The following is a 144,179-nucleotide window of genomic DNA, read 5'->3' as shown; positions in this document are numbered from 1 at the left end:
ATACACAGAATGTGTTCTTCATTGGTGGTAATTTAAGACTTGAGGAAGTGAAAACTCAGAAAGTTTTTCTCCCTGTGTGTACACAGTCCATAAATCCACAGCATAACCTCTCTTCTCCCAGCAGACACAGACTCTCCACCGGTCTTAATTAACCGAAATAAGCTTCTTTCAACTTACCCTAGAACGTCTTCCCATGGGTTTAACCTCAATGTGGGTCTTATCTGTGTCGGGTGCAGCCTGGAGCTGCCCTGGAAAAAAAACACCCTTCCAAACACACGCCACAAACCTACCAACCACTGACTCAGCACTCATGTAAGAGATGGAAAATAAAAGCCACTTAAGAGCATGTAAAAAAAACATGAATGTAACATTAGATAAGATTTAGTACAATATTTTAAAAAGCAATGCAGACCTTGTATCTAATCAGGAAATGAGGTTCACACTATATAGCAAGAACATTTTAGAGACTGTTCAGAGAAGTCTTGTTGAAAGTGTTTGAACTCTTGATAAAAGTTCAAAAATAGGCTATCTAGAATTCCAAACCTTTTAATTAATTCATCACCTACGATAGAGCTGCTACACAACCCAAGAATATTAACAAAAGATGACATTTTCATTTTCACCTGCTGTTATTGTGGAATTACATTTTCATTCTTATAATATAGTCACCTATAGGCTTCCATACTTTAATCTGTCTGATGATTCCCTGTCACACCGTTCTAGCTCTATAGGTTTGTGGTGAAGTTTCCAAAAGATACCAAAACTGTCAGGCAGAAATTTGAACAATGCACCAAACATTAGATGAAATATTCAAACCCAAGACACGTTTTGTATGGCTGCACCAGCCATACAAAACGTGTCTTGGGTTTGAATATTTCATTTAAAAAAATAGCCTGAAAACAGCCTTTCAAGAGTCTACATTTCTATCCATGTTTTGTTTTGCATTTGATAATAATTTATGGATTCATTTGTGAATTGTATGTGTTTCCATTGTTGCATTCAGTTTCAAAGTGAAGCTGTCAAACATGAGAAGTTGAGCAGCTATTGATAGAAACCTTGTCTTTCCTCTCCTGTTATGTCTCTGTGATTAATTGTGGGCTGTTTGACTTCAGGCAAACAGGAAATAGCTGCTGCCTCTCCATGCTGTTATTTCTTGTGCTCTCTGTGTAATTAAAGTTAAAAGTAAGAGTAAAAAAGGAAGTATTAGGAAAGCTTGCTTTAATGCTAAGGCCATGTACACGCAGGATACTGTGTAAATGAACAGCACTGCAACTCACCAGTGGTATGGTGGGTTGGAAGTGCCAAAACCAAATGTATACATAAATTACTGTGTAGGTAAATGCTTAAATAGATGAATAATACATCATTTATAATTAAATGTTGAAATAAGCAAGTAAATAAATAATAATAATACATAGAACATGTAATGCTTCATAAATATATTATTATACCATAAAATGTTAGAATATTGATTTATTAGTCATTATTTCATTCTTTTACATATTTATTTATTTACCTATTCATACATGTATTTGTCTATTTATAATTGTATTTATTTATATATTCCTTCCATATAGCAAAATAAATACATGTGTGAACTTGATGAATCAAAAGTCAGGTGCAGGTTAAAGCTGGTGATTGAACAGTGTTACAGACCCAGAACCAAACAGCTTTGCTAGATAATGGACATAATATTCTATGGAGGGTTTTATGTTCAGTTGTTTCATCCAGTAAATTAAAGCAAGGCTGGCCAAGTCCAACAGCCCTCCATCATATCACCTATCATATCTGTGTGGAGCATGAAGGAGCATGAATATAGCTTCATTCAGTTCTGTCAGTAAGGGCAGATATCATTCCAATTGATTGAACAAAGCACAGTCTGATTTATAAAGCCTAGGAATTAGCATTAGCCTCTCTCTTTAGCTATAGTCAACATACAGATGGGAGACAAAAGGAAAAACCTCAATAAATGAGTGGAGAAACATAGCAGCTGCAGATGCTTCCACACCAGTGCACTGCATGGTACACTTAAGGAATGAACATCCAGTCATGCTGTGTGACAGGTCCAGTTGGTTCTGGCAAGAGGAAAAGATCTAAGTGACTTTGAAAGAGGGTTGATTTTTGGGGCAGGAGCTCCAGTCACTGCTCAGATCTGTGATAATGCATTTACGCAGGTCCATGGGAAAGACTTTAGGAAATAGGGTCGTAAATTCAAACAACACACTTTTGAGAGGAGCGACTAGTTTCAGCCCTAAAACCTCTGTAAGTATGTTCCTATTTAATGACTGGAGTGAATCATTATGCAGCAGGACTGTGTGTGGCCTTCACTTTGTGTATTACTCAACTACTGCAGAGTCCTGTTCAAAGACAAATATTCATCCCACATGTCACATATCAGTTCAACCAGTGATGAATCAATATGCCATCCCATCTACCCAACTCTTTACTATTTAAAGGGCTCTTGCAGTATTTTAATCGTTATTTCTAGCATTTCTTTCTTTCTTATGAAGTTGCATCTAATACAGTGTAAAAGTTGTCATGCAAGCTGAAGACACATTTCATACAAAGATGGATGATAAAGTTGTTTTGATTGACTCTCTTTGTACCTGGTTCAGTATTAAAGTGAGTTGAATTATTTGGTGTAGTAGTTAGTTTATGGTTCATAGAGAGTCTGTGAACTCTTTGAATGTGTCTCAGCTATTTGGTCCATGTTCACACATCGTGATGGAATCAGCTGATTAAACTGTGTAGTTGTTACTGACTATTATGCTGTGAAGACATTTAGCTTTAATCTGATCTACTTTAATTTGATCTTATTTGTATAATAATAACATATATATATGATAAGTGTGATTTGCTCATAGTGGTGAACCTCAGAGAACTTTTACCACCTCTGCACTTCCTTTGATTTCTTTTAGCCTCTTTCAGCTCATTGTTTTGGTTGTACTGCACTCACTGTATTGTTTTATAGCAGCTTTCATCACCCTGCTTTCTCTGATAAAGCCACTGTACACTACCTGCTCACACTTACAAACTACTTTCAGATGAAACATGGTGAAGCAGCATTTAGCTGTTATGCTGCACACAACATGACAAACTACTAACACAACTGAAATCAGCTCCAAATGGGAATATTTTTAAATCCAGGTTAAAAACACTTTCATTCTCTTTTCATGTGCTTATGATTGAGCTCTTTTAATATTTAATATTTAATTTTTATGTAAAGCACATTGAGTTGGCCCTGTGTATGAAATGCAGACGATAAAAAGAGAGTTGAATGATGGACTTAAATTCATCAGATGTGCTCATGTTGCTCTGTAACCACTGGATGTAGAAACAGGCAACTGATCAGTAACACCATATCTACTTTAGCTAATATTATGTCAGCTTGTTGTGTTTACAGCTTGTTGTTTCTGATCACGCCAAACAAACTTTCAACCAGAGAGAACAGTGAAACATCAGCATGATTTTCAGTTTGTTGAATCAATTGTCATTAAAGAGTCTTATAATGATTGAGTATTGAACTTTCATTAGGTTGGATGACTCAAAAGATTGATTAAAAAAAAAGAAGAATGGTCACAAGCAGCAGATGCCAACTTTTAGTCTCTAGTATTGTTGCGCTTCCTATACTTCTATAATGCAGCTGAGTAGCACCTTTTTCTGAAACTCTCCCAGTCTTAAAACACACTTTGGTATGATGATATATTAATGGGGGGGGGGGGGGGGGGGTTTCTGAGATTTTCTGAGTTTAAAGTCGCAAATTTACATGAAAAAAAAATGGAAGAGAGAGAGACTTGGCTTGCCGTGCATTTTGCCTGCCGTGGAAGAACTGATCAAACTGTACTTTTCAGTTGGGTTTATGGTGAATCACCACATCATCCTAAGCATCCACACTTTGAAAAGACATTGCAAGAAACTGAGCCTGTTTCAGAGAAAAACACACTTACAAATCTAGATGAGGTGGTTGGTTTCGTTCACCAGGAGCTGCAGCGGACCGGGCAGATGCAAGGCTATCACTGACTACATAGGCAGTTCACATGGGTTTTGTGGTCCAGAAAGACACCATACACTAAATGATCAAATGAATGCCTCCTCAAGGTGTAGACCTTCAGAGAGCGTCTTAGGCAGTACTAGTACAGCACCAAAGGGCCTCATGCTCTTTGGCATATGGACTGGTATGATAAACTGTAGCCATACAGCAGAGGGATTAACGGCTGTATTGATCCATTATATGTTTTGTCTTATGGATTTTGTTTCTAGCAGATTTGTGACTTTATCATGTCAGAGAATATCTGAGATTTGTCCTTGTAATAACAAAAACACTTGATTTATACTGTAGCTCCTCACTTTGATGTGTTTGAACTTTCTATTACAGGCCATAAATAATAACGTTGTACAGCTGGGAAACTATTTCATGTGCAGCATTGTCGTGTGCAGTCATGTGCAGTATTACTGTAGGCAAAAAAAAAAAAGTTATGTTCAATACTGATTAGCAGTCCTTACTTCTGTGTTAATGAGCCAGTTATAAATTATAATAACACAAATTCACTAATTTCCTCACATAAAAACGATGTTACATTATATAGAGTGAAGGTCAGGACATAGAATCCAGTGATATAACATTGTTTGTTTAGATTATCACTGATTTGTGATGAATTATTTAGTGTGTTTCATGTATTAATATATTTATTCACATCAGAGCTTTTTATTTCACCCTTTCTGTTATTTCCCTGCAGTTTAAACCTGTGGCCTTTAGGGAGCAGTGTAACAGTAAGGCTTCTCCCCTAATCACAATCAGTGAGACACAAGTGAGTCACTTTGTGAGACAGTGTGGGTTTGATGAGGGACTGATGGATGCAACCAAAGGAAGATTGAACATTTTTAACTTAATGTACATTTCTGTCAAATTCAAAAGTGAAATTTTCCACTATTTCCCACTTGCAGCAGATTTTTTATTTATTTATTTATTTAGTATGTACCTGCTGATGCATGCCTGTGAAGGGAGGAAAGGGTCTTTTTTGAATCCCTCTTTTTATGTTCATTACCTCCATGATTACACATACAAACAACAGCTAATATCATGTAAATAGTTGAAAATGCTAGCTGCTTATTAACACAGTGATAGCTAACGAGAGGCTTTTTCTTATTGAGTCACACACAGCAGAGAGTGAGACGTAGCAGAGGTGATGTAACACCATTTGTTCACTTCAAGTGAGTCTCCACACCAGCGTTAAACTCTGACACATTATTATCACATTAGAAAAGTGTTATATATTAAATATGTTAATGACACAGAGCAGCATTATCATTCATTTGGATTCATGTTTCTATCTGCCTGATGATTGGAAGTCACTACACTCTCCTTTTAGCTCTGGAAGGTTTAGGGTTAGGGTTAGGTTTGGTTTCCACCAGCAGCTCTTTAACTTTTTTATTGACAAAAGTCAGCTGAGTTCATGGGCCTTACAACCCAAACAACTGTTTTGTTGGTTTATTTGCACATTTGTGAAATAACAGTCAGAGAAAAATAGTACATTAAAAATAAAACACATGTGCAGGTGAGGTAGAAACCCACTCTGGGTTTATTTTAAGAGATAATACACACAACAATCCAAAGTAGAATGTCAAAAATAAACATAAATATCATTACTCTAAATAATATTACGTACAAACATTGTGAAATATAATAAAGCAAAACAGCAAATATTATAAATTAGATACAAAACAAAACAAAAGAAAGACATTCACAAAACGTTACAAAATGATGTACTAGAATTGTCATCAGAACATTTTTGAGTTTTATTTTGTAAAGCAGAGGAAAATAGTTCATAGTTAATTACACCGTGGATTAATTGTTATCTAAGCATATTTTTAGCACTTGTACTTGTAGTTTTAAAATTAAATATAGAAATAACTGAGCTTTGAAAACTTGTAATTTCCCCATGTGTGCTTGTCAGGAGGATCAGCTGTTTAATTAAATGACATTAAATTAGCAGGTAATTAAGAAAGTGCAGTTCAGTTATGACAAGCTTCTATAGGTCAGCAAGTTTAATGAACATCCACACTGTACGACATCAGTGTTAAATGTCATCATGTCTCTCATTAACCCTTACATACTAGTTTTAATAAGACTGATGGCTCTAATGGTTATACAATAAACCCCACACTTCCATAAAGCTCTCCTCATTTTAATTTTACATTAAATACATTTCCATCATTATTACTATGTTATATTTTCATGCCTTAGGTCAAATAGGACATGATATTGTGTGATAGTAGATGTTTAAAAGCTAAAAACTACACTCTCTCTGCTCTCTGAAACATGAATCAAAGTTTAATCACATTTATTGATCAGTCAGATTGATTATTGATGCTTTCTAAACACATCTGTGTTTCAATATTTGGTATAAACACTTTTTATGAGGAGATTCTTAGACAAAATGTGTAGAATAAGAACAGCATAAGAAAACAGAGAGAAAAGAAGTGAAATCAAATCCTAACCAGAATATCAAATCAGTCTGTGGATAGATGTGTTGCTCAGTTGTACCTCCAGCTGCATTATTATTCCATTTAAGAGATTGGTCCCTTGATTGATTCATATTCTTCTGTGCAGTGACTCTGTAGGTAGAACACACCATTATTTACAATGCACTTCATTTGCAAATATGACAGTTACTGCTTCACAGCCATCACTCAACACACTGCAGAACGTTAAGACCTGTACGAAATGTTTTGTCAGTTGAGTTTGACAGACACTGCAGTGCTGCTGTGACGGGTGTGACAGACAGCACAGTGTGATGGGGGCAGACTCTAACTCTTAATTTGTATGGAACACCATTTCCAAATGCAGATCAAACAGGCGACTCAGCAGATACAGAGATGCTCCGGGTCACATTGTGTCACATCTCCTGTTCCCCTGCAGCATATAGCATCCTATAGCATGACACATGATATCACATTATAGTCATCATCACTTAGTCCAGTAGGTAAGACACACAAGATAAGATCAATTAAAATAAGAGAAGTTAAAATAAGATAAGGTAAGATAAGTTAAGTTAAAATAAGATAAGATAAGATAAGTTCAGTTAAAATAAGATAAGTTAAGTTAGAATAAGATAAGATAAGTTCAGTTAAAATAAGATAAGATAAGTTCAGTTAAGATTAGTCCCATGATGGGTTCATATTATTACAGCAGCAAAGTGGACAGTAAAAATAGAAGAGCATCAATAAAACAATAATAAAGAAACAATAAATAAATTCAAAAGCAATACAAAAATATAATTTTAAAAACGTGATATTATGTACCCCCCAACTAATAGTACTAAAAATATAAAAAATAAAAACAAAATAGGAAGAATAGAGCATTAAATATAAGTTAATATAAGTTGTAGCATAAAATAATGATTTGATTTGCTTTAAATACATTAAAAGGACATATATATTGCACACCCAATACTGGGTTTGCATCTTCCAAACTCTTCACACAGTCCAATTTACCAACACACTGCAGGACACAGCAGCTTATTTTACACACAAAAGCAAAATCCTTCCAGCAGACATGAACACAGCATGTGTCAATCACACACACTGAGATAAAAGCATTAGATGTGTAGCTGTAGGTAGAAAGCACCACAGAGTATTCTACAGGAAAGAGTCAAACGCAAAGCTTTACATCTGACACCGCGTCTTGTTTGTTGATTGAATATAGATGGATTTCAGTCAAGTTATGATTTGGCAGATCATTGTCTGTGTGAATACATGTTCACAATTTTATATATAATAAGTGAGGATGTAAATGTGGAAGATGTGCTGCAGATCTACAGTTTAGTTGCTTGTTTTAATTATTAAGACTGTTGTTCAGTGAGAAGTATCCTGGACATTCAAAGGCTGAAATAATTTTTCTTTGCTTTTTTTCAACTATGCGTGAAAACGAATTGGAAAACTGTAATAAATTCATGTAAATATTGTTTTTTTTATTAAAGACTGTGTAAAGTGAGTTCAGACATTTTCTTCTAAACACATTAAATAGGTCATAAATGTATTTCTAAAAAAGATGTAAAAAGCATTTCAACCATTTAGATTTGAATTGTGGAGCTAGGCTTCACAAACTGTGTTTCAACATTTCTGTGTTCAGGATTTAGTGGGCAGGTCTGATTAGCATAAACCCACCCCTGCTGCTGTAGAGGTATAAATACATTCAGCGCACACTACTACTACTACGGTCTACAGTTAGCCAGTTAGCTGAGTTTGCCACCGAGTTAGCAGCAGAAAGCTCTCAGACGTAGGGTCCATGTCTCTGGTAGAGGTGGTGACTTTGATTGACAGGTGACACTTGGTAGGGGGCGGGGTTTCAGCGGGCACTCCCACAGTGTTTTGGAGCAGAGAAAGAGGCTGAGTTTTACACAACCTTGAAGCCTAATTTCATATATTTGGGTTAGGATTTTTTTAATTATTCAAATTTGGCAGGGTGGTTAACAACACACTTTTCTGTGGTATGTCAAACTCAGAACACATATTTATTCGTACACAGATTTTAAAGATTATTTATTAGGCAGTACATGGCATAGAGGCTGACAGGAAACAGGGGGAGAGAGAGGGGGGGGGGGGGGGAATGACCTGCAGCAAAGGTTTCTTGCCAGAATGGAAACCCAGATGCTGCCTTTATGTGGCGTGTGTGGTAACTGTGAGTAGATAGACACAGTGATGAGACCACACAAGCAGAAAAGAGCAAAGAAGCCCTTGTGAGGAACAGTGAAGGCAGACAGCAGAGGGGATAAAGATAAAGATGAAGATAAAGAAGGTAGAGCACAGCTGACAGTTCATGGTCATGTATGAACAAAGGTTAAAGGTCGACACTGCATAGTTTTAAGGGATCACGAGCCAGAAAGGTTGTTAAGCACCCGGGGTCATCCTATAGGTCCAGTCTGTAAGAACGTCACAAGAAAGGAAATCATGATCAGTAGTAGGAAGGCTTGTGTTGCTTTTTTAAGCCCCGTGACTAATTTGTGTAGCACTGTGCAATATGGAATTGCTCTCTTTCCCTCCTTTCTTTCTCTCTCTCTCTTCTCTTTCTGCCTGTCACAACACATAGCATCAGCCTCAGCATCGGCCCGTCATTTTTGGCACAGGAAAGATTCCTTTGCCCTTAGTGTGACATTTCTACAAGACTGCTGCAGGGAGGGAAGACTTGTGAAAACAAACATCTCGACACTTCAGTTTTAAGACACATTGGCTGTGTGTGTGTGTGTGTGTGTGTGTGTGTGTGTGTGTGTGTGTGCGTGTGCGTGTGCGTGTGTGCGTGTGTGAGTAAGACTGCTGGCTATTTATCAGTAACACAAATTATTTGAAGCACCTATTAAGCATTTGTAAGCAGTTAATACATGGTATACTATAATGTTTTTTCATGTACAGCATTTGTCAACAGTTATACATTTTACTTTGAAGATATGTTATATTATTACTATGATAACTGGGTTGTACTAGTGCTTGCTCTCTGCAAAGTTCTCCACATTCGGGCCTAAATTCGGCGGTTCACTCAGTACACAATGCTTTAACTTCAGCAATCAGCAATCATAACAGTGACAGGAAGTAATACTAGACAGACAGGAAATGGACTCGACTTATATAGCACTTTCTAGTGTTTTTGATCGCTGTTACACTACATGTCACATTCACACACATTCATACACTGTTGCACAGCCATCAGAAGCAATTTTGGGTTAAGTATTTTGCCTAAGGACACATTGACATGGAAGAGCCGGGAATCGAACCCCCGATCTATTTATTGGACGGCCGCTGTACCTCCTGAGCCACAGCTAGTAGAAACCTTGCTGTAGGTTGACAATGATACAGAACAAATGTGGATTCACTGTATACTGTATACAACCATTGTTCTGCTGAGGTGTGATAACACAAACCTGAATTATCATTCAGTAGTGTTAACTGACTTTACTGCATTGTTGTACATTTTTTTTAAAGTTTCACAAGCTCCTGGGAGGGTCACAGCTGCACCCCCTGAAGCTCTGCCAGTGATCTGCACACCACTGTGTGAGAGGAGGGAATATGTGTTGATAGGCTGCAAAAAGAAAGTATGAGTGTAAATGAACAAAAGATTAACATGGAAATGATTACATAGGGGGAAACAAACAAATAGGGAAAATAGAAAAAAATAAAATTTAAAAAAAGAAGTTACTAAAACTAATAGTAATACCTTCAACAAGATATTTAGTCCTGAGAGAGACAGCCAGAACATGAATCTTGAAATCAGTAACAATAGTGTGAGTAGTAGAATAGTTAATGATACTATTTTTTCCAGTCTTAAGCACACAAAAAAAGTGTTGAGATCAAAATGTATAATACTCGTGGGCGATCGGGTGTTCAGGGTAAATATATTTAATGTCTCTTTCAATAGGAGGATGTTGTCTCCATTGTGAGGCGTAGAGTACTGGTGTAGATGGATTATCTGTCAACAAATTAAAATGCACAGCAACAGGATTCTTGTCAGCGTTGGTATGTTGTTTTTAATTAACAATATTTGTATCCTATCCAATATCCATTAACTCTGCTTTCTCTCATCCTGTGTTTGTTTCCTTCAGTGGCCTCTAGATGTCACTGTGTCTCTTTAACTGGCAGTGATGCTGGAATGTGACTGGTGGCTCTCTCAGCTGCTGGGACTGTGTTTAAATGAGGAGAACACACACACACACACACACACACACACACACACACACACACACACACGCACACAGTTGCAGGCAGGGGCTGAATCACAGCTCATGCTTGATGAGTTTGCTATGAAATTCAGCCTAGAGATTGAAGGTCAGTAGATAATGGATGTGCTGACAGAGTGAGTAATTTGCCACATAGAATGAATCTAGTGGTGGAACTAAACACAGTGTAATTGAACATGAACGGTCACTTGTTTTACATCAGTCAATACATTATATTTGTCCACTTTACTAACAAAAGCTTTGAGACGTTCTGAAAGGAATGAGGAATTATGTAGCAAAGGCCACGCAATTGAAATGTTTATCACAGTGATTTTTTGTATTCCTGTAAGAATGAAACAATGAAACTAAAGCTTCTAAAGCTAAACTAAAGCTAGGCTAACGTTAAATACTGTTGTAAAATTAATTGGTCGAAATAAGTCGTTACCCTGTATGATTCACCACTTGACATGACGCTGGCTAATCGACTGACGCACTCGGCACCGGACCTGGCAACCCGACTGCTGGAATTACTTTTTGGTTGTTGCGACTACGATCTCGAGACATTAGATGGCGGTGTTCTGCTCATTCTACATATTCTACCTTTAATAAAAAGCAAAAACTGTGAAAATGTTTTTTAAAGAGATAGATAGATACTATTCATCCCAAAGGAAATAAAGACATCCAGTAGCTCATATGACACACACATACACACAATGGTAGGACAGAATGTGTACCATGGTGGTATTGTAATTACTGCATCTGATACAGAATACATATACACAATATAACAATACAACAATGCAGCAACACAAAAATACTAAATCCTCAATACCTTTTAAACCAATAACTACAAAGGATTTTTTTTTCATAATTTCTCAATACTTGTGAAGAAGTATGTGAAGAAAAGACTGGAAAGTTTTTCCAATTGAGGCAAAAAAGGACTGAAACTGAACTATGATTCAAAGGATGTATGAAGAGAATGAGTCAGTCCATGTGGTTTATTGTTAACAAAGAAAGAACAGCCACTATCATAATGACAACAATAAGTGTGCAGAGAGGAAAGTCATGCAGCCAACTGTTACTTTGACTGTCTACCCATAGAACATACAGTTAAATAATAATAATGATAATAACAATAATAATAATAATATATAGATATATAAAATAACGTAACTTTTTTTAATATAGTTAAGTCAGTTGGATAATGCTGTGTGTCTGACTGATTTAATGAGACACCAATAAGACAAAGTGCTAATAAACAGGATATTACTACAACCTTCACACTGTTGATGTACGGGGCAGCCTGTCTGACTTTCTGAGTCTGAGATGAGACTTCAGGCGTTGCTCCAGTAGACATTTCCAACTGGGAGCTTGGAAATTCCAACTTCCAAGTACAACTGGAACGCACCATTACATCATAGCTTCCGCTGTAGCCTACTATTGTGGCTATAAAGCAGTAGATACATAGTTTTCAGTGTCACACAAACTACACAAAATCACTTGTTTCACTATCAGAATTTGATCTATTCAATCCAGTAGCTTTTGGAAAAGTTACACGATAAAATGATTTTATCCCCATTCAAGTTAGCAGACAGCTAACCAATAGTTAGCCAGAGGATAACTGAAAGCATTTATACAGCCAGAGTGGGAATATCCTGCCTGTTCATTTGTTATTTTTTCTTTTCTTTTTTGTTTGTTTGTGTTACTTTTCTTTTTATTTATTACTCTTTCTTTCTCTCTATCCTGACCTATCAAGGTACAACAGATGAAAACTAGCTATCTTAGCTAATTCCGGTGCATACATTTACATTTTAATTTGAAATGTTCATGAATGTACACTGTCCTTTTTTAAATAAATAAATAAACTGAAAAACTCTGTATAGTGTGAAATACAGAGATTGATCTGGGGGTTATTCCAGAAAGCGGGTTATATGGAAAACTCAGAGTATGTTAATGGAAGTAATGGAAACTCTGTGTTATCTGTTCCAGAAAGAGAGGTAACTGAAACTCTGAGTCAGTCACCATGGTAACTGACTCTGTGAACATAACCTGCTTGCTGGCAGGTTTTCTTTAAGAAACTCTGAGTTTCTGCCTGCCTCCTCTTACCTGAAGCAAGCTACCAGACATGGATGCTCCGTTTCTTCGCAATCTGATAGATATCGAGGCAGAATTAATTCTCAATGCCTTATGTCTGGAGATGCAGTATCACTGTTCATTACACTCAATCATTTCTTAACATTCTTCAGCCATATCTGCCTTCTTGTTGATCTTATTTTTAGGAAGTATTATATTGTACACATCGTCACATTTTAGTCAATTTTTCAAATTAATGACTCCAATATGTATAATAAGTAAAATAGTGTAAAATTAAAAATAATCTACTAAGCAGGATATTAGATGAGAGGACATATGTGTTATACAGCTTTCTGTTGGAGGTTTAAATTACTACATGTTGAAATAGCCACTGAATGAATATTTACTTTGTTTAATAGCCTATGTCAACTATGAATAAAATCAAAGTGAGGTACAATCATGGCCCAGCAAAATGTGCCTTACTTTTCTGAATTATGTTTTTTTATTTCATTTTCACCAGCTTCCAAATACGTTACACCACTTTTTCACCTGTATATATGTTCATATTCACCACAGGCCTGCAGGGGGAGCTCCAGTTACAGTGAAGTGACGTAACTCGCTTGTTTTATGGTTTTCTCAGTAGTTGCTATGGTGAATCAAGGTAATGGGGCTCCATTGATGATGGCTTTTTATAGTGGTCGCGCACGCGCCAAACTCAAGGTGAACATACTCAGAGTTGATTGAACTAATTCAGATCAGCTGTTCTGGAACCGGATACTCAGAGTTTCCCATCTCAGAGTAAGTCAACTCAGAGTTCAGGGTTAGATTGAGTCTGTTTGCGTCTAAATGGATGATGCAAACGATGGTTAATGTCTCCGTTTTTAAAAATAACCGGGTACGTATAAACGGGGCCTCAGAGTTTGTTGAACCTCCTACCTGAGGGGTATTGCATGAAACCAGGATAAGGGATTAAGCCGGGATATGTTAGTTATCCTGGCTGAATTTAGCCTCAAGTCGGTTGCATGAAAGCAGGTTAAATTTAGCCCGGCCCAGTTACTATGGTGATTTATTCTCTGCAGCTAGCCTGCTCCAGACCAGGCTAACAACCAGGCTAAGATTATTCTCAGGGATTTATCTGGCAGTTCTGTCAATCGTGTGACAAATGAATGGGTTTTATAGCATTTCCATGGTCTTTCTAAATATGTTGATATAATAGACTATATTGTCGTTTCATTAAAGTCTGTTGACTGTTTAATTGCAACAGTCATTTTATAGTCATTCATGTGGTATCATTATTGTGTATAATGTACAGTAGATTTACTTTGTACTATTTACTAGCCGATACTCACAATGTTACTTGGCTACTTCTGAGGCTGAGCATCATCTGGGTCCTGTTACACATGTTATTTTCTATTAGCACCAAATCACTGACTTCATATCCATTATGGGCTAAATGAGCAAGACATTTCCACAAGATTGACATGATACCTCAAGCCTGGAGTTCAGCAACACTGTCTCCTCATCTGTGTATCCTGCAGCTGCAGATGTGCCTTCCCCCTGCCGTATACATACAAGAACTTTTATTAGGATTTTTGACAGGATATGCGAGGCCTGTGATTTCAATAAAATGAACTAACCGGATCGTCTTCTGGTGGCTCCAATAGAGTGACTGTGTTCCCAGACACAAGAACATCCAAAGTAATATGTAAGTAAGTAATATATTGTTTGGATTGTTTTCATGTGCAGTAGTGCTGCATTATATACCTTGTATGAAGCAGTCAGTGTCCATTGCTGGGACACAGTCTGTGACAGTCCCTCCCGGGATCCCCTCCATCACTGGCCTCCCTTTGTTAAGGTGGAGTGCCAGCTCCTCTGCTGGGGTCATATCCTGGCTTGGTGGGCCGCCCCCGTGCCAGTTGTATGGGCTTTTTTTTTACTGCTACAAATCATACATTCAATATGTCAGACACCTAATCTATTCACCTCATTTGTTCACTGTAATCTAAACTGAAGTCACTTACCAGCTTGCAAAATGTTCTTATATTTAATTTTGACTTGCTGCCAGGACCTCTTCTGGCCAGACAAGTTTGTTATTTATGAAGGATAGATCAATGAAATAGACAAAACACATAACATAGGAAAAACAGATTAAATAGACATTGACACACACTGTGGATAATTGTTTATTATTGGATAATTATATTTCCTGAGTAGCATGCACTTTTACTTGCCACATTTAAATCAAAGTGTACAACTGTTGATTAGTGGGCTTGGACAGTAACTTCTTTAGCCCTTTAATTGTAATTATGACAGTTTTAGTGGAGCACTGTGTATTAATTGTACATTTTTGCACTACTTAATGTACGCATTGAGCCGGTCCGCGATTGTCTGCCAGGCTTTCTCCTTTGCCTTAATTACAGAGCTTGTGTTGCCTTTTTTCTTATAATTTCTTTAACCTCATCATGAAATTCCATCAGGAGCTGTTGTTCAGCGGCCGTGAAGAATGACACGCAACACTTTTCCATTTTCCAATCTGTGATTCTGTGATCGATGCCGTGGGTCTACTTGAGAATGCCGTGACCATGCACTTATCCCAACTATCTACACCTGGCTTGACATAGCCGCGCCTTTTCATCCTGGCTCAGCAAACGTGCAACCGATTAAGCCAAGATGCGCCGGTCAGACTAGATCAAACTGCGCTTGCTCAGTTATCCTGGATTTCTTTATTCTACTTTTGTGCAATACCCCTCTGGAATACCCCCCTGGTGGTCTAGGCTTAATCAGCATTGTGTGAACTAGTTTGGCGAGAGCTCAAATGTACAGATATTCATTTGTATGTTAAATCTCTGCACGGCAGGTTTAATAAAACTGCTCTCCTTTACACACACAACTATCACTGAGTGTAGCTCTAGTATTATTTGGAATGGGATCAGAACCACACGTTGTGCTATTATCCAGCTGTAATGGAAGGAAGGCAACATCAGATGATGGATACAACTGAAATTTTCATACCTCAGACGTCAGTAGAATCCCAGTATTTATCTCTTTGTTGACCATGCTCACTTCCTTGCTCCAGCTGGGAGTTGTGTTAGGATGTGTTTGACTTCCAGTGTTATTGGGCCTGTCTAGGTCTGAAAGCTCTATCACTCAAATGTATGAATCATCATGGTTTATATGGTTTCTGACAGGCTACTATGTCATCAGTTTTTTTATCTTGCAATTTTTGCATGAAATAGCTTCCCAGGTGTGGTATATGATCCCTCCACATCCTCACTAAAACTCCTAGGTGCTATTAGTAAATGGACTGTACTTATATAGCGCCTTTCTAGTCTTTGCGACCACTCAAAGCGCTTTACATTACAATCATTCACCCTTTCACACACATTCATACACTGATGGCAGGAGCTACCACGCAGGGTGCCAACCTGCTCATCAGGAGGGAATCTAATCATTCATTCACATTCATACACCGTTGGCACAGCAACGGGAGCAATTTTGGGGTTAAGTGTCTTGCCCAAGGACACATCGACATGTTGACTGGAGGAGCCGGGAATCGAACCACCAATCTTCCAATTGGAGGACGACTGCTCTACCTCCTGAGCCACAGCCGCCCCTATTAGATACTTGTACCAGAGAATGAAGACCTTTCCTGTACACTGAGCTTTGCCCTTGACCAACAAGGTCCCTTAAGTATAAATCATATTGATTGTTGTAACCTCTTGACATTTCCGGAAGTGCAGCCTCTAGGTTTTTAGACAGTTCTTCATGTTTACACTGTGCTGTAGATTGAACGTCCTTTGCTCTAATGAATCTCAGCTTCCAAAACGATCTTTCTCTTTGCTGTAGTATCTACTTTCTTTTCCTGTAAAAAAGTGGTAGCTTTAAAGACTAGATTCATATTGCCTCCTATGGAAAGGGCACAGGACCATGTGTTGTTGTCTGGTAAAAATATTGAGACAACAATTTGAGAACATAGTTGCTTATTTATTCTTAAACATACAACATAAATATTGTCCAAATAATTTAATGACACTAAATGCATGCACACGATTTGACAGAAAAAAGTGTCCAGGGATTTAAATTTTACCCCAACATGGAGCAAAAAGATGAAAAATAAAGGATATGACAAATGACAGTGTTCATTTATTTACTGCTGGGGCTATATGCTTATCTCCCAATTTGATAATATTGTGATACTTTGGTGTTGATTTGATTCAGAATACATTTTTAATCCAAAACAGATTTTTGATTGAATGAATAGAGGGAGGGTCTCTTGCTTCAGTACACTGTGTACCAAACAATTCACCGTGACTTTAGTCCAATAAAATACAATATAAAACATAACTAGCAGATAAGATAGATGGTCCACAGCCTTTTTATTTGATTCATTCATTTTAATACATCTTACAGTCTCTTGTCTGTATGTGAATAGCAAAATGAGGTGGAGCGCTCCTCTGTGTTATCGTGTCAGCAGCAGTGTAGAGCAGCCTCTCTGACCCTGTTTATCTGGTATTAACATGCCTCTTGGCTGATTCGATCATAAATGGACAGCTGAGACACATTGCTATCTGTATTATGCGTCTCAAGCTGACCACTTGTGTCCAGATTTCATTGCTGCCCACATCACTTCTAAGAGGAGATCAAACGTTGGTCAGAGAAGCACAAGATTAGTTTTTAGTGCGGGCTAAAGAGCTAAGAGCTAATAAAAATGTTTCAAAAACTAATATACATGTAGGCTTTTCCATCTGTTCAGATTACTCCAACCACATACATCTGGGCTCATCTCCATTCTTTCAACCGTCTACTAAAACAAGTTCCACCGCCTGCATTGATGACATATGTTACGTCCATCAACACTTTAAAAGATATGTGGTCAAATGTGTCGGATCACAATGCGTCTTTGAGGTTGTTTACAAATATGTTTAGTGCTGTTCAGTTGTGATTGGATCACACGAGACACATGTTAATACCAGGTGTAAACAGGGCCTCTGTTGCACTGTTAACACACTGAGTGAGCGCTGGGTTTTTGAGGGGAGACAGACTGAGCACTGAGTTACTCTTGACCTGAGAGTTGGTTTAAGCTGTTTGGTTTACCTTATTTTCAGTCATATACATAATGTTACCATATTGGATGTTCATATTTAACATGGAAAAAGTTTCAAATAATAATTAGAAGATGTGCTTTTAAGCAAAAAGCTTGGTTTTTGGAAATGCTTGTTTTCCAACTGTTTTTCCTACTTTGAGCCCAAGCTGACGTCGGCTCATGAAATGAATCCATTGCACAGCAGGGCAAAGTAGAATAAGTTGTTTATTTTTGTTTATAATGATTGTAACCAATCAAATTTGAATCTCGTCTGCTGTTTTTAAATGTTCTCTATCAATAAATAGACTTGTATCCTGTTGGAAGTGTGCTGGTCTGCAGCTTTTCATCAAACATCATCATCACTGTGCCTGTTTCTGCTTGTACTGATCTGCTCAACAAAGAGCTCCAAATAGCTCCATGTCTTGTTATTTTGACTGTTTTTAGCAACACTAACAAAGCTCTGCTAATTCAGTGAGGAATATGTTTAATTTCCTGTAAATTCTTCACAATAAAAGCATCCCTTTTTATTTATTCATATACAAACTTTTAATTTGAAGCAGTAAACCAGGAAGTGTTGGGTTTGCATTGCTGGCAACTTAACATGACTTTGATACAGCTGCTGCTTGGCAGGCTTCCAGAAAGCTGACCAGTTAAAATAGAGTGGGCTCACAGGGAGGAGGCCTTAAAGAGACACAAGATAGGACACAGAGGGGCTGCATAAAGGACCAGTGTAAGAAAAATAATAAGTTTTTCAATCTGTGAATCATGCAAAGATACTGGAGTGGTGTTTCACAATAAAAATATAGAGCTGGAGATGAGCATAATAAGTTCCCTATAATGGAAAAGATTTCTCACCAGTTTTGACAAAATGATTAACAGATGTCCCATTTGCACCTCCTTGACCTGTCATGTCATTGATACAAGAGGTTTATACCCCAACCGGTTGAGGCAGATGTTCTCCCACTTTGAGTCTGGTTCTGCCTGAGGTTTCTTCCTGTTAAAAGGGAGTTTTTTCTTGCCACTGTCACTAAGTGCTTGCTCATGTGGGAATGTTGGGTCTCTTTAAAGTTAAAACCTGAAGAGTTTGGTTTAGAACCTGCTCTATGTGTAAAGTGCCTTGAGATGGCACTATACAAATAAAGATTGATTGATTGATTGATTGAGGTGCAAAGCATATCAATCTTCTACCTTTTCACACATCTCCAACAAAAAATGTTTCATGTTGCAGGACAGCATCAATGATCCATCTACTTGGGCTGCCCTAGTAAACAGAGCTTTGAATGAGGTCAAGGAGACTCATACCCCTGGTCAAGTGTTTTTGAGTCACTTGAATTTTATCACAACATTGGACTTCACTTATGGATACTGACAGGTAGCAGATGTAAAGGAGCCTTCATATCACACTGTGATCTGTTTCAGGTCCCTGTAGTCCCCTCTGGACAATATGTGGACATCATTGTTGTTGCCTCCCACACCTTTAAGAAAAACCTGACCTGGAGAAAGTACTCAAGAGACTCAAGGCTGCATATCGGTCTCTGAAGCTCAATAAATGTCAGTTCTGTGTGAGTGAGCTTCCCCTCCTCAGCTGCTGCATCATACCTTCAAGCTTAAAATCTGATCCAAACCAGATCAATGCTGTGATGGAGCTCAAAACCCAATCCACCATGAAACAAAAGTCAGACAATTCCTTGGCCTGACTGGATATTATTGCTGTTTCCTTCAGGACAATGTACTTCTCCACCCCCTCACCAGGAAGGATGCCAATTTTGACAAGGATGACAAATGTCTAACCGTTGCAGACCTTCTGAAAAAGTGTCACATCAACACCTGTCTTGAGGATTCCTGATCACACCCACCTTTTTTCATTCATGCTGATGCCTGTGACTTTGGCCTGGGAGCTGCCTTGATGCAGAAAGATGAGGAGGATTGAGAAGTTGTGGCATATGAAATAAGGTCCCTGAACAAAACTAAAAAAAAGAAGCCATACTCAACCCTGGGGAAGAAGTGTTCATCACTTATTTGGGCTTTTGAACACTTGAGACCTTGTATCGTGGTCCTTGGCAGACCACCACAGAGGGCTTGGCCTCAACTTTAGCCACAACGTCATCTGGCAAGGCCCTGTGTTGACCAATCAGGGCACATTCCTGATGGAATACTTTGTTTGGTGAACGCTGTATTTGACAGTTTGCCTTGCGATCACTACAACAAAATATAAAATCAGTTGTTTAACACAGAGCTGATTTCTATCTGAATTCAGCCTAAAGTGGAAGATCTTGACTTTACCATAGAACCCAAACATGGCACGCACAACAAGATGGCAGTGGACATTGGGTAATATGTCACATTGTGTTAAGTCTCTCAGCTCACCAGGCCATGGATGTATCATGCCACAGAAACCCTGGCAGTGCACAGGAGTGGATTGTGTTGGCCCCCTGCCCTGCACTTTGTCTGCAATCTCAAACAAACAAGTCTGGGAGTTCAAACAACTCAGCCTTTGTGAGAATCAGGCAGTAGGTGGACAAACTCTTCTCACCATACAGACAGACTAAACCTGAAACAGGCATTTACAGGGATCTCTATACAGTCCTATTGGAGAATAAGATTCACATATTTTGTGGTTATATTGTGTATCCTGCCAAAATGGTTCTGTTTTCAACTGTGTTTATGTTAATTCCAGGGTTTGGTTGAGAAAATCTACATCTCTTTTCATTTGGAAGACAGTAGTTTAGATTTGTATAAAATATATAAAAAGAGGGATGTTTTACACTCTACTTTTCCACCTAGTATGCTAGATAAGAGGTTTGTTTTGATTATTTCTTATAAAGTCTATTGATCTTTCATGAATATCCCTGTGTGAATCAACAAGGGTTCCCCTCAACATCAAACCTCAGAATGCAGATAATTCAATTTTAACATGACATTAAGAAAATATAACAAACAGAATAAAGATACAGTGTCATCAGCATTGTCTCTTTCTAACCATAACCCTAACCCTTATCAACAGAACTGAATGTGACAAGCCCAGTTTAGGCTCCACCTCTCACATGATGTCTGCCAATATGTTAGTCTACTAACTGTGACATTTGGTCTAAAAGCAATCTAACTAATATCAATGACCTACCTAGTTTGTTAACAGTGGATAGTTTTATCCAATCTCATCAGTTTGGTGAATTAAAGTGGCTTGTACTGTTGGATTTGGATTTATCTGATGACAAAAGAAAGAGGGATGAAGTCCTATCCTGCTAATTCAAACTCTGCTATACCGCTGAACTGAAAATAATACTACCCAAAGTAGATAAAATGGAGGAAGATTTCATCACATCTGCACAGAAGTTATTTTATAATGATATACTCCTACAGCATGAACATTTCAAAAGCTTTTCTCAAATGCCCAATAAAAGGCTGGATTATGTTCTGAAGGAAGTATGTAAACATGTCTACAGTACATGTGGGGAGGAGGATGACTTAAAACTGCACTGTTAGACTGTATTAAGAGAATCTTGTTAAAAAAAAATCTTGATGGAATTCCCTTATCTGGCCAAGAGAAATTGTTTAGCTCTGGGGAAAAAATCTGAAAAATCTACTCAAGAAAAAGTTGAAACTTGAGCAGCAACAGATAGATAGAGTGAGCCCACCAGTGAAGAAATGCCATTGTGTTGAGCCAAAACTGGAATGTCCATATTAAAAGCAAAACAAGGTACTTTACAACAAACCAAATTATTACCACCACTGTCATATCATTCACAGACATCATTTATTTAGTATGTAAGGTTTTAGTGGATTTGTGTCTTCTATTTAAGATTCTGCATGGACCAGCACTTCATCCTTTAAGCCACTTTGTTAAACTAATGGACAGAAGGAACTATATTTATAGTCCCATATAGAGACAACAAATTTGGACAATCAGCTTGTAATGGAATATTTAAATGATCAGTGTAAAGGAGCTATTTAAAGATGACCTAATACTTATATTTCCCTTCATTTGCCCTGTCTATAACCCCTTGGCCTTTCAAGAACACTGTCCAGATGGTAGGCTTCCTGTTTCAACCTGATGACCCAACTTTCTATCTGCAAGTTTGGCCAAAACCAACCTTGTTCCATTTTTTAATGTAGGAACCTAAATGATGGAATGATGTATCCTGTGCTATAAAAGAAAATCTGTTTCTTCTTTTTCTTTGTGTTGCCCCCTGCAGACTGTATGCCACTTTGTATGACTGTTTGACCTCTTTGTACAAAGACAATAAAGACTTATAAAGACATCTAAACTTTATTTGAATTTATTTCAGATTCTCATCAAGTAGGGTTTCCTTTTTTCCACGACAAGCTTTTTCTCTGATGATGCTGTTCTGTGACACTTCTATCCACCAACACAGCCATCCTTTGATTTATAAAATGTAAAATTTGTCCCATGGGTGGATGAAATTTCCAAAATAGAAAGGGGTCATCATGTGGTCAGTATGTATGCGCTCTGTGAAAGGAATGGAAATCCTACAATTCAATTTTGACGTTCTTTGTGTTCAGCTTGAAATTTTGGATTGAGATTGCTCCTCTGGCGATTGTTAACATCCATTATAAATTTAATAGTGATGCAGATGTTAGTTTTTATTTTTCACATGATCATTTTATTACAAATCAAAGCGTTGTTCATGGGCAAATTTTAGCCCGAGGTGGCACGATACAAAAGGTCAGGTGGTCACCAAAATGATCAGGAGCAAAGGCTGAATATCCACAGACATTCAGTAGTGAGCAGCTTTAGAGTGTTGAACAGAGAGAGAGAGAGAGAGAGAGAGAGAGAGAGAGAGAGAGAGAGAGAGAGAGAGAGAGAGAGAGAGACCATCTGTTGGACTGCTGTGCTGCACAGGACTGGATCACGTTAACATGTGCTTCCAACAACATGTTAGCATATTAAAGCAATGCACAACCATAAGGTATGAGTTATGGAACACAGTCTCCAGTAATCTTTTATATTACATATGGCTATGGCCTAACAAGTAGTAATGGGGTCTTTAGCATACTGTAAAACATATGCTACCACTATGATGATTTGTTTCACAGGGTAAAGCTGATGTGCTTGACGTAGATAATGAATAACTGGCGAGAGATTGAATATAAAACAAGTTATAGGTTACATGTTTCTAATACAGTGGGCTGCTAAATTCCACATGTCTTCAAGGTAACGCTTTTGCAGGTCTGTCTGGCAGATATATAGCCTAATTAATCAAATTGAAACAACGCCATGTGCAGAAGTGTTATTCAAGGTGTTTACAGAAATATAATATAAAAATAACATACTGTGTGCTGTGCAGTTCTTAACATGTTGCAAAAAACTCTTAAACAGGTTCACAATTTTTAAACTGTCTTAAAACAATGAAACATGTTTTTCTTGCTTCATACTGACCATCAGAAGATCCCTTCATAATACACTTACAATGGAAGTGATGGAGGACTAAATCCACAGTCCTCCTTCTGTGTAAACATGGATTTAAAAGTTGATCTGAAGCTTCGCTATGTTTCAACGTTACAATGTTTTTAGTAGCAAAGTCTTTTTGTTACTATACTTCCACCACAGCTCAACAGGAAACACTAAGAGGGAATTTGATGGTAAAAAGACAGTAAATGTGTCAGATATCACTTGATATGACTAACTCACACTGCTGAAGCTCAATAGAAGTTGATCATCTACTTTTAAATGACTGTGTGGACACACTGTGGATTTAGTCCCATTCCTGGAACTCCTCTTTACTGTTCATATGGACATCTGACTTCTGCTTTAAGACAGATTTGAAGAATTGTGAACATTTCCTTTTAGTGACATCTTTCACTAACATGAAGTTAAACCAGTGAAGCTCAGACTGCTGAAGCCTCATATTAGCTGATCATCTAGCCTACTTTTAAATGAGGAGTGATGACAGAGAGGAAAACCTCTTTCAGTGTTCATACAGTATGAACACCTGACTGCTGGTTGAAGACACACTTGAAAAAACTGAATCTGTCCTTTAAAGTGTTTTATTGTCTTACTGTTTTATTTGACATGCATTGATGAAAAAACATTTAGCCTAATGATATGTTAATAGACACAAAAAACTGAAGAAAATAAAGCACTCATCAATACGCTACTACAGAAATGCTAAATCTGTGTTTCATCAAAATGCGATTCAATAAGAAGCAGTGCAGCGCCAAATATTTCATGTCGGGAAATTTACCAAGCGAGACATTCATTGTTTGGAATCTTTTATTTGGAGCACATTAATAATATGCCATCCGTCTGCTGCTGTAACATCAGTTTAGTCCTGATATTCCACAGCTGGACACACCGCGGCGGTCCTCACCACATTTCCCAAACATTACACTCTATAAATGTTATCACTTTTTAACAAATACAAAACAATGATCCCAAGTTAGGGAAACAGGAAATGTGAGTTTCCATGATTGCTCTATGCTGTCGTAGCAGCAGTGGTGGTAGTTGACAGTTGTTACCTCCCTCTTTCTGCCTGCTGGCTCCAGTAGGCTGTCTGTCTGTCTGTCTGTCTGTGTGTGTGTGTCCGCCTGGAGAAACACAAGCCTGGCAGCGACGAGGGCGGAGCTGTCCTGGCTGTCACGAAGATATGTTTCATTTGAAAAACTAGCCACCACGCTAACAACTGTGTCAGTCCACATACACACACGGCTCTGGGTTTTAACCGCGAAGACGAAGCGCCTGTTACCCCCGACCCGAGGAGAAGCAGGATGCCGGTGAAAGGCGGAGGAAGACTGCATTCTTACCCGAGTAGGAGCGAAAATGTCGGAGTAAGTGGCACTATTTGACATGTGTGACGTTACGCTGGAGAACGTTCACTAGCACAACTTCGCCCGTAACGTGAACGCACTTCGCCAGAATTGTGTGAGTGTCGAGGTTACGAGCGGAATGTGTGTGTGTGTGTGTGTGTGTGTCAGTTCAGATGTGCCTGAAGTGACAGTGAAGCGTTGTTCAGGCTGTGAGGTGCAGGTTGACCAGCCAATAGTTAGCTTTGGCAGTACACCTGTTGTGTTACAGGGGAGCCAATAGAAGAGCCGGTCACATAGAGCAACTGCGACTCTGCAGGTGTTTCCAGTTGCTTATCATTCTACAAACTCTGTACAAGTGGTCAAACTTCAGCCTCAAAGTAGACAGAATCCCGCGCTGACAGTTATCTGACACCCTGCAGTGATTGTAATCCTGTCCAGATTGTCATCTTGATTTGATCGAGATTACAGCAGCTGGGTTGTGGCTAGAAGGTCACTGGATGTAATCAGTACACCAGTAGGAAATGTGTGTGTGTGTGTGTGTGTGTGTGTGTGTGTGTGTGTGTGTGTGTGTGTGTGTGTGTGTGAGGAGAGTGATTCAGGATTGCTACAGTATGCTGTAATACTGCTTTAGATTAAAGGAGCCCTGCCTGTTTGTGATCACCTGTACAACTTTACAGTTAATGTGTAGAATAATTTTAAAAGACAACTGTCTGTCTTAACTCTATAGATGACTTGCAAACAGTAAGTGTTGTCCTGTTACACTTGCTTGTACAAGAGCATACACCTATTCATGAACAGTAGCCTTACAACAATATTTATCATGAAAATTGATTTGTTGTTTTTTTTAGTACACGGCCCTTTAATACACATACACATGTTAGAGGGATCACGTTGGGAAGGGGTTGATTAGACAATACAACTCACTGGTAGGTCAAGGTTGACTCTTCCCGTGTGTGTGTGTGTGTGTGTGCGCGCGCACCGCCCCCTTAAAGGCTTCTTCTGGTCTGGCTGGTTGGATCCAGTAGGAGGCTAAGACTTAGTTTAGATTAATGGTGATCCTTAATGGGAAAAACCTGAGGGCTGTGTGTGTGTCTGTCTGTGTGTGTGTGTGTGTGTGTGTGTGTGTGTGTGTGTGTGTGTGTGTGTGTGTGTGTGTGTGAGAGAGATTCTGTAGTCTCCTGGTGATCACACTAATGACTCTATGACAGCCTTCTCTTCTTCAGTCCTCTAAATCATGGTAGTCTGTCTTCTTGTGTTGAATTCAGCTCGCTACTTACAATGGGGGAAATAAGTATTGAATGGGTCAACATTTTTTTCAGTAAATGTATTGTTTTGGTTTTAACTCAAGTAATCCACACATATAAATGAATCAAAACATGAATAATGAACATTATGTTTAGTGTGTAATGATGTGATGTGCAGTGCCATTTCTCTTCCAAACATGTGTGTAGTATGACAGCCAAAAAGTTCAATTTTGTTCTTGTCTAACCAGACTACATTCTCCCAGTATATCATAGGCTTGTCCAAATGTTGCTTTAAAAGAGCTTCAACAAGCCTTTCCCTCAGTAATGGAGTAAGCACACATAGAGGCCATGGTGATGGAGTGCATTGCTTCTTGTCTTCTCTGCTCAGTTGTACCTGCTGCCTCCAACTTTTTCTCAACTCTGGATGCTCCTTGGCTCTTGAGCTCCTCTTCTGACTTACCTTCTGATTGCCTGATCAGAAATGTTGTAAGGAGCTCCTGTGTGTGTGTGTGTGTGTGTGTGTGTGTGTGTGTGTGTGGCTGGTTGAGGGTTGAGTGATGTTCCTCCCACTTCCAGATAATGGACTCAACAGTCCTTACTGGAAGATTCAGCAATGTAAATACATCTGTAACCAGGTTCATTGATACGTTTCTCATCAATCAGGTTGAGAAGGTTTTGGGAACGCTCTTTGCTTTTACCAATCATGACATGTCTCTTTATAGCTCATCAATATACTGTAGTAACCCAGCTGATATGACTAACATGACTTTCTAACTACTCATGGATTTCAGTTGGTTCCTTGTCTTTCCTGTTTCATTCCTTTTAATGTTTTGATTTCTTAATATACATTTTTTACATACATACATAGATACATACATACAATGTATGTCTCAGGTGTAACTTGATTTACTATCATTTTACAAGAAACACTTTCTGAAGAAAATCTTAATACTTATTCTTGCCTGTGCCCAAAATGTATGATGTGAACAGTACGAAATATGTCTTAAACTGTTCATCATTTTGTAGTGAAATGTGGGAAGTTTACAGTTGAAGGTGAAGCGCTTAAGCAGTTGAAGTGTCAGTTTCAGGTGATGCACAGCTGTAGTTAAAGGACTAAAAGGATTTGAAGTGAGTTATCATGCACTGAAAGCTGATGAATGATATATTGAAGTGTAAGCCTAATAGATAGTTGAAGCGTGTTCACTTTAAGCAGTGAAGTGTCAGTTGCTTTGTAAGGACTCAAGTGAGGTTTCATGTAACAGGTGAAAGTAGTTGAGGTGTTGATGAAAGTGTGATGATGAAGCAGCTCAAAATATAGCTGTGCTGTCACATTAAGTGTAAGAGATGAAAGCAGTTGATGTTTGAGTTGAAATACAGAGTCAACATCAGTGTCGTAGATCAGCTTCTACAAAACTGACATCTATACAGATTTTCCACACTGCTGTTCTTAGCAAGTAAGGAGGAAGTGTTTTCTTTTTTTATTTAATGAACGGATGGTAAGTGAGTTCCTGTTTGGATCAATAAGGTGCTTCACATGCAGTTTAAAAAAGCAACTCAACAGCAGAGCAGACTGAACTGTACTGAGCACAAATCCACTGTTCTTCTTAATAAGCTGGATCCATTCTCATTCCTGAGCCATGTCTAATCTAGTCACTGCTTATTGTTCATTCACACAGACAACTGAATGTGGCACAGCACCTTGATGTATTATGGAGTGTGAAGTTAGGTTCCAGCTGAGACCTCTCCTTTGTAACAGTGAGAACGTGGACTAGTTATAAGAAGGCATGGTCACAGTGAAGTAACCAAAGCGTCACTGTGCTTTTATCAATTCAGCCATGATTCAGAGTGGTCTGTTCATCAGCTCCATTCTGTTTTCTTACAATAGCAGAGAGACCAGTTGAGGCTGTGTGACGTATTCACACCAACACAGCTGCTGACAGTACACAGGGAAAGTATTCACACACTGGCACATATCAAATATAAACAGCTGATGTATTATATCCATGGAAACAAGAGTAGCTGTGTAAGGCTGCTTCTAAACATGATTGTCTATAAGTCTTGATATTTTTTCCATTACAGTATCAGTTTATGTCATGGTCAACCTGTGGAAACAGTTCTATGGTGTCTTCTGGGGCCATGGAGGAACCCTAACAAGAAAACATCTTATATAAAATACAATAATACTGACTTTAAAATCAGTGGTGCTGAATAGTTTGGTCCTGGTTCAGTTCCTGCTGCTGACCTTTGTTGTATGTCATCGCTATCTGTCTCTCCCCTTGTTTCCTGTCCTCTTCACTCCCCACTATCCAAGGATACAAAAAAAGAAGTTTAATGCAGGAAGCTATTGCATTGCATTGTGGGAAATGTAGGATCAGGTGTTTTTGGTACAGTAGCAGTCAAACATTTGGACAAACCATCACATTCACTTCAATGAGAGAGTGTGTCCAAACTTTTGCTGGAGTTCCTATTTAATAAATGACTTCATGTCAGCAAATAATGAAATGCTCAACACAACAAAGGCAACATGTTCAAACAGCTTGTTCTGTTTGTCCAGCAGTCCACAGCCCACAAAACAGTAGTGTCATATTTGAGGTAAATGATTTAACCAATAATCAATAATCACATTTGTTGTTGCCTAACTTTCCATCAGTATATCATTTGATTTCCTGCCCGGCCCACCATGTTCTGTACAGTAATTGTATAAATATAGTCGACACGTCATCACTTCCTGCTGGTAAGCAAAAATGAAAACAAAAAGTCTTGAAGCTTTTACTTTTTTTAATTTGGCTGATGTCCCTTCCAATGACATGGATGGGCGGGGCTTTTGACCTATACTGCAGCCAGCCACCAGGGGGCGATTGCGATGTATTGGCTTCACTCATTCATTTGGGTGGGTTTGATTAACACACCTAGACTGCCTGACGGCGGGACAGAGCAGGGAAAATTGTAATTGTTTCCATTGTGATGTAGTCTTTAACATCCTGGTCAGCTGTTTTGTTTGACGAGTAAAGATTGATGTAATACTCCGTGATCAGTGGGAAAAACACATTCGTCATTAACAGTTTGCTAATTTCAGCCTGCAGGTCGAACAGAATAGTTGTATGCTGATTGAAGTCAGTGATGTTTGGCTTCCAGCAGTCTTCATCTGTCTCCTGAGCCGGTGTTGTTCTCTGATTACATTGTGTCAGTATAGTCAGCTCTCTTTGTTTCACAGTTGTTTATATCCCTAGCCCAGCCTCTGCTCTCTTCCCTCACTTCATATAGAAGCAGGAGGCTCAGCCCTGCCCTACATCATGCACCCACGCCAAGCACTATCAACATGGCCCAGACGATAAACTTTGCCAACCAAATGATTGGACCTGATTTAGAACATGCTCCGTAAAACTGCAAGTTATTCCATAAATTCCCTGACCAATGGTAACCCAGCCACATGAGCCGGGGCAGCTGCTGGGAGTGGCTGACTGATAAAATTCCTGCCTGTGTCTGTCTATCTCCCTCCTCAAGTGTCTGTGTTTAGTGTTTACTGGCACTGCCCTCTGGCTGGGGAATAGGTTCAGAGGCCAAGGGCGTGGTGCTTTGCTAAAACCCAAGCTAACATCAGGGAAGACCACATTTGGTATCGTGCTGGTCTCTAACTGGTCTGTGCAGGACTGAAAGTAAATAAAGAGTTAGTAAGTGAGTACACTGTACAAACATGAAGTCAGACAAGTACATCAAAGATTGAACATGGACAATAAACTGACTTGTTTTAGTTTATCAAGACAGCTTTAAAGTTGTTTTAGATGGAGCTAGGCTAACTGTGTGTGTGTGTGTGTGTGTGTGTGTGTGTGTGTGTGTGTGTGTGTGTGTGTGTGTGTGTGTGTGTGTGTGTGTGTGTGTGTGTGTGTGTGTTAATTTAACCTGAACTCCTCTAGTTCCATGCAACATTACAAACAGTAGACCTGTTACAATAACTATGTTATCAGCTTATCAGAGTTATTTACCTTTAATTCTTCTGCAGAATTAAAGCAGTCTATATATATATATATGTGTGTGTATATATATATATATATATATATATATATATATATATATATATATATATATATATATATATATACATTAACCATAATGACAGTACCTCCCACTCCCCCTTACATTATTATGATATTATATTATCTATCAGTGGTATAAAATGATCTTTTAAATGACAATAATACTGTTTATCACGATGATTTCTGAGACAATATTTCGTCCAACTAAAGCAGTTCTAGTGACAGGTCATCTTTGACCCTTTTATAGCCTCATTCCTGTCAAGTCCTCCAGGTACTTTGGACCATAGACTGTTAAAACATATGGATGTGACTGTGACATCACAGATGGTTGTGGGCTGCTCTTTTAAAGCCTCCAGTTTAGTGATTTGATCGTTGTCATCTTTGATTTTTGAAGCCAGATGTAGAGAGAGTGGAGCTGACCCTAGTGCTAGCTGCTAACTAGCATGGTGCAGTTATAGCTTATAGTCAATAGTTAACTGTGCTAATGCTAATACTAATGCTAAAAACAGTCTTAAAAACCCTTAAAATTTACGTAGTAGAAAAAACTGAACTCTCCTCCTTAGACGTTGTAGGTGACCAAAATGTTACAATTAACTTTCATAAACTGAAAACACACTGATGCAGCTACGCCTGTGCTCTGTGAATCTGGGTTACACCATGGTTATGTTACATAATCAACGTTGTCGCCATGGTAGCGACTTGTCAGTCACAGAGTATCCTTCAGACATTGTTTTGGTAGCCAAAGCATATCCTTCATGTCTATTTTACTCTAAAAGGGACCATAATTTACAAAATTAACATTACAACTAGCGATTAAGACCATAAACGCATGAGGAAAGTGTTTATGAGGTAATAAATCAAGTGAGAATTATAGTAATTTTCTCATAGACTATTATACAGTTGGTCGTTTTTACAACCGGTGCAGAATGCAGTTTTAATTCACTTCTGCATTGGCATCACTTTTTAGACCTGGAACTACACTTGATTTGGACCCAGAGGAACTAATCTTATGGTTTGTGTTTCCACCTTATGAGGAACCAGGTAGATCAATGAGGAATTTAAAAATGATGGCAGCAATATTAACACACAAGGAAAGAACACACAGTTCTTTGTATTTACTGCGGTATGAGTTGGATGTAATGACTGAATGAAAAGGAGGAAGAGAGCATCTGTCTCCACAGTAAATCATCTGTTGAGTGTTTGATGCTTATTTATTTGTGCTTTAGGACATAACCGCCATGAAAGAATCAGAAAATAACATTTTATGTCTCTCATTCACTGCTCGCTCTCCTCACTCCATCACTTTTAATGTTAACAAATGAGAAATGTCCTAAAGTGATATGAGAGTACTTCTCTGTTTAGTCCTCCTGGTCATCACATCAAACACAGAAGAGTATGTTACATAACGTTAGCTAACAGGCTCCAGGGTACTATGACAGTTTAGTTGTCTGTTACTATCCTCAATCACATATGCATAAGAAGCTCCAGTCTGTCTACCTTTTAAAAAAACCCACAAGTTCAATAATAACACAGTTAAATAGCATGACTCCATCACTCAGACTGATAACTGCTCTGTCTGTTCACTACAATAACTGCTGAGAGCTTTCAAGTGCAGCACCAAGTAAGTTCACATGCTACACAGTAATATCATCACCTTTGTTCTATTGTGATTTTATTGATTCCATATTCAAATTGTGACTCATAATGAGTCTCTACACTAATTCACATTCATAAATTCCCCATCAGTCATTAATAAACGTTTGATGAATCCTACTGTGAAAAAAGACATTCACAATCACTGTTTTATGGTCCAGAAGACATTTAATAGAATATGAAGAATGCAACATGTTTGAATGCTAATTTTTTAATTTTGAACAAAGTCTGTATACAGACTGACAGCAGCCTCACGGTTTGGTTACTTAACTGTTAAGCATTTCATTTGATTGTTACTGTAGACTCGGCTTGTCGTGTGTGTGTGTGTGTGTGTGTGTGTGTGTGTGTGTGTGTGTGTGTGTGTGTGTGTGCGCGCAAAGCCACCAACATAACTGACTAACAACATAATGTAGTTTTGGACCCAGGTCTGAAGTCCTGTGATTCTTCATATGAATGTAGTTAAGTGGAGAATGCTCAGACTTTGACTACAGTCGTCCTCTCTACTTTACGTGAGTAAAGAGTAATTACAAAACATTAATACAAATAATTTAACAAATATTACAATTGAATAAAGAGATCCTCAAGTTTATATAAGCAGTGAGTGGTTAGTCATTAATAGTGCTGGGTGATGGTCAGAATCAAATATTACAATGTTTACAACCAAATACCTCAATATCAATATTTTGACAATGTAGTAGGATGGCTATCTGTGCTTTCACAAAATATTTACACAATACGATTTTTGAATAATAATAATCAGTAATGTGAATATAATAACTAAGTGGATAAAGCTGACTCGGCCGGCACTCCCACAGTGTTTGGTAGCAGAGAAAAAGATGAAGTTTGACACAACTTTGAAGCCTAATTTCATATATTTGGTGACTTTTTTAATAATTCACATTTAGCAGGGTGGTTAACAACACACTTTTCTGTGGTATGTCAAACTCAGAACACATATTTATTCTCACTTTACACAGACTTTAAATTCGTACTAGATTTCTTTTGATTTCATTCAACCTCTTCCATAGCTGTGATTGTAACAATGCTGTGGATTGAAATGAGTGTTGACAGTAACACACAGCTCATATGTGAGCGCTGCAGCTGGTTTGGTGAGTCTTTGTGGGACGATGTTGGCATGCTTCTCCTCAGCTGATGAGCAGGCAACTTAACCACATGCCACTTAGCAGAGCCTACCTCAGCTCTTTTACCTCACTGCCAGTCACGAATACCAAAACACCCCCCCCCCCCCGACACACACACACACACACACACCCACATGTCTCCTAGTGTGTTAGAGGGTGAAGTGTTAGATTTACATTCCTGTGCTGGCAGCTTGGCTCTGACCCATTATTGCTGCGGATAACAACAACGCTTCCTTTCTTTAGCATTCCAACCCCCCCCCCACCCCCACCCCCCACCCTGACTCACTTCAAATCAGTCCACATACTTAAAATATTCCTCTGTGAGGCTACTCATACTGTGGAAGAAGCCCCACACACACACACACACACACACACACACACACACACACACACACACACACACCCCAGCCTACCCCCTGACTCAGGATTGTCTCTGTACTGGTTTATATCAGCATCATATGACAGGAAGAATCTGTAAATATAGTTAATATAGTATCAGTATACATTATCAGTATAGCTATGCTAGCTGTTGAAGGCACTTTGTTGCACAGAGGATAGTTTCAGTGAACAATGGCATTCATGTTACTGAAAGGAAAGACACATGAGGAAGTACAGCCTAAGCTATGATCAATTCCTATATTGCATAGACACAAACTTTTATAATGTGTGATATTAGTAGTGTAGATAGACACCAATTCACATTCTTTAATACTCAAACAGTCATTAATAAATGTTTGATTACTGATGCATTTGACACAGGTCAAAATTGTACATTTGCAAGTATAAAATGTGTATCAGCTGCACAAAAATAAAAAAAAGCTAGTTATTTACATGTTTTACTATGGGTCCCAGCTGTGGCCCTGTTGAGTGGGTGTGACAAGGCTTCAGCTGCTTGTACACAATAGAACAGTAAGCAGTGGTGATGATGCTAAATGTTCCTGCAGACAGTCAGTGATTGTGCACTCAGCCTCAAGTCTTTCCTTAACACTATAGAAGAAGAAGCTCCGATCTACCACTTATCAACAAGACAACATACATGGTTGTTGTTGTCTTAGTCCAGGCCAGACCTCCAGTTAGCTGCTAGCTGCATTTGACTTCACTCATCTAAATCCCAGCATGTAAAGTGCTAGGGGTGGTTAAAAATATCGATTCATCAATGCATTGCAATATATTTTTTCCCAATTCAATATCGATTCATTAAATCCTCTGAATCGATTCAAGCCCCCTGGCCAGTGGGGGCGCGGTGAGCAACACATTTGTGTGATTTGCGTTGTACGGACGGACGGACGCCACACTTGACCAAACAACAACAACAACATGGCAACCGAAGCAGGTAGCAGCAGTGTAAAACCAGAGCCTTCAACTTTAAAAGCAGACGTTTGAAGTCTGCTTTTAAAATCATCAATTATTTGTGTATTTCTACTTATTACTCAATCGATATCGAAGCATTTAAATCAATATCGAATCAAAACGATATTGAATCGAATTGTGACTAGAGATGCACCGTTTGCAAAATTCTTGGCCCATACCGATTTTCGGTTTTTAAGGAGTCTGACCTGCCAAAAACGTTTTTTCCGATACCGATTTTCTATCTAAGGAATAATTATAATCATATAATAGACACTATATTTGTTTGGCTTGAGTAACCTTCTCCCACACTACATTTTGCTTATATAACTGCAATGAAAACCACAACTAGTGGTAGGCTATATGCTATCATAACCCCCCTTTTCAAGAATAAAACATCACAAATAAGAAATAGAGTGAGAGTTTCAACAGTGCCTCCTGAGCAGATTTATTTTCAACACTGACCATAACATTCAGTCCAGTTTACAAGTCAATAACTAACTTACATTCAAAAACATCCCGTACCCCGTTGTGAAACAGACCGGGGATTCTGGTCGTCCTGGCACAAAGTGAAATAAGTCCAAATCAGCGACATGTTGTCTTGCTAGTGTTTAGCTGTTTTGCTCTGGGCGCGTTGAGCTGCTACGCACCGCGCATGGGGGTCAGTTTGATTGGCCGAAAACCGGAAATTACGACAGTGACCGGCCGGTCACCGATTGGGGCCGATTGGATATAAAACCGGCTTTTTTAATCGGCGGCCGATTGATCGGTGCATCTCAAATTGTGACCTAAAGAATCGAAATCTAATCGTATCGTGAGGTTCTTAACAATACCCAGCCCTACAAAGCGCACTTGGCTACAGGAGCCGTTGAGCTCAAACTTGTAGCTCAAGATTTTGAGAATTTGTTTGTGACCACTACACTTCCTGTAAACTAGGACCGGTCCCAAACTAGTCAAACCAGCTGAAGGAAAATAGCTCAGGTAGCTGATAGTTTCAGTTTACTGATGTGTAGACTAACATAAAGCTCCACTGTTTTCACTTTATCAGACTGACAGACTCTTCACACTGAATGCGGAAACCAGCTGGAGCCAGTCGTGCCCATTTTGGTCCATGTGGAAACAGAAGCACAGCAGAATTAGTCACTTCTCTGCTCTACTTTTCAAATAACTTTTTTTCCTTTTTTTTAAAGGTTGGTTTCCAGGTTTTTAACTCGTTACCATGACAGTGTTGGTCATTAGTACGGTAGCTACGTTAGTCAGAGCAGAGAATGTAGAGTAGTTCATATTAATGACTGACTGCTTTGTATCAGCATGTGTAAACACACTGTTAGCACCGGGGGTAGCCTTGGGCCTTATTTATCAAACGTGTTTATAATATTTAATATGATCTTTGTCCAACAGTTTATTGTCATGGAGCTATCATCAGCCCTCCATACTCAAAGTATAGAACAGGCTTTTCTTCTCAGGTAGTAATATTCACTTCATGTCTCTATAGATACCACTGTTGTTTAATTCTCCACTCTGGTCCACAGTGAAATATCTCAACTCAACTATTGTATGGATTTCCAGTTATGATAATGTTGGTGATACTCTGATGTCATCAGGTCACTGTTTTGATTCGTCCAGTACTTTAGATCAGGTTTAGACTCACTAGAACTACTTTAGTTGGATGATATATTGTCTCAGAAATCATCACGATAAACAATATTATTGTCATTTGAAGATCATTTAATACCATTGATATAAAGATAATATAATAGTGTAATAATGTAAGGGGGATTGGAGAGTGGGTGCTACACTTCTGTTAAAACACAGACGGACATTATGTTTGAGGACAGAGTTATTTACCTTTAAATCTATATAAGTGACACTACTCTTGAATAGCCTCTTAGCTGCTAATATGAAGTGTGGCAATATTGAGGTAAAATGCCCATGTATCACACAAGAAGTCCATATATAGACATGATGATGTTAATTACACAATTGTAGGATAAGCTGATAACATAATTATCAGGTCAGGCCTACTTTGGTTGAAATATCTGAAAAGATACTTACATTCCCTTTGTGTTTAATTCACTTTATATTTTATTAATAGCAAACGTTAGAATATTAACATATCAGACTATACTGGTGATCATAAGAATAACCTTGTTGTACATGTGAGAGCACAGCCTCACAGTACTGTCAGACAGCTGCACACTCTTCATCTTACTATATTTATACTTCAATTATGTTGTTAACTGAAGACTGACTCAAGCAGAAGAGATATGAGATACAGTCATGTTCCCTGGAGAACCTGGAAGTTCTTACACTGTACGTCACATCACTATTAATAAAACACTTAAGAGTTTTCAGAAGCACCATCAGTAAATGCTTGTTGAGTTCAGTCCTGTCATACAGTGTGTGTATGGATGTATTGTACTGGTTATTTATATGTTGTTGCGTTTGCTCATGTGTCTGAGAGTATAGGTCAGTGTGGGTGTGTGTGTGTGTGTGTGTGTCTGTGTGTGTGTGTGTGTGTGTCTGTGTGTGTGTGTGTGTGTGTGTTCCTCAGATGGCTACTTCCTGTAAGCGTACATGATGTTATCTGTGGAATGACAGGAAGAGGGAGTGATGGTTTACAGACTGCTTCCTGCAGCAGAAGCCTCTTTTCTCTCTCTGTGTTTCTACCTCACCACACCCAACTCAAGACCAGACCACAACCTCTGTTTGTACCAAAACAAGCTTATCTCACTGCGTTAGCCACTGGTGCAGCCTCCGGCCCCTCGTTTGTCACACTTGTTTAATATCAGACTCATCATCATTAGCAACAGTGGAATTCAGACACAGATAACTGAACTTTGACTCAAAATCCTGCACTTCCTGTAAACCTTTTGTAATTATAGATTACTGTCATCATGCTCTGTGAAAGGGGAATTATTTTTCCTGGCCATGCACATTCATGAATATATATAGATAGATAGACTTTATTTTAATTAGATTCCAGGTCTATAGTATTCAGAGTTGGGAAGGTTACTTTGGAAGTGTAATAGATTACAGATTACTAGTTACTCTGTTTAAAATGTAATAAGTAATGTAACTATTTCAACAACTTCATCAAAGTAATGTAACTAATTACATTTGATGACTTTTCTAATGTTCTAACCAATGTCTTCAGCTGTTAGGGTAAATGTTCCCATTAAACACCAAAATCTAAGTCCAGCTGTTTTTCATGGATACTGACATGATTTATAAGAGAGATCATTTCTTATAAAGAACATTTATCTCTCATTTAAAATGTATTCATTAGTTCATGTACATTTTGGAATATAAAATAAAGATATTTGATGAAAAAAGTCAAAAGTCTGACATGAGTTTAATTGGTCATCATGATGGAATATAAAACATATAAAAAGTATTGATTTCAAAGAATTAAAAACAGCAATATATGTATGTTTATTAGCATAAACCCGTCCCTGCTGCTGTAGAGGTATAAATACATTCAGCACACACTACTACTACTACAGTCTACAGTTAGCTAGTTAGCTGAGTTAGCCACAGAGCTAGCAGCTGAGTTAGCAGCAGAAAGCTCTCAGAGCTAGTGTCCATGTTTCTGGTAGAGGTGGTGACTTTGATTGACAGGTGACACTTGGTAGGGGGCGGGGCTTCAGTGAACTCGACGGGCACTCCCACAGTGTTTGTTACACAACTTTGAAGCCTAATTTCATATATTTGGCGATTTTTTTAATCATTCAAATTTGGCAGGGTGGTTAACAACACACTTTTCTGTGGTATGTCAAACTCAGAACACATATTTATTCTTACTTTACACAGACTTTAAATGTTAAATATAAAAAAATTAGGAAAAAACACTCCTGAGTAAAATCTTAACGGTGTGACTTCAGATGTAACCTCCTTTGTAATCATCAACATTTTCATCAGTTACTGTAACAGATTACACTTACATTTATTTGGTAATTGCATTGTGTAACATCATTACATGCAACTAGTTACTCCCCAACACTGCTAGTATAGTATGAATAACCCTTTAAGTGTCAAAGGACTATTTCAGATAGACCTGTCCTTCATCCTGTAGACACAGCAGATGTGTTGCTGTAATATGAGTCACCTGCATACATTAGCACATGCTTGCCATATGTAAATAAGGGATAGTGAGTCATCGTGTTCCCACAGCTCCTCCACGTTAGTCATCTGCAGTCAAATCACCACAGACATACCTGCTGATCATCATTACTGTCACTGTCACACACACAGCTGTGCACTTTCTACCTCATATCTACACACAGCCTTTCAGCCATGTTTTCACTCATTTGTACATGTTTATTTCAGTGGTTTGACATCTAATAATGTGTAATATTAGCAGTTGTTTTCAGCTGTTATGGAATGTGATGATCAGAGGAGGAATTGTGCAGTGTGTTCATTGACTGTGAGTCTGTGACTGTACTAACACATACTGACATACGAGTCATGAATATATTTACCACCGTGTCAGAACATGTTAGCAAACACACAAATATAACTCCCACCTCAAATTCAAACATCAGATAGGTGTGTGTGTGTGTGTGTGGGGGGGGGGGGGGGTTAAACTCTCATCTCAGTAACAGCAGGTGTAGAAGGAGTTCACTCACAGAAATACATTGTAGGGTGGAGAGCTGAGAATGTTTTATATAGAGTTTGACCGATATATTAGTCAATATCAGCCTATCACAGATATATCTGTATTGGTGATATATTTTAATTTTATGTTCTGTGTGATCCTTTAATATGTACATTTATATAAGTTAATATATACATACAGATGTTTTTTGGTTGTTTTTTATTTATAATTATTCAATTCCCAGTACAGTTTACTATTTCAGTGTGCTGATGTCATTTTTTACAGTAAAGTTCACTGTTAAACAGTAGATTACCCTGGCCTCTATTATATGTCTGAAAATATAAAACTGTGTGCTTATGTAGGATTATGTATGTTGGAGCGGCTGTGGGTCAGGAGGTAGAGCAGTCGTCCACCAAATGGGAAGATTGGCGGTTTGATTCCCGGCTCCTCCAGTCCACATGTCCATGTGTCCTTGGGCAAGATACTGAACCCCAAATTGCTCCCATTGCTATGCCAACGGTGTTAGTTTCTCCTGATGAGCAGGTTGGCAGCCTGCGTGTGGGTGAATGTTACATGTAGTGTAAAAGAGCTTTGAGTGGTCATAACAACTAGAAAAGCACTATATAAGTACATTCCATTTACCATGTACATATTCTGTATATGAGATCAGAATATCAGCCAATATATCAATATTGGGATTTTTTTACTCTCTAATATCTGTATCGGCATCAGCTCCAAAAATCTAGTATCGTAGTAGTCGGGCCCTAGTTTTACAAGATCTTCATTTATTATATCAGAGTTCTATTTAATCACTGTTGGTAGAACTGTTAAAATAACTACTTTTATTGGACAATATATTGTCTCAGAAATAATCGCAATAAACAATATTATTGTCATTTGAAGATCATTTTATACCACTGATATAAAGATAATATGATAGTATAATAATGTAAGGGGTGTGGGAGGTACTTATGTATAAACCCAGACTGTCATTATGGTTGGGGAGTTAATTCTTCACCTTTAATTCTTCCTACAGTCTCCACTCAGGACGTACACAGTGAGGAATGGAGGACACTACTTGTTTAGCCAATGTGACATGAATAGCCTCTTAGCTGCTAATGTGAAAGGAGGTCAAAAATTGATGAATGTCATGTCCATGTATCATATGCTAAGTCCATATATAGACATGATGATGTTGATAATTATGTTACTGTATAATAGTTTACCACAGCAGACTGATTATTCCACCAGCAGCCAGAACATCATAATCATAATAGAGCACATATTACTTTAATGTACATATGAAGGTGTTTCTTAATCCAATGGTTTCTCTGACTAAAAGTATTGTTGATATCAGCTGAAGAACAGTGAAGTCATGTTTATGTAAATGCGTTAGCATGTCTTCTGCTGGAGGTCAGATGTAGCTGATGAATGTTGGTGTAGTCTCATTAAGGAGAGTCATGTCTGTAGCAGTTCCTCTCACAGCAGATACTAATACTGCCATCTTTCAAACATCTTCACTTCACACAGTTTACAGTGACCCAGAAATCAAAGTACGGTCCTGTCCTGACTGGAATGTTAATCTGAGAAATGAAACTCAGTAATTACTAGGAAATAACAGGAAGAGCGCTTTGGAAAGCTTTGAATACACTGTGTGTGTGTGTGTGTGTGTGTGTGTGTGTGTGTGTGTGTGTGTGTGTGTGTGTGTGTGTGTGTGTGTGTGTGTGTGTGTGTGTGTGTGTGTGTGTGTGTGTGTGTGTGTGTGTGTGGTGTGTATGTGTATGTGTATGTGTGGCGTGTAGTCAGTGTGTGTGTGTGTGTGGTGTGTATGTGTGGCATGTAGTCAGTGTGTGTGTGTGTGTGGTGTGTGTGGTGTGTGTGTGTGGCGTGTAGTCAGTGTGTGTGTGTGTGTGTGTGTGTGTGGTGTGTGTGTGTGGCGTGTAGTCAGTGTGTGTGTGTGTGTGTGTGTGTGTGTGTGTGTGTGGTGTGTGTGTGTGGTGTGTGTGTGTGTGTGGTGTGTGTGTGTGTTTGATCATCAGTGGAGATATTGATCATCATCAGGGAAAGAAATGCACCCTGCTCTCTTCAACAGTCCTTCCATAAACACATTAGAAGAGTGTAATATGATATGATTTTAAAGCACATGTTTAAGGAAGCAGTGAGTTTATTTCCCCTCAGCAGGCCACTGTGTGATCATATTAGTGTGTAAACAGAGGAAGCTGCTCTCAACTCATACAGAACAATGGCTGGACTCACTTCTGCTGCTGGAAACCAGGGAGGAGAAAAAAAATGAATTAGTGAAGGTAGAGAGGAGTAAAAGGCATGTTTTGTTGTTAGAGGTTATTTGTGTCTCGGTGAGTGGCTGCATCCTGCAATCTTTGAGCCAATGGGATGCCTGCATGTCACATGGTTCCTCCCCCCGCCTGCACAGAGCAGGTTAACAGCTCAGTGCACTCATGTTCCATCATATTTAGTTAGTTGTATTCAGTGTAACCTCTCTGAAACCACACACAGCCCTTTACTCATGTTGCAGACATTCTTTAAACAGCTGATCACAAAGAAGAGATTGTGTTTTTTCCTGTTTTAAAATGATTCTTACAGCATCTGTCATCCTCAGCAGCTGTTTGCATCATATACTGACAGACTTCCTTTAAAAGAACTGATACTTTGACAAACATCAGAGACAGTTCCATTAATACACAACCACAGATCCTAACTTCCAAGTAACCTTCTCTTCCTCTGCTCATATTAACTGAGAGGCAGAGATGCACGCTATGCTCCTATTTCAGTTATATAAGCACAATTACACAATTACAGTACACACTGTGTGGGCTTGGTTCATGTATGTGCAACAGAGCTGTGTGAAAGTCCATATATATGAGAAGGTTTTAATGAACCCTTAAATACTGTTCATATTCTGGTTATAATTAGTTCTTATACACAATTATAAATGAGAACATAACAGCTATAATTGTTTCTGTCATAAAAGTTCAGGCTTAAATAATGTAATGTATGTGTTTTTTTAATTGACAGTATGTAAGGGTTAGATGAAATTAAAGAGTACAGTATAGATTTGCGAGATCTTGTGATTTGGCTCTATATAAATAAAACTAACTTGAAAAAAAGAAAAAAAATGGTCTGATGATGACTAAACACTCACTGCCCTCCTAGCTCTAAAACAGCTGTGTGTGAAACATGACGGATAAAAAGACACTTCTCAAGAAAATGATGTTGTGCAGAGAGTGCAGAGTGCCTACGCATTCAAAACACATCGGTACACATCTGCACACATCTGCAGTAGAGTGGCATGTTAACTGTTGATTAATACAGTGAAAATAGAAATAATAAAAAAAGTGAACCCATTTCTATGACTCCATCAATCTGCTGACTCAGCTGTAATTCTTACAACATTTAGTAACTGCTGTGAGACAACAGCATTCACGTCTTATTTCAAGAATGAAACACGAGGTAGTACTTCTGCTACAAACACAGCTGGAAAAGTGATGATGGGCATGAATCGTGATAATCCATCATATCACACATACAAACACTGAATGTGTGGTGAGGTTATTTTGCAGCCTGGTGTCATCTGCATGCAAATGAATGAAGGTAAACACAGTGACTGAGCTGCATCATGTATCTGTGCTCTGACACAGCACTTCTCAGATCACAGTGTGCAGATGTATGAATGTACTTTATCAGTGCTTCTGCCTTCTGATCAATGATATGTAGCACTGCCTGATCTGAGGCAACAAATAAAGAAACCTAACCTGACCTAGGGCTGGGCGATATATCGATATATTTTTTAATGAGATATGGAATTGGACCATATCGCATATATCGATATACGTATTTCAAATTTGCGCTGTGATCCTTGCTCCAAACAAGCTGCTGACCCGGAGCTCTCTGCACTGCACTGCTCCCCGCGCCCCCGCCCCTCCTATTTCACGCACGGAGGGGGAGGGGCTGGAGCAGACACTCCGGCACTTTTCAACAAACTTGGAGGAAGCAACAACGTCTGTGGAGCGTGCAGAGGAGGAATTGGTTGGTAAAAGAAAAAGTAGTGGCTCAGTAATATGGAGATGGTTCGGATTCAAAGTATCAGATGAGCAACAAAATCACGTTATATGTAGGGAGTGACATAAACAAGTTACAGCCAGGGGTGGAAGCACTACAAATCTTTTTCACCACCTACAACAGTGGCACAAACTGCAGTACGAAGAGTGTGTGAAACTGCCCCAGCTGCAAGCCATCCACAACCCGCAAAAGCTCCAGCCCCGAAACAAAGCTCACTGCAAGCTTCATTTTCCCGCAGTGTACCGTATAGAATAGAATAGAATAGAGCTTTATTTGTCACTATAACAGAAGTACAGCAATCACCCCGTCCGTACATATACAACATACAATACATAATAAGACAGAACAAGAACAACAGAATAAAGAGGGGAGAAAAGGAAAAAAAACCCAAAAAAACAACGAGGATGAAAAGAAAAGTGACGAGTGGTGTACTATAACTAAAGCGGTCACTTATCACATTGCTAAAGATGTGGTCCCTGTTGCAACTGTGGAACAAGTCAGATTTAAAAAGCTACTGAAAACCATGTACCTGAGATATGATCTACCCAGTCACAACTGCTTTTAATAAAATAAAATTTTAATAAGCCATCTATAGTTGTCAAAATGTTGATGCTTTTCTCATATAAATATATTTATTTTACTTTATGGGCTATTTTTATTTAAGAAGGGCTATATTTTTCATTTAAATGTGCACCTTATGGAGCTTTGATTTCAAAGAACGTACTCCTGTGGTTATACAGTATTTATGTTTACATTTTATTGTTCTTTGAACAGCTGAGCATTAATTCATCCTGCTGGTTTCAATCAAGTTAATTGTGACATGTCATATTTGGATTTGACTGTGACTAAACATTTGCTCTCACTTTGCGATTAAAATATCGGGATATATATCGTATATCGATATTCAGCCTAAATATATCGGGATATGACTTTTGGTCCATATCGCCCAGCCCTAACCTGACCTAACATAACTAACTGAAGACTTCATACAGACTTAAACAGCTGTGGACAACATACTGTAAGAATCATGAATCATTCATCTAATCATTCATTTAAAGGTCAATGCAGACTCATTTACTGATGTTCCTGCCTTATTCACATTTAATGTCAATTCTGATGCTGACTTGAATGCATCTGCTGGTTGGAGAGAACATTGTTTATATGTTATTGCTGTGCATTTGCAACTATGTACTTTGTACATAGTTGCAAATGCTTGTAAAATCACAAGATCAAGCAACAGACTTACATCTGACTCATTTGTTTTCAGAACATTGTCTTGATCCATTTTCCACCAAATACTGGCTATTTGTTTTGTGCTTCTTCATTTGAATGACACACACACACACACACACATACACCTGTTTCAGCGTTAGGTGGCTGCTTGTGCTGGTCGCTGCACAGACATGAAAATAGAGTCCCTGATCTTGGGATATATAGGCGGGTATATAGGCGGGTATATAGGGGCGTATATAGGGGGGTATATAGGGGCGTATATAGGGGGGTATATAGGGGCGTATATAGGGGGGTATATAGGGGGGTATATAGGGGCGTATATAGGGGGGTATATAGGGGAGTATATAGGGGGGTATATAGGGGCGTATATAGGGGGGTATATAGGGGCGTATATAGGGGGGTATATAGGGGCGTATATAGGGGGGTATATAGGGGCGTATATAGGGGCGTATATAGGGCCGTATATAGGGGGGTATATAGGGGCGTATATAGGGGAGTATATAGGGGGGTATATAGGCACAGACACTGTGCTTGTTACCACACGGACGCGCAGCAGCACACAAACATGCAAAACATTACAAATAAAAGGACACAATGTGAATTCGTATTATGATGTACATCAACATATTAAAAATACATGTCATATTAGTAAGTCATAATATTTATCAGATTTAATTAATTGCAAAAAATGGAGAGCACCGTTGTGTACAGTCCTAACAACCTATGAAAGTCTGTAGCCTCTGATGCTGCACAGAGCGCAGTGCCATTACATTATTATTACAGCTGATCACTGTTTATTAGATCAGCTGATGACACCAGGCTGCTGCAGTATAACTACACACACCTCTACACTCATCACACTGGTTGGTTATATCTCCATATTCTTCCTTTATATGAATTAAATGTGAGGTTAGCAGCTCATCAGCCAACTTTCCTTTCAGCAAAAGTAAGTCATGTTATATTATTGAAATGCATGGCTGGGTAAATGCGCTGTTATAATAGCAATCTGCCAAAGTGAAGCCTTGATATTAAAGGGAATGAGAGATGACACTCTGATTGGTTTACTGCGTATTACGCCCAAAACACGTCTATGATTAATGAGGGGACTTAAGTCCATCCCTTTTAGACCAGGCGCCTGGCGCACTGACCATTTTTCCGCCGTTAAAATAGCAAAAGTGGATTTGGACCCGCCCCAAAGGCACTTGCGCCACGCGCTTCACGCCATGCGCTATAGATCGTTAAAATAGTGCCCTATGTATCATTTAAATTCAGTGTTGCTTATAGACCTATACTTATATGACATTTCTGAGTAGTTGTGGTAAACAGAGTGTTGATAGATAGTGGCCCAAACTCATCTGATCTGCCTGCATACTATCAGCCTGTTTTTGATCACAAGGTGGCCAATCATAATACACTAAAATCCACTTTAAAAGTTTAGAGTTTACTGGTGAGCCTCTGCATGTTGAACAGCACATCTCACTTAACCTGTCAGACTGTCACTGTGTCTCAAATCACATACGTCTGTTAGTACACTGTGTACACTCTTTACTTATTTATACAGTACACACATTTCCATAAGTTAGTGTTGTCTCAAATCAAACATGGCCATTGCTCGCTTACCGGAAATGACGATTAGCTAGTTGGCAAGCTAGCGTTAATATGTTAGTGGTAGTAAGCTTTTTTTTTCATTTTATTTTTTTAATTAAAAAAAAAAAAATCCAGTATTATAACATTACAGCGGTAGTAAGCTAGTGTTAGCAAACTAGCGTTAATATGTTAGGTATAGTAAGCTAGTGTTGGCAAGGGGATCATCCCTATGTTCCCCGCTTTGTATGTGACCGGGGAACATAGGGATGATCCCGTCTACAGTTAGCCAGTTAGCTGAGTTAGCAGCCGAGTTAGCCGCTGAGTTAGCAGCCGAGTTAGCAGATGAGTTAGCCGCCGTGTTAGTCGCCGAGCTAGCAGCCGAGTTTGCCGCCGAGCTAGCAGCGGAGTTAGCCACTAAGCTAGCAACCGAGTTAGCCGCGATCGGGGAACATAGGACCCGGGGAACATAGGTACGCTCCCGTTGGCAAGCTAGCAGTGATGCGCGGGTCGGCTTTTTTTAACACCCGCCCCAACCCGACCCGCCAGGAGATCCAACCCGCCCCGCCCGACCCGCAAAAAAATGCGCTGATCATGACCCGAACCCGACCCGACCCGAGGAAAAAAAACAAAAAGCCAGTGAACGTGTTGCCATGGAACTTACCGATGAGAACTCATTTGTGACACTGTAAGCCATAGATAGACAAGGATTTGCACTGGATTCGCAGTAAAGATTATGATACAATTTCATGAAAGATTAATTGAATACCAAACAACAACAAATACACTGTAAGATTGATTTTTACATCGTTCTTTATTGAACGATTGCGGAAAGCATCTCTCTGCCCTGCGCACAAATACAAACACACACAAGTGTGCACACATGCCAAACATAGTCAACACTGTAATATCTGCTATAACATCAGATCTGAGAGCTTACATTTTAGTGAACTGATCTTTGATCACTTGTTTAAATTGAAGTAATAGATCATATACTGTAGGTAACAATGATATTTCAACAAAACGTATATGTTTAAATTGAAGAAGCGCAGAGCATATAATGATATTTATAGCTGATGACTCTCAATCTTCTGATCACAATTTAACTTTAGCGTCACTAAGCTATTAAACACATTCGTGTAGGTTATTATTGATTGAGCACAACCATAATGTTGATTCGGAGTGACACCCAACTGTGTTAGGACATAGCGTCAGGTTTGATCTGAAGAGATTGTGGAATAACGGCACCATCAAGCTTCAGCTCGCTCCCGTTGCCATCGAGATTCAAAACAAAGCAGATAGAGTAAGCCAGAGTCCGCACAAAAGTAGTCACATAGCGATATTAATAACAGTTTTATTTTAAAGTTTGTCTTCTTCTTCTTTCACATAAAAAATGGATTATCATGAATAGGCAAGTGAAAGTATGTGAGTGAGAAATATGTGTTTTCTCTTTATGACCCGCCCCGCCCGCACCCGCAATATTTAAAAAAAATTGAACCCGAACCCGCCCGACCCGCGGATAAACCCGCGGATATCCGCGGGTCACGGGTCGACCCGCGCATCACTGCAAGCTAGCGTTAATATGTTAGTGGTAGTAAGCTAGTGTTGGCAAGCTAGCGTTAATATGTTAGCGGTAGTGAGCTAGTGTTGGCAAGCTAACGTTACTGTGTTAGCAGTGGTAAGCTAGTGTTGGCAAGCTAGCCTTAATATGTTAGCAGTAGTAAGCTAGTGTTGGGAAGCTAGCGTTAATATGTTAGCGGTAGTAAGCTAATGTTAGCAAGCTAGCGTTAGCATTCACATTATTGTTCGTGGTACCAAATCATTACAACTGCTACATTAAGCCAATAAAGCTACTGATGGTCTATATGTGACAACAGTATAGTGGTGCTTAGTGCAAAAACTACATATATAATATATTTTTGTAGCGTTGCGATGTTCACTGTAGTTACAATGGCCTTCACTGTGCACTATGCAGTTTTTAAAGTGCACTGCATTATTCCATACTTCTCAATGTGCACTCAAAACATTAAGTATAAGTACAGAAGTGTGAGATGTATCTTAATGACTGCTGTGGTAGCTGGACATGAATGAATGAATATGTAAGTGGAATAGATTTGGTTGCTGTACTGATGAGTCTGCGTCTCGGGCTTCCACTGTTGACTAACACACACACACACACACACTGCAGGTGCAGCGAGTAGAGAATGTATAAATAGCAGCATCATTTATCATGGTGAAGTAGCTGCAGCTTACTCAGTGAATCAGGTGGCTGCAGCCTCCAGCTCTCCACACAGACCTGTCACTGTGTGTCTGACTGCTGCAGTCATTTACAAGCCTCCACACTGTCATTACCTAACACCTTGAGACTTTACAGCAGCCTGGCGATGGAACTAAATGAAGAACATCACCAGACACTCATTTTCATTTCCTGTGTAATGAAGATGAGTGTACTCAGTCTAACGTTTCTAAATGACCTCAAACATTGAAACATATCTTTGACATTTTTATAACAATAGAAAGAATATTTGTACTTTGAATTCACTCCTTCCTAAATGTGAAGCAGGTCAGATGACATCATAAGCAAGTCAGAGCCAGTGATATTATGAAACAAAGGGCACACCAGACAGACAAACCGCAGAATGGAAGAATGATGATGCAAATGAAGGGGTTTGTGTGTGTGTGTGTGTGTGTGTGTGTGTGTGTGTGTGTGTGTGTGTGTGTGTGTGTGTGTGTGTGTGTGTGTGTGTGTGTGTGTGTGTGTGTGTGTGTGTGTGTGTGTGTGTGTGTGTGTGTGTGTGTTGGACAGCAGTGCTCATTGTAAAAACACAACAACAGGGCAGTGTAATGAGAGCACTCAGGCCTGACTGCTGGAGTGCTCTGAGCTAATACACTGGAGATACTGTTCCTGCTGCTCACTTCACCTCCTACATGCTCTATCCTCCTCTTCCTCCTCCTTCTCCTCTTCTCCTCTTCAGTCAGAGCAGATTTAATCCACTGCAGTGATAAACATCAGGCAGCTGAGGACAGTCTTATCACAGAGAACAACTAAAGCTGTGAAAAGGTCAAGATCATAGTGGCCATCGCAGATAATGTGATAATACAACTGCACAGAACACACATCAGTCAGCTGTTAAACGTCAAATGTGTTGAAACTGTACTGTACAATAAAAGTCGTTATCCTATCCTACCATATCTCCGTATACAGCCTCTGCTCCCATTGGCTGATCAATCCATTGGTCAGCTGGAGTGCTGTAAGCTGACTGAATGATGCCCCCCCTCATCACTTATAGGCTCAGCAGTACCTGTGTTCCACCTCCATATACACACTAAATTTAGATTCAGGCAATGACATTTGCAGTGGAAAAATGTCAAATAGTATTCATAAACATTCAGTGAGCTCTAAATGTTCTCTAAATCCTCTGAGAGTACTACCCAGGACACTTTTTTTTTTTTTTTTTTTTTTACATGTGTTTGAATGTTATACTTTTTTTCCCATTAGAAATGATAATACAGTCTAGGCCTATAGCAGCATAAACTAGGAGCTGGTCCAGGACAAGCCTGGTCAGCCCTAACTATATGCTTTATCAAAAAGGAAAGTTTTAAGCCTACTCTTAAAAGTAGAGAGGGTGTCTGCCCCCCCGATGTTCCGTGAGGTTGAGGTCAGGTAACCATAGAGAGTAGTCATGACAGACAGGACCCTTCAGTCTTCTCTCGTCTTCAAGTAGTTCTTGCAAAGCTTTGAGGTGTGTTTGTGGTCGTTATCCTGCTGCAGACCAGATGGTGCAAGTGTCCAACTCCAGAGCAGGCAAAACACCCCCACACTTGAAAATTGGAGTCACCATGTTTCACAGTGTGTTTGATACACTGCAGTATCATTCTCCTCACATTCACCCTTCTGCTGCTATAAATCTCAGACTGGGTTTCATCAGTAAATAGGATTTTTCCTCCAGTCATCCACTGTGAAATGTTGGTATTTCTAAGCCCACCCTGAGTGTTTGGCCTTGTTTCCCCTCCTCAGAAGTGGTTTAAAAACTGCTGCTGCTTCTTCTGACTGGACTGCTGCTGATTGGAGTCTTGTGTTCTTTATTTAGCTAATTCTGTATCTGTGATGAAATTCCATCTCCCAGGGAACTAAGCTTGATGTGTTTCTAGGCCAGAAAGTCTCTCTTTGCTTAGAATAACAAGTTGAACTTCATTTAGTTCTGATGCCATGTTTCCTTCTAACAAAAAGCTGCTTAGTAATCAATAATGAGTTGGATATGTGAGTAGGGATGCAACTCATGGTTTGGATGGTATCCTGGTTTTTCGTTATAGATTGGATCATTGTTTGGATAAGCAAAAAAACAATGATATGACAAATATAACATTTATTCTTCAAAACACTAAAAGTAAGGAAATGCTTCTCATGATCTGTTGCGTAAAGGGGTTAAGTTGTACATGAAATTTATCCTCCATCCTGACCCATTTATCCTCTATCTCGGTTTTTTATCATTCTTTTTGGCAATTATATACTGAGAAGTTATGTAGAGAACTACGATGACTGAGGCTTGAAAAAAGATTTTTTTCTCTCTCTCTCTCTCTCTCTCCCCCCCCCCCCCTCTCTCTCTTTGGGGCTAGATCAGCTTTCTTTGATCTGATGTCCTCCTTCCATTACTCACATTACTATTGTAACAGTAGGATTATATCCTCATGCTAAAATCAACTGTAAATCCTCATTTTAAAGCTGAAATCTAAAAAGGTTTCACATCTTTGTTGCCTATTTCACACCTGATGAGTTTCTGTTTCTGTTCAGTCATCAACAAACAGAACATCTGATACATTCCTGAACTATTGAACTGTGTCTGTGTATGTTCATGAAACACACAGCACAACATACATCTATACACTCCTCTCATCAGTGTTTGTCTATGGAAAAAATAAGTGTATATGGTCCAGGAGAACATGTTATGTATATAAAGAATAGTGATTGTTGGCGTTTTTAATGAATGCATTTCAAATTTGGACATTTGCATTAAAAAAGTATATCAGCTGCACAAAAATATAAAAATGATGCATTGTATTTCCTATTTTTCTATATTCAGTATCACATTAGGAAAAGTCCTCATAGGTCTGAAATTTAAAAATGGATTAAATTTGACCATGAATAGTATGTAAGGGTTAAATGGTGCATACATGTGGCTGTATATGTATATAAAAAGCTGTCTGCTGTCAGCAACAGCGTCTCAATAAAAGCAGCAAAGAAGAAACAAAATGTCAGTAAATGACAGTTATAACAACAGTATCCAACACAGAGCTGTGCTATTTATAGCACACGTATTGTCTGTAGTTGATTAATCACAAGGTGTATGTCATCATCATCACAGCAGTGAGGCTGTGTTGCAATCAGCATCAAACGTTTGAACTATTGGAGCGCTCAGCAAGCCTAAAGGACAATCACTGTGTCTCTGATTGGATGCAGACATGTTGCTTGTCTCCCTGCCTTTGTTTCCTGTCTGTGTCTCCACTGTCAGCTCTCCTGAAAGGAAAAAAAAACAAAAAAAACGGAAAAAAACAAAAACCATTTGAATTGTAATCAGCTTTGATCATAGTGTTCAAAAATGTAAAAAAAGTACATATGAGTATGTGTAAGACATGGTGTGTGTGTGTGTGTGTGTGTGTGTGTGTGTGTGTGTGTGTGTGTGTGTGTGTGTGTGTAAGACATGGTGTGAGTATGTGTAAGACATGGTGTTTGTGTGTGTGTGTGTGTGTGTGTGTGTGTAAGACATGGTGTGTGTATGGTGTTACTGTAGTCCAGTCATGAGCAGAGCTAGTCTATAATGTAAATACAGTAAGTGAAGCATTAACAGTTGTCATCCAGCAGGCTGAACTCATTCCAATATGCTGGTAGACTTTGTGAGCATGCTGTTTAACACTGGAGTATTTATACTGTCACAGCTTCAGCTTAACATAAAGTAAAAGTACAATAAATAAAATACAGCAGGCCAATTGGTTATTAATCACAGACTTTAGTTTTTTACTGAAAAGCAGACACTGATATGTATTTTTAATACATACATTAGAATAACATAGTCTTTATTTTTAGAATAGAACTTTATTGTTCATCATGGTGGAACATTTTCTTTGGCTCACCAATAACAGACATACAGTAGAGAGAAATGACATAAGATCCATAGAATCCATAAAATCATTCTTAAAATACATAAATACATAAGAATATGTAAAGTATAAAATATAGATGCATTTCAGTTCCTGTGTGTGTATTGTATGATTACTTGGAAGTGTTAAAAATATGCACTTGGGATAAAAGACTACTTATAAAATATACATTATATTTATATTTTACAAATCAAGTTCGGACTGCTCACCAAAATGTGTAACCTTCAAATCAACAGTCCTCCTGTTCATACTGACCATTAGAAGATCCCTTCATAACACACTTACAACTTTTTATTTTTTTTATTTTTTTTTACATCATGTCACCAACACAGACTTGTTAGAGGATGTCTGTATGGTAATCTACAGAGTCTAATAAACCAAATACAACACATTCAAAAGGCAAGGCAAGGCAAGGCAGTTTTATTTATATAGCGCATTTCATACACAATGGCAACTCAATGTGCTTTACATAAAACAGAAAAACATGTACTTTGAGAAACTTAAAACATACAATTAACCCCCACCCCCATAATAAAAACAAAGTACAGAAAAATAGAAAGACATAAATAAAATGATTGCAGCATAAAATAATAAATTAGCTTTAAAATCATTAAAATGACATAGAGTGCAAATGAAAGATTAAAATGTAAAGTGATTTAAAAGAGCTCAATCATAAGCTCAGGAGAAGAGAAATGTTTTTAACCTGGATTTAAAAGTTTAAAAATCTGAACTTCTACTCTAATGATTTAAATAATGTTAGTGTAGAGAACCTGGGCTTTGTTGTAAATGAATATAATTTAAAAAAAATGACAGATAATGATGTGATTGTATCAGTGATGATCTGGTTGTGTTAATGTGTGTGTGTCTTTGTGCTGTTAAAGAACAACACACAGTGCAGAGGTGAAGATAGTGAGCAGCTCTATAAACTAACTGTACAGTAGTGTGACAGTGCTCATGTTTAGCAGTGTCTCACTGACCCTATACTGACCCTCTACATGTGTTGTGTGTGTAGTGTGTGTAGTGTGTTTAGTGTGTCTCACTGACCCTCTACATGTGTTGTGTGTTTAGTGTGTTTAGTGTGTTTAGTGTGTTATGTTAACACAGCTACAGCTCACTGCTGACTGGATGGAACTGGTTCTCATGACCTTGTGCATATGACTCTGTGTGTGTGTGGGTGGGTGTTCTGTGTGTAGTTTCAGCTCTGTGTTGTGTGTGTGGTGTCACAGTATTTCTATTGTTGTCATTCAGTCAGAGTAGGAGGTGGTGTGGTCTGACAATAATTTACTGAGCTAATAATAATAATAATAATAATAATAATAACATACTTTATTCATCCTGAAGGAATTTAATGCATCCAGTAGCTTATATGACACACACACACACACACACACACACACACATACACACACACACACACACACACACACACACAAATGCAAAAGACAATCATGAGCTGGCAGATGATCAGTTTTTGCTGCCTGGCATTCATCTTCATCTGTCATATTTAAAGCTGCATGTTGAGCCAGTATTGCCAGTTTTATGGATCTATTCAAATATATTGGTTGATATAACTTGTTGTAACCTAAACACATTGATTTGGATGTTGTGCCCTCTGGTGGACACACAGTATGTCACATGTCAAACACTTCTGTCCTAACACTAAACACCCTGGGGACTCTGGGACAGGCGTGGACTGGACATCAGGACATTTGGGGATTTTCCCAGAATGCTCGTCCTGTGAGATCCGGTCTGCTGTCCCTGTGGATCCATCAAAAGTCTGACTATGTCTTAAATTTAGTTTTTGATATTTAAGATCTAAAAAGTGTTAAATGTGTGGAACTGTAGGAGTTAATGTATTACATTTGATTTAAGTGTAATTATATTTGTGTTATATTTATTTTATGTTATTTATCATTATTATCATTATTTTCTGATTATTATACATAAACCAACCAATCAACTTATTAATGAAAGTAAAAACTAATCATCAGTTGGAACTATAATGAAACTAATCATTACATTACATCATCACTACAACAGTAACATTATTATATATCTCATAATATATTATGCATGAGTCACATGTGACACTTTTCTTAGTACTTTCTTGAAAAATGAGTCTCCACCACTGTTTGCCTAACAATTTTAATACAAGAAGATGTTCTTATGTTAAACTCATAACTGTGTGTACAGTAGTCTAATTGGTTGTATTCATTTGTGGCAATAATAGTTTTATTTTTTCCTTAAAAAGTCTTACAAGTAATTACATTTGTGTTCCCTGGTCCCACCCCTTATATACACATACAGGTCATCTTAGCTACAGCAAGGTGACATGATGGTGCAATCTCTAATAGCAGGTTGTCATGGCAACTGAAACTAAAAGTATCTAGCATTCAGTCAGCTAGTATCTAGTTAGTAACTGTTGAAATATGGATAGAAAAAAAAGAAGTTGATCCACTAATATAACTGTAATCACATCAGCAGAAGAAGTTGGTGAGAAATATCAGGATGTAAATTCTCAGTATTTAACTTGATTATTATAGTCCTAATTATTATAGTCCTGATTATTATAGTCCTGATTATTATAGTCCTAATTATTATAGTCCTGATTATTATAGTCCTAATTATTATAGTCCTGATTATTATAGTCCTAATTATTATAGTCCTGATTATTATAGTCCTAATTATTATAGTCCTGATTATTATAGTCCTGATTATTATAGTCCTGATTATTATAGTCCTGATTATTATAGTCCTGATTATTATAGTCCTGATTATTATAGTCCTGATTATTATAGTCCTGATTATTATAGTCCTGATTATTATAGTCCTGATTATTATAGTCCTGATTATTATAGTCCTAATTATTATAGTCCTAATTATTATAGTCCTAATTATTATAGTGCTGATTATTATAGTCCTGATTATTATAGTCCTAATTATTATAGTCCTGATTGTTATAGTCCTAATTATTATAATGCTGATTATTATAGTCTTAATTATTATAGTCCTGATTATTATAGTGCTGATTATTATAGTCCTAATTATTATAATGCTGATTATTATAGTCTTAATTATTATAGTCCTGATTATTATAGTCCTGATTATTATAGTCCTAATTATTATAGTCCTAATTATTATAGTCCTGATTATTATAGTCCTGATTATTATAGTCCTGATTATTATAGTCCTGATTATTATAGTCCTAATTATTATAGTCCTGATTATTATAGTCCTAATTATTATAGTCCTGATTATTATAGTCCTAATTATTATAGTCCTGATTATTATAGTCCTGATTATTATAGTTCTGATTATTATAGTCCTAATTATTATAGTTCTGATTATTATAGTCCTGATTATTATAGTCCTAATTATTATATTCCTAATTATTATAGTCCTGATTATTATAGTCCTAATTATTATAGTCCTGATTATTATAGTCCTGATTATTATAGTCCTAATTATTATATTCCTAATTATTATAGTCCTGATTATTATAGTCCTAATTATTATAGTCCTAATTATTATAGTCCTAATTATTATAGTCCTGATTATTATAGTCCTGATTATTATAGTCCTAATTATTATAGTCCTGATTATTATAGTCCTGATTATTATAGTCCTGATTATTATAGTCCTGATTATTATAGTCCTAATTATTATAGTCCTAATTATTATAGTCCTGATTATTATAGTCCTAATTATTATAGTCCTAATTATTATAGTCCTGATTATTATAGTCCTAATTATTATAGTCCTAATTATTATAGTCCTGATTATTATAGTCCTAATTATTATAGTCCTGATTATTATAGTCCTAATTATTATAGTCCTGATTATTATAGTTCTGATTATTATAGTCCTGATTATTATAGTCCTGATTATTATAGTCCTAATTATTATAGTCCTAATTATTATGGTCCTGATTGTTATAGTCCTGATTATTATAGTTCTGATTATTATAGTCCTAATTATTATAGTCCTGATTATTATAGTGCTGATTATTATAGTCCTAATTATTATAATGCTGATTATTATAGTCTTAATTATTATAGTCCTGATTATTATAGTCCTGATTATTATAGTGCTGATTATTATAGTCCTAATTATTATAGTGCTGATTATTATAGTCCTGATTATTATAGTCCTGATTATTATAGTCCTAATTATTATAGTCCTGATTATTATAGTCCTGATTATTATAGTCCTAATTATTATAGTCCTGATTATTATAGTCCTGATTATTATAGTGCTGATTATTATAGTCCTAATTATTATAGTCCTGATTATTATAGTCCTGATTATTATAGTCCTAATTATTATAGTCCTGATTATTATAGTCCTAATTATTATAGTCCTGATTATTATAGTCCTGATTATTATAGTGCTGATTATTATAGTCCTAATTATTATAGTCCTGATTATTATAGTCCTGATTATTATAGTCCTAATTATTATAGTCCTGATTATTATAGTCCTAATTATTATAGTCCTAATTATTATAGTTCTGATTATTATAGTTCTGATTATTAAAGTTCTGATTATTATAGTCCTGATTATTAAAGTTCTGATTATTATAGTACTTGAAGCACAGAAATTCACAGGAGTTTGACAGCAAAGTGTGACCCTGTTAATATGAACTTTGAATGTTGAACTGCGATGAAGCTTTCTATATTTCAAAGTTAGAGGCCTGCAGGATGACCTTTAGTGTGTGTGTGTGTGTGTGTGTGTGTGTGTGTGTGTGCGTGTGTGTGTGTGTGTGTGTGTGTGTGTCACACTGAATGGTTTAGGTCCAGAATACATGAATGACATGTATGAATATAAACCCAGTAGAGCTCTGAGATCTACTGACTCAGGTCAGATAGTGGAGCCCAGAGCTCTGAGATCTACTGACTCAGGTCAGATAGTTGAGCCCAGAGTTCAAACTAAACATGGTGAAGCAGCTTTTAGCTGTTATGCTGCACACAACTGGAACAAACTACCAGCAGAACTGAAATCAGCCCCAACTGTGAACACTTTTAAATCCAGGTTAAAAACATTTCTCTTCTCCTGTGCTTATGATTGAGCTCTTTTAAAGCACTTTACATTTTAATCTTTCATTTGCACTCTTTGTCCTTTTAATGATTTTAAAGCAAATCATTATTTTATGCTGCAATCTTATATTTAATGCTCTATTCTAGCATTTTATTTCTCTCTTTCTATTTTTCTGTACTTTGTTTTTATTATTGGTGTGGGGGGTGGGGGGTTAATTGTATGTTTTAATGTTTCTCTCAGCTGTCAGCTTGCTTCAGCCTCAGCAGCAGTTTAGCTCTGCTCGGTCTGTGCACGTTTGGGCAGAATTGAAACAGTGGACAGTGCATCTTCCATCTGTGTGAAGGTGTGGACAGTGCCACTGCTTTACTGCTTTCATGTCACAAGGTTTTTATTGTTCTCAGAGCTGCTCTGGGCCTGCAGCTGCATTTCCACTTCAAAGCACTCATGCCTCATTAGATGTGTGTATATATGCTGACCTACTCCCTGTTTATAGAACTACACATTAGCATACAGTACCACACACACACACACAGGTCATTTTTGAGGACATTATATCTACTTACATTTATTTCCTGGAGACGACCTGCCTAACCCTAACCCTAACCTTTACCCTAACATTAACCTAACCCTAACCCTGACCTGAACCACTGACCCAAAGATGAACTTTTTCCCTCAGGGACGCAGCTTTTGTCCCCACTTGGAGTCATCCCTCGTTAACCAGTTGACTGGTCTTTAGTCGGGAAATTTGTCGCTGAAAGTACACACACACACACACACACACACACACACACACACACACACACACACACACACACACACACACACACACACACACAGGATGTCCATGTTGAAACCACTCAGTCGACATTGATTGATGGTCTGCAGTGAGGATCTGTGTTCCTAAAGCTACAGTTATCCTCATTTACACCACCTGTTTTTGTGTCTGCCTGCTGGGAGAGTGTGTGTGTGTGTGTGTGTGTGTGTGTTTTAGAATGTGCATGATCTGTATTTAATAACCTGCTGCCTACTGCAAAGGTTTCATAACATCTAGTCTGTAGAAGTAAAGGCTTGATTTTTTGGCATTAATACAATGTTAAGTCCTCATAATTTTTATTTGTTGACCCCCTCTATATAAAACAGTCTACTTTAAATACGGGAAATGTACAAAAAAGACTTTTCATTGACTTTGAAATAGCTCATTAGCGTAAATAATGGTCAGCTGTATGCAGAGAGCACAGTGCAGTAGATAATCATGTGAACATTAACAGCAGTGAGTGTTTGTCTGATTCGTCCTCATCCTCCGCTCACTCCTCCTTCTCTGACTGATGTGGCTGGAAAGGTCAGAGGAGTGATATGGAATCCCCAGGTGCCTCTCAGCTCCTCTTTGAAGATTAAACTGCCATTTTAATGAAAGTCTTCTCTCCTTCCCTCCTTCCCTCCTTCCCTCCCTCCTCTTCCTCTTCACACTGTGCCTTGGATAGTGGCGTTTAGACATTGTTTGGCTTGATAAATGATAAATCACTGAGGTGCTTCTGCTGCTGTTAAACAAGACTAAAAGTGTGTAGCCATGTTAGTGGTTACACACCCTGAGGCTCATGCTGATTACTCACTAGAGAAAAAGTGACAAATAGACCAGTAGCTGTGGTGTTAGTGTGGTAGAAAATCAAAAAGTGCCTGAGGGTGGCACCAGAGTAAAGATTCAGTCAAAATATTTTTATCCCTTGGTGCCATAAAGACGTCTCATTAAAATTAATATCATCTCATCAAATCTAATCTGATCTAATCTAATCTGATCTAATCTAATCTGATCTAATCTAATCTGATCTAATCTAATCTGATCTAATCTAAACTGTCAGAATTGATTTATGTATCATGAGTCATATCACTCCTTTCTATTGAAGGAACTTGAACCTTATTACAGATAAATCAGTATCGCCATAAGTTGTTTGATATCTTTAGTTTACACTATAAAAGTTGAACCTTTTACTTAATTCAAGTTTATTTCCACACACATATATATTCCCAGTGAAGCTTACTATTTATAGTTAAAGTGTAAAATATCATGACTGCATTACATATCTTTATCTCAAGGGCTTGATAATCATGTTGCAAAAATGTGCATTTTATAAACATATTCTCTATATATAAGATTATTGGCTGATATATCGATATCTGAATTGTTTTATTGCCTAATATTGGTGTCAGCATCAGTTGAACCCTAGTGCTGTTAATTGTGACTTGAATAGTTCCATTATATCTGATCTGCTGAGGTTTACATGGACTGTAAATGAGTGTGCATGCTCATCTCTGCTCTGATTATGCATAACTATGATGTAGCTTCTTGCTTAACTCGTACATACTGTTCTGGTGTCCCAGAAAACACAAAAATGGAAATACTTCAAAATAATGTATTTTTATTGCAGCTGGGTCATTGCTGGTTTTAATGGTTATAATGAAACCTACCAATCAAATTGTGTTGCATCCTTCACTTTCAATGAATTAATAGAAATAATTCTGGCTTTCAACATGAGATCATAATGTCATGTGATTGTGAATGAACGACTGGTAAGATATCTATGGATGGAAAATACATTTGTTAAAGTCTGTGTAAAGTAAAAATAAATATATGTTCTGAGTTTGACATACCACAGAAGTGGTATGTCAAAGTGTGTTGTTAACCACCCTGCCAAATTTGAATGATTAAAAAAATATATAAATAATAATAATATAAATTAGGGGTGCAACGAATCAAAAAACTCACGGTTCGGATCGTTCCTCGGATCAGAGTCACGGATCGGATCATTTTTCGGATCAGCCAAAAAAAAAAAATAGACAAGACAAATAAACATGTTTTGTCTTTTTTCGAGTGTTACGTCTGTGTGGTAGGCTAACCTAGGCGACTGGTTTGTGTGGCAGCGCGAGTATAAGGAAACAGACGTAGCACTAGAGGCAGCAGTTATCGTTACAGTAGTCACCGAAGTCTAGCCTACTTTTATTTTCCATGCCCACTGTTCTACATGTTGTACACTGAGGACAATAAATCACAACGAGCCATAGTTTGCTTATTGAAAAGGGAACTGTTGCAGACTTTTACCCAGAGCGTGTTAAGTAGCTCTGTCCCTGGAACTAGCAGGAATGGTTACAGTTGTGTGTGGACTGAACATGCGCACATTTTTTTTTTTTTTTTTCATAAATCAATCCGCGTATCATGCGTGTGCCGAACCGAAATAGATGGTCCGAACGGATCACGGACCAATGATGATCCGTTGCAGGCCTAATATAAATAAATATATGAAATTAGGCTTCAAAGTTGTGTAAAACTCAGCCTTTTTCTCTGCTCCCAAACGCTGTGGGAGTGCCCGCCGAGTTCGCTGAAACCCCGCCCCCTAAGTGTCACCTGTCAATCAAAGTCACCACCTCTACCAGAAACATGGACGCTAGGTCTGTGAGCTTTCTGCTGCTAACTCAGTGGCTAGCTCGGCGGCTATCTCGGCAGTTAGCTCAGCTAACTGGCTAACTGTAGATTGTAGTAGTAGTAGTAGTAGTGTGCGCTGAATGTATTTATACCTCTACAGCAGCAGGGGCGGGTTTATGCTAATCAGATCCGCCCACTAAATCCTGAACACAGAAATGTTGAAACACAGTTTGTGAAGCCTAGCTCCACAATTCAAATCTAAATGGTTGAAATGCTTTTTACACCTTTTTTAGAAATACATTTATGACCTATTTAATGTGTTTAGAAGAAAATGTCTGAATTCACTTTACACAGTCTTTAAATATTAGGTATAATAATACCTAATAATAAAAGGTCAGAATATGAACAGTATGTAAGGGTTAAAGGCATAAGATGTGACTTCAGTTTTCCTGCATATTGCAAGGAAAAAAAAGATTCCAATCATGAAGCATGTCCTGAATAACAACATATTTCCCAACCCTATCATTAATTCATTAACCATTTTACTGCTGATATACTGTACAGGAGGAAATAGTAAGACTGTAATAGTAAGATTTGTTGACTGACTCTGCAAAATGCACATTTCACTACAACCTATAACATGAGTTTAAAACACAGATGTGAGTCTTCCAGAGATCAGCTGTGTAACACTAAAACTCAACTCTGCTGACTTTTGCTGCATACTGAACTAAAGCTACAATATGTGGAGTATTTTTGACTTGCCTGAGTGTGTGTTGTGGGTTGTGGTTTCCAGCTGAGGTCAGCAGGTCATGCTTCTTCTCTCTCTTGTTAGTGGACAAGTGAAGACACAGTCCTCTCTTGTCCAACCAACCATACTTATTCTCATCCCATTAACTTCCTCTCTGCAGCTCTATGGAAGAGCCTTGTTTCTTATTTATAATGGCAAGCTAATGTCTGAAATATTTACAACAACAAGGAGAGGAAAGCGTTTTAATAAGACATGAAGTCAAACAATCGCAGAAGAGGCTCTCTGCTTTTAAGCACAAAGATTGAAAAGGAGAACGTCGAATGGAAAAGTGGTTTCAGTTTAACAGCCAACAGTGTGAGGATTAAGCAGCTTAATCCAGAGTCCCCATGTTAGGAGAATGAGGGGTCACAAGTAATGAAAGAATAGAACATGACATTTAAAGACTGCTTTAACACAGCCATACTATCTTCTTTATTCTATAAATATCAAAAACTCATTCCCACAATCCAGAAATATGTGTTTAAAAAGCTGAAAGTCAGAAAATCAAAGCAATATTTTCCACACACATTAATACCACTTTCTCTTTCTAGCACAAATCCTTCTTTTAATACTTTTTTTTTGAAATCCACCGGTGGATTAATTAAAAGCCTATTATTATTTTTCTGTTGTTCCCCCTTTGCAGGTGATTTATACAGTATGTGTCATTATGTTCAATCTGGGTGTGAATATGTAGTTAACACCACAGTAGCACTCCATGTCATTAATAGGTAGCTAACTTGCCACTGAGCAATAGCTGCTCATCTGTGTGCTGCTGTCAGTCAGGTCAGTTTGGTGTGTAAATACTGAAACATCACGGCAACTAGTGTCTGAAATACTTCTGATCAACACACTGAATCAGCACCCGCCGGTGAACCCAACTGCTTCTGTATTTTTTATCCGTACAACATACAGCAGTAATGTGTCATCAGTAGTCTATTTTTATTAGCTGCTGAAACAGCTGGAACGCATGTGCTTTACACAGCTGTTTATAGAACGTTATAGTTGAAATGTCATATTGTTATTATTATAGTTCTTAGTGTGGATAGCCTTTTACATACCTCTCTCTGTATTTTACTGGTGAATAGGAAACACTGGTGTATAAGACACACCTCACTTTTAAATGAAAAAAAATTGCGTTTAAGGTGGGACTTATACACTGTTTTTTACGGTAATTCAACTTGCTTAAAAACACAATTTCGTTGTGCTTTGTACAATGACAACAAAGACATTCTATAAAACACCATATCAACTAGTTCGGCATGATCTTACATTATAACTTTTATATTAAATAAAGCTAATGGAATACAATTGTTCAACATATTACATTTCATCTGGAGAATCATGGAGATCAGGAAACATTTACAGTCATTATTAGTATAAGTCCACTTAAATACACTGTAGGTGATAAATCATTTAATATGTATCATTCTTTTGTGGTTACACCATTTGACATTTTCAAGAGCATTAAGTCTTACTTTTGGTAAAAAATGGTGCAAATATCATTTCAAATGATATAAAACCAACAAAAACACTAAATAACAGTACCAGCAATAAGGACTAACAGAGAAAGAGAGATGTGTTTTGTGTGAGGGTGTTGTGATGACGATGTGCTGTGACAGCGCTGAGTAGGCCTGTCTGAAGGGCCACCCGCAGACACACACACACACACACACACACACACACACACACACACACGTGACCCGTGAGTCAAGAGAGGGGAGAGGAGATGGAGCAAAGAGAAAGAGAGAGCAGTTGAGAGTGTGCTGATGAAGGCAGCATCCCGCTTGTCATGCTGAGTGCTGAGATCAGCTGTGGTAGAGGAGAGAGGAGAGCCTGCAGTGGAATCCACAACAAGGAGCTCCTTGAAGCTAGTTTCATATGGAGACCAATAGATGAACAGACCTACAGTGAGTGTTCTCCAGCTTCTGAAGATATGCACAATTATAGCTTCAGTACTACACTTCTGTTAAAGCTTTTTCTATTGTCAAATGTCCAGATTTCTAACAGTCTACCTACCACTAATACAGTGGACTGCATTCATTTCCTGTGGTAGACATATCAAACTCAACACTGCACAACTCACTTCAATATTTAATGTGCTGCATTTATTTAATAGAACTTTATGCAGCATGTCAAAGTGGTTTAAGCAGAGTATACATAATGCAGGTGTGTGTGTGTGTGTGTGTGTGTGTGTGTGTGTGTGTGTGTGTGTGTGTGTGTGTGTGTGTGTGTGTGTGTGTGTGTGTGTGTGCGCTACCTGAGCAACCCACCTACTATTCCAGACAGACATAAACAGAGCAAACAGAGCAGGAGATGAGGGAGGGAGGGAGGGAGGGAGGGAGGGAGGAAACAGAGAAGGAAGTAAGGAAACAGAGAAGGAAGTAAGCGAGGAAGGAAGGAAACAGAGAAGGAAGTAAGGGAGGAAGGGAGGAAGTAAGGGAGGAAGTAAGGGAGGAAGGAAGGAAACAGAGAAGGAAGTAAGGAAGGAAGTAAGGGAGGAAGGAAGGAAGGAAACAGAGAAGGAAGTAAGGGAGGAAAGAAGGAACAGTCAAAACCGACGGGGTCAATTTGACCCCGGGAGGACGACATGAAGGTTAATACTTTACACATAAGATTTTTAAAAATGTGATGAATGCATAAGTCATGGGTATATGCTTTACACACCCTGATTTTGACAGAGAGGCAGCCTGGAAATTGCCTTGTGTTAGTTAAATGCAATGAAATATACATTAAACATGAGAAAGATGATGTCACTGCTTTAAAGAGCACGGACTGCTGTATGTCTTAGTGTGCACTTTTCATGTATGAATTATTGAGAGGCCTACCTGAGAGCAGAACATGATGTGTCATCTATTTTAAAGACTGACTGAAGACACACAGACACACACTCATCTTCTCTACATTTACAAACTACTTACTGTTTGTTGTTTCATTTGGCTTCATGGACCATGTTAACAGATGTTAACACACCTGTTGTAAAACATGTGTGATTAATATATATATATATATATATATATATACGTGTGTGTGTGATTTTATTTGCTGATATTGGCTTCTAATTTCTAATTCTAGTTTATATATTGAACTCCCAGTGAAGTTTATCATTTCACATCAGACCACTGATGTGAAATGATGATAAAAATGAAGTTTAATCAATCAATCTTTATTTATATAGCGTCAAATCACAACAAGAGTCATCTAAAGGCTCTTTACACATAGAGCAGGTCTAAACCCAACATTCCTACATGAGCAAGCAACTTTTATTTTAATTTTATTTTTTATTCTTAAACTGTAAAATATCACAGCCTCCATTACATATCTTTGTCAAAAGTGTGTGGTAACCACATTTGGTGTGTTTATTATACATATTCTGTATTTATAAGATCATTGGCCGATATATTGATATCTGAATTTGTTTTAGTCCTTACTATCTTTATTGGTATTGGCCCCAAAAAGTCCAGTATGAGTGAGGCCTTAGTGGAGTGATCAGTGTGTGTAACCAGGTTGTGTGTCATGCTTTCTGTAATGGGAGTATGAGATTAGACAAGCCTACTTTCTACAGGTACAGCTTTTATTCTCTGGAAAACACACATTTCTCTGCCGTGTATATGCATAACCAATCTAATTCTTTTCTAATGAGCCATTTACAAGTAAGCATGTGCACAATAACTGACTGCAGACAGAGAAAGTACAGTAGTGAGCAGCTGGATGAAAGCAGAGATCATTACATCATTACACAGAGCGACGCGTCCTCGTATCTAAAATAACACAATCCAAAGTCTGACTGAAACTAAAAATAACCTACAGATGTATACATCTGTCTGTTTCTACTGCTGAATGTGTGACTGTTAAATGCAGACACATTCATACTGAGAGGAAGAGCTCAGTCTGTCTGTCTGGATTTAAACACAACAACAGATGTGTTGTCCACTAATCAGATGTAGAGTTTTCATAGTGTTTTCTCTCAGGTTATGAATGAATGTGGGAGAACAAAATGCAACTTTAACTGCTGGTTAAATGTAGACTGTGATTTTTTTTGGTGAAGGAATGCAGTTGGCAGAAGATCACAAGTACCACTAGTGTGTGTGTGTGTGTGTGTGTGTGTGTGTGTTTGTGTTAGACTAAGTGAGAGAGAGTCAGACACACACACGCACACACACAGAGAGAGAGGGATAGAGAGTAAAAGCATCAGAGAGTGAGCACAGTGACAGACAGAGAGAGGAGGGAGGACAGACAGAGTGCTCAGTTGGGCAACTCTCCAGCCTGACTCTCCCTTTGAACCTGTGGATCCTTTGCTCCTCTACCTGGCCATGTCATCCGGCCTGCGCAGGAAGTGGAGGAGCACCGTGAGAGCGCTCAGGACTCTCCGTGGGACAGAAGCAGCAGCAGCAGGAGGAGGAGGAGGAGGTGGAGGTGGAGGAGGCGCTGTGAGTCTGCTGTTATTTTTAGTCTCTCCTCCCTCCCGGGGCTAGGCTAATCCTCCGCTGCACAGGCTTATCCAGATTGGAGGTAGGACACTGAGGCAGGAAGGTTAAGCGCTCGTTCCTGTGGGGAAGCCTACTTTTGCTTTGTGATGCTGTCTGAACGACTCAAACTGAGTCAGACCATGCTGGAGCAGGATTGTGCTAGCCAGGGCTGCAGGTTTGACAGGGAGGGGGGACTACTGAGGAAACTCCTCCGCTAGCCATGAGTCTGGAGTGGCTGCCCACCGGCTGCTGCACCGGCTACTCCAGCTGGCATCGGTGCAGGCAGGCAGACGCAGGCAAGATTGGGGCCTCAGATGGCTGCGGGGAAGGGGGATGCAGCGGAAACGGTGTGGGGGCCAGGATCCAGCTGATGGGGCTGGACACTGAAGAGCTGAGAGGCAGCCTGGTGGTCCTCTTCGCACCTGCTGGGAACTCCTGTCTACTCAGATTGGTGGGACATGGATGGATGGATGGATGGAAGGATGAGTGGATGGATAGTGGAGTGTGTTGATGTGGTGTAGTTATGTAGGATTTATATTGATTCAGTCCAGTCGTCTGCTGTACACTGAACATATTTAACGTGGCTTGAATATGATTCAGATGTAATAATAATAATAATGATCTTTATTTATAGAGCAGCTTTACAAGGCAGCACAAAGTTGGATAGTACAGGATAAAATGTACCATAAAACAGACAGAAAAACAGGAGATAGAACAAAGAAAAATACATTTAAAAAGAGATTACTGGTAAATTCTAATGTAGATTTTTAAAACTTATTCTGGGATGGAAATTATCTTAAACTGAAATCAGTTTAAGATAATTTTTTGTTTTATAAGTCCTGTCGCTGTGATTCCTGTGACACTATGTTCAAATTCATGAAGGTGAAGCTTTGTCAGGTTGTAATATACATAAAGATATAAGTTGATATGCTTTGTCTAAATATATAATGTATATGTGTGTATGATGAATCAATTCTAAGAGTGAAAACTAAATCTACAAATTAAGAGCATGTGCAGCATCACACACTGTACACCACTGTAACAAACTCAATACAGTCATCAGCTATATGATGACTCATTATATTCTCATATATTTTAGTTGGGGGTTTTTTGTGTCTGATCAACAAAATGGGAGCTACATGACATTTTTTCAATGCTTTGTTTATTGATTTTTATGACATCCACAGTCTCAGCAATAAAGAAAAATAATACATCCACATAATTTAGAAAGTATCCCAAAAGTACTTCTAATTAACCATATAAGTACTAATATATATACAATAAATACACATATGTACACCCATACCTACACTTACTTACACACATTTATACATACATATATATACATTCAAATATATATATATATATATTCAACATTAATAAATTACAAATAGATAGAATAAGCAAAGACATATATTGAAATGATTTGTATTCAGTGGTAGAATAGACAGGTGATTGGATGAACCATCTGTCTATCACAGCTGGATTCACAAGATCACACAAGAATCCATGTTATCAGGCTTCAAGAGATGCGTGTGTGTGTGAGTCTGTGTGTGTGTGTGTGTCGGTGGTTCAGACCAATCAGTGTTGTTAATCCAACTGACTTGCAAGATAAAATGGTGATAGACCAATGGTTCATCCAATCGCCTGCACAGTTGTTGTTTTTTTAAACGTCTCCGTCCCTTTCCAAACAGTATTGTAACAACAGTGTTTGTAACAAACAATGTGTTGTGTCAGATTAGACAAGCTCATCCTGCTGTGGAAAAGTCATTAGCACCATACTTAATGAACAATGTGTCATGTTTTCCTTACTGATGGATTTAATGGCCATTTTCCTCTAAAATATATTCATATTCCTGATGTTTCTGATGTCATCACTCTATTAAGTCTGTGAATTTACCTCTAAAATGAATCGAATTATTGAAAAGTGTGTGTGTGGTTTCAGTTATTACCAATAATATCAACTGATGAAAAGTTAGTATTGTTCAGTACTGTCATTCCTTCACTGGCACCTGGCACTGTACTGTGTGTGTGTGTGCGCGTGTGTGCGCTTGTGTGTGTGTGTATGGAAATTTCTGCTGTGACACGTGGCAACAAGAAGCAAACAAATCTCCTCTTAAACTGGAGGGTGTGTGGATAAGATGCACAGACTCAGTTAGAAATAAAGAAGTGCACGTTAGAGAGTGTGAAATGAGCTGGATTTAATGAAGCGCCAGCTGTTGGTAATAGTTAATGGAAGGAATATTAAAAGCGTACATGTTGGCAGGAGTTTGACAGCGAGGTTTGAAATGTGGTCTTTTTGTCAGTGGCAGTAGTTTGAACCACTGATGTTCACTCTGAGCCAGAAACAACACAAGTCTGTGCAAAGTACAAAACAACACAATCACACTGGAGTGATGAGTAGTGTGTTACTATGATGAAGCACAACATGAGCTTTATTAAAGACCATGTAAAGTCAATTCAAACATTTTCTTCTAAACACATTAAATAGGTCATAAATGTATTTCTAAAAAAGGTGTAAAAAGCATTTCAACCATTTACATTTGAATTGTGGAGCTAGGCTTCACAAACTGTGTTTCAAGGTTTCTGTGTTCAGGATTTAGTGGGCAGGTCTGAAAATCATAAACCCGCCCCTGCTGCTGTAGAGGTATAAATACATTCAGCGCACACTACTACTACTACAGTCTACAGTTAGCCAGTTAGCTGAGTTAGCACTACTACTACTACAGTCTACAGTTAGCCATAGGGATGTCCCGATCCGATATTGATATCGGAAATCAGTCCGATATCAGCCAAAAAAGTGAATATCGGATTTTATCGGACTGAATCTAAAAACTCCGATATAAACGCTCCGATATAAGCTGTCAATTTACCGCTCCAGCACTTCTATAATAATAGGTGACTGGTTTGATCACACTCCAACACAGTAGGTAGCGGTTATGCCCCTTAATTAACGTTGGTGCCGGCCGCGGAAGAAGAGCGTCTCTGATCCAGCATGCACAGCCCACGTGATCACAACAACGACAACGTGTGTGCCTGCAGCAAGGTGTAGTGATGTCGGCTGTGTGGAAGTATTTTACTGTAAACTCGGACAAAGACGTTGCAGCTAAATGCAACATTTGTCAGGCGCACGAGTGTGGAGAGTGAAAGACTCTTCAGCACAGCGTCAATTATCATTGAGGAGCACAGGAGCAGACTGACAGCACAGCATGCTGAAATGCTTATCTCCACATTATGCTCGGACTTCTGTAAGGGTAGTCAGCACTGACTGATTATTATTTGTTTTATGCTCTTGTTATTAGAGTGATATGTTTATTGTGTTTACACTCTATTCTTCGTTGAAGACTAAGAGTAATTACTACATTGTTTTGGGCACAGTCAGTCAGTGAAACTGGAGCTGTGTGAACTCTTAACTTAGAGCAGTTGGACAGTGGACAATATTGTGTTGTTGTTGTTGTTTTTGTCCCTGCCCACAGTTGTTTCCAACATATGCTGACAGTAAAAAAAAATAACTGGAGTGAACTTGAATTGTTTGCACTTTAAAATTTAATTTATTCTATTCAATTGTATAATGATGTTGGTAACCAGTGGTTATTTTGCACTTTAAATATAACATTTTGTTTTTATTGGATTTGTTGAGGTAATACTCTTTTATTTATGTTGAAGGTTAAAATTTATGTAACCAATTGGTTAATAATAAATGGGTCAGTTTTTCCTATACCTACTGTTGCTGACTATTGTTTTCTGTTATATCACTACAACATCAGTAACAGTAACAGTAACATCACTTTATCAAGCCTTTTCTAACATTCCACACAACAAAATAAGGAATAAATATATGTATGATTCGTGCCTATATCGTATCGTATTGATATCGGTATCGGCCAATACTCAAGGCTACAATATCGGTATCGTATCGGAAGTGAAAAAGTCATATCGGGACATCCCTAGTTAGCCAGTTAGCTGAGTTAGCCTGCAAACTAGCCGTGAGTTAGCCAACGAGTTAGCCGCCAAGCTAGCAGCTGAGTTAGCAGCAGAAAGCTCTCAGACGTAGCGTCCATGTTTCTGGTAGAGGTGGTGACTTTGATTGACAGGTGATACTTGGTAGGGGGCGGGGTTTCAGCGAACTCTGCGGGGACGCCCACAGTGTTTTGGAGCAGAGAAAGAGGCTGAGTGTTACACAACTTTGAAGCCTAATTTCATATATTTGTCGATTTTTTTAATCATTCAAATTTGGCAGGGTGGTTAACAACACACTTTTCTGTAGTATGTCAAACTCAGAACACATATTTATTCTTACTTTACACAGACTTTAAACAGGATATTACTTCTGAACCACTGAATGAGTGAGTGTGACTCTTTCATTACAACATGACAGTCTGAACACGTCTCTATGAATTCCAGTAATATTCTGGTTATCATCATTGTCATTAATGACACTGAGAAGTCCTAATTATAATGACACTTGAATGAGTACTTATTGTACCATATGAGTAGCTGTATTTCTGCTTGCCTCAGCAGGGCAACTCACTGCAGAATGAATACTGGAGGAACTAATAGTGTGCAGGCTGGGAAACAGTGTGATGTGTGTTTGTTGGGTGGCAGCAGTGCATGCTCCACACACACTCTTAACTAGCAGGGCCTGACCCATACTGGATTGTAGGGTCCAATACTTGATATTAGGGAGATATGTACAGAATATTTACATAAACACACTCTGTTTTTGCAGTGTGGTTATTAATGTGGTTTATTAGTGTGGTTATTATTCACTTGTTACAAAGATATATAATGGATATTGATATATTGCAGTTTAATAATATGTTTTAAATGAAAGTAAAAACACTTGTGACTTTGATCATTATAATCAGCTATGAATCAAAAACTGACAAAAAAAGCACATATTAAACTTAGAATTAAGAAACAGGATCAAGTATACATACAATGTTGCCTATATAACATTAAAATATATATGTATATATATGTATGTGTATAAATATATGAGAGAGAGAGAGAGAGAGAGAGAGAGAGAGAGAGAGAGAGAGAGAGAGAGAGAGAGAGAGAGAGAGAGAGAGAGGGAGAGAGAGAGAGAGAGAGAGAGAGAGAGAGAGAGAGAGAGAGAGAGAGAGAGAGAATGCTTTGCAGCTATCTTGCCTTTAATCACAGTAGTGGCATCACTCAGAGGGAAAGGCTTTTTGGGTCAGGGCTCATGGGACACTGACTGTCTCTAACTGTGATGTCCTACAGTAAGTGCAGGAGCAGAAGTTAACAAAGTACAAACAAACACACATTTGTATTCCCAAGATCCTTACTCTACCCTAACCATCCTAACACACTGCATACTCTGTCTAAACCAAGCCTTAACCCTTATGTACTATACATATTCATATGAAGTCACTAAAACTGCATGTATGCACAGACCTCCAGAGTTCCAGACAGCTTTACTGGTTCTAGGACTACGATGTAATAAATATGTCTGCTGTGTGAGTTGTACAGTAAAAACAACAGACTTACTGTACATCAGCAAATACAGTGCAGACACTTCCACATGTTTTGTTCCTCAGCACATTCATTAGAAATAAAGTGATGGATACAACATTAAAGAGCCAGGTCTCAGCTTTCATTTGACTTTAGGTTTACATCAATACATTATGCCCAAATTGCAAGAGTTCAAACTTAATTAGACATCTGGTTACTAAATGTGTGTCAGAAATAGTTGGCTACTCAACTGAAGAACTGAAAAAAGCTCTATGTTGCGTTGACTTATAGTACAGCTGTATGTGCACAGTTTGCTCCAGACCCTGCTTCTCAACATCACTCATGTTTTTTGTGTATTGTCCTCATTTCAGTTTCAGTTGAGATGTTTAATATTTAGCTGACGAGCTTCAGTCTTGTTGTGATGTGATGGTTAGGAGGGTAAATCATCTGCTCAATAATAATAATAATAATAATGATAATAATGATAATAATAACGATAATAATAATAATAGTAATAATAATAATGATGATGATGATGATAATGATAATGATGATAATAATAATAATAATAATAATAATAATGCATTTTATTTAAAGGCGCCTTTCAAAGCACTCATGGTCACCTTACAAGGCACATATAACACAACAACAGTACATCTAACAATACAAATCAGGTGACATTTAGTGCAAAGATAAAGAATAAATATGAATGTGACTACAAAGTGCATTAGTATAATAAATAAACAAGAATGAAGATTGCATAGTTAATGGCAGACAGAGTAGGCCACTCTGAAAAGGTGTGTTTTCAGGCGGGATTTAAAGGTAGAGACAGAGTCTGAAGTGCGAATGTCAGGTGGGAGACAGTTCCATAGGCGGGGGCAGATCGGCTGAAAGCTCTTGACCCCATGGTGGTTAGTTGGCAGATGGAGCAAAGAGCTGGTTGGCAGAGGAGGATCGGAGAGTTCGGGAAGGTGTGTAGATGTGAATAAGTTCAGAGAGATATGATGGTGCCAGGTTGTGAAGGATCTTGATTGTGAGGTTTCACTTAACTTAATTACATTTTTACATTTTATCCACAGTATATAAAAAATAGAACTAAAATGCATCATTTTTTTTATTGTGTTTTTTTATTGTGATACATATTTTTGTTTTATGCAAAAGTACAAAATAAGGAAAAAACACCATTCATTGTTTTATTCTTTATATTCTGGATCAAATGGTGAGTGTGAATGTCTTTTTTTCCACAAACAAATATAGAAAACACTCAGTTTGCTTCCTGAAAGCTTCATTAAGGATCATTCAAAATGTATTAATGACTGATGGAGAATTGATGAATGTGACTAATAGAGACTAATAATGAGTTCCATTCAGTGACTGTGCATCTTTACACTGAATCAGTAAACATGAACATGAATCAGCAGAATGATCTGTGATGTATAACTCTACATAAAGTTACAGTATATAGTTAGTACACTATACATCCATACTAATAGGTTCTTTAATGGCAGGTGCTCTCTAGCTTCACACCTTTCTTTTTTACCACACCTTATTCTCCTCCTCCTTCTGCTTTCCTCTCTCCTCCTCTTTAGTCTCTCGTTCAGCACTCTCTTGTTAGAAGCAGCTGAAGCTGAGCAGAGCTGCCCGACCCAATCAGTGTCATCAGAGCAGATGTGTGTGTGAGAGAGAGAGAGAGAGAGAGAGAGAGAGAGAGAGAGAGAGAGAGAGAGAGAGAGAGAGAGAGAGAGAGAGAGAGAGAGAGAGAGAGAGAGAGAGGAGAGGAGAGAGAGGAGAGAAGAGAGAGAGAGAGAGAGAGAGAGAGAGAGAGAGAGAGTATAGTTGTCCAATTATAATTACAATGACACACCAGTGAGGCAGTGAGCCGACACGCAGGGCTGCTGTGCTGCTGTTATTGACATGATACTGACTGTTCTTTCACTGAGGTCACTTCACACACAACAGGCCCCTTGGTGTGTGTGTGTGTGTGAGAGAGAGATATATAATCTGGGTTAGTACCTTTTCCACTAGTGTGTCCTTAGCCACAGTGGCCTGTTGTTATATTTGCACTGTACACAGAATAGTGTGATGTATATTTCAGTTGTGTTGCTGCTTCTTTCACTGCAGGTCATTGCTCCTGTTCACAGTTGTACATGACAGTTCTGTATTCTGGGGATTCCACAATCAAAACATTACATCAGAAATTCCCATAGATAATAATCTGCAACTGACAGTTGTGTTTCAAAGTCAAGTTATAAGACTGTGTACTAGGTGGGGGGTGAGGGGTGGGGGGGTATATGGATAAATCCTCTATCATGACATTTTGTGAGGATTAAAAAGACTGTCCAGCTTACTAATAATATGAGTCCATGGTGTGATGGAGCAGTCTAAAAAAACCTCCAAAGGACTCTGATAGTGAGTTAAAATGCTTTATTATAACACTATCACACTGCCTCACATGTGTTTTACACATTATTAATAAGATGAACAGTCTTTTTTTATCCTAGTGTGTCCTCCTGTGTCCTCATGTGTCCTCATGTGTCCTCATGTGTCCTTATGTGTCCTCATGTGTCCGTGTGTCCTCATGTGTCCCTATGTGTCCTCATGTGTCCCTGTGTGTCCTCATGTGTCCCTATGTGTCCTCATGTGTTCTCATGTGAAGATCGCCTCACTTTTTAACTTAAATATCAGTTTCCAGACACTAAAAGCTCTGCTATAAATTACAATACAAAGTTTATACATTTATAGTTTTTGTTGACAATGTCAGAAAAGTCCTAATTCCACTTTATGTTTATTGCTGAGGTCATACTGTAGTAATATGCTTTACTGGACTGTATAATATTGGAAAGTGTTCCTAATATTTTATCTAATGAAATCCATAAACGTACATGAGTTGGGGTAAATATTCAGAACAGTATAATGCACTCCCCCCCCCCATCGGCTGCTGGCCTACCACCACACATTACCTTCAGATCTGTGGGAAACACTGTACACCATCACCACTCATCATGAAAAACATCTGTTTGATCTCATGGTAAATATATTGTAACATCAGGATCACAGCCTGTGTCTTTATTTCTATAGAACTGACTGAATTGTGCTGCTTGATGCTAACTGTGTTATGTTGTGTGTGTGTGTGTTCTCTACAGAGCTCAGGGATGGAAGAAATGGTGTGGGAGCAGTACTCAGTCACTCTTCAGCGGGTGAGTTCATTCATTAACAAAAAACCCAAAGGTGTGAAAACTAAAGAGAAAGAAAGTAACATCCACTCATCCATTCATCAAGATAACCATGAACGCTTACACTCATCACTGTTTTTGATAAAAGACTCTTTATCCAGTTAGGTTATTTTTCAGATTGATGATTACACTGTAGTCACAAACTGTCATCAACTGTTTCTGCTGCATGTGAACTAAAAAGCAGGAGGACAATGTTACAGTATAACATCCTTTTTTTATTTATATAGCACCAAATCACAACAAAAGTCATCTCAAGGCACTTTTCACACAGAGCAGGTCTAAACCAAACTCTTTCATTTAATTGAAGAGACCCAACATTCCCACATGAGCATCACTTGGTGACAGAGGCAACAGGAATTAACCCCAGACAGAACCAGACTGTATGTGGACCATCTGGTTTCTTCACTGCTTAAAATGAGTAACAGTCAACAACATCCCATAACTCCCATAGCAAGCATATGTACAGTATTGTCTATCCAGTGGCATCAATATAAACAAATCAATATAAGTGCAGAAAATAACATTTTATATATGAATAATGACATAAGCATATCTTATACATTTACCTAAAGAGTAAAGCCCAGTCTCTGTACTGTATGTCTACGATAACTGGAAAAATGTAGGTTTATACTATGCTTATCAAATAAACCCTGTTTTACAGTTAGGGTTAATTAACTCCATAATTAATGCAATTAGTTTTTCTACTTGCACTACCACTGATCCTGTGATTGTCCCTGTGCACAGGTTGTCTATGGGGAGGTGAATCATAATTGGAATTATATCAAAAAATGTGTCTTTAGTTAATAAATTCAGATTACATCATGAAAACTACATTCTTCTGTCAGTTCACAATCTAATTAATAGCAGAAGTAAGAAGTGTGGCAGCTCCATCAGTCAGCTGGGATACTGAGGTTGTGAAATGTACATGTCTCATAGAAAAAGCTTAATCCATATGAGGCCAAATTCAAATGTAATAATTAGAATAACTTTGTGCTTCTCAATTACAGACCATCAAAACATCCTCCAAAGACTGAGATGAACATTATGTCTGCTAGAATAGACTTCAGCAGTGAAAATGAACATTGTTCTTAAAATAGACCTGCCCTGACCCTAGCTACCCCTCCCCCTCCACTCCCTTACCCCCCTCAGGCTGCATCTCCTCTCTGAACTTTGCAGTCAATAGTTTACTGTCACATCAGTCACATCATCAACTCAAAGCACGGGCTTAGGTTTAGACATTGAAAACATCCTGATCTTTCATTGTCCAGTCCATACTGCCAACCACCTCCACCCTTCCAGTAGCAGTCAGGCAGTCAGAGGGCAGCTCAGCTACAGTCCAGTTCTGCTTGAGCTTTCTTCCTGTTAAAAGGGAGTTTTTCATTGCCGGTGTCATCAAGTGCTTCTCATGTAGGGATGTTGGGTCTCTTTAGTAATGAAAGAGTACGGTTTAGACCTGCTCCATGTGTAAAGTGCCTTAAAATGACTTTTGTTGTGATTTGGTGCTATATAAATAAAGATTGATTGATTGATTGATTGATTGATTGATTGATTGATTGATTGAATAGCAAGTACCATTGTGTGAGGCTGAAGCCAGTGCAGAAGTACCTTAAGATGCTCCAACAGTCTTCCATTCAAAAAAAATCTCAACTTCTCTCTAGAAATACTAAGTCTACTACCGATGGGTAACCGATGGGTTACATCACACCTTGTTACACCCCCCTACATATACAAGATGTGCTTTCCTAAAAAATAATTTAGTCGTATATAAATGTAGTTTTCAGGAAGCAGGCTTCAGATTCTGTATATTTTGCAAGCAACACAGAACTAACCCAACACATATCATAGTCTGAAAAGTGAAGCATTAGCATGTGCTGTACCTGTCTGCTGGAAAGTAAATGACAGCAGATGAAGTTCTAACCTCAGTGTGGCTCAGTATTACTGTGACTAACTGATGATCTTTGTTCTTGTGCAGGACTCTAAGATGGGTTTTGGGATCGCTGTGTCAGGCGGGCGTGACAACCCCAACGTGGATAACGGTGAAACGTCAATCATTGTCTCTGATGTGCTGCAGGGAGGACCAGCAGACGGATTACTCTTGTAAGTCTGTCCAACAGTGACAGTGTGCAGCCATCCTCTACTTAACTCTCCTTTCAATCACAGATGAAATGTATATGTGCTTAACATACTGTGAGTTAACTGGCACGAACACAGCAGAAGTTACTGAACACTTCATTAAAAACCAAGACAAGAACTCTAACTGTTTTATATGATCCAAAGTTCATATGTATAATATTTAAGGGTAAGGTAAACTCTATTGATCAAATTCAAAATTGACACAACAGTATTCTTGTAATAAGTGATAAAAATAAAATGAAATACTATATACAATAAACAATCTCCAGATACTTTAATACAGAATCTCTACATACTTTATACAATAAACAATAAAACCATGAGTCAATCCTGGCCAAAGACTTTAACATTAATATTAATGATGAATTGACTCAAGCCAAAATTGTGTTCTTTGTGAATCATGTACTGTGACTGTATGACTGTATGACTTTATGATTTTAGTTCTGTTCTCACCATTATCTTCTATTATTTGTGTGTTTCTTTTGTGTCCAGTGAGAATGATCGTGTCATTCTTGTCAACTCCATCTCCATGGACAATGTGCCTCATTCCTTCGCCGTGCAGTCCCTCCGTAAATGTGGCAAAGTGGCCAAGATAGTGAGTATGAAGCCTTACACAAGGACATGACAGTGTGCTGTGCAGAGGTGTACCAATGCATTCACATGCTCACTGCTCATAATGATCACAGTGTTAAAAAAACAACAGAAAAACAGTTTGATTTTTTGTTGAGGATAGACATTCTCACATTGTCAGGGTGGAGTTCTACATGTGGAGCATTTAATCAGCCTGATGGATCTGTACAGCTGGTCCAGCTCATCTGATGTATTACTGCAGAGCTAAAGTCTCATTCGTATTCTGTCCTCCTCAAGCTCCTGAATGTGGATGAATATGATCAGAATCATCATCCTCAGCACCTTCCTTCTGTGCTGTGTGTGTGTGTGTGTGTGTGTGTGTGTGTGTGTGTGTGTGTGTGTGTGTGTGTGTGTGTGTGTGTGTGTGTGTGTGTGTGTGTGTGTGTGTGTGTGTGAGTGTGTGATCAGTTGAACATTTCATCCTCCCACTCACCTTCAGTTTCCCTCCTTTACCCAAACTTAAACAAACTTAAAGGCAGCTGTGATGAGATTTGATCTGTTCCATCTTTTCTGGTTCTCTCCATTTCTGTTTTCTTATCATTTATTTTTTCAATAACTTTACTTCAAGTCCCCCTATTTAACATTTATAAGCAGTATATTAACATTTAATAAATGATTTTACTTATATCACCACTAATAATGACTCATGTTATTATAAGCCATAAGGACATTTTATCATTGCGTTTACTCATGTACAGAATCTATTAACAATTATAACTTGTACAGCTACGTTTAGTGTGTTATGAAGCATTTATTTACTGTTTGTATACTGAGTGCTAAATCTGGAGACTCAAAGTACAGTCTTATCTTTTGGGCATGATTTAGAATTAAAAGATTGAATTGAATTGACTTAACTTAATTGTCCTCCTTAGTGGACATTGTCTTTGTACGGAAGAGGATTAGGGCCACTGTGGGAAAAAAAAGTGAGTTCTGACTTTTTTCTCAAAAAGTTAGAATTCTGAGTTCTGACTTTAATCTCAGAATTCTGAAAGTCAGAACTCACTTTTTTTCCCACAGTGGCCCTAATCCTCTTCCGTATCTTTTGCTTCCTAAAAATATACAGTTGATAATTGTGCAAAGGAGCAGGAACACAGCAGCAAGCATTGTAATAAGTTCAAACCTGTTAAAGGGTGGCTTTAAAATATAAATAAGAATAAATGATTCTTGATGTGACTAAAAGCTGATTTATACTTCTGTGTTGGAACGACGGCGTACCTACGCAGAGCTCTCTGCTGTATCCTGACATGCACCTCCAAAAAATCCTAACTACGCGTCACAGCAACGCGGACCACAAGGGCTGTGATTGGTCCGGTCAAAGTGTCAGTTCCTCCGGCAGTTGCTTTATTTATTAATAATGAACAAAAGGTATGTGTTTTCTGTTATTAGAGCACATAGCACAATGCTACATGCTACTGTGACTGGAAGATAAACAAGGATACAGATTGAGACTTCTCTGAAACCACACACACACACACACACAGTCACACCCCCAAGCAACACGTTCCCTCGACGCAGAACTTCAAAAGGACAACGATGGCGGCGCTCCGACGGCATAGCAACGGCATCGCTCCGACGCAGAAGTATAAATCAGCCTTAACTCTCTACACTTTTCCAGCTGTTGGTTAAACAGATACTGACACACTGTAGTCTGCTCTGTATATTTACTGCCAACCTTTTTCCTCTGCTCACTTTCACTGTCACTTTTCTGCTCACCCAATCACACACACACATATTACACACTGCCCTATTCCTAAAAGAGTTACACTGCCAAGAGTTTCCCAGGCAACAACACAGTGTGACTCACCATTCAGAACAGCGCAGCACACAAGCTCCCAAACACTGTTGATTTCTGAATGAATGGATATTTGGAGTTATTTATGGCTTTAACACTACTACTACTACAGTCTACAGTTAGCCAGCTAGCTGAGTCAGCCGCCGAGTTAGCCGCCGAGTTAGCTGCTGAGCTAGCAGCCAAGTTAGCCGTCGAGCTAGCAGCCGAGTTAGCAGCAGAAAGCTCTCAGACGTAGCGTCCATGTTTCTGGTAGAGGTGGTGACTTTGATTGACAGGTGCCACTTGGTAGGGGGCGGGGTTTCAGCAAACTCGGCGGGCACTCCCACAGTGTTTGGGAGCAGAGAAAGAGGCTGATTTTTACACAACTTTGAAGCCTAATTTCATATATTTGGTGACTTTTTTTAATCATTCAAATTTGGCAGGGTGGTTAACAACACACTTTTCTGTGGTATGTCAAACTCAGAACACATATTTATTCGTACTTTACACAAACTCTAATTGTATGTCTTTGATAAGATGGTTGCTGCTGTGTCATTAAAGCCACTGAATGACTGAATGACTGCACAGTGCACAGTAGTGAGCAGCTGAGAGGCAGGTCACTGACTCATCACTACAGATCTGCTAACACAAACACACTGCAGAGAGGTGTGTGTGTGTGTGTGTGTGTGTGTGTGTGTGTGTGTGTGTGTGTGTGCGTGTGCGTGTGCGTGTGTGTGTGTGTGTGTGTGTGTAACTGTGACTTGGGTCAGCACTGTGATGTTGTGACCCACTACACACCCTCCCTACACACACACACACACACACACACATAAAGGCAACATGCAGGGTATTAATGATTCATATATGTGGGTTGAGGTCTTGTACATCTACAGTATCTCTGTGTGTATCTGTAGTGTGTGTGTGTGTATGTATGTGCATGTGTATAAGGGAAGTTTTCCTTATATGGGGTGTGATATCATTAGACTTTGAGGGAATCTTTGCTGTGCTGGTCCTCAGGGCTGGCTGTATGGGTCCTATAGGTGGCTGTGAGAGACTCTGGACAGTCACTACACAGACCATTAGGCTAATATTATACTAATACAAATATCATCAAGTCTTTATAAGATAATATGTTCATATGAGCACATACAATATCAGAATCTTGAGGAATTCTTTATTTAACTGACTGAACCTTATATGTTTCAAGTGGCTGTATGGAAATGATATGATGCCTTAAAACGATAAACTTAGTAAACTGTAGGCTGTGTGTTTTTAATGTTGATATAACTGTAGTCTATTCATCATGCGCCACACAGTCTTTGTGACAGATTAGATGTCGAATCAAACATTTTTTGAATACATTCATAAATAAAAATAATAAATAATACCTTTGAAGGACAGGTATTAACCAGATGTTACAGTGGAGAGGAGGAAAAGGAGGCACAATGACAGAATACATACAGGACAGATTTTTTCCACAAGTGTTAATATTTTTTTGGAGTGTAATATTTTTGGTTTTACTAACAACATTGACTTCATCACTAATACTCTCTCATATGTGGGTTTTTCTGGTAATATTAGTTTTTTTATAACTCAGTATATTAGTTAACTTCTTCCACTAGAACCTGATCTCAGCTCGTCTGCTCGTCCAAACTCTCCATTCAGACACAAAACCCTCATTTAAATACTGCTGTCTGCACCTGTTGCTCCTGATTTCATTTACAGTTATTCTCAGTAGATCACCTGCAAAACGCACGCTAACTAAACACGCAATCTATAGCACGGCACATGCAACTTAGTACCCTTTATTCTTAGAATCTTAGTAAATCAGGCCCATAGTGTGTGTGTGTGTGTGTGTGTGTGTGTGTGAGAGTGTGAGAGTGTGAGAGTGTGTGCCAGCATTTTTTGTTAACTCTTAGGGACAGTTTCTGGTATAAACACAGACCTTGTCAGGGGTACCAAAACCTGGTCCTAATAATGTCTTAAGTCGTGGTGAAGGTTAGGGGTGAGATGTGAGGTTAAGTTAGGTTAGTGTTAGGTATGAATTGTTAAGGTTCAAAGTTAGTGTTAGGGTTTGGGTTAGGCTGAACACAATGAATGGAAGTCAATGAATTGCCCTAACAAGAATAGCTGTGCAAATCTGTGTGTGTGTGTGTGTGTGTGTGTGTGTGTGTGTGTGTGTGTGTGTGTGTGTGTGTGCGCTCAGCTTGGCTGCCTCTCACGCTGCTGCAGCTCTAAAAGTAGCAGCACTTCTCTCCTGTGTGTATACTGGACTAATCTCACTGGTCCACACAGTTAAATATAAAAGGCTGACATGTGCTTTGAATCACAGCTTTCACGACATCCTGCTGCATCTTTACTGCAGCTCTCTCTCTCTTCTGTCTCTCTCTCTCCCTCCCTCTCCCTCCCTCTCTCTCTCTCTCTCTCTCTCTCTCTCTCTCTCTCTCTCTCTCTCTCTCTCTCTCTCTCTCTCTCTCTCTCTCTCTCTCTCTCTCTCTCTCTCTCTCTCTCTCTCTCTCTCTCTCTCTCTCTCTCTCCCTCTCTTCTGTCTAAGAGAGTCAGAAATAGAAACCTTTCAGTTAAAGCTGTGTTTCTTTTTTTAATCTTTCTTTTAATAGTTGCTTTTTCATATTACTGAACAAACAGGTCAGTTAAAAGAAAAAAAAATCTGTTCTGTTCTTCACTCAAAGCCAGAAGTAAAACAATGTTTGACAGCACAAGCAGATACATATCTTTAAAAAAAATCTTAACTTTTTTCCAGACACATGTAGCCTTCATGGTCATGTTTCTTAGTTTCCATCTAGCTGGCTGTCATCGTCTGCATACAAGCTTGGTGATGTGATAACAGGCATCAGATATAAATGACATTGTATCTGCTCAGTCATTCCTTAAAACATTTCCCGATTCTTTATTTCTATTTTTAAAACACAATAAAAGGAAAGTACACAGATCACTGATACAATCATTAACTGCTGTGTAAATGTTTAAGGAAGTGTCTAATAAAAGAAAACAGCTGATTGTACCACTTGATAGATCTGAACCTGTTCTGACCCCTCTAAAAATGTATTCATATAAAGATACTTGTATACAAATATGATTACAAATTGGTGTGAGACTAAAGTCTAGGCAGTGTTATTTATATATAGTGCATTTCATACACAGGCTCAGCTCAATGTGCTTTACATGAAAACAATGTAAACAGTACAAATTAAACATTAAAACATACAATTAAAAAAAGAAAATAGAATTATAATATAGAGAAAACAAAGTTCAGAAAAATAGAAAGAGAGAAAGAAAACGAAAAGCTAGACTAAAATATAGTATAAATATGAGAGTGTTGCATAAAATAATGATCAGCTTTTAAATGATTAAAATAACATACAGTGCTAATGAAAGATTAAAATCTAACACTGAGCAGCTAGGTTGGTTGGAGGGGTAGGTGCAACCCCTCTATACCTAAAATACTTTAATATTTAATACATCATTCTTGAAGAATTCATAATTCTTCACAGTACATTCTTAATACAGTACATGCAGTGATAGTGACCATGTGTCAAGGATGATGATACATGTCTCAGTGTACAGGCAAACCCATTCATTATAAAAACCTAATTGTCCACACAAGTCAATTCATATCACTTATAACATACATAATTACTCTACCAGGCAGGGGGAAATCTAATGCAATGAAAAAAACAATTATATATAAATCAAATTTAAAATACAGTTTAAGAAGCAGTTTAAAATCCACTTAATTATATATATAACCCTAACCCATACGTACATGTCATACATTTGTGTTTATGTGTGACTGTATAGATGCTCACATGTATCTGTGTCTTTAATAGAATACAACCAGAAAATGCAGGAAATGTGTATGCAGTATTTAAAAACATAGAAAGAAAACAGCTTCTATTGGCTTTCTGTTTGTATGATGGTGGTGGCCTAAGACTTTTGCATAGTACAGTAACTGTATAGTGTTTTCATGTTAAATATGGAGCCCAGGAGGAGCAGCTGTTGCCCAGTGTGATGGCTAATAGGGATCCTAATAAATGAAACCAAACTATCAGCTACGCCAGGCCAAATGCACACATGCAAGCAAAAATGTTTTGAAAAACATATCAAAAATAAAGATGATGGGGTTGAGCATAGCTCAGCGTGTAGCGCTCCCGCCCCATGTGTTGAGGCTATAGTCCTCGTTGCAGGCGATCCCGGTTCGAATCCCGAGCCGAGCGGTCTTATCCTGCATGTCATTCCCCCTCTCTCTGCCTGTTTCCTGTCTATCTCCACTGTCCTGTACATTAAAGGCAAAAAAAGCCCGAAAAAATATACTTAAAAAAATAAAAAAATAAAAAAATAAAGATGATATGAGCTAATGGTGATAAATGGTTAATATGTACAGCTTGTCGTAGAATTAATGCAGATTTGACAGTTGATTTGTTATGATAAGAATGAGAAGAGATCCAGTCTAGTCGTTGAATTTTCCAGGATGACTGTCTGGTATGATACAATTATTGTAACAATATCCACTCTAATATCATTTACAGTATTAAATAACATTGTTTAAAACTCATTCAAATGACAAGGTTTGGATCATGATAGGTGGTGTTGATGGAGAGTGCTCATCACTGATCCACTGGTCTAGATGCTTCAACCAAACAGGCTTTTTTGTTGTTTCTTTTCTTCTCTGTCAGACGGTGAAGAGACCTCGTAAGGTAGCGGTCCACTCACTGAAGCCGCCCCCCTCCCCAGGCTCAGACAGTCGGGACTACTCCCCCTCCACTCACTACTACGATGCTGACAATGACAACGGCTGGTATGAAAGCCGGGACCACACCTCTGATAGCAAAACGTTCCTGGGGCCTGACTATAACCAGAGAGTTAGGAGCCGCGGGAGGAGCCAGGAGAGATCCTCGCCAAGCCCCGACCGATCCAGGAGGGAGGGGAGCCGGGGGCGAGCCCTGGACACCAGTGCGGACCGCCAGAAGCACCGAGGCAGAGGAGGAAGCCCCGCCGACAGCTACCGCCTGGAGGACAAGTATGAGCGAGGTGAAGGAGGAGGAGGAAGAGGAGGGAGGTACAGGAGCAGGGACCAGCTTCATGATGATCCTCCATCTCCAGAACCATCCAGAGAGCTGGAGCCACTGGAGAAACCTGTCAATGTCCTGCTGGTGAAGAACAGACCCAACGAAGGTACAGCACACCACATCATCATAGTGAATTAGCAGCCAAGAAATTATCAACTGGCGTGGAAAGGATCATAGAGTGGCCTTAACATAAGTCATACAAAAGCCATGTTTTCCTCCCAAACCAATGTAGTCTGAGAAGGTCCGAATAGTATCTTTGGGTCCTAACTTTTTTTCTAAACACATTAAATAGGTCATAAATGTATTTCTAAAAAAGGTGCAAAAAGCATTTCAAGCTAAGCTTCACAAACTGTGTTTCAAGATTTCTGTGTTCAGGATTTAGTGGGCGAGTCTGAAAATCACCATAAACCCGCCCCTGCTGCTGTAGAGGTATAAATACATTCAGCACACACTACTACTATTACAGTCTACAGTTAGCCAGTTAGCTGAGTTAGCCGCCGAGCTAGCAGCAGAAAGCTCTCAGACATAGTGTCCATGTTTTCGGGTAGAGGTGGTGACTTTGATTGACAGGTGACACTTGGTAGGGGGCGGGGTTTCAGCGAACTCAGTAGGCACTCCCACAGCGTTTGGGAGCAGAGAAAGAGGCTGATTTTTACACAACTTTGAAGCCTAATTTCATATATTTGGCGATTTTTTAATCATTCAAATTTGGCAGGGTGGTTAACAACACACTTTTCTGTGGTATGTCAAACTCAGAACACATATTTATTCTTACTTTACACGGACTCTAATTTTAGAAATATTAGAAACTGTCTCATAATGGATGCAGCCAAGACTTCCATCCACTCTATGATCCTTTCTCACATGTTATATTGCACCACATGCTAGGAGCAAGCTCTGCAGTCTTTGTACAAACAACCCTGAACGTTTCCAGACACAAAACAAATTGCAATTTCATCAGTGTAGAATACTGTAAAAGCATCATCCTCTTAGTTTTGGAATTTTAGATTATTTTTAAACTTTTATCTTATGAACAAAAGCTTAAATGGTCTGACCCCTCCTCCATTATAAGAGACGTTGATGAATTTTGCTCTGAAGAGTCCATAAAGTCCACACGAATATCCTCAATGAAAGATTGTTTTGTAACCTTTCGTCACACATTTTGGCAGTCAGCTTTTTGTTTGAAGGCCACAACTCAGTAGTACATTCTACCTGATGCCTTTAACAACTGCAGCTCCATCTGAAGCTTTAATATCAACTTGAAGACACTACTAAAAGGTTCTTAGGTCTGCTCTGTGCTCTGAGTGAGTGTGTGTGTGTGTGTGTGTGTGTGTGTGTACCTATTGCCGTGTAATTATGTTATGTTTTACTTGTGACTGCAGATGTGAATTAGCTGTAATCTATCTCTGGTACAGAACATCAAATGGAAACATTTATGTTTAATATTGTACATGGTCCCTTAGATAAATAAAAAAACCTATAAAAAAGTATGTATTGTATGTACAATGTAATGTATTAAAAAGAGCTGCATAGATAGATAGATAGATAGATAGATAGATAGATAGATAGATAGATAGAGATGCACAACAATAATACAATATAAATAACAGAAATTGACATTTGCACAACAATAAATAATATAATGATACCTATTGCCTCAATAAATACATAAATATAATAAGTACACATATTGCACATTCCCACACATTTCCGTACAAGGTAACAGAAGGGGGTTTCACCAATCAGCATGACTGTAGACACCATGAAAATCACAATATTATCACTTTGAATTGGAATAAAGATGATTCTTCATAACGTAAGCTATCCTGTGTGAGTCCCAGCAGTGTGTGCAGTGACTGTGGTGTGTTGTGTGTTTCTCTAGAGTACGGTCTGCGTCTGGGGAGTCAGATCTTCATCAAACAGATGACCAGCACAGGCCTGGCTGCCAAGGATGGGAACCTGCAGGAGGGAGACATCATTCTCAAGGTACACACACACACACACACACACACACACACACACACTCACACACACTCACACACACACACATCTATCGGAGCCAACTCAGCCAGGACCCTCCTCATATATGAAGGGGTCACTAGATAATTAATGTAATAAAAAAATGAGCTTGTTATTAGCTTGTGAAATATTAGATACTGTTGTATCTTTAAGCAACCTTACATCCTTCAAATGAGACAGTCTGAAAAGGAAAGTCACTCTGAACAATTTGTTATGGTCAAAGTCATAATCTATGATGAGGTCATCATTTTAGTGATAAGACAAAAGGTTTAGTCGAGCCTGTATCATAATGTATGCATAATTAATGATCAAACAGTTATTATCCCAGAGCTGTGGCCTTGATTGTCCCACTTCTACCATAACAGACATGCACTACATGCACTACATGTACTACATGTACTACTGTACATGCACTACATGTACTACTGTACATGCACTACATGTACTACATGTACTACATGCACCTTTGCTGCTGCTCTTAACTTTTTACAGATGTCTTGTATTTGTATTTGATGTGTGCCTTTTTAAATGTTCCAAAGTCAAACAGTTTCATTATGCATTTTGTATAATGACAATAAAGATCTATTCATTAATTCAATGAATAAGTATTCATATTTATATTATGATAATATTTTAGTTTGTGGTGAAAACCTTTTTATGTCAGGCTGAGGCGGATTTGAATATTGACAATATGTATATACATAATAAATTATAAAATATCACATACAAGAAACAATCTGAAAAATACTAAATGGTAATATTGTGTGTGTGTGTGTCTGTGTCTGTGTCTGTGTCTGTGTCTGTGTGTGTCTGTGTCTGTGTCTGTGTCTGTGTGTGTGTGTGTGTGTGTGTGTGTGTGTGTGTGTGTGTGTGTGTGTGTGTGTGTGTGCAGATCAATGGGACGGTGACTGAGAACCTCTCTCTGCACGATGCTGGGAAGCTGATAGAGAAGTCGAGAGGGAAGTTGCAGCTGGTGGTCCAGAGAGACCGCCGCCAGATCCTGGTCCGCATCCCCCCTCTTGCAGACTCCGACTCTGATAATGATGGTGAGTCACTGAATGCTGAGCACACCTGTCCAGCAGGGTTAGTGTGAAACCACAGGGAGGGTAGCACTAGTTATCATGTGGTGTAGGCAGTGTTTCTCACAGCTATGGTACAAATCATTAGTTTGTGAACTTTATTATAATATATGTATCTATTATTATCTATATCATAATCAGAGAGCTATGGAAACCTCAGAGTATCAATAAATCCTCAAATTGAATCCAATAACTAGTGTTTGACCTCATATTTAGAACCTAACAATATGACCTGTGTGTGGGAAACACTGTGTAAACACCAAACTATGATGTAGGTCCAGGTCAGTGTTTCACAATAAAATACACTGATTGAAAGCTGAGAGTACATGTAAGATTGGTCATGAGCTGACCTGCTGTGTTTAACTGTATCATAGGACATTTCACACCTGCACCAAGCTGTGTGGGTTGAAGCGTGCCACTAGAATAATTATAGATATGTAAATGTTATTCATTTCTTAATTGACATAGTTTACACAGTGATTAATTTAATACATTTAAATACAGTGATATAATGGGTATACAATAATGATTAAATATGCCAATTATTAAATTCAGTTCATTATTCTCTCTTTACATATCAAATACATTCCTGACCTTTTAAAACATTTTGAATATTAATTTAAAAATGAATAAATTATATATATGTATTATATAAAGTGGAGTTACTTTGAAGATGCTTTGATGAGCTCATAGTGCAACATACAGACAGAACAGCATGCATGCTAATGAATAAAATCACCATATGAATAAACATAATTATAAAGAAGACATTTAGCTAACAACAGCACACAGTCCTAGTGTTTCCACTGAAGAGTCTATCCTCTGGGAATTGTTCTTGTTTTGAATCAGTCCAACTTAAAACAGTTCTTTGTATCCATAAAGCTGCTGGCTGAGAATCTTACTAGTGCTGTAGTAATGTCAACAAATGCAAACATTTTAACTGCATTTTTTTCTACTAATAATGAAGTAGTTAAGACAAGCAGCAACCAGGCGAAGCCCTTTGTAAATTATAAGTGTTGTAATTTGCTGAAAATCATTCATTTATCCATGAACAAAAAACACACTATCAATAATTAGAACATTTATGATTATTTTCTTATACGTTAATGGCTTTTTTAAATCATCCAGTTTCATTTCTACTGCCATTTACAATGAATAAAAATGTCAATGGCATATATATAACGAATGAATTATAATTAACTGATAAGTCAACAATTATTCGTCTTGGCACATTTCAGCCTCCATACTTAACACAGCAGACTGACTGTTGGATCTGTAATGAAAGCAGAGAGTAGAAATGTGTCTATTGGCATTATTTCAGTTACACTGTTTACACACACACATGTACAAAGCTTAAAAATATCTGGCATTCAGAGGGTTAAAAATACCAGCAAGCTTGTCTTGAGTTTCTGCTGGCAGCTGTTTAGCTTGTGTACAGCTCTGAGAGAAGAGAGCAGTCAGCAGGTCAGGAGTGGATAAAAGCAGGAGTGCAGTGTGGGCTCACTGGAACTATACCACATGATTTTAGAACAAGTTTCAGCCCTCCTGAAATCTGACTAGAAACTGAATATTGATTTGAAATTGATCATCTTGACAAACAAAAGCGATCCCTTGTAATCGCTCCAAAGTGAAATCTTTGTCTGTGTTTTCTCTTCCAGATAATATGTCATACTTTTAGATGAAGGACCACCCGAGACACACAGCATGTGTAATCTGTTGCCTTTTTCTAAGCTGTAAAACGGCTGTGACACAACCAGACTAAGTTGTAAAGCTTTCACACCTTTTGCTATTCTCTTTATAATGCTCTATATCTTTAAACGTTTAATACATGGTTCATTTTCCTGAATAAATAAACATATTTTAATCACTATGCACTTTGAATTGTGTGATTCATAAAATATAGAAGTTGAATAATGCCAGAGGAAGAAGCTTGTAAGTTGTCTTCTTCTTGTATGTGATGGAGGTGATTTCTTTTCTAATGTTGTCAGATGTCTCATCATTAAATCATGCTATGATGTTGCAGACAAAGGGTGATGGTTTATTTTTGTGAATACAGAGTATTGCATGAGAAAGCGTGGCTCATACTGTGGGTAAGATGCTTGTTGAATTATCAGTGTGATAACATATTAATGATTTGTTCTAACAGTGTAGAAACTCGCCGTTTTCTGTCCAGGTGGTATACTGTACTGTATACTGTATGTGAACCTCTTAACATCTCCCTGTTGTCTCTTGCTGTGTTTTCATTTCACACAAACATTGTAGCATCACGCTCACATCAGTGCACTAGCAGGTTCACTGTACCTCTGTACTGCTGTCTGAGAGGACTCTGCTGCTGAAACACTGCACCCCATTCTCATCTAACATGTGTAAAAGTGTAATAGGCTACCTGCTCTCCTTTTTCCATGCAGTGTTGTACTCACCAATATTCATCCCATATTTTCTCAGGAAGTTTCTCAGAAGATAATTTGGGAAAAATAAGGAACTCTCACACAACATAGTCAACAACCAACCAGATGAATTTAAAACCAAAGTAAATATTTAGTCATTACAGGAAATTCTAAAGTGAACTAACTAGCACAAACAGAGAAAAGTCATCAATCATGTCAGTCAACTGACTGAGTGATGTCAGTTAACAATATTAGATAGATAGATTTTATTTGTCAGATTTATTCAGATTAAACACATGCAGTGCACATCAGAACAATATCTCATTGCAATGGCTCAAAGATAGTGCTGAATATTAATACTAACAAAACTGGGGAAATAAAATAAAACTATGTATAAAGATACAAAAATATATTATATATATATTATATGGAGCACTTAACATTAGCACACATTAGCAACCATAAGATACTAGTCATACCAGTTTATAAAAGACTGTAGTTGCAAAATAGTTCATGTCAATGCTCATGAGTACATTTTTTCATTTATTAAAGAATCATTTTTCTACTTATTCATCACAGAGAAGTTACATAGACTGACTTTAAAGCCCTGTGTAGTAAGATTTTACAATTCACAACTGCAGTAAAGACTTTAAACATGTGCTGTCTGGAGTCTACAGAACAAAATCATACTTTGTCAAACCACAATGTGTCCCTCACGCAAAGGGAATTAGCTGTTATATTTTTAATTTAATCAACTTCAAAGTACATGAAAATTAAAGGCCAAGCCATAAAAATGTGAGCAGAAAGGTTTTCTTGAGTTGAACAGACGTGTTCCTGTAGTAACAATCAGGATGTGCACTTCTCCAGATAGAGGCTGACCCACTTAGCTCTTGACTCCTTCCCATGCCAAAATCCCTGGATCTTTTTTTTTTTTTTTTTATTAAGATAAGAATTTACTGTCAAAAATAAATCTCTAAATCTCCTTCACCAAGTCTCCCAACCCAACCCCATCCTGCAGCCTTACCCACTGCTCCCTAGATTAGATTGTCATGGATTAATCCCCAGAGTTTACTCAGTCAGAATACAGCTGTCTGTCTGTTTGCTCCCAGTGCTGCTGCTGCATCACCTCTGCACCTCAGCTGTGTGGATAAGTGTGTGTGAGTGTGTGTATATTAATATTTACAACCACATATCCTAAAAAGACTAACATTTTAACATCAAACAGCAGTTAGCTCACCCTCACATACTGACTTTGCTATGGTGTCTGATAAGGCCCAAAAATGTCTCCTTACACAGAAAAGTCATGTTTTGTCTTCCTTATTGTGCCGTCGAGCCATGCAGGGACTTTTGGTTTTATGTGTCCAACTGTTAAGATATTTGACTTTGACATTTCTGCTTTCGACCAAAATAAATACATGACTTAGAGAATGAAACAACCAGATCTGTAGATCGTGGAAAGTTTGTGTTAATACATTGTTAACTTATGGTGGTTAGATATGTTACATTATATTCTCTAACATGTTTTTTTTTCTCCATCAAATACAGCAACACCACAGAGTTGTAATACATGTCTCACTCCAAAACCAACTGTGTTAAATAACTTTACTGTGATCCAAACATACACACTGTTGAGAGTAGTGGAGCAGCTGATCATGTGTGTGTGTGTGTGTGTGTGTGTGTGTGTGTGTGTGTGTGTGTGTGCTCTGGTAGATGAATGAGAGATAAAGAGCACTTGTTGGAAATACACACATGCAACTGTGCCACTCACTGCAGCACTGACTAACAACTAAAGCTTTGTTACACTTATTTGATGAAATAGACGCAAACAGACTCAGTTAATGCACCAACACTGGCATATATGAAATGTGAGCCATTATTACACTGGTACTACTCTTTCTGTTGTTACCAGTACATAGTGTGAACTGCTCCATTCACTATGAATTATACATAAAACTATATAAAAAGTCTATTTTATGCAATATTTTGTAATTTAAACAGGAAAATTCCAACTAGTGATACTGACAGCAGCTCCAAAGATCACATTAACCCATAGACTGTATAAAAGACCACAGCCAAGTGTCAGTTTAGCCTTTGGAGAAAATATGTGATAACCTTGCTACCTGAATGTGTAGTATATTATTCTTAATAGTAAAAAAAAAAAAGATAAAAGTCTCATAAATTGCTGAATCTGGTTATATTATGATCCTGGAGTCAGATCCAACACAGAACTGGTTCTTTAAACCTGGCCCTGGTCCTGACTGTGGCATAGGACGAAAAGGTCTTGAAAACACACACTAGAGAAAAAGAAGTGATCACAAAAACCATTTGAATTGTTGTTGTTGGGTTACTACATAGATGGACTGATTGGCAGAAGAGGTCCATGTAACACTCAAAGTCAGTGTTACATAAATCTGAATGATTGATGCTATTTCTGATGTATTTGGCCAGTCTTCATCCATATCAGGTTTGACACATCGTCTTCACTTTTTTTTTTTTTTTGATGATCTCTATCTGTCTCTCTCCTCCTCTGTTGTCTCTGTCCACTTCAACTCCTCTTTCACTTCTGGTTCTAGCCTGCATGTAGAATGTCTCTCTAACTCTAATCAGACTAATCATCACTTACTGGATTGTCTCTGATAAAACACAGCTGTGCCAGACCCCCAGCTAACCAGCCCCCTCCTCCTCTCCGACCTCTCACTGATGTTCAATTTGTAGTTGAGAATGATCTGGCTATAAAAACCATGAATAATCCTGCAATATTGTCAAAAGCGAATGGTAAAGGGGTTTGTCATGGTGTGTGGTTATCAGAGGGACAGACTGATTGCTGCTTTTTATTCACTCTCTTTTATGTGGTTCGCTCGCTTTGTCCGTCTTGAACCTGAGTCCTCAAAAGCTTCTTTTGTTGCTGGTGTGTTGGTGTTCGGGCTTCTGTCAAAGCTTCTATCTTCAGCCTCTCCCTCCCTCTCTTCAGATCAGTGTACTGAGTGCCACAGTGTGTCAGATAAAAGCAGCCAAATGAAAGACTTTGCCACCATGTTCACTTCAAAATGAAAAAAAAAAAAATCACAGAGACTAGAGCTAGGCGGTCTCTGTGGAGAGCAGTCTGGGGTTTGTGTAAGCACTTTATAAGCCACAGCAACCAGCTTGTTTCTGGGTAATAAAGCAGTATGGATAATCCCAGGAGACCAGCTCTACCCTCACAATGACAATCTAGAGGCGGACTCATTACAAAGCATTTCTTCAAAGTCTCCAAACTTGAATTTTCTCTATTTAAAGTTATGAGCTAAGATTTTTGTGATATCAAACCCAATGGCTGACAATTTTTAAAGTCTGTGTAAAGTAAGAATAAATATGTGTTCTGAGTTTGACATACCACAGAAAAGTGTGTTGTTAACCACCCTACCAAATTTGAATGATTAAAAAAATCGCCAAATATATGAAATTAGGCTTCAAAATTGTGTAAAACTCAGCCTCTTTCTCTGCTCCCAAACATTGAGTTCACTGAAACCCCGCCCCCCTACCAAGTGTCACCTGTCAATCAAAGTCACCACCTCTACCAGAAACATGGACCCCATGTCTGAGAGCTTTCTGCTGCTAACTCGGCTGCTAGCTCAGCGGCTGACTCAGCTAACTAGCTAACTGTAGACTGTAGTAGTAGTAGTGTGTGCCGAATGTATTTATACCTCTACAGCAGCAGGGGCGGGTTTATGCTATCACTTCCGCATTACGTAACGCAGCAGTGCTTTTCAGACCCGCCCACTCAATCCTGAACACTGAAATCTTGAAACACAGTTTGTGAAGCCTAGCTCCACAATTCAAATCTAAATGGTTGAAATGCTTTTTTAGGAATACATTTATATGTATTAATTACATATTAACGGTCTTTAAGCAATAGTGTTTTTAGTGTATTTATTATTTAATGTTTGATCTCCTTATCTGGATCTGGGGTTTCAATGGCATTCATTTAGCCCACATTCACAACAGATAAACCAGGTGCTGTGTGGTTTGCTGCCCCTAGTGGTCAAAACAACTGTCATATGTAGTCATGCTTAAATCATCAAGTGTTTAACTCCAGTGTATTGGGACCATTGCTGAACAATTTACTGTCCAAATAGAAACTGACTTTAAGTGCACTGAAATGTTTGGAAGGCAGTGTGGCTGTGTGGAAGGTAGGAAATGAATCTAAACACGTGTACACTTTGGGTGTTTTTACACAAATCTGAAAGATCATGCTTCTGGACTATAATGTGTTTGAGTAATGGCTGCTTTTATTCTGATTACTGAGCTGTGGCACCAAATGTTCTCCTCATAACTCTAAAAACATATCTAATAATATCCTCACTCTGTCCCAGAGGTTAATTAGCTGGTGTTGGGGGCTTCCTGAGAGAACTGGTGGAGGTTCATACTGGTGGAGGTGGCACGCAGAGTGGGCAGGGGGTCTTATCTTCGCTGTATCTAATTGAGATGTCTGTCTGTTTGCCTGTCCGTCAGACATATCAGAGATGGAGTCATACCATTCCTATTCCCCCCCAGAGGAGAGGAGGTCCCGCCAGTCTGACCTGTCCTCCCACTCCTCCAACGAAAGAGACAACCTCAGGTATGGATGGATGAATTGAATGCAAGACAATTGAAGTCTCAAGTGTTGAGAGTTGTTTGGACTTTCTCTGGAGGACTTGAGAGTTGCTTTAATAATGCTTCGACTTGTCTTGATGGACATGAGATTGACATTTTGACTCCCATTGTGATCTTGTCTGCTTCCTACCTGAACTCACCTTTATACACTTGGGATCAGGTGGTATCCTACCTTTTTTTCATTTAAAGCCCTCTCATCCTGTGTGTGTGTGTGTGTGTGTGTGTGTGTGTGTGTGTGTGCGTGTGCGTGTGCGCGTGTGCGTGTGTGCATGTGCGTGTGCGTGTGTGTGACAGGGAAGAACCGATGAGGACGGCCGAGATGTCAGCCATGGCTTCACCATTCCGAGTACCTGAAGACCCTCAGACCTCGGCTGAGCTGGACAAAGACATGCCACGCATAGAGGAACCTCCAGGTTATCGCTCACTCTTTACTTTATACTTCACCATGTCCTTTTAAAAGCATACATTGTAACTCTTGTGGATTTTCTTCCCAACAGTTACTATAACAACCACGCCAAAGATTCTCCTCCGACCTAGTCCAGAAGATGAAAAAATCTATGGGTGAGTTTTGTTGTCTTTCCTCTCAGTGTTCCATTCACCTCAGATTGGTCCCTAGTTCAGCTGGTAGTGATTTTTGTGGCTAATTAGCACAGTGAAATCAATACCAAATGATTATTACTGTATATAGAAGCTGTGTTCACCCTGCTGTGACAGTGTGTTTAAGGTTGTGTTGGCAGGATGCAGAATGTAGAGATGTTATTTATCAGGGTTACTATGTTCATATTATCTGGGATAGAAGGAAGGGAACGTGCTGAACATGATATAACGACAAATCTGATGACAGGGCAACAGAGAAACACCATGAAACTGGAATCAGGAATCAGTCACAATATTCTTCTATACGTTTTCATTCATCATGACTGCAGTACATTTACTCTACCTGACTTTTATGTGTAATGGAGTACTTTTAAATTGCTGTATTGGGGCTTTTATTGCAGTAAAGTATTAAAGTATGTCTTCCAGTGCTGAAAGAAACACTTGTGATAAAACCTGAATCAGCAGATTTACACTGAGATTTTTATTTACTGTAACCTCAGAGAACTTGAAGTATGAAGTATGACTGGTTAGTTTAATAAATGTAAATGTTATGTTTGATTTATTTTCACATATCTGATAGAAAACAGCCAGCGATTTAACATGAATACTGGACTTGAAGATGAATACAGTTGTCCACCAGCATAAAATTGTTATTTGTGTGTCATTTGCATAAAATCCTCTTTTTAACCTATACTGTAACTAGTTACAACTTTCCTGATACAGCCGTAAATAGGTTTTTGTGCTACTGCTTTTTTTAAATGTGGTATTTGATTTAATTTGATGTATTCTGTGTATTCTATTTTTTAACTGTATTATTATTATTATAATTATTCAGTGGGTTTAAGGGTAAGGGTATTGTCATTTTAACTTTTCAACTCATTTTAGTTCAAGGGCCACATAAAGCCCAATTCGATCTGATGTGGGCCAGACCAGTAAAACCATTGCATGATAACCTATCAATTCTATATATGTATTAAAGTTATAACTTTACTGTAAAAAGCCATCTACAGTATTTACAAAAAGGATAAACAAGATATATCTGAGATATCTGAAAAAAAATGATTTCAACAATATTATGTCAGTTTTTTCACATTATTTTGCACAGAGGCTGCTGATTAACAACATTTTGCACAATGTTCAATATATGAATGAATTCCATATGTATTTAATATGCAGACATTTATTTCTCCAGTGGATTGTATTCTGGTCAGGATGGAAAAATATCTGAAGTAGCAGAAAAATAGTAATTTTCATACTTTGCAAAGTTATCCAGTGGGCCAGATTGGACCCTTTGGCGGGCCGGTTCTGGTCCACGGGCGGTATGTTTGACACCTCTCCCCTAGAGGGAAACTTAAAATTGACACAACAGTATTCTTGTAATAAGTGATAAAAATAAATAAATACATAAAATAAACTATATATAATAATCAATCTATCAATACTACGGTATATACAATAAACAATCTTTTTTTAAACATGTTTTTATGTTAATTGTATATGTTTTTTGATATGAAGCACTTTGTTGTAAAGCACTTTGAGTTGCATTTCCTGTATGAAAGGTGCTATACAAATAAGGTTTATTGTTATTAGTAGTATTATCAGTAGTAGTAGGACTTGTAGTAGTAGTAGTAGAGAGGAGATGTAATAAATGTGAGTGATTGGACTTTTCACATTAACACTTCATGTGGATGATCATTAGCAAACCTTAATGGGAGCATGTTTAACCTCCCTGTAGGCCAAACACAGTGATGGTGAATTTCCAGAAGGGAGACAGTGTGGGGCTGAGGCTGGCAGGAGGAAATGATGTTGGCATCTTTATTGCTGGTGTTCAAGAGGGCAGTCCTGCTGAAGAAGAAGGCCTCCGCATCGGAGATCAGATCTTAAAGGTAACCGTCTGGACACAAATCATTTCATTGAAGAATTTTTCTCCAGGTTTTTCTGCTTAATTAAACAGACTATGAAATATTTTGTCTGTACTGTGTATTAAATAAACATCATATCTTTGATTCACTAATCAGTGTTGCTCTTGTTTGTGTCTTACAGGTGAACAACGTGGATTTTCAAGGTGTAGTGAGAGAGGAGGCGGTGCTTTTCCTGTTGGAGATTCCTAAAGGAGAACTGGTCACCATCCTGGCCCAAAGCAAACCTGACGGTAAAACATTCCCTCCACAAACCCCAAACAAGATTTGTACTCCATTTAAGGTTTTTGTAAGGTAATACTAAAATCAACAACAAAAAAGTCCTAATATTCTAAAGTTTTGGTTTAAACCATAGACTGTATAAAATAAAAATGGACGTAACATCCGTAACGTCACCCATTGGTTTGTGGACTGCTGCTCGGAAGCCAATAGTTTCGAATCTGGGCAGCGCCATCTTGAAAATTTCAGGTGCATGCTGGGAAAAATAAAAACACGGATTCTACTTATATGGGCATGAAGTGGAGCCATGGGCGGAGCAGGGAGTTTGCTATGGTTGCGAGGGCTGGATCTTGAGGACATTGGGCAATCAACCTGTCAATCACGACGTAGCCACGCCCTAATGCATACCCTGCTTTATCATCAAATGTAAAATCAGGGAGGCCAAAATGTCCCAAATGAACATCATACTGCATTGAAGAAGGCTTTAAACTAGCGATTGAGACCATAAACACATTTTGAAAACGTTTACTGAGGTTAGAAACTCAAGTGAGAAGTTGGTGAATTCTCCATAGAGACGGAAGTCCTTTTGACACCAAAACGGTCGCCCCCTGGTGGCCTTTTGATAGAATGCAGTTCTAAGTTACTTCCGCGTTGGCCTCATTTCAGAGGGCTGGAACTCCCAGCCTGGTTTAAACCTATCATCAGTTTTACTTCCCTTTATTTTGTACTGTTTAATTAGATCAAACCAAATATTCAGTGTGTGGGAAATTTATTGAGTCTATTGAATCTTTATTAGCTTAATATTGCTGGGCTGAAATGTATGCCACAGTTGTTTTAGTATCTTTTCACTTTGCACTATAGTCTTTGTCTTGCTGCTTGATCACTGGTCCAAGCTGTGCTGCATGATAATAATCTTTTAATTTTTAGAAGTGAGAAAAATATCTGCTCAATGCTCCATATGTGGGCCCTCTGATGCTGGGCTGCTAGTGTACAGTAGGTTTTAATGGAGAATTTTCACTGCAAACATCAGCTGACTGTGACTGAGACTGTGTGGGAACTGCAGAGCTGGCAATAATTCTCTTTGAGTTTATCATTATGAGACATCTTTCACATGCCCTCCAGACGTAATTGTAATTTTTATTTGTATTGGACCTTGACCTGACCCTGCAAGGAGGTGTGGCCCAAAGGAAACTCGATCCAAATCTTAATATGCAGGATCTTATTTTGCTGTGCCACGGAGCTCTAGTGTCCTAAAATGATTCAAAATGCATCAGTGAGTCACGCAGTTGCACTGGCTGACTCTGTCATTATTGTTGTATTTCTGTGAAATCTGTGCATGATGGGACATTTTTAACACTCACAAATATTTTTTTAGCAAGAACAGAGATTATTAAATGCTCCTCTAATTATTGATGTTCCTGTAAGCTAAACAACCATTCAAAAACACTCAGGTTTCACAGAAGTTGCAGGTTCAATGAGAGTAGGGGAGAACGGGGTTGGTTGTCACATTCATCAGATGTTACTTCAGAGATCATTTTCCGGAGTAAACCACCTGACATTGATGAGAGGACGTTCAGTATTTTTCATGTGGAAATGTAAATATCCAACTCTTCGGTGACCAGGAACTTTGTCAGGAAGGCAAAAAAGAGCCAGACTCCCCCAGATGTGATGCTCAGAGCAGTCAGGGAGGTGAAAATGCACAATCGTTGTATTGAATAATTTTTCCTGTTTATGTTCTCTTGGTGCAGGAGATGTGTTAGGTTGTTTTATTTCAATGAAACTATACATTTGAAATCATTTTTAAAGATTGTCTACATTTTTGATGTTTCTCCATTACAATAACACTGGGACAACAAAACCCCATAGTGTGAGACTACCAACCCCATGATGGGGACGCTTTTCACAATTGCACAAGACATATTTGACGGCCCAGAATTAGCTGAAGGAGAGTAAGACCACTCTATTCCTAACTGACACTTGAGGCTTTCATTACAAATTAAAAGGGAATCTGTTCAGTATAAGGTTCATGAGGATTTCAAAGGAAAGTAACAAGTGTGACTACCAACCCTGTTCTCCCCTATATATATATATATATATATTCATATAAATATATAATAACACTAATTTTATCCTTTTAACTGCAGTGTAATAAGTTGAGACAACTCGTGTCAGTGATCCATCTGTAACTGAATGTTTTGTGACTAGAACTGTTAAAATGATAGAGGTTGTTATTTAGAGAAGTTTTAATTGAGTGTGTTTTAAGCTTGTCCGAGACTTGTGGAATAATCCAGAACACAGTGTACTATCCCTCAATGTTCTGCCAGCTGTCACACTCACACCTCAGGACCATAGTCTCTCTCTCTCTCTGATGTTTCCATGTAATGATGGAGATACCAGCTTGGTCCCCTGAGGTTTTAGACTAGATTAGGTTGGTTTTGGTTCAGCCAAGCGTGACACACATGGACACATGCACCCACACAGATCCACTCAAGAACATTTGGGTGAGAGAGAGCAACTCAGACTGTTATGTAATGTGCACATTGGGCCCCCTGAGCTTATGGCATTGAAAAAAGGGCTTTAGCCTTTTTATTGAGGAGGAAAAAAAAGAAAAAAAACTATTTCTAAAGCAAAAACTCATCATGCAATAAGGCAGAGCACTGACCTGATATGCAAACTGTGTGAGTCTTCATTAACAAGCTCAGTGAGTACATGTAAGGCTAACAAGGAAGGTGAGACTGTAAGGTTAGTTTAGGATAGGATGCAATTTAGGATCGTGCCAACTGCCGTGTTGTCGACGCCATATTTGACAGTTTGTCATTTGAGCAACAACAATAATTACACATGATACAATTGGTTCATGAAAGGTCAAAACATCTGGCCGAAACTGATGAACACATTGGTGTAGAACATTTGTGGTACTGAACAGAGCCGGCAAAACAATGCAGTAATACACATTTGATTTCATTTGGTGTGGTAAGATAGCAGCTGAAGGTGTTGTAGAGTTTGACAGTTCTTTCTTTCCATCTGAGTTCACTGGCAGGATATTATGGGTCATTGAATGAAAAGGATCCAAAGACCTTTTGTCTCTATTTGACTGTGTAGCTGATGGAAGATGGCTATAGTCTGCACATGATTTGATGTTTGCTAGTATGTTTGCTAGGTTTACTATTGTTCTGGAGATGGGGTTGAATGTTGAAGTCCCTCTTCACAAACATACTGCTACACTCAGATCTGTTTGAGGGCCAAGTGGAGGTTGGTGTGTGTTCAGTTCTTCCAATGGAAGGCATCACTGAGAAATTGTGGGAGGATGCATTTGGGCTGATGCTCCTCCATTGCTTAAAATGACCACAGTTCAACTTAGGAATCAACTTAACAAGAGTGCAAAAAACTGTCCAGATGTTGATATCTTACAGTATATGTGCTGTGACACATTTACTGACCTGTGCCAATCCTGATGATATTGTGGCTAACTCTAAAAAGACCAACAAAGCATCCGAAGCATGTTTGTCTAGTGGTATCCATTGATCCAGTGGTTACATAATCCGCTGTGTATCTAACTTCCAGCTTGTACAGTGACCCAGTGAGCACATCTGGAAACACAGCGACAGACTGTTGGTCCAAAGCTGTTTAGGTGAAACGTCTGCAGTTTAACAGAAAAACAGTAGAGCTTGTGTTAACCTCATACACTGCACTGCTTCAGCATCTGGCCTATTACATACAGTATTTAGACTAGAGACTATAGGGTAATGTCTAGGGCTGGGTGTCAGTACTCGATACCTTTAAAGTATCAACTGAAATAAATCTACACCACGCAGAAAAATGGAAACATCTCCCATCAAACGATTCCTGCTATCAATCCTTTTTGCATATAGAGCTAGAAAATATGACTATTTGTATGGACTTGCTCACAGCCAATCAACGAAAGCGTTCTTCAATTTAATGTGACATGTAATTGGTCCACTGCAACAGCAGCTACAACCTATCTGTGGTGGTGAAGTCGTACTGATTTTGAGTTCAGCAGCCAAGACACCACCTAAATACTCCACCGGATAAAAACAAGAGCACTAAATGTGGAATGAGTATCAATGAAGTACTCAGTTGGTATCAGTATCACTTTAAGGGTACATGGATTGGTACTGGTATCATCATTTTTTAAAGGATACCCTTGCTCTGTTATAATCCCCAAAGATAATAAGAAAGGAGTCTCTAGTGGCAGTGTTTAGAAAAGAGCCACCACCACTTTCAGCTCTTCACACCAGCTCTACCAGCTGAATCTGATACTAGGCCACGTCATAATTTAACTAAAATACATATAACAGAGCCAATACTCAATACTTTTTTAAAATAATGCCAAAAATTAGTCCACATTATGGTGACCATGCATAATAGCACAACAAAACATAATTTTTAAAATGTTCTATTTCATAATTAGTCCAGTTGAGTACTGTACCACTATTACCATGTTCTTTGTAGTTTTTGGGGAGTTTTATTTATTGTATCCAGTGTGTGTGATTAAAATAGACTGAATATATGCTTTTTGTCTTATTCTGTTGTGGCCTCAGTATGTATGAAGCCTGGTTTGTACAGCCAGCTAGCCTAGGCAGCAGTGCGTTGCAGTCAGTATGACTGTTGGTCCTTTTGGGTCAGCGCTCTGTCAGACCACACTTATCAAATCAAGAGTCCTTGCAGGAGCCTGGAGCACGCTGAGAAGTGCATTTCCATGCAGTCAGGCAAATATGTGTCTTTATTTTGATTGTGTAAATAGAAACTAAAAATTTGAGCATGGAGGCTCATTCTTTTTTTTAGTATGATTTATTTATGAGTTTTCAAAATAAAAATAAAAAACTGACATGAGTCCACATTAATGGAGCAAAGTTGACAAAAACTCAAATGATGTAAAAAAAAAAGAAACAAGAATAAGAGAGGTAGTAACAAGAACAACAGACAAGCAGGAAAGCTCCAAGTGAAGCTAAACAACCTCGAAACACAGGTTGCAACCAGATTACAGTAATGTGGGTGTACAAATAGAACATAGGGTCATAATGTATGGTGTATAGAAACACCCACTGAAGCCGAGTCTCATGTGGAAACACGTTCAAACCTGGAGACAGGTATGCATGGAAAGTGTAAACAAACAATAGTCCCCAAAAAACAAAACAAAGACAAAAAAAACAAACAAACAAAAAAAAAACAACAACAAAAAAAAAAAAAAAAAAAAAAAAATAGTAGACAACGCTGCAATGCTACAGTGTGGATCGAGGAGTGGTGAATAGTACGTAGGCTGATAATGGGGGGGGGGGGGGGGGGTATCTAGAGGTTAGGGTCCAGATCTAGCTGTAGAGACCTGACATGTTCTATAAAGGGTTGCCATATCTTATAGAATTTAGCAACAGAAAGGCGGAGCAAGTATTTAATTTTCTCAAGTCTCATGAAGTGGAGGGCATCCTTAAGCCATTTAGAGTGTGAGGGGGGGCTAGAGCTTTTCCAGTGGAAAAGGATGACACGTCTCGCCAATAGAGTGAGGAAAGCAACATGTTGAGCAAAGTAAGATGGTAAACGGATATCACTGGGCAGAACACCAAACAAGGCGGTCAGTGGGCAGGGTTGGATAGGGGTAGAGGTGATGGCTGAAAGTGAGTGAAAGATACTTGTCCAAAATGCTCCCAGTGCAGGACAAGACCAGAACATGTGGCTAAGATTGGCTGGATTCTGATGGCATTTGTCACAATTAGGGTCGGAACCAGGGTAAATACGGGCCAGCTTACTCTTAGACCAGTGGGCTCGATGGAGTACTTTGCACTGTATAACTCCATGCCTCGCACAGATAGAGGAGGAATGGACCCAGGTCAAAGCCTGCTTCCAAGCTTCAGGATCAATCTCTATACCAAGTTCTGTAGACCATGTGTTACGCAGAGAGTCTGAGGATGAGACTTGATATGTGAGAAGAGTGTTGTATAATACTGAGATGGCACCCTTGCGGCAAGGGTTTAAGGATGTTATCAATAGGGGTAATAGAGGGGAGGGCAGGAAAGGCAGGAAAATAGTTACGAACAAAATCTCTGATTTGTAAATATTTGAAAAACTGGTTAGCTGGCAGGTTAAACTTGTGAGCTAACTGGCTAAAAGAGGCAAACGTACAGAGAAGGCCCTGTCGAGGACAGATGGATGAAATAAAGGATTAGAATGTACTGGGCTCATGATAGGGGTAGTAAAGAGCCCAAATTGTCTTCTAAACTGAACCCAGATCTTAAGACAGTTTTTGACTATAAAGCTATTGGAGTATGCAGCAGGCGATGAAGTCAGTGGGAGGCACAGGAGAGACATGAGTGAACCAGAGACACAAGTGGCTTCCTCAATCTGCAGCCAGAGTGGGGGATTGTTACTGATAGAACACCAATGCAGCATTGTCCTGATATTAGCTGACCAATAATAGACTATAAAATTAGGCAGAGCCAAGCCACCTAAATCTTTGGGTTTCTGCAAAGTGTCTTTTCTAATTCTGGGATTGCTTTTGTTCCAAATAAAGTGTGTTATAGAGTTATCAATTGTGTGAAAGAAGGTTTTGGGCAGAAAAATAGGTAAACATTGAAAGAGATATAAAAACTTCGGTAACACATTCATTTTAATGCAATTTATCCGACCCGCTAGGGAGAGGGGCAAGATAGACCAGCGTTGGAGGTCGTCGGACATTCTAGTTATAAGGGGAGAGAAATTCCGATTGTATAATTCTGAATAATCCCTAGTAATGCAGATGCCTAGGTATTTAAAGTGACTCTGGGATACCTTAAATGGTAAACTTGAGAAGGGATATGTTAAGGCTGCAGAATTAATTGGCATGAGTTCACTCTTCTGAAAATTTAGCTTATAACCTGATATTTGCCCAAACTCTTTCAGCACTACAGGGATGGATCTAGCAGGATCAGAGACATAGAGCAAAAGATCATCTGCATACAAAGATAATTTGTGTTCCGAGCCGCCCCGTGAGATCCCAAGCATTTGACTAGACCTGAGGGCAACCGCTAAAGGCTCGATAGCGATAGCAAACAATAAAGGCGAGAGTGGACAGCCCTGTCGAGTACCACGATAGAGAGGGAAATAGTCAGAAAAATCATTATTTGTGTGAACACGTGCAAGAGGAGAAGTATACAAGAGTCTAATCCATGAAATAAATGCTTTACCAAAACCAAGCCGCTGAAGCGTGTAGAACAGGAAAGACCACTCCACGCGGTCAAATGCCTTCTCGGCATCCATTGAGATGACTAACTCAGGGGAGATAGAGGCTGTGGAGGAATACAGAATATCAAGCAGCCGACGAACGTTATGAAAAGAATGACGGTCTTTCACAAACCCTGTTTGATCAGTGGCAACAGCTTTCCAAGCGTTTCGCCAGCACTTTTGCGAGCAATTTGACATCAGCATTAAGTAAGGACAGGGGCCGATAGTTGCTACAGGATAGCGGATCTTTATCCTTTTTAAGTATTAGAGAGATAGTCGCTTGTCTTAATGAGGGGGGTAGGATGCCATTTTGCATTGATTCATTAAACATGTTGAGTAAAAGAGGAGACAGGTAATCAAAGAATGTTTTAAAAAATTCGGCCGGGAAGCCGTCTGGGCCAGGACATTTTCCGCTCTGCATAGACATCAAGGCACTTCTAAGTTCACTTATTGTGAGAGGTTTGTCCAGATCGGCTGCCATGTCAGAGTCAATAGATGGTAAAGGCAAAGAATCAAAAAATCGCTTACACTGAGCCTCATCATTGGGGCTCTCAGAAGTGTATAAAGAGGAATAAAATTGCTTAAATTGAGAGTTGATACATTGAGGGTCTATCGTTATCCCCCTATCTGTGTTGATCTGGGGGATTTGTCTTGATGGAGCAGATTGCCGTATTTGGTGAGCTAAAAGTTTGCTTGGTTTATCACCAAATTCATAATAATTATGCCGTGATTTTAGAAGGGCCTTAGCCGCAACATCCGAGGATAAACAGTCAAATTCAGATTTTTTTGTGAGCAAATCTTTAATTAAGTCAGGCTCAGGTGAGTCAACACATTTTAATTGTAACTCTGAAATCGCCTTGGAGAGGACCAAGTTCTTTTCCTTGGCAATTTTTCTCTGGTGGGCTGAATATGAAATAATTTCTCCTCTAAGAAAGGCTTTATTGGTTGCTATAAAGAGATCAATGATCAATTTATTTTCTTAATAAATTCATTATCAGAGAGTAGTAAAGAATCAAAGCGCCAAGGGGCATGGGATGGGGGCTTACCCGGAAGGGAGATGTCCAAGACTACAGTAGCATGGTCTGAAATCACGATAGGATTATAGGAACAAAATTTAACAGAGGAGAGTAATTTGTTGTCAACGAGAAATAAATCTATAAGGAGAAACGTCTGGTGCCAGGATTAAAAAAGCGCCAGACATCAGAGATGGCATATTGTTCCATAAATACCTGAATTGTTTTAGCTGACTTAGACATGGCAGAAAGCTTGGTAGAAGGGCGGTCTGGCGAAGGGTCAAGGCAGCAGTTGAAATCACCTCCTAAAACAAGCTGGTGAGAGTGCAAGTCAGGTAGAGAGAAAAATTTTTTTTTGAAAGAATTATCGTCATCCCAGTCAGGTCCATAAACATTTGCTAATATGAGACTATTACCACACATTTTGCCTGTTATGATAATAAAACGCCCATTAGGATCAGAGATGACTTGGGACACAGAAAAGGGAACAGATTTATGGATAAGTATGGCTGCTCCTCTCGCCTTGCTGGAAAAGGAAGAATGATACAGCTGGCCCACCCACCCCCTGCGAAGCTTAAGGTGATCTGCTGGCCTAAGGTGAGTTTCCTGTAAAAAGGCGATTTTGGTGTTTAAAGATTGTAGGTGATTAAGGACTTTGCTTCGTTTGAAAGGTGAGTTCAGCCCTTTTACGTTCCAGCAGGTAAGCCTTAATGCACTACCAAGTGCCGGTAGGGGATCAGGTAAAGCCATCAGGTAATGTAGTTATATAGGGACCCACTGCAATAGACTGTGCCCATAAACACAACCCCCAAACAGTCAAGGACTATAAAGGGAATAAGCACCAGAATGAAAATCACACTGTGCATTGCAGCAAAAACACACCAGTTTACGTAAAATAAAAACAAAAAAAACACACAACAAATCACAACTGAGAAGACATTAACAGTTATACATCCTTCCCCCTTCCCACCCCATCCTAGGCTGCATGCAGTTGCTGGCACGCAGGACAGCAACATACAGCACTCTGATCTACCGATCAGCATATTTAACTACTTCCTTACATCTTTGCAAAAACTCCCACCAGGTAACAAATTTACAATGATTTCTAACCTCTTGAAATGCCTCTAAGAACAAGAGGAAACTAGTGTGAAGAGCATCCACAGCATCAGAGATATTATGAATTAACGTCCCTGCTAAATATGATGAACAACGTGACAGGGCTTTCAAATCACAGTCATTAGAGGGCGCGTCTGCACCCCAAGGATCCGAGCATATGAACACAGCTGTCTGATGAGGAGATATGGCATTTGGAAAGGTACATCCTCCTGGAAAAAGCTAATTTTCAAACAGCTAAAACTGTCCTCATGGCAGTAGGCATAAACGCTCTTACAAACAAAGTCAAATTGCCATGGCAACACGGAAGAACAAATAAACAGAAAACGCAATAATTGAACGGATCCCCAGTACATGAAAATAGCAGCGCGGATAAACTGCATATTAATAGGTAATATGCATCTGATTACAAGTTCTGCACATACTTATCAGCCTCCGCAACGGACCGGATCCAAACTTTCTCACTGCTGGGCAGAGTGATGCGGAGTTTAGCAGGGAAGAGGAGAGATGGCTTGTATCCACGTATGTAAAGTTCAGCCATCACATCCTTATATTCCGCTCTCTGTTTCAGCACATCTGCGGTGTAATCCTCGTAAATCCGGATCTTGTGCTCCTTGTAGGACAGGTTACCTCGTTTACGAGCTTCTCGGATGATCAGGTCCTTAACTTGGAAGCGGTGGAGACGTATTATGACAGGTCGGGGCTTTGAACCAGGCGCAGGCTTCGGTGCAAGGCTCCTGTGTGCGCGGTCCAACTCGGGTGGAGAAGGTAGAACCTCTGTGCCAAAAACGTCGACCAAGAGTTGGGAAAAGAAAGCTGTTGGGCGAGGACCTTCAAGGGACTCAGGTAGGCTGATGATCCGTATGTTTTGGCGCCTGCTGCGCCCCTCCAAGTCGGCTAGTCTGGCCGTCAGTGATTCCTTGTCTTGCTTCAAAGTTGTACACACTTTCTCAAGTTCACCGAGACGACGATCCACTTCGTTAGTATTATCCTCCAGTGAGCCAATGCGCTGCTCATGGTCTGAAACCGTTGAGTTCAAGTTGTCCAGGGTCTTGGAGAGCTTATCAAATGAAGACTTAAAGTCGGCAGCCAGGGCTCTTCTGTGGTCAGCTAGCAAAGAGCTAATGTCTTCCATTGTGATGCTAGCGGGTGGCAAAAGAGCCTCTTTCTCTTGTTTTCCCTTTTGTTTTGACATTGTCGGGATCAGAGTGTTAGATGAACTTCTAAATCAGTTATGCAGTAAGAAAATATGCAAATAAGAGGCTAGAAAGATGAAAAGTAAGTAGAGGTAGCAGGAGCGAATTGCAAGCACGTCTCTACTCTGCGCGCCTCATACCGGAAGTTCATGGAGGCTCATTCTTGACCTTTAGAAACAGTACATGTAACTAAATAACTTGAGCTCATACTTGTGCTCTTTATTCAGCCAATGGAAATAGCTCAGTTCACGTGATGTGAAGTGTTAGTCAAGCATACAAAAAGGCTCCAGATTAAACCACCAAATATGCCAGAATGACGCAAAGGATTATTTTATAATCTAGCACCACTTTAGCCAGTAATCAGCAGAATAACATTATTTGTCTGCTTTCCAAATATGTTACAAATCACTGTCAAAAATGATGATGATCGCTGTGATTGAGGTCTGATCAGGTTTAGGTACAAAAAACATTTTTCCTGGGAGTCAAACACATGATCACAAGTAATCATGAATAGTGAGGGAGTTTGTTATCTCTGTTTTGGTTAAATAAATCAGACCCGAACTGGTGACAGCACAGACTGGGAAGAGGTGAACGTCAGTGGCTAGGAGTCAGTGGAGAGAGAGAAAGCAGGTTCATTGGTTCTTACTGAAGATGTAAAACAAATATAAAGTCTCATTTTTTTAAACATCACCCATTACTCAAACAAGAGGAAATAGTGCATTTCGGATTATTGTCAGTGGTGGATTAATTCACTTTTGGTGGTTCAGTCAATATTAGTGACAGTAGGACAGCGTGTGTACAGTATGATTGAGTCCTAATAAACAACAGTGTGTGTGTGTCAGCTCATGGTAATGAAGGAACATGTCACGCAGTGCAGCAGTGTGTCTCATTAATGTGTTTGTAATAGTGTTTGGACAGCAACAGAGCTGTATGACAGAGGAACAAGATATATCAGACTGTGACAGTAGATCAGTTCATTGTTAGTTTGGCTCTGTCTGCACATGAATAATTTGACAGTAAGACACATATGGAAAATGTCAGAATGATTTATAGTAAGTACAGCAAAGCTACAGAGCGTACACAATTAGCTAACATGCACCTCCTCAAACTGTAACTACATGTTAGACCATTCATAAAAAGCTAACTACATCTGTGTGTATGTGAAGATTCTCCATCATCCAGGTCATGTCATATCCACAGGGATTCATTCAAGGTTGACTGCACTGGTTATTACTCTTTTTGATTAGCTGCCACCTTCCTGCTTCACAGAGAATTACTCGTCCTTACTGCAATATTTACACCCTGGTTCAATATGACAGATCCTCTTCTGATTAAGGCAGCAGCTACCTGGAGTGTAGCTATATTAAAAAGTGAGCTACCCATGGGAGATGATGTCCTGAGGAAAGGCAGCTGAAGCTACGATAATATCTTCTGCTTGTGTTAATAATAAAGACAACACCAAGAAAGTTTAACATAGCTTCCTCCACTGATTCTTCTCTCCTACACTGAAAAAACATGAAGACAGCAAAGGCATGGCAGTAGTATTCAGGGATGAAACAAGGCAGACCTTCATCATCATCACTCTATATTACAAAATCTGATATGATAAAATGTACATAAATACATTTACAATGGGGGAATATAATTAAAGCAGCTGTTTCAGTGGTAATATCAGAGTGAAATCTGACATTCAACTATAAACCTCAACAAGACTTCCATTAACCTCTGGCATCAAGTATAAATCTAGTTTTAGTTAGCATGATCTTAAAATCCTGAAAGACTCACAATGTATGAACTTTTACCAGTAGTGAGGCTAAACGTTGTTGTTAGTCTTGATGGTGGTATTAAAGGAAAGAGCCCAGTAAAAGAGCCTATGAGATGTCTCTTGTGCAAGAGGAAATTCTACATGGCAGTAGAGTGAAGGTCAGCAGGTGACCAGTGTCATTAGTATTCATCATGTGGATATCATGAATATTCATCATAGCTAATTAAATTTCCATCTTTAAAGCCCAGCTCTCATGGGAACAATGTCAAAAATATACATAAATGCATGTTTACATGTTCACATGAAGGTGATCAGGAGTGACCTCTATCATCATTGTTTTGTTCCCAGCCTCGGGGGGGGGGGGGGGGGCATGGAATATAAAGCACAGGACTGGAAGAGAACAAGAGTTAAAACTGAGTTTATATGGAACCTTTTACTCATCACAGAGATGATCATCAGTTTATTCTCACACCACAATGAATGATTATCTCTGTCCACTTGTTCAGCTGTGACCCAACCACCATGTCCATGTGGGCAATCTGGGCTGTAAATATGGTTCCCAAGTGGGTTTGTCCCCAGTCTCCATGGTGGCCCCACCAGTGTTTGCCCATATGGGCTTCAAGTGGTTTCTGACTGGGTTTCAGATGGGGCCCAATTGGCTGAGACCCATGCAGGCCCCATATGTTTGCCCATATGGGGTCTAAGCAGGATCAGAATGGACCTTAAATGGGGCCCATTTAGCCAGCCCACATGGGCTTCACATGTGGGGCCCATGTTTCAGAAACAATATGGGGCCCATGTAATTTGCCCAGTTTAAGCCCATGCTCACTCAGCCCATGCCGCCCCATTGAACCCATGTAGGACCCACATGGACCTGCTGGTTTGGGAGCAGTTAATTATTGGTTTATATGGAATAAGATCAAGTAAAGAACATTAAAGAATTCACTGCATAAAAATCCCAGTTTATTAGCATTTCATTTTACACTGAAATGATTTGTTTCCCATTGAAAGAAATTGTATAATATCTCATAAACTGAAACCATTCCCCCTGAGTATGTTATGTGTACATATGTTTTTGGAAGATCATGGCACAAATGGCCTATCACAGACAATTAGATAACACTTTGAAAATTACATTTCACCACTGACAGATTGCAGTCAGAAATCTAATTCCCAAGTCCAAGGTTCAGCACCTACAAGCACATCCACATGCTCAATTTATACACATAATTGCACATTCACAGAGTGTAAGGAGCCTTTGTAGTTGCATGCTCTGATAGAAACAGTGAGACTACATGCCTTGCAGTGATTAGCAACAGGATCATTAGGAATAACATATCTGATCCTCTGTTTTTAACTATTCCCCCTACATGTTTCTTATCACAGGAACATTTTAACACATTTCACACACAGCATCTGTAGTCCAGGATTATCTTGCAACATACTGTGTTGTTGCTTCTGTCTGGCTGCATTTGAGTTATAGGCAGAGAAATCAACTATTGTAGTTTTGAAATGAGTGACACAGTTGCTCCAGTCTGCCACCTCTCTGACTGCTCCCACCTGCAGTGTTAACACTGAATGATAATGATAATCTTAGGGTTGGAGTCTTTCTCTCACTCTTGCTATCTCCATCTCCCTACTTCCTGCATTGCTGCCTCCTTATTCACCTGTCACTGTTTTTGTCCTTCTAGTCTATAATGACATCTTGGTGTCGGGGCGTGGAGACTCCTTCTTCATCCGGACCCACTTTGAGTATGACAAAGAGACTCCTCAGAGCCTGGCCTTCAGCCGAGGAGACATCTTTAAGGTTGTGGACACTCTGTATGATGGTAAACTCGGCAACTGGCTTGCCATCCGTGTCGGCAAGGACAAGCAGCTGCTTGAGAAAGGAATCATCCCCAACAAGAGCAGGTAGGTGGCATCAGCATGTCTGGTCCTTTTTTAGAGGGCTACAAAGACTATGAATAAGGGTCTCGTTCAGAAACGTGAAAGCCTCAGTGTGCTTTAAACTAAATTCTTGTTAGATCATTTAACAACACTCTATTATCCGAAACATGATCTGAGTTTAAAGTCCGTGTAAAGTAAGAATAAATATGTGTTCTGAGTTTGACATACCACAGAAAAGTGTGTTGTTAACAACCCTGCCAAATTTGAATGATTAAAAAAATCGACAAATATATGAAATTAGGCTTCAAAGTTGTGTAAAAATCAGCCTCTTTCTCTGCTCCCAAACGCTGTGGGAGTGCCCGCCGAGTTTGCTGAAACCCCGCCCCCTACCAAGTATCACCTGTCAATCAAAGTCACCACCTCTACCAGAAACATGGACGTACGTACGAGAGCTTTCTGCTGCTAACTCAGCTGCTAGCCCGGCGGCTAACTCGGTGGCTAAGTCAGCTGCTAGCTCGGTGGCTAACTTGGCGGCTAGCTCGGCAGCTAACTAGGCAGCTAACTCAGCTAACTGGCTAACAGTAGATTATAATAGTAGTAGTGTGCACTGAATGTATTTATACCTCTACAGCCCGCCCACTAAATCCTGAACACAGAAATCTTGAAACACAGTTTGTGAAGCCTAGCTCCACAATTCAAATCTAAATGGTTGAAATGCTTTTTATGTTCTAAACCCTATCTCCATGGAGACCAAGGGCTCTATTTACTTCAGCTGTGCATGAAAGTAATAGTACAACAATCTCACCTGTGTAGTTTGTGTCCAGGTGTGAACAGTATTCAGAGTTCCTCAGAAATGATGTTATATGTGTCAACAACATACTTTGCCAGTGAAGTTTATTCTGATATCATTGAACTAACATTGCATACATTATACAAGACAGTAAGATTGCCTGATTTAATGCCCAGTGCTTGCTTGTGCACAAAATGTGTCACTGCTATCTGGAATCTGGAATCCAGGTTTTCACTGATCATGCACTTGTAAACGCTCATATTATAGGTCAGTGTCTGTGGATGAGTGCATATTTACTTACTGAATTCTCTTCATGGTCAGCTTCCATTTGACAATGGCCTCTAGCTGCTAACATTAGATAATGTAAACTCATTGGTCCCCTAGGGGGAAAATTGACACAACAGTATTCTTGTAATAAGTGATAAAAAATAAAATATCAAAATGAAATGAAATGAAATAAAATAAAAAACAATCTCTGAATACTTTATACAATGAACAATAAACAAATAAGTGTAATCTGCACTGTTACTGGGATCAGTTGGGACTAATTATTTGACACAGCAAATAATTATAAGACTTCACACACACATACACAGTGTGATCTTACAGTCTGCAGCAGGTTACACACACTGTACCAGCACACACTAATAACAATATGGGCACCCTTAGTCCCACTATAATATAACCCAATTTAATAAGTAAACATAATGATGATAATAAACATGATTGTGGGTGTGGGCTGGATGCAGAGCTTGAGTACACAATCATGAGTTTGATTCAAGCTGCTCTTATCTCCCCTCAACACAGTCCTCAAGCATACAATGTCCCATGATTTATGTATTTCACTGATTGTCATGTATTAGCAGATTATCTGAACAGATTAGCAGATGACAGTTTTAATGTTTTTCTCTCTTCAGTCTCAGACGCACAGGAAATAAATTGACCGGATTTCTTTCAGAGATTGTTGCTCAATACCTAAATGACTTTCATAAAAGAGATCTCCAGATTTAGGAAAGCCTTGAGTGACTCTGGGAATCTTTTCTATCCCCTGGTGGATCACAGAGGAGCTGTCGGCTATCTGAAAAGACCAGATGTCAAGTTCAACATCTGTCCAGCTAACCATTCCTACGCTCATCCTTTCATCTGTGCTTATATCTTTTTCTCCATCAAAACACCCTCTAGTTTCATCCACCCTTCCATTCCTTTAATCTTTTATTTTCTTCCTCACTTTGATCTTGACTGCTCCTCCATATCACACATGAGTTTCTGGCCCTTAACTGTAGTAATGTTTGGGTTTTATCAGTGGTTATAGTGGATGTATTGATGTTTGCCATCATCTGTCTTTAGTAGTCTTTAGAACACTACACATTATTAAAATCCTACACAGAGACTTTAAAGATGTATAATTAATGTTCCATCAACTGTCTAATGTATACATGTTTGTCTCAGCTGCAGTTTTATACAGTCTAGGTTAAAATGATGACATGATTACATCACTCATGTAAGATTAAGACAACCTGCATTAACAGGCAGTATTATTACAGATGTGTTTTAAACAGAAACAGCTGTACTGTTCATATTTACACTTGGTAATAATAATTCCATCATCATTTTACTGTGTGTAGCTTCAGGCCAATCTATTCAAACAGGTTTACATCAAGCATTGCTCTTTAGTTTTATCAGTAATATAACTAAACCAAACTTATTGCAAGTAAGACATTTTAAGGTGTGACTATGATCACCCAACAAAAATCAAACAACAAATAAAAATCATCTTTGTGACAAAAGTTGAAGTCTCAAACCTTCACGGCTCCGTCTTCTCATGATCTTGGTCTTGATTCAGGTGCTTGCAAACATAACATTAGTCACAGTTATTGTCATGATACAGAAATGAAAGCAATAATATGATCTCAGATAAATTCTATTAATCCATTTCAATCTCTGTCATTGAATTCAGAAGTGCTATCTTTCCTCCTACCTTCCCTGTAATGACTGTTTTGGGTTGGCTCCAAGATCAGGGGTCTGTGTACCAATATGCTTCATACCAGCTCTAATCACATGTTCTGTCACCATCACAATTACAAGAGGTAGACAGAGCGTGAGAACTGTGAGATGCAGGAAAAATAACATGTACAATACTTCCTGCTTGTTCATTGATGAGGCATCTATTTGGGGCTGTTGGAGTCAACCACATTTTGAATTTGGTCCAATTATGTTTGTGTCTATTCTGAGCAATTTCAGAACTTTAGAAGAGATCCTCAGAGAAATGTGCAATAAAAGGTCACATTGCATATTAAAGTTAAAAACACAGGGGAGTTTATGAATTGAAAAATATAGGTGATGAATAGTATGAACCTCTCTGGTTGTTTTGTCTACACTTTCTTCACCCTGCCCTGGAAACTGTGTTCATATTCTACTAACAGTGTAATAAGGATATAAATGAACATATGTGAAGTATGTGCTTTGATCAATTTAAAAGAATCCTACAGTGATTTAGCATTGAGCTGTTTATCTCCAGTCAGTCACTCTTCCACCACAGAATAACAGCCTTGAGCCATGCATGATCATGGTGACATCCCACACTGTGTCACTGCTGTGTAACTGTGACTCAAACATGAAAAGTCAACTATCACCCTCATGTCAGCTGTATGTCAAGTGTGTTTCACAACAAAATACACCAAATCAAATAGGAGTGGTGTCTAAACCCTGCTCCTGGAGAGCTACTGCCTGCATGTTTTAGGTTTTAGCTCTCCACTCTAACACACCTGATTCTAATAATGAACTCATTATCAAGCAGCTGAAGCTTGTAAAGGGCTTGATAACAAGTTAATTATTAGAATCAGGTGTGTTGGAGTGAAGAGAAACCTAAAACATGCAGGCAGTAGCTCTACAAGAACGGGGTTGAAGACCACTGCTGTATAGTATGCAGATCCTAAATATAACTATAGAGACTGATTTTAAAGCAAATCAAATCATTATTTTATGCTACAACCTTATATGTTTTATGTAAAGCACATTGAGTTGCCATTGTGAATGAAATATGCTATATAAATAAAGCTGCTTTGCCTTGTTAAAGAGTGTAAAAATGAAAGCATAAACAGTATTCCACTTGTCCTCTGAATCACTCTCATTAAAAAGTGTTCTTTCAGTGACACAAAGTTAGGAGGAAAGATGTGAACCAAAGCTTCAGCAACATTACACTAATTGGCCCTGGAGATGTAATGTAATTACAGGTCCATAGCCCAGTGTTAGAACACATCACTGGTGGAAAAATGAGTGTGTAATTTAAAATGCCTGCATGCAGAATGTGTTCTTTTTTTTTGAGGGTAACTAATTATGTAGAATCAGTTTAAAATAGAACGTTTTTTTACCCTTACTGTTTATATTCTGACTCATAATTAGTCTACGCCATAAATTCCCCGTCGGTCATTAATTCATGTTGAATTAATCCTTAATGTAGCTCTATTTTATTTATTTATGGAGAAAAAAGACATTCACAAATTACTATTTTATGATCCAGGAGAACATTTGATAGAATATAAAGAATACAACATGTATGAATGGTGATTTTTGTATTTTGTACATTTATATATCCAACAATGTGTATCAGCTGCACAACATTTTTAAAAAGATGCATTTTATTTTCAATTTTGTATACAGTGAGTCACATTAGGAACAGTCTGGCTAAAAGGAATGTGTATATGACGTTTTTACAACTCTCAAATGTAAAAAACTGGGCAATTTTGACCCCGAACAGTGTATAGGAGTTAAAGGAGAGATCCGCAAACTTTTCATCTAGCGCCATCATCAGGTCAATTATCCACTTTGCACTGCATCATGTGAACAGTTACAGTATGTGTTTCTACAGTAATGACTATATGATTTATTCCTTCCTGTCAGAGCGGAGCAGATGGCCAGTGTTCAGAGCTCTCATAAAGTTGTTGCTGGTGATCGAGCTGACTTCTGGCGGTTGAGAGGCCAGCGCTCTCTGAAGAGGAAGGACCTGAGGAAGAGCCGAGAAAACCTGAGCAGTCAGACTCTGGCTACCCGCTTCCCAGCCTATGAGCGGGTGGTGCTCAGAGAAGGTGGGTAGAACAGCTGGGCTGGATCTAAAATCTGTATCTCTGTTCATTAAGTTCTCTAAAAAGTGCTGCATTTAGAAATCCACAGAGGTTGTTGAGTACTTAGTTTCTCTTGGACTAAATATGTAAATCATGTAAATCTTGTCTTTGCAGCTGGTTTCCGGCGTCCTGTGGTTCTGTTTGGCCCCATCGCTGACGCTGCTAACGAGAAACTGGCCTCCAACATGCCTGACCTCTTTATTATTGCCAGTGAGTGTTTACCAGCCTCCGTCTGTCCACATCTGAACAGATGATATTAACGCTGTTTTAAAATGACACTTCTCGTCTGTGTGTCCTTATGATAGAAACGGAGCCAAAAGACGCCGGCTCTGAGAAGTCCTCAGGAGTGGTTCGCCTCAACACCATCCGACAAATCATCGAGCAGGTACACACATACAAACGCACACACACACACACACACACACACACACACACACACACGCACACAACCAATCACTCTATGTCATGTCCAGTAAATCTAATTCAGGGAAGGAACATAGTACATGTGTGTCTCGACAGGATTTTGATCACACTTCCCTTCCAAAAATACCATTGACATAACAGAATCAACCAATGGAAACACTGTGTCCATGTAAAGAACAGAAGTCACTTCTTTCCTATCTCCCCTCTGTTCCACTAGCTAACTTAATACAAGCTGTCATTCAGCATTTATTTCATCTTTCTTTAAAAATGAAACATGTATCTGGATTGTACAGTCTAGATAAATGATGAATGAGTATCTTTTACAGCCCTTAGTATTACACAGTCACCCATAATTCAATTCAATTCAATTCATAACACTTTATTTGTCCCTGAGGGGCAATTTAAAAGGCACGAGGAGCAGGATCATTAAAAAAATAAAAATAAAGTTGAAATAAAATATTTTTTACTTCTTTCCATGAAATTATTGTGACAATGTTATTTATTCTTGATAGATAAAGTGTATATATTCTCTATATTGTATTGATCAATCTCATTGCACCTGGTCAAAGGTGATTACTGATGTGTTTAAATAGAAAATAAAAAGAGGAATGTGTCTGAAAACAAAATTATTCCAACTTTATGGGTCGACCGTGTAGAATGGGAACATTTCATGATTTTAACAATATCAAAAAATGTTATATTGTTAATCTACGAGAACGTCCATGATGAACATACTCTCTTTTGATGTAAATGTTACACCTAGATAATGATCATCAAAACATCTGTATGGTCATCTTATGTGGTTGTGCCCTTTGATTGCAATTTCTTGGCTATCAATCCAAAATGAGATTAAGATAATATCTGGGATAGATCTAAAGATACACATCAGTGTGTACTGGGATACATCTCTAATTATAATCCACGTACAGAGACAGTCTTAGAATTGATTGTATGTTGCACGCCTCACATTTCAAAAATGGCCCGCTGATATTTTAGTGTGATATGAAAAACTTAATCCATTTTACCATTAGAGAGGAAGACTACGATAAGTGTTAACAAGTACTCTTGACGATTTTGTAGGAGTACACCTGAAAGAGGAATGGTCAAGAGTGATATGTATGGTGGTAACAAATGTAACAACATCTATGCGTGCAAACCACATTTTGTAAATTGTGACTTTTAGTTCCTGTACTGTCAGCTGATCCACAGTTTTTCTGCTCAAACACTGATCTCTGGTAACAAAAAGACTGACCTCCATGCTCTCGTGTCCCCCTTGCTCCTCACACCACAGGACAAGCACGCCCTGCTGGATGTGACACCCAAGGCAGTGGACACCCTAAACTACACCCAGTGGTACCCTATCGTCATCTTCTTCAACCCTGACAGCAAACACGGCATCAAGGCCATGAGACAGAGGATCATCCCCAACTCCAACCGCAGTGCCCGAAAACTCTACGAACAGGCCGTCAAACTGAGGAAGACCTGCTCTCATTTATTCACTGGTTGGTTCTGAACAGCCCACACACATACGGACATTCAGTCAGATGTAATGTTACACTTCAGGTTTAGCTGTGTTTGCTGTTATGTGAGTGAGAATGCTGAGGTTGGATAGTTTTTCTCTCCTGTTCAGCCTCCATAGATCTAAACTCAGCCAATGACGCCTGGTATGGCAGCGTGAAGGACTCCATCAGAGAGCAGCAGATGCAGGCTGTCTGGGTCTCTGACGGCAAGGTAAACACACACACACACACACACACACATACACATAAACATACAGACACACACACACACACACACACACATTCCTTCCAATAGATACCACTTCAGAATGAGAATGAATTGTAACCCTTGTGTAATGTGTAAAAAAACTTGATTTGTATTGCACCTTTCATACAATAAATACAGCTTTAGTGCTTTACAACTAAATAAATGACATATATCAAGTGCTTCACATACAGGGGACAAAAAGGAGCATAGAGCAATGTTAAAAAAGAACAAAAGAGAAAGTAAAAAACATTAAAGACTGTGTAAAGTGAATTCAGACATTTTCTTCTAAACACATTAAATAGGTCATAAATGTATTTCTAAAAAAGGTGTAAAAAGCATTTCAACCATTTAGATTTGAAATGTGGAGCTAGGCTTCACAAACTGTGTTTCAAGATTTCTGTGTTCAGGATTTAGTGGGCGGGTCTGAAAGTTAGCATAAACCCGCCCCTGCTGCTGTAGAGGTATAAATACATTCAGCACACACTACTACTACTCCTACAGTCTACAGTTAGCCAGATAGTTGAGTTAGCCGCTGACCTAGCAGCCGAGTTAGCAGCAGAAAGCTCTCAGACGTAGCGTCCATGTTTCTGGTAGAGGTGGTGACTTTGATTGACAGGTGACACTTGGTAGGGGGCGGAGTTTCAGCGAACTTGGTGGGCACTCCCACAGTGTTTGGGAGCAGAGAAAGAGGCTGAGTTTTACACAACTTTGAAGCCTAATTTCATATATTTGGCGATTTTTTTAATGATTCAAATTTAGCAGGGTGGTTAACAACACACTTTTCTGTGGTATGTCAAACTCAGAACACATATTTATTCTTACTTTACACAGACTTAATAATAAATGATGGAAAAAAAACAAAAAAAACATCATTTTAAACAAATCATTTTAAAATAGTAAAAATAGTACATAGTAGAAGTTGCAAAATAATAGAATAAAAACAATATATAAAATTGAGATTTTTAGTAGTTTACACATGTACAAATAATACAGATTATATACATATAATCGGGGCTGTGGGCAGGAGGTAGAGCGGTCGTCCTCCAATTGGAAGATTGGGGGTTCGATTCCCGGCTCCTCCAGTCCACATGTCGATGTGTCCTTGGGCAAGACGGTGTCAACGGTGTATGAATATGTAATGAATGTGATGTAAAGTGCTTTGGTCACAAAAGACTAGAAAGGCGCTATATAAACAACATAATGATGAAGTGCAATCTATGCACCCTCCAGTGAAAGGGTCAAAGAACAAAGAGAAAACTAAGATTATTAAAAAGAAGGTCAAAAGAGAGATTAACATTTCACAAGAAAACTACGATCAGGATTATAAAGATAATCCATAAGGATAACATTGCAGCAATAGAAACAAACCTTTCACAGCTTTCTTAAAATTTACAAAATCAAGTAAAACACAGCATATTGAAAGAAGTTCAGTAATGAGTGAAGGAGAAGTTAGTTAAAGGCTAAAGTGAAAAGTTGTTTGCTTTATCTCAAAAAAAAATGTAGTGAGCTACTGTAGCTTCACTGACATACAGTATATATCCAGAGTTTGTTCCATAGTTTTGGGGGGTAATTGATGTAAAAGGGTTAGAGTTAGGTAACTGATGTAAAAAGGAAAAAAAAAAGAAGGGAAAAATACTCTGATTGCAAGTTTTTTTTTTATATCTTTGAGAGGCACCAAAGTTGCATCTCAAATTTGACACATAAAGTTTTTAACCTCAGTAGATTTGACAAGTATGCAGACTTCCAACCTTTTAACGTGAATGGAACAGAAACCAGACTGAAAACCAACAAGCCAGGAAGAAGTGAAACATACTGTAGCTCTGAAACAGCTATTGAACTTATTACAAGTTAGAGTAATAAGTCATGTCTTGACTTGATGGGGTTGAATGTTGAATGTTAAGAGTCATCCCTATTTGTCTGTTACTTAACTTCCTGCTTTTATCTCTACTGTCTCTATCAAAGGTAAAGACTTACTATGATCACATGTCAGTCTATTCACTTTGTTATAGGGCAAGTCAGTGTTATTGATACTATCCCTTATACATTTTATTATATGTAAACTCAATATGTCAATATGATTCTATATCTGAGCAATGATGTTGCTGTTTAAATGTGTGTAAGTCATTTTATCTTTCATATAATACAATAAGTACAATATATCATAACTGATAAGAATGATGGCCAGAATTACCCAGACTGCAACTCATTACAAAATCACAACAAAACAAAAAGTTAAATGACATCACAATATAAAAATACAGAGTGTGAATATGCACATTCTGAACAGTTCTACACTGTAAAGTCCATTCACAGTTGTGTAAGTTGCATACTGGACCATGATTGGGCCTAAAAGTTGTGATGTCACAAATGATGCTCACATGTAAACATGTTAAGGTGAGCTAAGAGAAACGTTTCTCCTTTAATAGATGAATGTGAAAACAGACTGCACAGAAAAGAGAACAAGAAGCATAAACATATATATAAAATATTTATATAATGATAAACACTCAGTCCTGTATAATTAGTGATACTTAGCAGCTCATCAGCACTGTCAATCCATCTCTTAGTCAGTGTATTCTTTTTCTGTTCATCATTTTTACTTTATTACTTCATTGATGTTTTACTTTCATGTTACATTATATGATTTCTTATTTGGCTTTATTTATGAGATTAATCCAAGACAAGGGTCATGGTCTAAATATGAAGTTGCTGGCAATGTGTTTATCAGCTGTTCCTCTACTACACCACAAACAGCTGAAGCCAGCAGCCTTCAGGGAGCTGATTTAAATTTAGAACATGATGAAGGTGCTACGTCAGAGCTGTGAGCTTTATCTGAATATGATACACACACAAACACACACACACACACACACACACACACGCGCACACACACACACACACACACACACACACACACACACACGCGCACACACACACACACACACACACACACACACACACACACACACACACACACACACACACACACACACACTGTATTCTGTATTTTCCAGGCTGGGCTCTGGATTCATAGAGTTTATTAGATCATATTTGGGGATTTTTTTTTATTTGGGGGGGGGGGGGGGGGGGGGTCAACTGAAAATTATTGTCAAATAATGATGATATATATTCACGTTTTTATTCACTAATGGTTTGAGATAAAGTACAATATTTTCTAGAAGATTGTTCTATATGCTGGATTTATGGCCACTGATATTTCTCTCTAATAATCATTGTATTTATTAAGAATAATGCTATTTTATATGAAGTCATTTTGACAAAAGACCTTGATTATATTCTGTTTAGGACTGGGTGATATGGGCAGAATCAAAAGTGGATAAGCTCAGAAAATTACATTTTAATGTAATGCAGCCTTTAAAAGCAGGAAAAGACACTTATTCCATATCACCATATTACCATATTATAAATTTAAGACCACATCTGTAAAATATCACAATATCAATATAATATTGATTTATTGCCCAGTTCTAGTTCTGTATGTATGTATATGGATATTTATAGTGATATGTCAATTACATCAAAATCCTTATTCATTTATTAGCAGCTTTGCTCCTCTCTCACCATGGACTAATTTCCAAAATAAATACACGCTAGTTAAGATCTTTATGATATGAGGTGATGGTACTCATGGGAAATGCAGTCTTCACTCCAGGGAAATATTACCACTTTTGAAAATCTACACAAAATGAAAGTTTGAGTAACTTTAAATACCTGCACATTTTAGAACAGATGTTACCAATCAGTTTATTTTATAGACAGGAAACATTATACTGAACACAAGATGGCTTCAAATGTTTGGTCAATAAAATGATGTGATGTGATGGACACACACACACACACACACACACACACACACACACACTAACTAGTGTTTATGCATTGGTAGAAGTGTATAGTGTGTATGTATAGTAGTGCACATATAGAGTATAGTTTATTCAGTGTCAGTAGACTTAGTATACTGCTCTTCTATCGATCTGTCACCTTCATAGCAGCCACCTGTGTGTGCACTCTGAGCATGCTCACTGTGTCTGCCTACTTCCTGCCAGTGGTGCTCTACAGCTCGGCTCTGTTTGTCTTTCTTTCTTCTCTCTTGTTCTCGTGCTATCCGTCTGTCCATCCTTCCTTCCTGTACACCCAAGATCCATCATGTGTCTCTTTTAGCTGGAGGGAGTAGAGAGTGATCTGGACTGCCAGGACGTGGAGCGTATGTCCTTCCTGTCCGCCATGTCCGCCGACTACCTCAGTATGGACAGCCGGCTGACCTCCGACCTGGACGACACTGCTGATGAGGCCGGGACTTACACTGACAACGAGCCTGATGTGGAGACCATGCACATCTCTGCCATCAGCCGCTCGTCTGAACCCGTCACAGCAGAAGAGGTCAGAGGCTAATACACTAATACAAGCTTCTATACACTGAAGTGTGTGTTATAGTTCATCCTTTTTACATTTTCTTTATCCAAGGAATGATATGTTTTTCTTATCACACTTTGATCATGAATTAATAATCTTTCTTTAAAACTAATACTTACAAAATTACTCCAAAAATACTCCAAATTGGATTTCAGAGAATCTGAGATTATTTGTAGTTCACTAACTTTATTTTTTATTGTCCCCTGGGGATTTACTCAAGTATATTTACTATAGTATAAGTACTTGTACAATTTCAATCAATCAATCAATCAGTCAATCAATCAATCAATCAATCAATCAATCAATCAATCAATCAATCAATCAATCAATCTTTATTTATATAGGCCCAGAGAGAGAGAGAGAGGGAGAGAGAGAGAGAGAGAGAGAGAGGGTGGAGCTCAGTGCATCATGGGAGTCCCCCGGCAGTCTAAGCCTATAGCAGCAACTAGCTGGTCCAGGACAAGCCTGGTCAGCTCTAACTATAAGCTTTATCAAAAAGGAAAGTTTTAAGCCTACTCTTAAAAGTAGAGAGGGTGTCTGCCCCCCCGGACCAAATCTGGAAGATGGTTCCACAGGAGAGGAGCCTGATAGATGAAGACTCTGCCTCCTGTTCTACTTTTAAAGATACTAGGAACCACAAGTAGACCTGCATGCTGGGAGTGCAGTGTTCTAGTAGGTACATAAGGTTCTATAAGCTCTTATAAGCTCTTTAAGATATGATGGAGCCTGATCATTGAGAGCTTTGAAGGTGAGGAGAAGGATTTTAAATTCTAGATTTTACAGGAAGTCAATGAAGCTAAAATAGGAGTAATATGATCTCTTTCTAGTTTTTGTGAGAACGTGTGCAGCTGCATTCTGGACCAGCTGGAGAGTCTTTAGAGACTTGTTAGGGCAGCCTGATAATAATGAATTACAATAATCCAGTCTAGAAGTAACAAATAAATAAAACATTATCTAAGATACTGATGCAGACTCTAGTTTTCTGGGTTTCTCTCTCTCTTCACTGTAAGGGTGTTGCTGCCATCTGTAGTCTGGACTGTAAATTACAGCTCCATGTCCACTGTAACAGGAACATACAATGATCAGCAACACCGTGTGCACACATTATACATCAATACAAAAACATGATGGTATCTGAGGTACCACCTGTTTAATCCAATATGTTGCTCATGACCAAACATGAAGAAGGGGACAGAAAGAAAAATACAGTTATATTACAGAGATGTATAGTCTGATATAGTCTTGGCAACACATTTCACAAAGATTTCTTGAATTTATTTTAGGGGGGAGGAAAAGCTTAATTCAATGTAGCTATTAGGACAAATGAGTTGCTCTCTGGTTTTATGTTGTCTGGTAGAAAAGCTTGAAAATACTAACTTAAAAGATAGAGATGGTGTTTTATCAGTTTTCCTTATTATCCAATCCAAAGAAAAGGCCTAAATCAAAAATGTGTCCATTTCTTAATACCTTGTGACATGACCCCAAACCCTTCAGTTCATACTGACAGAAAGATTTAAACATCATAAATTCCTATTTTCTTTTTTTTAGAGGCTAAGGCTCCTGAAACAGCTGATCACTGTCTATCAGCTTTCAGTCTCACATTTTAACAGGGCAGGTGTGTGTGTGTGTGTGTGTGTGTGTGTGTGTGTGTGTGTGTGTGTGTGTGTGCGTGCGTGCGTGTATTTCTATGTGTGTCTGTGTGTTTGGTGTTTGTGTTTGTGTGTGTGTGGGTGTGTGCACGTCTTGCATGTTGTTGTGGGGACATAAATCTGTTTACACAGTCACATGTGGGGACTCGCCTTCCTTTTGAGGACAAAAAGCATGTCCCCATAGGAAATGAATGTAAGTCAATGTAATGTCGTGTGTGTGTGCGTGTGTTCGTGTGTGTGTGTGTGTGTGTGTGTGTGTATGTGTAGATCTTACGCAGATACAGTCCAGACATCCGGAGTCGCATGAGGAAATTCAGCAGTCGTGATGTCCTCAACAGGTCCAGCCCTCCACCTGTCTTCCTTCCAGACAGCAAGGTGAGAGACACATGTCTGTCCTCTGTCCTGCATTAGTACACAGTGTTTAGTCACAATCATAGAGGGATGAATGAGGAGCCAGCCAGATGTACTGTTTCCTCTCACTGTCATATCATTATGAATGAAAGCTCTTTGCTCATTTCACTGCTGGTCTTCTGGAATCTCAACCTGTATTTTAGTTGGGTTAGTTAGTTAAGTTTATTTCAAACATGTTAAAATAGCGAAACAAAACAAATAGGCAGTGGTTTACAGCAACATTGAAATTATAGTAGAAAAAAACAAAAAAACAAATAGAAATAGATTTTTTTTTAAAACAACATAATATATATATATATATATATATATATATATATATATATATATATATATATATATATATATATAGTATCTCACAAAAGTGAGTACACCCCTCACTTTTTTGCAAATATTTTATTTTATCTTTTCATGGGACAACACTACAGTAATGAAACTTTGATATAAGTGTACAGCTTGTATAGCTTATAGATTTACTGTTCAATTGTATCAAAGTTTCATTTCTATAGTGTTGTCCCATGAAAAGATATAATAAAATATTTACAGAAATGTGAGGGGTGTACTCACTTTTGTGAGATACTGTATATATACACATACACAAACACATATTTTCCTTCCATTATTTTCCTTCCTTCCTCTTTTTTTCCCTTCTTTTTTTATTACTTTCCTCTTTCAGGCATACAACAAACAACACATTTTAGTTGGGTGCTATCTTTTCACACAAAAAGTGTCAACAATACAATTAAACACTGGGAGAAAAAATTAACAACAACAACAAATGAACCTGTAACACTTTAACTATAATTTTATGATGGATTACATGACTGTGTACCAGCTATGGAGTTTGTTAGCCTATTGTAACTCATTGTTTTGGTTTACCAGTCCACAAACTCTTTCATCCACCTGGTTTCCAGCAGCAGCAGAGAGCTAATTGACCCATTGTTCACTTCCTGCCCAGCACCAAACAGTAGACAGACAGTTAGAGATCAACTGGTGAGCACAGTGGAGCATTTACCGCTAAAAATATATTTCTCAGGAATTGATGAAGACAAAACCAGAGATAAAGACAGAGATCCATCAGGATGACTCCAAATGAATGATAATGGGGTTTTTTTGTAATGGTGTTTTTGTGTATTTGCTAACTAACACATCTTTCATCAACTTTATAATACTATTGTATATCAGTATACACTCACCGGCCACTTTATTAGGTACACCTGTCCAACTGCTCGTTAACGCAAATTTCTAATCAGCCAATCACATGGCAGCAACTCAATGCATTTAGGCATGTAGACTTGGTCAAGACGATCTGCTGCAGTTCAAACCGAGCATCAGAATGGGGAAGAAAGTTGATTTAAGTGACTTTGAACGTGGCATGGTTGTTGGTGCCAGACGGGCTGGTCTGAGTATTTCAGAAACTGCTGATCTACTGGGATTTTCACGCACAACCATCTCCAGGGTTTACAGAGAATGGTCCGAAAAAGAGAAAATATCCAGTGAGCGGCAGTTCTGTGGGCGCAAATGCCTTGTTGATGCCAGAGGTCAGAGGAGAATGGCCAGACTGGTTTGAGCTGATAGAAAGGCAACAGTAACTCAAATAACCACTCGTTACAACCGAGGTATGCAGAAGAGCATCTCTGAACGCACAACACGTCGAACTTTGAGGCGGATGGGCTACAGCAGCAGAAGACCACACTGGGTGCCACTCCTGTCAGCTAAGAACAGGAAACTGAGGCTACAATTCGCACAGGTTCACCAAAATTGGACAATAGAAAAAAGGTTGCCTGGTCTGATGAGTCTCGATTTCTGCTGCGACATTCGGATGGTAGGGTCAGAATTTGGCGTAAACAACATGAAAGCATGGATCCATCCTGCCTTGTATCAACGGTTCAGGCTGGTGGTGGTAGTGCAATGGTGTGGGGGATATTTTCTTGGCACACTTTGGGCCCCTTAGTACCAATTGAGCATCGTGTCAACGCCACAGCCTACCTGAGTATTGTTGCTGACCATGTCCATCCCTTTATGACCACAGTGTACCCATCTTCTGATGGCTACTTCAATCAATCAATCAATCAATCAATCAATCTTTATTTGTATAGCGCCAAATCACAACAAAGTTATCTCAAGGCACTTTACACATAGAGCAGGTTCTAAACCGAACTCTTCAGGTTTTAACTTTAAAGAGACCCAACATTCCCACATGAGCAACAGTGGCGAGAAAAAACTCTCTTTTAACAGGAAGAAACCTCAGAACCAGACTCAGAGTGGGCGGCCATCTGCCTCGACCGGTTGGGGTTGAGAGGAGAGAAAGGAAGGATAGAGGAGAGAGGCACAATGAAAATCAACAATGGAGCCAGATGGTCCGGGACTGGAATCCGTCGTCCGGACGTCTACAGGCCCAGATTACCTGTAAGACCAGAAAGCAGAGCCAGAAACCAGGAACCAGAAAGACAACTCCGGGAAGAAGTTTAGGTTATTGAATGCATTAATAGAACATAAGTGTTAATGGATATAGATGGATAGATAGATAGAGAGAGAGAGAGGGAGGAGGAGAGAGAGGCCCAGTGCATCATGGGGGTGGGGGTCCCCCGGCAATCTAAGCATGTGGCAGCATAAGTTAAGAGCTCAAAGAGCCCTAACTATAAGCTTTATCAAAAAGGAAAGTTTTAAGCCTACTCTTAAATATAGGGAGGGTGTCTGCCCCCCGGACCAAATCTGGAAGATGGTTCCACAGGAGAGGAGCCTGATAGCTGAAGGCTCTACCTCCTGTTCTACTTTTAGAGATATTAGGAACCACAAGTAGACCTGCATGCTGGGAGCACAGTCTTCTAGTAGGTACATAAGGTACTATCAGTTCTTTAAGATATGATGGGGCCTGACCATTGAGAGCTTTGAAGGTGAGGAGGAGGATTTTAAATTCTATTCTGAATTTTACGGGAAGCCAATGCAGTGAAGCCAAGATGGGAGTAATATGATCTCTCTTTCTAGTTTTTGTCAGAACACGGGCAGCTGCATTCTGGACCAGCTGGAGAGTCTTTAGAGACTTATTAGGACAGCCTGATAATAATGAATTGCAGTAGTCCAGCCTAGAAGTAACAAATGCATGGACTAGTTTTTCAGCATCATTTTGAGACAGGATATGTCTAATTTTTGCAATATTACGCAGATGAAAGAAGGCAGTCCTTGAAATTTGTTTTATGTGGGAATTAAAGGACAGATCCTGATCAAAGATAACTCCTAGGTTCCTTACACTGGTGCTGGAGGCCAGAGTAATGCCATCCAGAGTAATTATGTCGTTTGATAGTGAATTTCTAAGGTGTTTAGGGCCAAGCACAATAACTTCAGTTTTTTCTGAGTTTAATAACAGGAAGTTGCAGGTCATCCAGGCCTTTATGTCCTTAATGCATTTTTGTAGTTTAGATAATTGGTTAGTTTCATTTGGCTTTATTGATAGGTATAATTGAGTATCATCTGCATAACAATGAAAATTTATTGAGTGATTCTGGATAATGTTTCCTAAAGGAAGCATATATAAGGAGAATAGTATTGGTCCAAGCACTGAGCCTTGAGGAACACCGTATCTAACTTTTGTTTGCATGGAGGGTTCATCATGAACATTTACAAACTGAAATCTATCAGATAAATATGATTTAAACCATTTCAATGCGGTTTCTTTAATGCCAATTAAATATTCAAGTCTCTGCAGCAGGATTTGATGATCAATAGTATCAAAGGCAGCACTAAGGTCTAACAGGATGAGGACAGAGAGAAGTCCATTATCTGATGAGGTTAAAAGGTCATTTGTAACTTTTACCAGTGCAGTCTCTGTGCTATGATGAGCTCTAAATCCAGACTGAAAATTCTCAAATAAACTGTTACTATGGAGAAAGTTACACAGCTGATTAGCAACTGCTTTCTCAAGGATCTTAGAGAGAAAGGGAAGGTTTGATATCGGCCTATAGTTGGCTAGAACCTCTGAATCAAGAGTAGGCTTTTTAAGAAGTGGTTTAATTACAGCTACCTTAAAGGACTGTGGTACATAACCTGTCACCAAAGACAGATTAATCATATCTAACAAGGAAGTGCTAACTGAGGGGAATACTTCCTTGAGCAGCCTAGTTGGAATCGGGTCTAAGAGACAAGTTGATGGTTTGGATGAAGTAATCATTGAAGTTAATTCTGTAAGGTTGACTGGAGAGAAGCAGTCTAAGGTATCAGGTTTAACAGCGATGTCTAGGTATTCTGTGTTAGAAGATGAATCAGAGTTTATTAAGGGCAGGAGGTGATTGATTTTGTCCCTAATGGTTACAATTTTATCATTAAAGAAACTCATGAAGTCATCACTACTGAGAGTTATAGGAATACATGGATCAGTAGTATTATGGCTCTTTGTCAGTTTAGCTAAAGTACTGAAATGAAACCTTGGACTGTTTTTATTCTCCTCTATCAGTGATGAGTAGTAGACGACTCTGGCGTTACGAAGGGCCTTCTTATATGCTTTAAGACTGTTTTGCCAGGCTAAGTGAGATTCTTCTAATTTAGTAGAACGCCATAGTCTTTCTAATTTTCGTGAAGTTTGCTTTAATTGTCTGGTTTGGGAATTGTACCATGGAGCTGTTCTCTTTTTTAGAGGGGCGATGGAGTTCAGAGTTTTTCTCAGTGAGTCTGCAGCACTATCCACAACACAGTCAATCTGGGGGGGACTAAAGTCAGAATAAGTCATCTCGGTTGTATTGAGACATGGTATTGAGTTCAGTACTGATGGAATTATTTCTTTAAACTTTAACTTCCAGCAGGATAACGCGCCATGTCATAAAGCGTGAATCATCTCAGACTGGTTTCTAGAACATGACAATGAGTTCACTGTACTCAAATGGCCTCCACAGTCACCAGATCTCAATTCAATAGAGCACCTTTGGGATGTGGTGGAACGGGAGATTCGCATCATGGATGTGCAGCCAACAAATCTGCAGCAACTGCGTGATGCTATCATGTCAATATGGACCAAACTATCTGAGGAATGTTTCCAGTACCTTGTTGAATCTATGCCACGAAGGATTAAGGCAGTTCTGAAGGCAAAAGGGGGTCCAACCCGGTACTAGCAAGGTGTACCTAATAAAGTGGCCGGTGAGTGTATGTTGATAGCTATAGTTAACCCAAGTAGTATAAAGAAAAGCTTCAATCTCATAAATAAAATATTTTCCTGAAATGACATCAAAGTCAAATGTGTCCTCATATACAGAAGAATAGTTGTGAATAGAATCTGGTTGGTAAGGTGATTATTCCTCATTAACAGATAGAAACATGTGATAACCTAACCATGTAACCTCCACCCTGGCAGCTGTATACATCCACCCAAAGGAACAAACTGCCCTTCCGTCTGAGGAATGGCCTGTCATGGAGAAAATACTCTCACTGCAGTTCAGATTCTTCTAACAACAGCTCATTGGATCTGATTGGTACCCAGAATTCCCCTCAGTTGTTGGTACATGTTGGTGGGCTTGTGTATAGCACTAGTCTAACCTTCAGCTGTTGTGATCTTAGAGTGTTCAGGTTTTCATTCCAACAACTCAGCACAGCAGATGATCAGTCATGTAAATGAGTTGCTTCACATGATGCTGTTTGGTTGGTATGGAAACCATTTCTAGTGCTTCCCTCTCTTATTCCACTAAAACAGACCCACTAGTTGTGATGACCTACTAGTCCTCTATGGGCAGAAGTGTTTTTAATATCTGAAAATGTTGATTTTTAGTAAAACATTATCATCTGTCCTGAAGAAAAGTGATGTTTAAAAAGACATGATGCTTTTATTGAAGGAGACCCTGTCAGTAAACTGCCAAACAGGATTTGTTTAGCAACTTTTAACAGTTTAAAAGGAGGATGTTTAAGTTCCAGTTCATGCTAAAATAAAAGCTTAAATATTATTGCAAAAAAGTGTTTATTCTTAGCTAAAACAGCATATCCAAAAAGAGATTATCAGACTTCGGCCAAACATTGTTTACACAAAAAGGAGAACTTTAGACTTGACTTGTAAGACTGGCTAGACCTGACTTTACTGGAGACTGAAAAGTATGAATATTTATGTCTGAAGTTTTGATCTGCATTGTGCTACCAGCTTCTTAGCAAACAATCATGTTCTGCAGTCACTAGAAAGCCCAAAACATAAAACTGTAATGTCAAATCAAGTTCAAGTACAGATAGGAGACATGTTGCATGCTCCCCATGGTCAAAATCTCCAGGTCTGGATGGAGGTTGTGGCAGATCAGTATTAGACGATTTAGTGCCAAATAATTCCCTTAGTATCTATGAAATTTCAAGATGTACATAGTTATTACACTGGTTTATAGACTCAGTGTGGAGTCACTGCATAGTGTTGGACTGGACAGTAGTATAGTTTGTTGAGTATCTGTTCTGGTTCTAACTCTTCCTCTCCCTGCTCAGGTCAAACTGTCTCTGAGGGAGGAGCAGGCCCTTATATCAGATTCCACCAACCCACACCATCACCACCGTCAACACCACCCTCCACCCCCGAGCTCCAGCCGAAGTTACGACTCTCCATCCAGCAGCAGCCCCGCCAGCAGCAACAACGACCCTCCTCCACCCATCTCCCGTTTAGCCGCCTCGTCCGGCCCGCCGCCTCCGCCCCCGCTTCTCCACTTCAACTCCTTCGGCAAAGCCCGGGTGGTCCAGGCGGCGCCCCAACCCCCCGCCGCACCAAAGCCCAGCAATTGTGGGAGCACAACAGAGGTTGCAGTTCACTCGCCTCTCGCTCTGCCCAGTGGAAGCATGGTGGCCTGTAGGAAGCAGGAGGAGGCAGCAGAGGACAGCCCTGCAGAGGACCCGTCCATGAGGTCCTTCATGGGGAAGATCAAGGCCTTTGAGAAGATGGATCACTTTGCCCGGGCCCAACGGATTCTGGAACTACATGAGGCACAGAATGCCAGGGTGGGTGTAGGAAAGAGCGTAATTTAGTATTCTTAAGGCCCATTTATGCTCAATGTACGTACGAACGAAAATGTAAATGTCCTTTTCAAACGATGTTACCGTCACTGCTCACATACTTCCATGCGTCCTTTACGTTGGCATGGATGTTTACCAATACATCCACCAGGGGGCAGCACAGAGTCAAAAGTTTATGACACAGACAAAATGAACAGGCTAAATATCTGGATCCGTATATAACGTTGAGCATAAATGGGCCTTTAGTCGTCACCTGCGTTATAATTAGGTGTAGTTATGGACTTTGATCAGTTCTGTAGTAGGCCTCTATTTTAATGGTGTAGCACAATCACCAGCCCACAAATTAAAGTGACATATAAATCAGAGGATTATTATTTGTAACACTTTTTAACAATAAAAATGACAATAAACCTAAATAAAGTAATAGCAGAGCAGTTTAGTAGAAAAAAACAGTACTGTTGCCCAAGATGTGTACAGAGATACAGAATAAGTCTTAGGCTGATCTGAACATAGTCAGCTGATGGGAACACTACCATGTTTTACTGAGACATATGACATCACATATCTGTAGCCAATGGTAGAACATGTGCAAAGTGAATTTGTTGGTAGAAATAATAAATTTTACTTCATAATTGGGATGAAAATATCATCCAAAGAATAACAATTTAAGCAACTTATCTTTATGTACTTCTTTCATCATTAGTAACGTTTCCATTAAGGAAGTTTTGGGTAAAATTTAAGCAGCGGGAACTTTACAGGAACATCCTCTCACTCGGTCCTCTCAGCTGTTGTGTCTCCATTGCAGAGTAGGACCTTGATAGGACCCACCAGACTCTGGAGGTGATGTAATCATTCTGCAGCAGTTTATAGGCGCTTATTTTGGCACTTTCTGTTGATGTCACGTCCTGCTTTGAATAAGCCCAATCGGACACAGGCCAACGTCACAGCCCTGTAAAATGACCCTGAAGTTCCTGCAGTGGAAATGTCCGTATGGTAGCAGCAACACCTGCCATAATGTAAAAAGTATGGTTGCAGAATGTTTTCTACGTATAACGTTACCAACTTTCCAACTGAAGCAAGTATTGTTAGGAAGAACCATAAGACGAGGTTAACTTTCATGTTAAAAATGTTCACTGGGAAAGGTATAAAGTTTGTGTGCACAGTGCATCACAAGAATGCCACTCTCTGTAATGCATGAACCAACAGAACATTCTGATATGACCCATCAGTCTGATCTGTGATGAAGCAGAGAACTAATGTTCAGTAAACACCAAAGAGTAAAATTACACTGTTTAAATGTCATGATGTAGATTTAGTAATGGGTACATAGTACATGAGGCGTTATCTCATACATCTTGTTATGATGACCCAGCATCTCATAATGAAGAGATCTGTATCACATGAAAAAACATCTTATGTAGATCTTTGTCTCATAATTATGACACACAAATCTCACAAGTATAGAATTTTTTTCTTAATTAGAAGATACAGATATTATGAGTCATAATTAGTTAAGTTACAATTGCAAGATAACATCTGCACTTTCCTTTCTGTGAATGCAGTTTGCTTCAGTATCATTGAATACTCATTAAAAAAGAATATATCCAGATACACATGTACACACTAAGATATAGAATGATATTAATCTGGTAATCTAGTAGTTTCTAGTAGTTTAATACACCCTCAGTCTTCCACACACCTCTTTCTAGTCTCTTACATCTTTCTTGATATCTCATACAAACACTCAAAGAATGTCTTTTTCCAGTTGGAAATAGCCCAGAAGCATCCAGACATCTACGCTGTTCCTCTGAAGACAGCCAAGCTGGATCACAGTCGCCCACAGCCTATCGGGTAGGCTAACCACTGCCATACGACTGTTTCCCAGCTCCGCTGTGAGTGTGTTTGTCAGTGTGTTTGTGTTTCTGCACTGCTTGCTATCCTCCCTGTTTACAATACATTTCTGAAGAGAGAATTATAGCAGCAAGTGCATTTCAGAGTAATCAATTAAAAGCATTAAAGACCATAGCAGATCTAAGGTATGACATGATTCAATATGTTGGAAATGTAGGGATGTTTTTGGAGTTGAAGGATATAAAAGTCTAAATATCTATTCAGAAATGTGATACTATCACGTCATACATTATATTACAGCTAAGTATTACTGTATTATTATATATTTAACATGACAATGATAATAGCTCATGCACATGAATTATACTTTTAATAAAATGTTAATATAGTAGCATGTATTACACATAATATGGAGTGTGTAAGTATTCAGTATATATCACTTTCTATGAAAGTGATATTGCTGTTGAGGTACAGTACAGTGAAAGGTGTTCAGGTGATCAGTGGTCTTTCATTGGTAACTGGTTATGGTTGTATTAGGTTATAGTTCCAGTTTCATACACTGCCAGTAAAAAAAGTTATTCCCTGAAATCTGAGAACATTTCTCATGCAGATTACCATCTAACTGACATTTGTATATTTATTACATGAATAGAAAGTAATGAAACTGAATTGTATTGACTATTTGAAACTACAGTACAGCTGTATGAAAAGAGCTAAAATGAACCCTGTAAGCAGACTACTGGATTACTAGAAATGAATGATTTAAACAGTATTTATATACAAATGATTCTGTCCCAACTCTCTGATCCATATAAGAGGATGATCACTGTAACTATGATCATTATAAACTGTTTCTACCAGTCTGCACCGATTAATTGAATAACCAAAATAGCCAAATTGTCACTAAGTACATAGTACATAGTGTGGTGAAGGCTAAACTGGAAGTGAGACAGGACTGAGTACAGCTGGTGTTTTCTGTCTCTGCAGCTCCAGCTCCCATTCTGAACCCCGGTCTCTGTCCTCCATGGAGGGACAGCCCTTTTACCCCAGCGAGATGGTGGCAAAGGAGGAGGCAATGCCAGGATACTACACCGCCAACTCCCACCAGTACCAAGACACTGAACTGTAGGGTTAACACACAGCAGCTACGCCAGCTCTCAGCTTCCTGGACATACATGTACACACACGCTGCACATGCAGTCTATTTACACACTTACCATTCCATCATGCCCTGCACAAATCAGCTGCTGACTTTGAACTGACTCTTGCTTCTTTGATATCGAGAAAAAAAAAACTGCTTCTTTTTTTGCTTCAAGGAAGTCAAAACAATCTGTACTATCCATTTGGATAGGAACACTGTCTTCGCTTTACTCTTTATGTTATATTTAACTGTTTCTTTCTTACGTACCTCTTTTAATGGTCAAAACTGAGTGATCAGGAACCACTTGTTTTCTTGCCTATGCAACTCTTCAGTTTGTGCACAGCAACTGAAACCTATTGCCACGAGTGTTGCCCTCACAAAACCTCAACAAACCCCAAAAAACCACAATGCGCTTGATCATCTCCCCCCTTCTTTTTTAAGCTCCTGTAATTGCCAGCTATGATCAACAAAGGTTACGTATATATTATTACATACATATATATATATATAAACATATATATATATATATATATATACACATTATATATCTAAAGTCAAGTGTTTATACTCTGTCTTTGCATTCCTTCCTATATGACAATGCCTGTGTATACATACAGTATATATCTATCTATATCTATATCTAAATATATATGTATATTTATATATGTATGTATATACATATACATATATATATAAAGAGATAATCTATCTAGTAACACTGGAATTTGTTACAGTTTTTTGAAGTGCCTTTTACTTTCTTAGTCCCATGAGGTTTGGGTTGTCTTTCCTCCGCCCCTCAGCCGCCCAGCCGGACTAAAACCTCTGCTGCTGTCAAGCTTAAAGGGAAACCAGGGAACCAGAGACACCAAAACCCTTAATGCTGTCCCCACACACACTGTACTGTCTGCTGTCACCTACAGTGACAATACACACCCTGCAACCAGTCCTATCTGCCATGTGTAAGCGAGGGCAAACACTGTCTGATCTCTAGAATTCAATTCAAAACTATTTCTGTCTCACACCAGTGTGAACTTTTAGCTTGAGATGATTAGAGTTGGTTAAATGTAATCTGTAAAGGCCTGGTCACATCTGCATTTGAAATGGTAACATTTGATGGTGAGATGGATTTATTTCAATGGCCACAATCAAGGGATTCATTTACAGAGGTGAAGGCAATCATTGCAAATCTTCTAATTTCTTTCTAATTATATGAGTTTATTATTGGTGAACCCTGACCTGCAGTCTCACACCACTGACCAATAGCAAACTGTCTGAACAGTCTGAACAGTGCTGACCTAGGTTGCTAACTCTTTTAGGATCCACAGAGTGACAGTATCAATCAGGATATTAACGGTAGTTAATGTTCTGTGTATTTCTGCACATCAGACAGAAGATATTACCAATGCTAATGAAATGATTTGGAATAAAGTCCTTCTGAGGACATTCTAGTGATTTCAGGTATGTGTCTTGTCAAATGTTATTATGACAGTATTACAGAGAGTTTTCAGTTTTCTTGCTTAAATGCTTTGTCTCATAATATTTGTAGTGGCCTTACTGTGCACATGCTAGAATATTCATGTACTGAATACACCCAATCTAATCCATAGTCAATTAGTAAATGACAAAAAAATATGTAACAGACAGTAATAATGCAAGCAGGTTTTACTGTTGTTTCATTGCACTGATAACTGATTATTACACACAGACAGGAGTGTCACCCACTCATAGCAGCATGTTATCAATGAGTTTTATTACAATTCACTAAAAAACAAAAGGAGCATGGCTTACAGTTATGAGATAGGAGTCACTTCATAAATACTGATAGTTAGCCAGCTAGCAGAGTAGTATAGTAAGTCTTTTTCCACGCTCTACAATTTCAGATTTTTCTTTTTATAATATCCCCAATGTTGCTCAACATAGGACAACTGAATCTCTTGGATAATGTAAGGAGCCTGTAGCTTTATGTAATGGTTACCAGTTTGAATTGTTTCTGTTTTTGTGTCAGTTTGATATGACGGTCAGGTGTTAATACTTACAGTACCTGTGAGAATGGCTGATGTTTGCTATATACCAAACTTGTAGAACTCCATATTTTTAAAGATGCACAGCTACATGTTGTTGTACAGCTTTGTTTGTGACCAGGCCTTCTGATTCCTTGTTTTCTTATTTTTGCTGTCTTTGGTGCTCAGCATTTTATGCAGTTTTAGCCAGAAAGGATTTACCAGTCTTAATCGTGTGGCCAGTAGAGTGATGTATTATGCCTTGGAATGTTTTGTTGATCTGCAGGTGGCGTTCTCTTCAGTCTGTTCAGCCATGGTGGCGATCACTGCCTATGCTAACAACACACTTAAAGGATGAGTTTTTCTTGTCAGCAAGTCTCATGTACAGACCAAATACAACAAGGAACTGATCTACCAACAAGTATCATGTATGTATCAGAGTCTGATCTATCTTATTCCTCTGTGCCCTAGAGGTCCATTAAAGATGCATTAATGAGCCACAGCATTGGACCAGGTGACATTTTCTTTCATTACCATAAACACAATCCAACACTGAAAATAGTCCTCAACAATTACACTATTTGATCTTGTTTCAGTCAAATTTGCTGAGCCATTTTAGAGAACAGAAACTATATATTTGTGAGCTGTTTGCAAAGATTTACATCTTTAGTAAGAACCAATGGGCTTCATGCTGAGAGCCACAGAGTGTAGAAGGCCGAAAACATTAAGAGATGGACTAACATGTTGGCTTTGGTCTTTTCATGGGATTTGCTTAACAATAAGAAACATCTAGAATGCTAGCCTTATCTTGTTAAACCTGTGTCCCACTTCAGGAGAACTTCATTTTGAAAAGTGAATATGTTAACGCACCTGAGAAATACAGCTGTGGGTTGCTTCAACTTTGTGCTCATCTGTATTTCAACATCTACTGTAAACTGGTCACACTGGGAACTGTTACATGATGATATTGCTTATCCTACATGTTTGTGTTGGATGTAAATGATGAAAGTCAGGCAGAAACTGTAGTGTTTGCTCCTGTTAGTATTGTACACATGTTCATCATTACACATTAACAGAAAGAAATGCAATGGGCACTCCATAAATGTTCCATGTCAGTGCCAAATGTCAGTATCGTAATGTTTGAGAAAATTATTCAAGTGACGTCACTGAGTAATCTCACTGTAGGCTCAGGAGCTACAAATTGATGAGTCATAATCCTTACAGCAGCCAATAACTTTCAATGTACATAGAGGTAAGTAAGTATTGTTTTAATGCAGATTTGAAACGTGAAGCTCTACCATGTCAGCTGATATTGCATATTCCAACATATTCTTTAAAATGAGCACAAACAGGTTGATACACAGTAAGTTTTTCAGGATCCCCTTCCACAGTAATCCACTCTGCCAGGTTAGTATCCTGACTTCATCTAAAAGAGTCATCTTTATGGTCCATGATCTCAAAGGAAGTAACCCGTGAATTGAGACACAGCTTCTTTTATTATTCCAAACAACCTAACCAGAGACATAAAACAGATCACTTGCTGTATAACAGTGACATTTTCTTGACAAAAACTTCCTGTACCAGACATGGAATTTGTAGAATAGCAAATGTAAAATCTTTTATCAAATGGCTGAATTATTTTTGTGTTGCGTCAGTCGGGCACACAGTAGAGCAAAACAGATGTATTTAAATAAAAAATATGACAGATTATTATTTAGAAATAATCATTCTATGCTGGAATGTAAGCATACTGGAAAGAGAGTGGAAAGGTCAGAGGTGAAGAACCTATAACTGCAAATGAGTGTGCATCAACAATCATCACCATCGACTGTGGTAACAGTATGCAATAAAATGGTGTTGTGCTAGTCATACCCAGAGGGAAACCTGTGAAAGATGATGCCACGTTTGCCACAGAGATGAAGGGTGGAGGTGCTCTGACCTGGCTGTTGGTGTCCTAGGGTGAAGGCAGTCAGCTGTCTTCGTTCTGGGTTCCACCATCAGTGTGAATGAATGGTATCCCCCATGTTTCTAATACATGTGATTGTATATCTCAGTTCACTCTTTAACTCCACACACGAGTTACAAAGTGCTTACTGTCACAATCTAAAAGTTCTAATGAGTGACATCCTTCATACAGACTGGCACTGAACTCATGGAGTCTACTGTACTGTGTCATGGCAGAGGGTTACATTACAAATGAGATGGAGAGAATGAGAAGAATGACTGGACTGTGTCTGCTGAGTTTTTCCATGTTTTCACCATAAAACACCAAATAAAAGAAGTCTTAACCACATTCATACTGTATGTACTGTGTTCATTCTGACAAACAGAGATGACTGATTATTTAGCATGAACTCATATGAACTCAAACTGTTGAGGCTTCATGTGTGTGTAAAGTAAGAATAAATATGTGTTCTGAGTTTGACATACTACAGAAAAGTGTGTTGTTAACCACCCTGCCAAATTTGAATGATTAAAAAAATCTACAAATATATGAAATTAGGCTTCAAAGTTGTGTAAAACTCAGCCTATTTCTCTGCTCCCAAACGCTGTGGGAGTGCCTACTGAGTTCGCTGAAACCCCGCCCCCTACCAAGTGTCACCTGTCAATCAAAGTCACCACCTCTACCAGAAACATGGACGCTACGTCTGAGAGCTTTTTGCTGCTAGCTCAGCGGCTAGCTCGGCGGCTAACTCGGCTGCTAGCTCGGCGGCTAACTCAGCTAACTGTAGACTGTAGTAGTAGTAGTGTGTGCTGAATGTATTGATACCTCTACAGCAGCAGGGGCGGGTTTATGCTAACACAGAAATCTTGAAACGCTGTGTGTGAAGCCTAGCTCCACAATTAGGGTGACCAGGCGTCCGGCTTTAGGCCGGACAGTCTGGATTTCCAGTGCCCTGTCCGGCGTCCGGGACAGCCAGACGCGTATTTGTCCTTTTTGAGGCACTAAGCTTGAAGAGCAGAGTTTTTTCATATTTGCTGGGATGCAGCACAACATCCAATCATAGACTGTAAAAAATGCATCCAACGCAGTAACATATCTGGTCTAACAAATGATTGGCTAAGAGCGGTGTCAGACAAATATCTGCTTATATCATTGTTAAACAATATCAAACATAAACAAGGGTCCATGTGCTGCTACGTCATGTGACATTGACAGAAAGTTAGCAGTAGGCCTATGCCAAAACGCAAGACCTCAAAAGAACAGAAGTATTGCAGATAGACAATCAACTATTTTGGTGAATAGCCTACACTAACCTTATGATTTCACTGATGGGCTACATGAAGTATTTATATTTATTGGGTTGAAAACAATACAGATTTTGGAAGGTTGATAACTATATTGTTGCTATGTTGTTATTTGTACCAGTCTCTGCAGGATATAAACAGGCCCAGGGGCAGTGGGGGCTTGGAAGCCATGATCTCCTGAGCTGCTACAGAGGGTGAATGTGGAGTTTGCTTAAATACAGGTCTGCTGTACACACACAGACACTGCTATACTTTTTGAGCAGTTGAATGTTTTTTTTTTTTTTTACAATCTCCTTTGTTGTTTACATAAAAGGTTATTTAGGCTTTTTTTTTTTTTTAAACATTTTTTGATTATGTATGTTACCTGTTAATTTTAGTCCACACATGTTACGCTTTGTGGCACTTTGCACTTTAAAAGATTCATCTCAGTGGTCACTTTTTGAACACCACAATGTATTGAATAGATACAAATACTGTGAACAAACATTTTTTGACTTTTCATTAATATTTTTTCCTATTCAGCTACACAAACATCATATTTAAACCACTCAAAATTGTACTATAAATGAGAGTATACCAGAGTCCTATGTACACCATAGTAATTTATGGATATGCCGCATAATGTCCTCCTTTTTGGTGTTATGGAAATGGTCACCCTATCCACAATTCAAATCTAAATGGTTGAAATGCTTTTTTTAGAAATACATTTATGAACTATTTAATGTGTTTAGAATAAAATGTCTGAATTCACTCTACACGGTCTTTAAAATTAACTGTACTATAAATGTTTGCACAGAGTGAGAACTGTCGATTTTGCCCCCCCCCAAAAGTTGTAGAATGAATGTATTAAACTTTCATTTCTGGAAGGTTTATTGTTTTTTTTGATGTGTACTATGAAAGTCAGAATTTTCAAATATTTTGCCAAATATTTTTCAACAAAATTTGGCCTACGGACTGCTATTTGCCTACCTCTGCTAAACATTTCAACATGTATGAGATATGATCATATTGTATTAAAGGTGTAGTAAGCGATAATAATCCAAAACATTTTTTGTCAAAATCACCCAATCTATCCTCACTATCTGCTAGCTGTCCCCTCTAAGTACGTGCTGAAAAAAAGTCTGGTTTCTATACACAGTCTGGCTCTGAGATTCAGCTGATAAACACCACGACAATGCTTCTGGTCTGTTTGTAAAACTGCTTCTCTGAAAATACACCAATTTACCATAATAGCCAGCTATTTGAATCATCACCTGTTTAAAGCTATAGTAAGTGATGTGGGGGGAAATGAGGAAAAAAGTTGTTGATATTTGAGTGAAAACCAAAACAAAGTTTTGAAGTTCATGGACGCACATTGTCATGGTAACGGACATATCCACTGCGCAAGCTGACCAACATGGCGGAGTCTGAAGCATCTGCTGCGGGACATTAAGTTAGCTTCAGTTTGATAGCAGCATTTATTTCTCTGATAGTACTAGAGTGAAAAAGCATTTTCATGAATGAAGGGTAGCCTCAGTGTAGCCAGTAGTATGTCCTTCTGGGTTACCATAGCCACACAGATGCAATCACTTTACACTTCCTGGTCCTTCATTTAGTTTGGCCTATATATAAGGCTGTATGTTTCAGGTCATGCCTCTCTCTTTGCTCCTGGCATGGGACTAGGGTTTCGTTGTTAATCTTCTTGCCCATGTATTTAATGTTTTATCACTATCACTATAATGTGTGATTTTAATTTCAGGTCCTGCTTTCTGGATTTTAGCCAGTGCCTCAAGTCTGTTTGAGACTCCTAGTGAACTGTAATTGGAGGTAAAAGATAATGGTATTATTTAATGTAATTAATTGATTGCTGGCAGTGGGTCACTCATTTAATGTTTTTTTCCTCTATATATTGCCACTGCTGTTTAGTTTAATTTAGGGTTTCTTGTTTTAACTTTGTTCAGTTTAGTTCTGTTACTTTAGCAGTTTCTCATTTTCCTGTTATTTGATCTAGCTATTTGTTTAGATGAATAAGTCTGTTTGGTTGGACCGTGGTTGCTTTTGTTTAATTTTGTTCTTTGACCTTTGTATACTTTTTGTCACTTTAAGACATTATTTCACCCCAGGAAAGAAAGTATCTGTCATTAAAGTGTCGAAATTGAACAAATTGTCTTCTTTCCTTGTTTCCTTTTGTGTGTGTGTGAGTGTTATAGGAGTGGCTGGGTCAGTGGTCGCTCGTCCTTTAATTTCTCTGTATGGTCCTTTCTATAATAAAAATCATCACAATTTTTACTTTTATAAATCTTAATTAAATCTTGTTTTCTGAGTAGGGTTGCAAAATTCCGGGAATTTTCAAACTTGGAAACTTTCCATGGGAATTAACGGGATTTAACGGGAATTTACTAAACTGAAGGTATGTTCTTATTAGGGAACTTAAATATAGTTGTGTAAAATAATATTTTAGCATAATCCTGACTAAAACAACCAGATATCATGCAGTACAGTTGAATATCTATGCTATCACATGCTCACATAGCACACTGTTTACTGCAGGGCTACTGAGACCACGCCCCCTACATGCACTGTGCATACTGAGACCACGCCCCCTACATGTACTGTGCATACTGAGACCACGCCCCCTACATGCACTGTGCATACGGAGACCACGCCCCCTACATGCACTGTGCATTCCTCCATCACATGCACAGATGAGTTCTACAATCCTGGACCACACTTTTGAGCCCAGAGCACACAACTTGAAGCCAGACTTTTGAGCCCGTGGTTTTGATGACATTATATGGTAATATATATTTAGGGATATTTTTATGTGTAAGTGCTATATTTAGCCTTATGGTGGAAAAAATAAAACAGACAGGAGTGGCACTTTGATGTAACTAGTTATATCATTTGCACCTAAGTAAATAACAATAACTAATAGTTTTAAAAACATCTTGTATATTTTGGATTTTATGAGTTGTATCTCCACCAGGATACATTGGACACCCCCCCCCCCCCCCCCCCCCCCCCAGGGATGTGTAGCTTCACAGACACATTGTTGTATTTTTTCAGAGTTGTGTGTGAAACCATTAAGAATAATAACATTTAGTTGTTTTTTTTTTTATTAAATTATGAATAATTTTATAATTTAATATAACTTCAACAGCTCAGGCACATCAAGGGACATTGTGCACCTTTTTTCATCGTCAACTTAAAATTATGTTCTGTTTTTTAGTGAAGGGGTGGAATTTTTTTATCCAATGAATCAATCAAATGATACCTTTCCACTAAATTACCCTCAATTGCCATAATTCCCATTTAATTCCCATAAATTCCCATAATTCCCATGGAAAGTTTCCAATTTGGAATATTTCCAAAATTCCCGAGCTTAAATTCCCATGGAAATTTACCGGAAACTTTCCGGAAATTTACCGGATATTTTCCACCCCTTTGCAACCCTATTTCTGAGTGACATGCAGACAAAGGAGTGTCAAGAAAAAGCAAAGCAAATTGTTAACATGGGGTCAAAAGTGAGAAATACAATTTTACAGTATCAGGTCTGAGTTTTGATACCAATGTAAGAAAATATTAATATTGATTATTTATATGCTTCTATTGTTTTTTCCAACCCAGTTCAGATGAAACCAGGAGAATATACTAGCAAACCGTATCTAATAAGTTAGTCTGACATTAACTCTTGCTTCCCCTACACATTTTTACAGCCTGCTTAGACGCCAGTATGTTTAGTACTTTACTATTAATAATTGTATTTTCTGTAACTAATGAATTAGATGTTGCTAGATCTGTTGTATTGTGATGTGTTTGTAGATAGCCAGTTGTTTTTTGCTTTTATTTCAGACAGATGCCCCTCTACCACTATCCATTCTGTCCCCTCACCCATCTCCTTAGAGGCAGTATGTCGATGTTTGATGTCCCTCTACCTCCTTTATATATCTGTGTAGGGCTGGGCGATAATTCGATCTCGGTTCGGGATCGTGATAAAATTTTGATCAATTTCGATAATATACTTTGGACATATTATTCGATATGCCATTAAAAAAAGTAGGCCTAGGCGCAACAACACCAGTATCAGAGTTTGCTGGCTGCTGTATGCCGGTAGGACACGCCCACGAGTGAGCAGCGTGGCTACCATTGCAACCAGAGTGAGACTAAGAAAGAGGGAGAAAGGGAAAGAAGTTGGCAAAAATGAGCAAAACTGTAGTCGAGGACCGTGAGACTGATGGCGAACGTGAAAGCGAGACCTTACGCGAGGACATTGTTGATAAAAAAGGTTACTCGACGTCAGCTGTGTGGAGATGGTTTGGTTATGGCAAAAGCGACCAGGAGCAGGCGAAGCCGGTCTGCAAAATATGCCGGCGGTTAGTACCAGCCAGGACGGGGAACACAACAAACCTCTTCAATCACCTGAGACGGCACCACCCCACTAATTACACGGAGAGTGTGACACTGCGGGCTCAAGCTAGCACGACACCACACACACAGCCAAGCAAGGCCACCACGTCGCCCGTTAGCATCAATAAACAACAATCCATCCAGTCGTGCTTTGCAGCCATTGCCCCGTATGAAAAACAGTCAAAGCGGAGCAAAACTATAACGAGCGCTATCAATTATTGCCTCGCTAAA

General features: G+C 38.7%; 1 protein-coding gene across 1 annotated transcript; it reads left to right on the top strand.

The window, feature by feature from the left end:
- Nucleotides 1-24,316: 24,316 nt before the first annotated feature.
- Nucleotides 24,317-134,765, top strand: LOC128365276 (tight junction protein ZO-2-like). The gene is made up of 23 exons (XM_053325952.1): nt 24,317-24,648; nt 74,018-74,071; nt 76,080-76,204; nt 76,733-76,835; nt 83,336-83,834; nt 85,611-85,714; nt 86,640-86,793; nt 93,705-93,810; nt 94,140-94,258; nt 94,343-94,406; nt 96,178-96,328; nt 96,486-96,594; nt 110,574-110,793; nt 115,460-115,644; nt 115,795-115,890; nt 115,986-116,065; nt 117,395-117,605; nt 117,734-117,834; nt 122,053-122,271; nt 124,221-124,328; nt 130,803-131,306; nt 133,087-133,172; nt 134,160-134,765. The coding sequence occupies exons 1-23, from the start codon at nt 24,589-24,591 to the stop codon at nt 134,299-134,301; spliced, it is 3,600 nt and encodes a 1,199-aa protein (XP_053181927.1). The 5' UTR covers nt 24,317-24,588; the 3' UTR covers nt 134,302-134,765.
- The last annotated feature ends 9,414 nt before the right edge of the window (nt 134,766-144,179 follow it).

The sequence above is a fragment of the Scomber japonicus genome, chromosome 9 (genome assembly GCF_027409825.1).
Source record: "Scomber japonicus isolate fScoJap1 chromosome 9, fScoJap1.pri, whole genome shotgun sequence".
Lineage (NCBI taxonomy): Eukaryota > Metazoa > Chordata > Actinopteri > Scombriformes > Scombridae > Scomber > Scomber japonicus.
This window is presented reverse-complemented; position numbering and strand designations above follow the sequence as displayed.

Bases quoted from the DNA above. Each gene is read 5' to 3' on its own strand.
- LOC128365276 (XM_053325952.1), top strand. From the start codon at position 24,589: ATGCCGGTGAAAGGCGGAGGAAGACTGCATTCTTACCCGAGTAGGAGC. The intron at 76,205-76,732 runs GTAAGTCTGTCC...TTTTGTGTCCAG, and splicing joins CCAGCAGACGGATTACTCTT to TGAGAATGATCGTGTCATTC. The intron at 124,329-130,802 runs GTGAGAGACACA...CTCCCTGCTCAG, and splicing joins TCTTCCTTCCAGACAGCAAG to GTCAAACTGTCTCTGAGGGA.